General features: G+C 38.1%; 13 protein-coding genes, 1 long non-coding RNA gene, 1 other non-coding gene and 3 pseudogenes across 18 annotated transcripts; 17 read left to right on the forward strand and 1 right to left on the reverse strand.

The window, feature by feature from the left end:
- Positions 1-3,299: 3,299 nt before the first annotated feature.
- On the forward strand, positions 3,300-4,612 carry ifitm5 (interferon induced transmembrane protein 5). Its single transcript, XM_088079436.1, has 2 exons — positions 3,300-3,580; positions 4,074-4,612. The coding sequence occupies exons 1-2, from the start codon at positions 3,368-3,370 to the stop codon at positions 4,257-4,259; spliced, it is 399 nt and encodes a 132-aa protein (XP_087935562.1). The 5' UTR covers positions 3,300-3,367; the 3' UTR covers positions 4,260-4,612.
- A 2,229-nt stretch (positions 4,613-6,841) lies between these two features.
- LOC148189192 (mannose-binding protein C-like) lies at positions 6,842-13,038 on the forward strand. Of its 2 annotated transcripts, XM_088080306.1 has the most exons (5): positions 6,842-6,880; positions 8,789-8,900; positions 11,342-11,428; positions 12,022-12,087; positions 12,410-13,038. In XM_088080306.1, the coding sequence occupies exons 2-5, from the start codon at positions 8,789-8,791 to the stop codon at positions 12,787-12,789; spliced, it is 645 nt and encodes a 214-aa protein (XP_087936432.1). In that variant the 5' UTR covers positions 6,842-6,880; the 3' UTR covers positions 12,790-13,038. The 2 variants fall into 2 exon arrangements, with proteins under 2 accessions (XP_087936432.1, XP_087936431.1); XM_088080305.1 differs by lacking the exons at positions 6,842-6,880; positions 8,789-8,900 and having other exon boundaries at positions 11,073-11,428.
- A 1,206-nt stretch (positions 13,039-14,244) lies between these two features.
- On the forward strand, positions 14,245-15,535 carry LOC148189193 (dispanin subfamily A member 2b-like). Its single transcript, XM_088080314.1, has 2 exons — positions 14,245-14,540; positions 15,046-15,535. The coding sequence occupies exons 1-2, from the start codon at positions 14,328-14,330 to the stop codon at positions 15,229-15,231; spliced, it is 399 nt and encodes a 132-aa protein (XP_087936440.1). The 5' UTR covers positions 14,245-14,327; the 3' UTR covers positions 15,232-15,535.
- A 2,814-nt stretch (positions 15,536-18,349) lies between these two features.
- On the forward strand, positions 18,350-24,760 carry LOC148189194 (mannose-binding protein C-like). 2 transcript variants are annotated; one of them, XM_088080310.1, is made up of 5 exons: positions 18,350-18,437; positions 20,322-20,433; positions 21,320-21,487; positions 23,298-23,363; positions 23,686-24,760. In XM_088080310.1, the coding sequence occupies exons 2-5, from the start codon at positions 20,322-20,324 to the stop codon at positions 24,063-24,065; spliced, it is 726 nt and encodes a 241-aa protein (XP_087936436.1). In that variant the 5' UTR covers positions 18,350-18,437; the 3' UTR covers positions 24,066-24,760. The 2 variants fall into 2 exon arrangements, with proteins under 2 accessions (XP_087936436.1, XP_087936437.1); XM_088080311.1 differs by having other exon boundaries at positions 20,322-20,432; positions 21,373-21,487.
- An 842-nt stretch (positions 24,761-25,602) lies between these two features.
- LOC148189195 (dispanin subfamily A member 2b pseudogene) lies at positions 25,603-27,794 on the forward strand (annotated as a pseudogene).
- LOC148189196 (mannose-binding protein C-like) lies at positions 27,686-33,525 on the forward strand. The gene is made up of 5 exons (XM_088080307.1): positions 27,686-27,833; positions 29,214-29,325; positions 31,375-31,470; positions 32,062-32,127; positions 32,459-33,525. Exons 2-5 carry the CDS (start codon positions 29,214-29,216, stop codon positions 32,836-32,838), a joined length of 654 nt encoding a protein of 217 aa, XP_087936433.1. The 5' UTR covers positions 27,686-27,833; the 3' UTR covers positions 32,839-33,525.
- A 1,110-nt stretch (positions 33,526-34,635) lies between these two features.
- LOC148189197 (dispanin subfamily A member 2b-like) lies at positions 34,636-36,061 on the forward strand. Its single transcript, XM_088080316.1, has 2 exons — positions 34,636-35,069; positions 35,572-36,061. The coding sequence occupies exons 1-2, from the start codon at positions 34,857-34,859 to the stop codon at positions 35,761-35,763; spliced, it is 405 nt and encodes a 134-aa protein (XP_087936442.1). The 5' UTR covers positions 34,636-34,856; the 3' UTR covers positions 35,764-36,061.
- A 2,879-nt stretch (positions 36,062-38,940) lies between these two features.
- On the forward strand, positions 38,941-45,691 carry LOC148189198 (mannose-binding protein C-like). The gene is made up of 5 exons (XM_088080312.1): positions 38,941-39,072; positions 40,956-41,067; positions 42,413-42,580; positions 44,384-44,449; positions 44,781-45,691. Exons 2-5 carry the CDS (start codon positions 40,956-40,958, stop codon positions 45,158-45,160), a joined length of 726 nt encoding a protein of 241 aa, XP_087936438.1. The 5' UTR covers positions 38,941-39,072; the 3' UTR covers positions 45,161-45,691.
- A 387-nt stretch (positions 45,692-46,078) lies between these two features.
- On the forward strand, positions 46,079-47,846 carry LOC148189199 (dispanin subfamily A member 2b pseudogene; annotated as a pseudogene).
- On the forward strand, positions 47,766-53,894 carry LOC148189200 (mannose-binding protein C-like; annotated as a pseudogene). Its single transcript, XR_015777039.1, has 5 exons — positions 47,766-47,885; positions 49,424-49,535; positions 51,982-52,059; positions 52,650-52,715; positions 53,038-53,894. The product of XR_015777039.1 is annotated as a mannose-binding protein C-like (transcript).
- Positions 53,895-54,391: 497 nt separating this feature from the next.
- Positions 54,392-60,576, forward strand: LOC148189201 (mannose-binding protein C-like). The gene is made up of 5 exons (XM_088080308.1): positions 54,392-54,465; positions 56,004-56,115; positions 58,573-58,677; positions 59,269-59,334; positions 59,657-60,576. The coding sequence occupies exons 2-5, from the start codon at positions 56,004-56,006 to the stop codon at positions 60,034-60,036; spliced, it is 663 nt and encodes a 220-aa protein (XP_087936434.1). The 5' UTR covers positions 54,392-54,465; the 3' UTR covers positions 60,037-60,576.
- An 890-nt stretch (positions 60,577-61,466) lies between these two features.
- LOC148189202 (dispanin subfamily A member 2b-like) lies at positions 61,467-62,823 on the forward strand. Its single transcript, XM_088080315.1, has 2 exons — positions 61,467-61,789; positions 62,296-62,823. The coding sequence occupies exons 1-2, from the start codon at positions 61,577-61,579 to the stop codon at positions 62,485-62,487; spliced, it is 405 nt and encodes a 134-aa protein (XP_087936441.1). The 5' UTR covers positions 61,467-61,576; the 3' UTR covers positions 62,488-62,823.
- Positions 62,824-65,122: 2,299 nt separating this feature from the next.
- Positions 65,123-71,919, forward strand: LOC148189203 (mannose-binding protein C-like). The gene is made up of 5 exons (XM_088080309.1): positions 65,123-65,263; positions 67,149-67,260; positions 68,478-68,645; positions 70,454-70,519; positions 70,843-71,919. Exons 2-5 carry the CDS (start codon positions 67,149-67,151, stop codon positions 71,220-71,222), a joined length of 726 nt encoding a protein of 241 aa, XP_087936435.1. The 5' UTR covers positions 65,123-65,263; the 3' UTR covers positions 71,223-71,919.
- Positions 71,920-74,872: 2,953 nt separating this feature from the next.
- LOC148189204 (mannose-binding protein C-like) lies at positions 74,873-80,324 on the forward strand. Its single transcript, XM_088080313.1, has 5 exons — positions 74,873-74,992; positions 76,706-76,760; positions 78,232-78,300; positions 79,223-79,288; positions 79,620-80,324. Exons 2-5 carry the CDS (start codon positions 76,706-76,708, stop codon positions 79,997-79,999), a joined length of 570 nt encoding a protein of 189 aa, XP_087936439.1. The 5' UTR covers positions 74,873-74,992; the 3' UTR covers positions 80,000-80,324.
- Positions 80,325-83,490: 3,166 nt separating this feature from the next.
- On the forward strand, positions 83,491-83,562 carry trnam-cau (transfer RNA methionine (anticodon CAU)). Its single transcript has one exon. It is a non-coding gene; the product is annotated as a tRNA-Met (tRNA).
- Positions 83,563-84,691: 1,129 nt separating this feature from the next.
- Positions 84,692-89,765, forward strand: LOC121950435 (interferon-induced transmembrane protein 5). The gene is made up of 3 exons (XM_042496430.2): positions 84,692-85,108; positions 85,214-85,645; positions 87,719-89,765. The coding sequence occupies exons 2-3, from the start codon at positions 85,439-85,441 to the stop codon at positions 87,941-87,943; spliced, it is 432 nt and encodes a 143-aa protein (XP_042352364.1). The 5' UTR covers positions 84,692-85,108; positions 85,214-85,438; the 3' UTR covers positions 87,944-89,765.
- Positions 86,526-93,963, reverse strand: LOC148189205 (uncharacterized). The gene is made up of 3 exons (XR_015777040.1): positions 93,752-93,963; positions 89,261-89,320; positions 86,526-87,936 (listed from the first exon to the last, which is right to left on the reverse strand). It is a non-coding gene; the product is annotated as an uncharacterized LOC148189205 (long non-coding RNA).
- Positions 93,964-98,497: 4,534 nt separating this feature from the next.
- LOC121950282 (uncharacterized) lies at positions 98,498-113,182 on the forward strand. Its single transcript, XM_042496226.2, has 11 exons — positions 98,498-98,656; positions 105,970-106,118; positions 106,462-106,650; positions 107,150-107,211; positions 107,546-107,599; positions 107,689-107,787; positions 108,904-109,039; positions 109,942-110,060; positions 111,165-111,260; positions 112,076-112,186; positions 112,466-113,182. The coding sequence occupies exons 1-11, from the start codon at positions 98,649-98,651 to the stop codon at positions 112,529-112,531; spliced, it is 1,089 nt and encodes a 362-aa protein (XP_042352160.1). The 5' UTR covers positions 98,498-98,648; the 3' UTR covers positions 112,532-113,182.
- The last annotated feature ends 29,195 nt before the right edge of the window (positions 113,183-142,377 follow it).

Here is a 142,377-nt window from a genome sequence, read left to right on the forward strand (position 1 = left end):
TCATTTTTTCAACATGCTGTATTATAGTGTTTTTGGTGTTTTTTTTGGTACATTCTATGCTATTGCGTGTCTCAGTGCGGTATTTTATGAGGTTTTCAGTTGTTTTTGGGACATGCCATCTTTTGAAGCTTTTCGCCATACTAAAGTATAGTATGCCATTCAAAATTGCTTTAAAAAGTCAACTATAGGATGTTGTCCAAAATCACACAAAAAAGTAAAACTGTAGAATGTTGTCCAAAATCACACAGAAAAGTAATACTATAGCATGCCGTCCAAAATCACAAAAATGTTTTACTGAAGCATGTCGTCCAAAATTGCCCAAAAACATTCAACTAAAGTGTGTCATCCAAAATATCACAGAAAAGTCTTACTATTGCATGCTGTTCAAAATCTCTTCAAAAGTCATACTAAAGCATGTCGTCAACAATCCCATAAAAAAAGTTCCCTATAGCATGGCGTCCAAACTCACATAAAAAAGTCATTCTATTGGATGTCGTCCAAAAGTGATACAAGAGGATGTCATCCATTGCATAAAAAACTCATAATATAGCATGTCATTCAAAATCGCATAAAAAAAGTCATAATATAGCATGTATTCAAAATATCAGTCTTGTTATGGCATATTGTCCAAAATCACATAAAACAGTGGTACCATAGCATGTCGTCCAAAATTGTATATAAAAATCATACTATAGCATGTCATCCGAAATTGCATTAACAAAGCCATACTATTGCATGTCATCCAAAATTGTATACACAAAGTCACACTATTGAATGTCGTTCAAAATATCATAGAAAAGTCTTACTATTGCATGTCATCCAACATTGTATAAAAAAGTCATACTATAGCATGTCGTATAAGAAAGTCATTCTATAGAATGTTGTCCAATATCACATTAAAAAGGACATACTATAGAATGTCGTCCAAAACTGCATAAAAAATTCATACTATAGCATGTCGTCTGAAATAGCATAAAAAAGTCATCCTATACTATCTCATCCAAATGGCATAAAAGAGTAATATTATATTTTGTTGTCCAAAATTGCATAAAAAATCATACTAAAGCATGTAGTCCAAAATTGCATGCAAAAGTCTAAGCATGTCATCTGAAATCACATAAAAAAAGTCATACTATAACATGTTGTCCAAAATAGTATAAAAAAGTCATATTATAGCATGTCGTCCAAAATATCACAGAAAAGCCATACTATAGCATGCCGTCCAAAATCGCATGAAATAGTAAAGCTGTAGCATGTCCTCCAAAATTGCATAAAAAAGTCACACCATGTCATCCGCCTAAAATTGCAAAACCAAAGTCATACTATTGCATGTCCTCCAAAATCGCACAAAAAAGTCACAGCATGTCATCCGAAATCGCATTAAACGTCATACTATAGCATGTCGTTCCAAATCACATGAAATACTCCTACTACAGCATATGCTCTAAAATAACATTAAAAAAGTCATACTATAGCATGTCCTCCGAAATAGCATAAGAAGTCATACTATAATATGTTGTCCAAAATAGAGTTAAAAAGTCATCCTGTACTATCTCTGCATACTGCATCTGACATACTATGTCTGGGGACATACTAAATATTTTTGTGACATAATATATAGTATGGTAGTATGGGTATTGGAGCGCACAACTGGACTCAAGGAGGAACTAATTAGATTTTGGTGGTCAGAGGTCACAGATGAAGGTCACTGTGACCTCATCTGTCTCATTCTTGTAAATGTAATATCTCAAGAACACATTAAGGGAATTTCTTCAAATATGGCACCAGAGTCCATGTGGCCTGAAGGGTGAACTGAGTAGATTTTGGCGGTAAAAGATCAAGGTCATGCTGACTTTGCATTCGTCTTATTCTTGTGAATGCAATATCTCAAAACCTTGAGGGATTTTTTTCTTCATATTTGGCACAAATGTTCAATTGGACTCGAGAATGAACTGATTAGTGATCAAAAGTCAATTTCACAATGACCTGATTAACATGTGCATGAAGCATTCATATTTTTCACAGAAATGGACTTGTGTGCAAGAAATACAACCCTGTGAAGATATAATAAGATTTAGTCTAGCATGCCATAAAAAAAAAATAATCACAGACTAGTATACTAATCTCTAAACAATCACACTTACAAACCAAGAGTAAGGTTGTATTCCAGATCCATACATTATACTTTTTGTATACATTATCTACACTTGGTAGTATACCAATTTAGTGTCGTACATAAACATCATCACACTTTATACTAACTGGAAATAATACAAAATGTGTGATGTTGGATGGAAATCAATTTGCAACTTGAGAGAAAGAACTACCACCCACATTTGGGGGGGGGGTCAGCTGTGAACAAATGGATTTCCTTTGTTTATTGTATCATGGGAAAATCTTGTGGATTAATAGCACATTTAAAAAAGTGACTTAATTAGTATGCATGCTGTCACTGTTTCGAGTGTAGATACAGTACATACTTACATATATACATTTAAAGCCAGATAAGAATCAGTATGTAGTACAGAACTGGGACACGGCACATAAGTCTTTAGCCATGCCAGCGGCTCTGTCAGGCAGTTCATGGGCACATCAGTGCTTAGATCTGAACAGTACTGTCAGCATGCTAACATGCTAAATATGGCAGTGCTTAGGTCTAGCTACACAATGAACAATACAGGCTGATGGAATTGCCATAATTCTTGCATGTATTTTGCATAAACCAAAGTACTGGACAAAGTGTAAAATTCATCTTGATTGCACTAGATAAAGAGTTATTACAATTCAACACAAATAATGCTAAATTGTGTACCAAACTACTACAAAAGAGTGAGGGGATCACTTTAGTCATTAAGACTGATCAGCTGGGCATCCTAAATGTCTGTAAAAAAAATCATACAATCCTTCCAATAGCTGTTACCATATTTCAATCAGGGCAAAACTGATGGACCAACATTGCCATGCCGAATGGCCAAATATATAAATGAGGTCCAGGTTCTATATTCTCTATTTAAAGATAAAATGCAGGTTCCCATCTGGCAGCTTTTTTTTCAGGTTATCTTTAGAAATATGACATCTGAAACATTTGAAGGATAGTGTAATGTCCAATGCATTATAATACTGAAATATATCTGCAAACTATTCAGGACAACTTAAAAAACAATTTTTACAAAAAAGGAAGCACAAAGTCATGTGCTTTCGTGGTCAAACAAGTGTGGTGAGCTTGCTTTTCACTAAGTGGTTTGCAGTGCAAAAATCAGACCAGTGCTAACCCACAAAAGCTTTAAAAGGAAAGGAGCAGTTAAAGTAACTCTTTCATTCTCGCACACTTCCTGCAGCACTGCACCTTCCAGCTGAGCTGACAGCGATGAATACTGCAGGATACCCAGCGGAGGTTTTTCCATTGCATGGGAGGAATGACGGGCTCCCTGGACAGCCTGGAGGACCTGCAGTGGCTCAGTACACCACTGTGAACGTCATCAATGAGCCCCCCAAGGACCACATCATCTGGTCCCTCTGCAACTTTCTCTACTCAAACTTCTTCTGCCTCGGACTGGCCGCCCTCATCTTCTCCATCAAGGTGAGTTTTTTTCATGGGGAATCTTCTGTCATTGTGTGTCCAAGAATACTGATTTTTTTCAGCACAGCAGTTCTTACAAAGGATAGCCAGGATTAGTGGAAAATAAAGTCACACCGACTTTGAAAACCTAGTTTTTGGCTGATTAAGAGACAGACCTCCCTTAGACCATGACAAGAATCGATTTTAGATATTATAAGGCGTAAAATTGCAGTTTAACTACTGAAACAATAAAGTACAAAGAAGTTATGAGAAAAAAGAAAACAAATGAGAATCAAAAATAGAACAATCTGAGAAAGAAAACTACAGAGAAAAAATGGGTCGAATGAATGGAAAAGGTAGACGCCAATCTCGATTGCAGAATAAAAATACAACAAACAAGAATCTAAAGCTTTCACAGGAGATTATGAGGTTTTGCCGATGCTCATCGGTGTCAGTTTAAGTTCGAGGTCGAGCATAAATCCCCTCTATAATCAATGTGCTTCGGTTCCTCCAGGCCAGAGACCGGAAGGTGGTTGGAGATCTGGAGGGTGCCCGACACTACGGCTCCACTGCCCGCTGCCTCAACATCTGGGCCACAGTGCTGGCTTCCATCACTGCCTTAATTCTCATCATTATAATCACCATCTTGACTGTAGCGACACAGTCGTACAGAAATTACGGATACGGATACGGTTACTGAGGCTAAATTTGAAATGGTGTTCGAGTTGCCTACTGCTATGGCTGGGTGATGTTTGTGGCCATCTGCTTATGGCACAATTTGTGACTTTGGCTATCTTGTTTTACTTATATATTTAAGCAATAAAGACACAGTTCTGTCGGGTGTGACTACTGACTTCAGTGGAACTTATCCATATTTCCTTTAAGATAATTTGTAATCAGCTTTGACATTTAAGCCACTTAATTCCATTCGGATTTTCTGTCTACAAGGTCTGTGTTCTGGAGACTGTCAGTTATCTGTCAATAAAGGTGGCTGTCTCATGTGTCATGCTTGTGAGATTTTTGAGGAAAATAAAAAAATTGTAGAGGCACAAACTCAATTGATTTTCCACATTTCCACAAATAATGGTGTTTTGACATTTTCACTGTGGTAAACTGTAACTGATGGTGATTTGAAGCTGCAAATGTCTCCACTCGAAGAGGAAATAGGGGACAGGGGGCCTAATTCAAGAAATAATATACAAACAGATTTTCTCTTAGTTTGCTCGTATCCATGATTTGCTCTTATTTCGTCAGTACCCAATTGATTTTGGGGATTCACAAATGTCTTCTTCCTTTTGCTTTTCTCTAAGGTAAAGCGAAAAGTTTTTGAGGGGTCCAGAGCACTAGTACCAAAATAACAGAAAAATAACATATCAGTCCACAGATTTGAGGATTATTATCAGTCCATTATATTTGAGGAACATTAGAAAAAAAGCATACATATAATTTCATGAAATTTAGATGAGGTTTTAGAGTAATTATATTGACTGTCTTATTAAATTTCAGGGCCAAAGGGAATTAGTGAATTGATCCCAATTACAGTAATTTCAGTTACTGTGTGTCCCTCTACTGGCCAGTGCTGGAATCTAACTAAGTACATTTACTAAACTACAGTACGTCAGTATAAATCTGAGGTTACTTTTACATTACTTGAATATCCTCACCTCATGCCACTTTCTACGTCTACTCGACTACACTTCAGAGGGAAATATTGTACTTTTTACTCCAATAACAACTTTACAAATTGCACACAAACCAAAAATATGAAAATATATAAAGTGCAGTTGAAACAATTAGTCGATTTATTAGAAACTAATTGGCAATTTTGTCTTTCATTGTGTATCATGGCTCCAGCTTGTCAAAAATACTGTATGTATGAGAATATGCTGCCTTTTCTTTTCATATTCTTGATTATTTTAAATTATTTAATTTATTTGGACCTTTTTGCATGTGTACTTTTTAATATTTAAATGCATTTACATGAAATCACATTTACTTAGTTCACATTCATTTCATTGTAGGCCCACACCACTTTCATTACTGCAGAAGTTATTTTTCTTACAGATGTTTTTAGTGTCAGTTCTCCATTTTGGCAATGTGCCAGAATCTTTGCACACAGCATGAAACCTTATATTGTGATTAGGGGGGTTATAGATGCCCCTAGGTGACTTATGATCAAGTGGCATACATCAGTGAACACAACTGGGTAAGAGCAAATTTGGGTGGAAGAGAGCATTTGGAGTTAACTCTGTAATATTTTCTCATACCTAAGACCTAAGGCTGAATCACATTCAGATAAGCAGTCAGAAAGGTAAGACAGTTCTAAATCATGCAGTGCTTTAAAAACAAGTAAATGAATTTCAAAATCACTTCTCAGTGCTACCAGAAGCCAGTGCAGCGACACTAAAACTGGAGTAATGTGATCTCTCATCCTGCTTTTTGTTAAAACTCTTGCTGCCACATTCTGTAGTAACTGCAGGCTATCAAAACTTTTTTTGGGGGCCTTAATAGAGGAATGGAGGGAATGCCTGACTAATTCAGTACTGGCATCTGCTTTGATCAGTTGGTATAGTTGGTAGATTCTGAAGTAACTGGTACTGTGAAGGCACTTTTTTGTCTGTTTATTGTAATTTTTGTCTCTTTTTTCTGTTGTAAATCTGTCTTTACTAAAGTTGTGCTTTCTGTTTGGAAAAGATGAGACAGTGAACAGTTATCTTGACTATGTGTGAAAACTGTTTTTTTCTGATGTCCTTACTAAAACATCAATTAATAAAAAGCAGTAACACATGTACATGGACAGCGTGATTCCACTTTAACTGATAAAAAAGAGACAGCTTGTTATCAATCACTAAAAAAAAATAATGACCATGTCAAAAAAAAAAATCAACACTGGGCATGAAAGTCCAGGGCTTTTCCAAGGTGTGTTCACAGGCTGCTTTATTCTTTGTAGATCTTTATAGTATATAAATATAGTATAAGTTTTAATAAACATCACAACACTCTATACTTAAGTGTTTCCGCTGGTAATGTTCTGCCACTACAGATAAGACAAAAAAGATCACCAAGGGGATAAAAAAACGTAGTTACTTAATGTATCTTCAGTTCTTTAAGTATGATAACTGCATGGAGAAGAAACGGATGTGAAACCACACTTGGAGATAGTGGAGAGTTATGAGAGTTATCACGGTTAATAATCTCTCTCAACATCCGTTGTTAACTGGACCAAATTTCTACATGCACATTTAACTACATTCTTGATCATTTTCTTCACTTTCTTCGTGAAGAAGTGGCTCATCCTGCAGATCCCTCCTCATCTCTACAGTGAGTTATATTTTGTTTATTACTACTACATTGATGACAATTCACAGCAAGAGAGTAACTTCTCTGTGCAAGTAAGAGGCCATAACCTGAGGTTTCAACAATGAATTAGGGATCAACCGATGTTGTTCTTTCAGGGCCAATAAAATACTGATTACGAGTAGTTAATGAGACTGACAACTGATATTTGGAACCGATATGCATTCACAATAAAAATTATCGGTCCCAATAATCGGCCAGTCTGATAATCTGTATGTAATCTGAATGCATAATAAATGAATGAATAAAATGTATTTGTAATTTGTAGCTATGTGCAGCTTAGACATGAACATGTCTCTACAGGCCAGCTGACAGCTAATTCAATTATATGCTGGACAATAAAATAATTTATGTTTCTCTGCATCATTTTCACATTCTTAACAGACCGGTTTGACCAAAAATAGGGTAGAGGACACGTAACGGGAAAACATTTTTAAGGTGAGGTGTTAAGATTCACATCCTTTAACCCAAGGTCCCTACAGCTCAAGGCAAGTTAGATTTTTTGTTAAGTAAGACTTTTTCTGATACTGATTGGAAATAAATTTACTACAAATTTGACAAAAAACTAATTTAAGGGAAAATAATCTGAAACAATTTTCCCCAAATATTAACTGTAACTTAAAAAAGTGACTTTTTTCATCAAGTTAAAAGACAATATACTTATTACACATTTAAAACAATAAACACTTTACATCATCATAAAAGATACCATTTTGTTTCCTTTGTAAGGACTTGTCCATTTGTCATTTGTTGATGTGATTTGGTAAATGTTCCTTTATCCTGATCTGTGTATTATTGGGAGAAGCATTTGGTGAATTATCAAATTAAATAATTATTACATCAGAAAAAACATTAGAAATATCCTACATCCCATGTCTTAGCATTAAAGACTTTTGAAAGACAGATTTTAGACATTTAATGCTAATTAAGATCTTATCTATAGATTAATGAACTGAATACCTTTAAAGACAGTTTAAGGATCCATGGGCACCGTGCTTTAACCACAGTCTGACCTTTACCTCCTCTTTGGTTTTTTACCCTAAATTCTAGAGCTCAATTGCTCTATTTTGCCATTTGTCAATCAAGAGTGTTTTGGTGTGAGTGGCTTCTCTCTAGCTTTTGAAATATATGTTTCTGGTGCTTTAGGCACCATAAGCACGGTGCCATCTAGTTCCATTTTATTTGAGAGACGGCAGACATTTCTGAAGCCAATATCTCCCACACTTAACAACTCAAAACAAAACAATCTAGACTGGTGAAAAGCACTACAAATAAGGAGAAAAGTATACATTTTTGATTTTGATGAGAGCTGTCCCTTTGAGGAAAGGCAGTAAAATAGGAGTTAAGGTGAGAGAAATATTAAAAGAAGACAGAGGGAAAGGAAGCAAAGTGAGCCCTTAAAATTGGATTGTAACTTAATACTGTCGCTATCGTTTCAAAAGCCCCCAGATGGAGTTGAATTATGCTGCTTTTACACTTATGACTGTGGTAATTATGTTTTTAGAGCCACAGTGATTATATAGAGCAATCACAGACCTGAGCAGTGCTACAAACACAGACACAGGCCGCTACAGAATGAGACACAGAAGCATTTGTACCACAGACGAAACTTGAAGTTGAGTTGTGGTGATGAAAACACACATACAATTCACCAGCTTCCTGATTACGTTATATGGACCGTCAACAGATTTACTGTCATTATCCAAGTTCATAGATGAACCTGTTGGAAAAGTATTAACCCAACTAACAGTAATGTTTGAATTTTTATCCAATCTACATACGTACCACAAAATCTCACCAACTCTCCAGATCTAATTTTGCTAACGATAAAAGATGATAGTGTCAATAATATTTATGTTCTTTGTTTTGAAGATGAGGATATTTCTCCTGTTCTGCGTCCTCTGCCTGATGACTTGTACTGGCTACGGTCAGTCTCCAGGTGACCATGATCCCAAAAAACTTCATAGGCTACCTGGTCTTCCAGGTGGGTAATATAAACCTCCACAATCCTGCACCACGAACACTCTTTCTGATCAGACTTCAGTCATCTTTTGTCTGAATTCTGGCACCGCCCTGTCGGACAGGCAGGTGATATCTCTGTCTAACCTCCCAAGAGCCTTTGAGGTGACTTTCCTCACACATTTTCTTAATTTTATGCACTGTGTCAGCTGTGATGGCTCACAAGGCCACCAAAGGTCAGACTGTCCCCTTTGTCCACAGGATATATAAAAATATACAGGAAGAACTGATATGAAAATTGATTAGGAAATGTCATTCAAAAATGATGATGATTGGCGCGATGTAATTTATTCATTTTATTACTCGTCTCATATTGTCACTCAATAAAAAAGACTGATGTTCAAATGTCTGAATATTGAAAACATGCTCACCGGAGGATAAACCTTTATAATTTACTGTAGGTAACCCTCAGACTTCTGAGAATAGTGAGGTAAAAATGTCTCTACTCGCACGCAATGCATCCTGGTACATGTAGGCACTGACAGCAAGGTTTTACGAGGAGGAGAACTCCACTTCCTCATTCAATATAGCACGCACTGAGGAAATTATTGCAGCAATTGACTACTATTAGCCATCAACACTGACTGGACATCAACATAAAAGCAAAGTCTCTGTTTTACATGAGCACCAAAAGGAAATGGGCAGTGCTTCAAGGTGCTTTCGCCCTCTGTCTGGACTCAGTCTTGAGTCAGTGTACCGCCACAAATATAAATACAGACACATGCACGCACACACGCGCACACACACACACACACACACACACACACACACACACACACACACACACAGCCCGAGGGATGTAGATTTTTAATTTTTATTGATACTGATACCATTATCTAGAATCTTTAACAAACCAAGTCCTTAATGATACCACTATCAGTTCTTATCTAATATTTTTTGGAAAGACAAGGCCAAATTTAAAAAAAAAGTAATGTTTTGATAATCATATTTACTAATCACTGCTTAAAAACTTACTAAAAAGTCATTTTAGTGAGCCGACCTTGAACACATCACAATGAAACCTCATGGAGCCTTGCTTATTTCTCTTACTCGTTCTTATCCTGCATTTCAACTCGGATTTCAACATGGATTACTATTTTTCAGTGACAGGACTTGCTACAAAGTTTGGGTGTGCTTGCAACTGTTGTTGTGAGAGAATGATGATGAAGATCATACTGTACTGCATTTAGATTTAATTTGATGTGCAATGTTGTAATACCTGTTGGCTGGCAATTCTATTGTAATAAAAAACTTTATAGGACAGTTGGTTTATGCAAACCAGTGACTGGATTTAAATGACGTGACTCAAGATGAAATGTTACGTCATGGGACCCTCGAGACTCAGTGGCGGTATTAATCAGCTCAAACATTATCGATTTTCGGGTTTTGAAAAAAAGTGGAACCAGGTCCTTAATAGGTTTCCATTCTCATCTCTGCTTTGCCCGCACCCCAATTCTGAAATGAATGCAATGACTCTGACACAGACTTAAGACGGACACAGGCTACAGGAGTTTCAAAACGGGTTTTTGAATCGGGTTACATCACACACAAAAATCTTTACAGATTTTCTCTCTCACCTCAAACCTGCACAAACTACAAGAATTTAAAATAATGGTCATTACACACAACAAGACATTATTAAGATTATTGTGCCAGATGGAGAATGAATGCGCCACCTCATGTGATCTCATGGGGAAGTCGATGCAAACAAAACTGAGACTGATGTGGTGCTACACATGGTAGCAATGCTTTGCAGTGAGAAAACCAAAAGCAGAAGGCTAAAATATTCTGGTTAGGGAGATGGGGTCAACATGGGTTGTCTATTCTTCAGCAAGAACTGGAGGTAAGATTTTAACAGTTTCAATATCTGTCGATAACAGTATGCTAGCTCACGTTAGCACCAGGGGCTATTTGAAAAATTATTTGGGCAGCCCAGATGAGTCTGTGAGCAATTTGAGAGGTTTAAGACTTTATCTGTAAACATTACAGATATTATCAAATAATCTGGGCCAAATATCAGCACTGATCAAGCTCCCTGAACAGATTTTTCCTGCAATTGTTGGAAGAATAATAAATCACCCAAGAACTAAATACTGGTCTCCTAGCCCCTCAACTCAAACCCCTCCTCTCCAAGCCAAAACAGTGACAGAAACTAGAAACTGAAAAAACAGTGAAATAAACTGTCAGCTAAAAAAGTCACTGAAACACTTCAGAGAGCTGAAATTGTCAAGATAATGTAAAATCATTTTTAATGCATGCATTTTCAATATAACTTAAGTGTCAATACTTTTTCCAGTTTAAGTAATTTAATGCCAATCTTTCCTTTTTTCAGTTTAAGTTTTTGTTTCATTGCCAAAATTAACTTTCACTGTTCTAGTGCTCTGCTTTCCCTGCTCTTCAACACAGGACAGCGTGGACCACCTATACCACGTGGAATTATTGGAATACCTGGACCACCTGGACCACCTGGACCTGCTGCATTTTGTGGAAGAGGTTTTATATTTTTCTTGATTTTAAAAGAGCATATATATATACACTGAAAATATTGTATAAAATTACTTTGATCACCTGAGTCACTTTGGGATCACTTGTTCATTGTATCCCAGGTCAGGAACAATGATAATACTACATTTTCTGAGGGTGTTTTTGTTTTGTAATTTTTTTTGAGGCCATGTCCAAGTGATAATATTTCAACTCTTAAACTCTGTACCCATCATTTGTAAATCTTGCAATACAATTCAGTTTGAAAGGGTATATTGCCAATTACACTCATTGGGATCAGCGTACTCATCAAGATAAGTACAACATGACCTTTGATAACCATTTCATCTATCTGGAAGTCTGAAAATGTGGCAACGTCATCAGCGTAATGTAAACTAAGGGCATTTCCGGGCATCTGAAAGATGTGGGTGATGAGCAAGCACAGAGGGTCTAATGAAAGATGCGACTGAGTTTTATTACGGGAAGTGATCGAATAATTTTGGAGTATGAACTGTACTATAGACTATAATTCAGGATATCACGGCTTTGGCCTGGGATTTAACTTACTGCCAGTTTGGTAACTGAAACTAATCTGTTTGATCCAGATATCTTTGGCTCCATTATCGAGGAGATTGAAGCCTTACAGAAGAGTCTTGCTAAGGTAGAGCTGAGTAAGTATCCTATTCAGCCATTACAAGAGTGTTGCAGAAAGTGAGTGCATGTGGACAGAGATTAGTTAGAGTTGTTTAAGAGACAACACTTTATTGTTTTAAAATGAGTTTTGTCCACACTGATGTTGTGCTTTTACTATTGCCTCAATATATCTGATATAAATTTACCAATATCTGATATGTTACTGTCAGAGGCAGAACACAAGTGTTTTGGCGAAGACTTCTCAACAAAGCTCGAGGGCCATCATGACAATACAGCTTTGAGTCTGAAGAGCAAATGCTTTATTTGTTCCTGATGGCGCGTTGTTTTCTTTATTATCAGCCATGAACTACGACTTTGTCCGAAGAGTTGGTCAGAAATACTTTGTGTCTAACAAGGAGAAGAGCTCATTCTCCAGGGCCGCTGGCTTCTGCTCCCAACAAGGTTTAGAGATGGCTTTGCCCCAGAACGACGAGGAAAACAAGATACTGACTCAAGAGTTTGCAGACAAATGCAAAAACGTCTGGATCAACGTCAACAATAAAGCGGAGGGGAATTTCAAGGCCGACATGAAAAACCAACCTCTGACCTTCACCAAATGGGAAGAAGGGCAGCCAGATAAATCCATCCAGGAAACAGGCTGCACCATGCTGTTAGAAAACGGTGTGTGGAGAGTGACACCTGAATGCTCCTTCAATGCTTGCATCATTTGTCAGATATAAAAAGGTCTTGCATGCCAGATGAGGAATCATTGCTCTTAGAAATGTAGTAGTTTGTAGTAGTTTGTAGTAGTTGCTACTTTAGAAACGCATTGCATCATTACCACGCTATTATTATTGTTGCACAGATATATTCTTATATGAAAAAGAGTTTAAGTGTACAATTAAAGTAACAATGTTATATGTGTAGAAACAACAGTAAATTCTGAAAGCAGACAGTATGTCACAATAAAATATACACAGCAGTGAAAATGTTTCATTTCATTCATTCAAGATTCACAACGAACATCTTTACATTGTGACTGGTTTGGCTGCCAAGCTTATTTATCTGCTGAAAATGTCAAACAAGGGTTGGTAAATGATGATCTAGATGTAAATTAGCCTAAAACAGAAGTGACAGAAAATGTACAACAATGTTAATAACTGACCCTGACAGAGTCGATATTTTGAAAGGTTTCTGTCATTGTCTCTATGTTTTTGTCACAACATATAAAATCCACACCATGCTTCACATATTCACCACAGATACTGAAAGTATCAGGAAATCATCTTTCAGGGTGTCCAGCTGGGCAAAGTGTTTTTTTTTGTTTTTTTTTCCAAATTTGCCACTTTCACATCATTCATCTGTAACCAGAAGTCGTACAAAGTTGTTTGTATTCAGCACATTCTTTTTGAGTCAAAATGTATTTTTCCCAACGTGGTCTGGTGTTTTTGATATAATGGCTTCAAATCTCTGTCAGTAAGGGCTGTTTTTCACAAAGGTAAAGCTATGAATATATTCTAAATCTAGCAGAAAATTAAACAGATATTGACTTTTTTAGGTGGCTTAAAACTAATCAATTACGGCAGAGTTTGCTCAGCTCCGTCTGATTGTATGTAGGAAGCGTGATGCGGTGGTTTTCTACCCCAAAGTTATTGTAGATAAACAGCTGTGATTGTGATGCGGTCTATAGCATAGACTGTATAAATATTATGTGTCGGTGCTGTTACTACTTCTTACGCTGGCTTAAAGGCGAGACAACTCTGTCTCCCCATTTTGATACTGTACCTTCGACACAGGACAGCAAGACGGAATAACTGCAAAATTGCCACTTTGAAGAAGCAGAGTCAAAGGGACTTCTGACTCTGTATGTAATTATGTTGCTAAATTAATTGCCCAAAGGTTGTGGCTAGGTATTGTTGCTTACACTAGTTGACACAATGAAATACAATCTGCTGTGATCAATTTATTCTGAATTTTATATTTTAGAAAACAGAACAGGGGCACTACTCTGTAAATACAAATATCTTTTAAATACTAAATAACTAAATAGCTGAAAATCAGATTCCATAATTTTCCATTCTGAACCCTGTCTCACACTACACCATCACCTCAAGAAAACAAATGAGAGCTTATTTTTGCATTTCTTTTTAAACCAGATCAGAAGTGACTTGAGCCCCCCCCAAAAGCCCTAAGAGAAAATCAACACTTACAGTGACAGTTGAGGTCTCGCACACCTTCCTGCAGCGCTGCACTCCAAACCACAGCTGAGCTGACAGCGATGAATACTGCAGGATACCCAGCAAAGGTTTTTCCATTGCATGGGAGGAGTGACGGGCTCCCTGGACAGCCTGGAGGACCTGCAGTGGCTCAGTCCACCACTGTGAACGTCATCACTGAGCCCCCCAAGGACCACATCATCTGGTTCCTCTGCAACTTTCTCTACTCAAACCTCTTCTGCCTCGGACTGGCCGCCCTCATCTTCTCCATCAAGGTGTTTTTCTGTCATGGGGAATTTTCTGTCATTGCGTGTCCAAGAATACTGAAAAAAAAACAAAAAACAAAACACATTTTAGCACAGCAGTTCTTACAAAGGATAGCCAGGATTAGTGGAAAATAAAGTCGGTTTAACCAAGTTGTTGGCTGCTTAAGACACAGACCTCCCTTAGACCATGACAAGAATCGATTTTAGATATTATAAAGCGTAAAAATTGCAGTTTAACTACTGAAACAATAAAGTACAAAGAAGTTATGAGAAAAAAGAAAACAAATGAGAATCAAAAATAGAACAATCTGAGAAAGAAAACTACAGAGAAAAAATGGGTCGAATGAATGGAAAAGGTAGACGCCAATCTCGATTGCAGCATAAAAATACAACAAACAAGAATCTAAAGCTTTCACAGGAGATTATGAGGTTTTGCCGATGCTCATCGGTGTCAGTTTAAGTTCGAGGTCGAGCATAAATCCCCTTTATAATCAGTGTGCTTCGGTTCCTCCAGGCCAGAGACCGGAAGGTGGTTGGAGATCTGGAGGGTGCCCGACACTACAGCTCCACTGCCCGCTGCCTCAACATCTGGGCCACAGTGCTGGCTTCCATCACTGCCTTAATTGTCATCATTATAATCACCATCTTGACTGTAGCGACACAGTCGTACAGAAATTACGGATACGGATACGGTTACTGAGGCTAAATTTGAAATGGTGTTCGAGTTGCCTACTGCTATGGCTGGGTGATGTTTGTGGCCATCTGCTTATGGCACAATTTGTGACTTTGGCTATCTTGTTTTACTTATATATTTAAGCAACAAAGACACAGTTTTGTCGGGTGTGACTAGTGACTTCAGTGGAACTTATCCATATTTCCTTTAAGATAATTTGTAATCAGCTTTGACATTTAAGCCACTTAATTCCATTCGGATTTTCTGTCTACAAGGTCTGTGTTCTGGAGACTGTCAGTTATCTGTCAATAAAGGTGGCTGTCTCATGTTTCATGTTTGTGAAATTTTTGAGGAAAATGAAAAATTGTAGAGGCACAAACTCAATTGATTTTCCACATTTCCACAAATAATGGTGTTTTGACATTTTCACTGTGGTAAACTGTAACTGATGGTGATTTGAAGCTGCAAATGTCTCCACCCGAAGAGGAAATAGGGGACAGGGGGCCTAATTCAAGAAATAATATACAAACAGATTTTCTCTTAGTTTTGCTCGTATCCATGATTTGCTCTTATTTCGTCAGTACCCAATTGATTTTGGGGATTCACAAATGTTTTCTTCCTTTTGCTTTTCTCTAAGGTAAAGCAAAAAGTTTTTGAGGGGTCCAGAGCACTAGTACCAAAATAACAGAAAAATAACATATCAGTCCACAGATTTGAGGATTATAATCAGTCCATTATATTTGAGGAACATTAGAAAAAAAGCAAACATATAATTTCATGAAATTTAGATGAGGTTTTAGAGTAATTATATTGACTGTCTTATTAAATTTCAGGGCCAAAGGGAATTAGTGAATTGATCCCAATTACAGTAATTTCAGTTACTGTGTGTCCCTCTACTGGCCAGTGCTGGAATCTAACTAAGTACATTTACTAAACTACAGTACGTCAGTATAAATCTGAGGTTACTTTTACATTACTTGAGTATCCTCACCTCATGCCACTTTCTACGTCTACTCGACTACACTTCAGAGGGAAATATTGTACTTTTTACTCCAATAACAACTTTACAAATTGCACACAAACCAAAAACATGAAAAAATACAAGTGCAGTTGAAACAATTAGTCGATTTATTAGAAACTAATTGGCGATTTTGTCTTTCATTGTGTATCATGGCTCCAGCTTGTCAAAAATACTGTATGTATGAGAATATGCCGCTTTTTCTTTTCATATTCTTGATTATTTTAAATTATTTAATTTATTTGGACCTTTTTGCATGTGTACTTTTTAATATTTAAATGCATTTACATGAAATCACATTTACTTAGTTCACATTCATTTCATTGTAGGCCCAAACCACTTTCATTACTGCAGAAGTTATTTTTCTTACAGATGTTTTTAGTGTCAGTTCTCCATTTTGGCAATGTGCCAGAATCTTTGCACACAGCATGAAACCTTATATTGTGATTAGGGGGGTTATAGATGCCCCTAGGTGACTTATGATCAAGTGGCATACATCAGTGAACACAACTGGGTAAGAGCAAATTTGGGTGGAAGAGAGCATTTGGAGTTAATTCTGTAATATTTTCTCATACCTAAGAATTAAGAGAATGTATATATATATATATATATATATATATATATATATATATATATACACATTCTCTTAACACACACACACACACACACACACACACACACACATATACATAGATACATATATATACATATGTATATATGTATGTGTGTGTGTGTGTGTGTGCGTATGTATGTAGTATACACACACACACACACACACACACACACACACATATATATAAATATATATATATATATATATATACATTTTTCTACCATAGTCTCAATGAATATATATACCATACTTTCTGTAACTCACTTTTGGTACATTAAGCAGGCAAACACCAGAAGTCCTGAGAGATCAGGCTGAATCACATTCAGATAAGCAGTCAGAAAGGTAAGACAGTGCTAAATCATGCAGTGCTTTAAAAACAAGTAAAAGAATTTCAAAATCACTTCTCAGTGCTACCAGAAGCCAGTGCAGCGACACTAAAACTGGAGTAATGTGATCTCTCATCCTGCTTTTGTTAAAACTCTTGCTGCCACATTCTGTAGTAACTGCAGGCTATCAAAACTTTTTTTGGGGGCCTTTAATAGAGGAATGGAGGGAATGCCTGACTAATTCAGTACTGGCATCTGCTTTGATCAGTTGGTATAGTTGGTAGATTCTGAAGTAACTGGTACTGTGAAGGCACTTTTTTGTCTGTTTATTGTATTTTTTGTCTCTTGTTTCTGTTGTAAATCTGTCTTTACTAAAGTTGTGCTTTCTGTTTGGAAAAGATGAGACAGTGAACAGTTATCTTGACTATGTGTGAAAACTGTTTTTTTCTGATGTCCTTACTAAAACATCAATTAAAAAAAAACAGTAACACATGTACATGGACAGCGTGATTCCACTTTAACTGATAAAAAAGAGACAGCTTGTTATCAATCACTTAAAAAAAATAATGACCATGTCCAAAAAAAAAATCAACACCGGGCATGAAAGTCCAGGGCTTTTCCAAGGTGTGTTCACAGGCTGTTTTATTCTTTGTAGATCTTTATAATAATTTACTGAAGGAAAAAAAAGGCATGTCTTAGAGCACAATCCAAATCTTTGTCAGACTTGCCATTTAATGAGGAGGTTATTAGACTGTAACTGGCTTTTGAAACGGTAACAAGCACACAGCAGAAGGGGTGGGGTGGGGGGGTGTCAACCTAAACATCAGGCCAATGGCAAGTAAAGATTTAAGCCACAATTTACATCTAGTGAGTCGACTACCTATGCGTCACACCAAAGCTGTGTTTCAAATGTGAGGCAGCAGATATTGCTTAAGTTTTAATAAACATCACAACACTCTATACTTAAGTGTTTCCGCTGGTAATGTTCTGCCACTACAGATAAGACAAAAAAGATCACCAAGGGGATAAAAAAAGTAGTTACTTAATGTATCTTCAGTTCTTTAAGTATGATAACTGCATGGAGAAGAAACGGATGTGAAACCACACTTGGAGATAGTGGAGAGTTATGAGAGTTATCACGGTTAATAATCTCTCTCAACATCCGTTGTTAACTGGACCAAATTTCTACATGCACATTTAACTACATTCTTGATCATTTTCTTCACTTTCTTCGTGAAGAAGTGGCTCATCCTGCAGATCCCTCCTCATCTCTACAGTGAGTTATATTTTGTTTATTACTACTACATTGATGACAATTCACAGCAAGAGAGTAACTTCTCTGTGCAAGTAAGAGGCCATAACCTGAGGTTTCAACAATGAATTAGGGATCAACCGATGTTGTTCTTTCAGGGCCAATAAAATACTGATTACGAGTAGTTAATGAGACTGACAACTGATATTTGGAACCGATATGCATTCACAATAAAAATTATCGGTCCCAATAATCGGCCAGTCTGATAATCTGTATGTAATCTGAATGCATAATAAATGAATGAATAAAATGTATTTGTAATTTGTAGCTATGTGCAGCTTAGACATGAACATGTCTCTACAGGCCAACTGACAGCTAATTCAATTATATGCTGGACAATAAAATAATTTATGTTTCTCTGCATCATTTTCACATTCTTAACAGACCGGTTTGACCAAAAATAGGGTAGAGGACACGTAACGGGAAAACATTTTTAGGATGAGATGTTAAGATTCACATCCTTTAACCCAAGGTCCCTACAGCTCAAGGCAAGTTAGATTTTTTTTGAAGTAAGACTTTTTCTGATACTGATTGGAAATAAATTGACTACAAATTTTACAAAAAACAAATTTAAGGGAAAATAATCTGAAACAATTTTCCCCAAATATTAACTGTAACTTAAAAAAGTGACTTTTTTCATCAAGTTAAAAGACAATCTACTTATTACAAATTTAAAACAATAAACACTTTACATCATCATAAAAGATACCATTTCGTTTCCTTTGTAAGGACTTGTCCATTTGTCATTTGTTGATGGGATTTGGTAAATGTTCCTTTATCCTGATCTGTGTATTATTGGGAGAAGCATTTGGTGAATTATCAAATTAAATAATTATTACATCAGAAAAAAAACATTAGAAATATCCTACATCCCATGTCTTAGCATTAAAGACTTTTGAAAGACAGATTTTAGACATTTAATGCTAATTAAGATCTTATCTATAGATTAATGAACTGAATACCTTTAAAGACAGTTTAAGGATCCATGGGCACCGTGCTTTAACCACAGTCTGACCTTTACCTCCTCTTTGGTTTTTTACCCTAAATTCTAGAGCTCAATTGCTCTATTTTGCCATTTGTCAATCAAGAGTGTTTTGGTGTGAGTGGCTTCTCTCTAACTTTTGAAATATATGTTTCTGGTGTTTTAGGCACCATAAGCACGGTGCCATCTAGTTCCATTATATTTGAGAGACGGCAGACATTTCTGAAGCCAATATCTCTAACATTTAACAACTCAAAACAAAACAATCTAGATTGATAAATAGCACTACAAATAAGAAGAAAAGTACACATTTTTGATTTTTACGAGAGCTTGTCCCTTTAAGGTGAGAGAAATATTAAAAGAAGACAGAGGGAAAGGAAGCAAAGTGAGCCCTTAAAATTGGATTGTAACTTAATACTGTCGCTATCGTTTCAAAAGCCCCCAGATGGAGTTGAATTATGCTGCTTTTACACTTATGACTGTGGTAATTATGTTTTTAGAGCCACAGTGATTATATAGAGCAATCACAGACCTGAGCAGTGCTACAAACACAGACACAGGCCGCTACAGAATGAGACACAGAAGCATTTGTACCACAGACGAAACTTGAAGTTGAGTTGTGGTGATGGCTACACATACAATTCACCAGCTTCCTGATTACGTTATATGGACCGTCAACAGATTTACTGTCATTATCCAAGTTCATAGATGAACCTGTTGGAAAAGTATTAACCCAACTAACAGTAATGTTTGAATTTTTATCCAATCTACATACGTACCACAAAATCTCACCAACTCTCCAGATCTAATTTTGCTAACGATAAAAAACGATAGTGTCAATAATATTAATGTTCTTCGTTTTGAAGATGAGGATATTTCTCCTGTTCTGCGTCCTCTGCCTGATGACTTGTACTGGCTACGGTCAGTCTCCAGGTGACCATGATCCCATAGAACTTCCTAGGTCATCTGGTCCTCCAGGTGGGTAATATAAACCTCCACAATCCTGCACCACGAACACTCTTTCTGATCAGACTTCAGTCATCTTTTGTCTGAATTCTGGCACCGCCCTGTCGGACAGGCAGGTGATATCTCTGTCTAACCTCCCAAGAGCCTTTGAGGCGACTTTCGGAGTTTAAGAAACAAATAAGAATACCAGTTAAATACAATTTAAAAAGATTTAAGAGAAAGAAAGAAAGAGAGGAAATTGGACAATGGTTGTGGTCAGATGGAGTACGCTAGTCTAAACAGGTGAGTTTTAAGTTTGGATTGAAAATGTGGGAGTGAGTCAGTATTAAGGAGGTCAGCTGGGAGAGAGTTCCAGAGCTGAGGAGCAGAGCGGCTGAATGCTCTGCTCCCCATGGTAACAAGGCGAGCAGGGGGGACAGTGAGATGGATGGAGGAGGAGGATCTGAGGGTGTGGACGGGTGTGGCAATATGGAGGAGGTCAGAGAGCTGGAGGGGCAAGGTTGTGTATGGCGTTAAAGGTGAGGAGAAGTATTTTGTAGTTGATACGGTGTGTGATGGGGAGCCAGTGGAGCTGTTGCAGAATGGGTGTGATGTGGTGGATGGAGGGATTGCGTGTGATGATACGGGCAGCTGAATTTTGAACTAGTTGTAATGTAGGCACTGACAGCATGGTTCTACGAGGAGGAGAACTCCACTTCCTCATTCAATATAGCACGCACTGAGGAAATTATTGCAGCGACTGACTACATTAGCCACCAACGCTGACTGGACATCAACATAAAAGCAAAGTCTCTGTTTTACATGAGCACCAAAAGGAAATGGGCAGTGCTTCCAGGTGCTTTCGCCAAAATTAACTTTCACTGTTCTAGTGCTCTGCTTTCCCTGCTCTTCAACACAGGACCACCTGGACCACCTGGACAACCTGGACCAGCTGGACCAGCTGGACCAGCTGGACCACCTGGACCACCTGGACCACCTGGACAACCTGGACCAGCTGGACCAGCTGGACCAGCTGGACCAGCTGGACCTCATGGACCTCATGGACCTGCTGCATTTTGTGAAAGAGGTTTTATATTTTTCTTGATTTTAAGAGGCCATATATATATATATACACTGAAAATATTGTATAAAATTACTTTGATCACCTGAGTCACTTTGGGGTCACTTGTTCATTGTATCCCAGGTCAGTAACAATGATAATACTACATTTTCTGAGGGTGTTTTTGTTTTGTAATTTTTTTTGAGACTCTTTTAAACTCTGTACCCATCATTTGTAAATCTTGCAATACAATTCAGTTTGAAAGGGTATATTGCCAATTACACTCATTGGGATCAGCGTACTCATCAAGATAAGTACAACATGACCTTTGATAACCATTTTATCTATCTGGAAGTCAGAAAACAAATGAAATGTTTACCAGAAAACCTGTTTCAAACTGAGAGCATTTCCAGGCATTTGAAAGATGTGGATGATTAGCAGCAACAGAGGGTCTAATGAAAGATGCAATTGAATTTTAGTATGGGAAGTGATTGAGTAATTATGGAGTTCGAATTGTACTACTGACTAAAATTCAGGACATCACTGCCTCCGCTATGTTTACTCGGTCTAAAGTGCAGTATTGAAGGACCCCTTCAAAACAGCAATACTTGGGTTTTAACTAGGGGTGGGCGATACATAGAATATACTCAAGGTATCGTGGCTTTTTCTGTGTGCAATACCTTTAATGATGATATTGTGAACACTGGTCATAATTGTCCATCGTTTTTAAAAGCCATCAGCGTTTTAGTTCGCTTACTCTCACCTATGGCTCCTTCCCTCTCTCAGACACACATACACACACAAAGCAGGTGTTTTGTAGAGCTCCAGACCAAGACTAGTATTTTATTGAATTTTGCGACCGTGGAGCACCGCTGTGGTTTGCAAATACTATTACTATATGGAGAGGTGAGCTGTTACTTTGTTTCCAGCTTACACTGAATAAATCATCATGTTTACTGGCCCTGCAGTAACTCTCTAACTTCATGAGTGGTAATGGTGGTAGTGTGAACAGGTGAAGCTTCGTGTTTGTATTTGCATTGTTCTGATTGCAACTATTTAGTCACAGTTTGTGACCACGGAGCACCAGTGCGACTTGCAAATATTGGTAGTGAACTGGAGAGCTGTTTGTATGTTGCCTCCTCACAGTGAATGAATCCTCACGGTTAAAGGCGCCACATTATCTGTAAAACCGTCAGCTTCAAGCCCGCAGCAAAAACATTAACATTTACAGCTTGAGACAAGCCAGGACCTTCAAAATAAAAGCACAATGGCCTCAAACTTTGATTTATTTAATTATAACAATACTTTATTTAACTTCCTTAGAACAGTATTTTATTAAATGTAATTATAACAGTAGTGTATTTTAGCTTTCTTATTTGACAGTAGCTATTTTATTTAACTTCAATGTATCTGCAGTTCATTCCATTTTCTACTTTAGAGGTCAACATTAGTTTAAAGAACATTTACAAATATTACAATATACATTGTGTATAGCGATATAGCCTTTGTGATGATATTTTAAAGCCATATCCCCGAGCCCTCATTTTAGGTTATGCTCACTTTAAATGCTGAATCATCTGGCAGTAAAGCCCAATCATTCAGGCTGCATTTAGTCTGACACTTCTGTCAAGTTGCACAATTGTCCAAAAGAATGAAAATCAAGCAAATTCTGGTTTTCTCATCATTCAGTAGGTTTGGAGGAGGAAAGGAATAAGATAACTTATGCAGGAAGTGAAGATAAGCTTTTCATTTTTTAGACGGTGCAAATCTGACACAATGTGGACTGGGATTCAACTGACTGCCAGTTTGGTAACTGAAACTAATCTGTTTGATCCAGATATCTTTGGCTCCATTATCGAGGAGATCGAAGCCTTACAGAAGAGTCATGCTAAGGTAGAGCTGAGTAAGTATCCTATTCAGCCATTACAAGAGTGTTGCAGAAAGTGAGTGCATGTGGACAGAGATTAGTTAGAGTTGTTTAAGAGACAACACTTTATTGTTTTAAAATGAGTTTTGTCCACACTGATGTTGTGCTTTTACTATTGCCTCAATAAATCTGATATAAATTTACCAATATCTGATATGTTACTGTCAGAGGCAGAACACAAGTGTTTTGGCAAAGACTTCTCAACAAAGCTCGAGGGCCATCATGACAATACAGCTTTGAGTCTGAAGAGCAAATGCTTTATTTGTTCCTGATGGCGCGTTGTTTTCTTTATTATCAGCCATGAACTACGACTTTGTCCGAAGAGTTGGTCAGAAATACTTTGTGTCTAACAAGGAGAAGAGCTCATTCTCCAGGGCCGCTGGCTTCTGCTCCCAACAAGGTTTAGAGATGGCTTTGCCCCAGAACGACGAGGAAAACAAGATACTGACTCAAGAGTTTGCAGACAAATGCAAAAACGTCTGGATCAACGTCAACAATAAAGCGGAGGGGAATTTCAAGGCCGACATGAAAAACCAACCTCTGACCTTCACCAAATGGGAAGAAGGGCAGCCAGATAAATCCATCCAGGAAACAGGCTGCACCATGCTGTTAGAAAACGGTGTGTGGAGAGTGACACCTGAATGCTCCTTCAATGCTTGCATCATTTGTCAGATATAAAAAGGTCTTGCATGCCAGATGAGGAATCATTGCTCTTAGAAATGTAGTAGTTTGTAGTAGTTTGTAGTAGTTACTACTTTAGAAACGCATTGCATCATTACCACGCTATTATTATTGTTGCACAGATATATTCTTATATGAAAAAGAGTTTAAGTGCACAATTAAAGTAACAATGTTAATTGTGTAGAAACAACAGTAAATTCTGAAAGCAGACAGTATGTCACAATAAAATATACACAGCAGTGAAAATGTTTCATTTCATTCATTCAAGACTCACTACAAACATCTTTACATTGTGACTGGTTTGGCTGCCAAGCTTATTTATCTGCTGAAAATGTCAAACAAGGGTTGGTAAATGATGATCTAGATGTAAATTAGCCTAAAACAGAAGCGACAGAAAATGTACAACAATGTTAATAACTGACCCTGACAGAGTCGATATTTTGAAAGGTTTCTGTCATTGTCTCTATGTTTTTGTCACAACATATAAAATCCACACCATGCTCCACATATTTACCACAGATACTGAGTATAAGTATTAGGAAATTATCTTTCAAGGTGCCCAGCTGGGCAAAGTGTTTTTTTTTTGTTTTCAAATTTGCCACTTTAACATCATTCATCTGTAACCAGAAGTCGTACAAAGTTGTTTGTATTCAGCACATTCTTTTTCACAGTAAACCAAAAATGCTGCATCAGTCACTTTTCTCTGTTTGACTTTGTTTATCAGTTTTTTTAAGCTCTTCCTTTCTATGAATCAATTTCAGTATGGCCTTTGAATAAGATCTCAGACATCCTAGAATTGAAGTCTGGAAACAACACTCGTCTGAAATCATAAATTCTCTCCAGTTAGGATTACAGAATTGTCGCTGCCCACAATAACAATGATATCACAAGACAGCGATTCTACGATACTTGATACATGGCAAGAAAATCATCTCAATCAAGACCTGTGTAACGGCAGAAGAAAGAATACCCCTAAGAAAGTGAAAAAATCAGGATGGATGTAGTTATTTACTGTCTTGGGGTGTCAGTTTCATTCAGTTCCAGCTGATATGAGACTGCATAAAAAAGTTACCTCAGCCCTGGAGGTTAACAAATCTCTCCTGTGCTCACTGCCTATGGTGCCTCGACTGTAGTCAAAATGTATTTTTCCCACCGTGGTCTGGTGTTTTTGATAAAATGGCTTCAAATCTCTGTCAGTAAGGGCTGTTTTTCACAAAGGTAAAGCTATGAATATATTCTAAATCTAGCAGAAAATTAAACAGATATTGACTTTTTTAGGTGGCTTAAAACTAATCAATTAAGGCAGAGTTTGCTCAGCTCCGTCTGATTATATGTAGGAAGCGCGATGCGGTGGTTTTCTACCCCAAAGTTATTGTAGATAAACAGCTGTGATTGTGATGCGGTCTATAGCATAGACTGTATAAATATTAGGTGTCGGTGCTGTTACTACTTCTTACGCTGGCTTAAAGGCGAGACAACTCTGTCTCCCCATTTTGATACTATACCTTCGACACAGGACAGCAAGACGGAATAACTGCAAAATTGCCACTTTGAAGAAGCAGAGTCAAAGGGACTTCTGACTCTGTATGTAATTATGTTGCTAAATTAATTGCCCGAAGATTGTGGCTAGGTATTGTAGCTTACACTAGTTGACACAATGAAATACAATCTGCTGTGATCAATTTATTCTGAATTTTATATTTTAGAAAACAGAACAGGGGCACTACTCTGTAAATACACATATTTTTTCACACTTTTTCTTTTTTTTCATAATTATTCAAACCACTAAATAGCTAAAAGTCAAATTTGATAATTTTCCATTCTGAACCCTGTCTCACACTACACCATCACCTCAAGAAAACAAATGAGAGCTTATTTTTGCATTTCTTTTTAAACCAGATCAGAAGTGACTTGAGCCCCCCCCAAAAGCCCGAAGAGAAAATCAACACTTACAGTGACAGTTGAGGTCTCGCACACCTTCCTGCAGCGCTGCACTCCAAACCACAGCTGAGCTGACAGCGATGAATACTGCAGGATACCCAGCAAAGGTTTTTCCATTGCATGGGAGGAATGACGGGCTCCCTGGACAGCCTGGAGGACCTGCAGTGGCTCAGTACACCACTGTGAACGTCATCACTGAGCCCTCCAAGGACCACATCATCTGGTTCCTCTGCAACTTTCTCCACTCAAACCTCTTCTGCCTCGGACTGGCGGCCCTCATCTTCTCCATCAAGGTGTTTTTCTGTCATGGGGAATCTTCTGTCATTGTGTGTCCAAGAATACTGAAAAAAAAACAAAAAACACATTTTAGCACAGCAGTTCTTACAAAGGATAGCCAGGATTAGTGGAAAATAAAGTCGGTTTAACCAAGTTGTTGGCTGATTAAGACACAGACCTCCCTTAGACCATGACAAGAATCGATTAGACGGGCAACTGGGGGATGAGGAATATTCATCCCTAAGATTTTAGATATTATAAGGCTGGAAATTGCAATTTGACAACTGAAACAATAAAGTACAAAGAAGTTATGAGAAAAAGAAAACACGAGAAAGGAGAAGGAGCCAACAGACACTTTAAATGTCTTACAAACTTTACATGGTAGTGCTGAAGATGAAAAATCAGTGAACAAAAATTAAATAAATCTATATACAGAAAATGGGAGAAGGGGCAGAAAAGGTAGAAGCCAATCTCATTTGCAGCATAAAAATACAACAAACAAGAATCTAAATCTTTTGCAGGAGATGATGGGATTAGGCCTAAACAGTGGCAATTTAAATTCCCCCGAGGTCGATAAATCCCCTTTGTAATCAGTGTGCTTCGGTTCCTCCAGGCCAGAGACCGGAAGGTGGCTGGAGATCTGGAGGGTGCCCGACACTACGGCTCCACTGCCCGCTGCCTCAACATCTGGGCCACAGTGCTGGCTCCCATCACTGCCTTAATTGTCATCATTGTAATCACCATCTTGACTGTACAGGAAGAGCCGGTGTACAGAAATTACAGCGTACACAACACATTCACTTATTCTGACTCTAAATATATATTTATTAACAAAGTTTGATACTGTTATTCAGAATAAATGAGAGAGAAAGACTGATGAGCTGCCCAAACCACTATGTGTGTAAAAAGAGCAGTGTGTTGGGTTTAGCAGCCCCAAGAAAAAATGCACATGCTATATGTAAAATAAATGATATAATGACTGAAAACTTGAGTCAAACACTGAATTTGAAATTTGTGAGTGAGCAAGTCATTGAAAATTCAGAAATTCACATCTTTATAGTAGTACCAGGATGTAGGAGCTCCTGTATAAAAAACGCACGCCAAAATAGCCAGCCAATGGCAAGTATAGACGTTAGCCACAGTTCACGTCTAGTGAGTCAAGATTACTAATGCGTCACACCAAAGCTGTGTTTCGAATGTGAGGCAGCACATACTGCTTAAGTTGTGCTAAACATCACAACACTCAACACTTAAGAGTTTCTGCTGGAACGTTTTACAAAAAAAAAAATCACCAAGGACAAATTAAAGTAGTTACTTGATGTTTCTTTATTTCTGGAAGTATGTTAACTGCATGGAGAGGAAACGGATGTGAAACCACACTTGTAGATAGTGGAGAGTTATGAGAGTTATCACGGTTAATAATCTCTCTCAACATCCGTTATTAACTGAACCAAATTTCTACATGCACGTTAAACTACATTCTTGATCATTGTTCTTCAGAAGTTGTGAAGAAGTGGCTCATCCTGCAGATCCCTCCTCATCTCTACAGTGAGTTATATTTTGTTTATTACTACTACATTGATGACAATTCACAGCAAGAGAGTAACTTCTCTGTGCAAGTAAGAGGCCATAACCTGAGGTTTCAACAATGAACGCTTGTGCACTGAAAGTTTATTTATAGCTATAAGCAGCTTAGACATGAACATGTCTCTACAGGCCAACTGACAGCTAATTCAATTATATGCTGGACAATAAAATAATTTATGTTTCCCTGCATCATTTTGACATTCTTAACAGACCGGTTTGACCAAAAATAGGGTAGAGGACACGTAACGGGAAAACATTTTTAAGGTGAGGTGTTAAGATTCACATCCTTTAACCCAAGGTCCCTACAGCTCAAGGCAAGTTAGATTTTTTTTGAAGTAAGACTTTTTCTGATACTGATTGGAAATAAATTTACTACAAATTTGACAAAAAACAAATTTAAGGGAAAATAATCTGAAACAATTTTCCCCAAATATTAACTGTAACTTAAAAAAGTGACTTTTTTCATCAAGTTAAAAGACAATCTACTTATTACACATTTAAAACAATAAACACTTTACATCATCATAAAAGATACCATTTTGTTTCCTTTGTAAGGACTTGTCCATTTGTCATTTGTTGATGGGATTTGGAAAATGTTCCTTTATCCTGATCTGTGTATTATTGGGAGAAGCATTTGGTGAATTATTAAATTAAATAATTTCTAAACATTTCTAAAGCCAATATTTCCAACACTTAACGACTCAAAACAAAACAATCTAGACTGGTGAAAAGCACTACAAATAAGGAGAAAAGTATACATTTTTGATTTTGATGAGAGCTGTCCCTTTGAGGAAAGGCAGTAAAATAGGAGTTAAGGTGAGAGAAATATTAAAAGAAGACAGAGGGAAAGGAAGCAAAGTGAGCCCTTAAAATTGGATTGTAACGTAATACTGTCGCTATCGTTTCAAAAGCCCCCAGATGGAGTTGAATTATGCTGCTTTTACACTTATGACTGTGGTAATTATGTTTTTAGAGCCACAGTGATTATATAGAGCAATCACAGACCTGAGCAGTGCTACAAACACAGACACAGGCCGCTACAGAATGAGACACAGAAGCATTTGTACCACAGACGAAACTTGAAGTTGAGTTGTGGTGATGAAAACACACATACAATTCACCAGCTTCCTGATTACGTTATATGGACTGTCAACAGATTTACTGTCATTATCCAAGTTCACAGATGAACCTGTTGGAAAAGTATTAACCCAACTAACAGTAATGTTTGAATTTTTATCCAATCTACATACGTACCACAAAATCTCACCAACTCTCCAGATCTAATTTTGCTAACGATAAAAAACGATAGTGTCAATAATATTTATGTTCTTCGTTTTGAAGATGAGGATATTTCTCCTGTTCTGCGTCCTCTGCCTGATGACTTGTACTGGCTACGGTCAGTCTCCAGGTGACCATGATCCCATAGAACTTCCTAGGCCACCTGGGCATTTCGGTGGGTAATATAAACCTCCACAATCCTGCACCACGAACACTCTTTCTGATCAGACTTCAGTCATCTTTTGTCTGAATTCTGGCACCGCCCTGTCGGACAGGCAGGTGATATCTCTGTCTAACCTCCCAAGAGCCTTTGAGGCACTGTGTCAGCTGTGATGGTTCACAAGGCCACCCAAAGGTCAGACTGTCCCCTTTGTCCACAGGATATATAAAAATATACAGGAAGAACTGATATGAAAATTGATTCGGAAATGTCATTCAAAAATGATGATGATTGGCGCGATGTAATTTGTTCATTTTATTACTCGTCTCATATTGTCACTCAATAAAAAAGACTGATGTTCAAATGTCTGAATATTGAAAACATGCTCACCGGAGGATAAACCTTTATAATTTACTGTAGGTAGCCCTCAGACTTCTGAGAATAGTGAGGTAAAAATGTCTCTACTCACACGCAATGCATCCTGGTACATGTAGGCACTGACAGCAAGGTTTTACGAGGAGGAGAACTCCACTTCCTCATTCAATACAGCACGCACTGAGGAAATTATTGCAGCAATTGACTACATTAGCCACCAACGCTGACTGGACATCAACATAAAAGCAAAGTCTCTGTTTTACATGAGCACCAAAAGGAAATGGGCAGTGCTTCCAGGTGCTTTCGCCCTCTGTCTGGACTCAATCGTGAGTCAGTGTACCGCCACAAATATAAACGCACGCGCACACGCATGCACACACGCATGCACACATACACACACACACACACACACACACACACACACACACAGCCCTAGGGATGTAGATTTTTAATTCTTATTGATATTGATACCATTATCTAGAATCTTTAACAATCCAAGTCCTTAATGATACCACTATCAGTTCTCATCTAATATTTTTTGGAAAGACAAGGCCAAATTTAAAAAAAAAGTAATGTTTTGATAATCATATTTACTTTATGCAAACCAGTGACTGGATTTAAATGACGTGACTCAAGATGAAATGTTACGTCATGGGACCCTCGAGACTCAGTGGCGGTATTAATCAGCTCAAACATTATCGATTTTCGGGTTTTGAAAAAAAGTGGAACCAGGTCCTTAATAGGTTTCCATTCTCATCTCTTCTCTGCCCGCACCCCAATTCTGAAATGAATGCAATGACTCTGACACAGACTTAAGACGGACACAGGCTACAGGAGTTTCAAAACGGGTTTTTGAATCGGGTTACATCACACACAAAAATCTTTACAGATTTTCTATCTTACCTCAAACCTGCACAAACTACAAGAATTTAAAATAATGGTCATTACACACAACAAGACATTATTAAGATTATTGTGCCAGATGGAGAATGAATGGGCCACCTCATGTGATCTCATGGGGAAGTCGATGTAAACAAAACTGAGACTGATGTGGTGCTACACATGGTAGCAATGCTTTGCAGTGAGAAAACCAAAAGCAGAAGGCTAAAATATTCTGGTTAGGGAGATGGGGTCAACATGGGTTGTCTATTCTTCAGCAAGAACTGGAGGTAAGCAGTTAGCACCAGGGGCTATTTGTAAAATTATTTGGGCAGCCCAGATGAGTCTGTGAGCAATTTGAGAGGTTTAAGACTTTATCTGTAAACATTACAGATATTATCAAATAATCTGGGCCAAATATCAGCACTGATCAAGCTCCCTGAACAGATTTTTCCAGCAATTGTTGGAAGAATAATATATCACCCAAGAACTAAATACTGGTCTCCTAGCCCCTCAACTCAAACCCCTCCTCTCCAAGCCAAAACAGTGACAGAAACTAGAAACTGAAAAAACAGTGAAATAAACTGTCAGCTAAAAAAGTCACTGAAACACTTCAGAAAGCGGAAAATATCAAGATAATGTAAAATCATTTTTAATGCATGCATTTTCAATATAACTTAAGTGTCAATACTTTTTCCAGTTTAAGTAATTTAATGCCAATCTTTCCTTTTTTCAGTTTAAGTTTTTGTTTCATTGCCAAAATTAACTTTCACTGTTCTAGTGCTCTGCTTTCCCTGCTCTTCAACACAGACCCACCTGGACCACCTGAAATACCTAGACCACCTGCAATGATTGGACTACCTGGACCTCCTGGACCTCCTGGACCTGCTGCATTTTGTGGAAGAGGTTTTATATTTTTCTTGATTTTAAAAGAGCATATATACACTGTATAATATTGTATAAAATTACTTTGATCACCTGAGTCACTTGGGGGTCACTTGTTCATTGTATCCCAGGTCAGTAACAATGATAATACTACATTTTCTGAGGGTGTTTTTGTTTTGTAATTTTTTTTAGGCCATGTCCAAGTGATAATATTTCAACTCTTTTAAACTCTGTACCCATCATTTGTAAATCTTGCAACACAATTCAGTTTGAAAGGGTATATTGCCAATTACACTCACTGGGATCAGCGTACTCATCAAGATAAGTACAACATGACCTTTGATAACCATTTCATCTATCTGGAAGTCTGAAAATGTGGCAACGTCATCAGTGTAATGTAAACTAAGGGCATTTCCGGGCATCTGAAAGATGTGGGTGATGAGCAAGCACAGAGGGTCTAATGAAAGATGCGACTGAGTTTTATTACGGGAAGTGATCGAATAATTTTGGCGTATGAACTGTACTATAGACTACAATTCAGGATTTCACGGCTTTGGCCTGGGATTTAATTTACTGCCAGTTTGGTAACTGAAACTAATCTGTTTGATCCAGATATCTTTGGCTCCATTATCGAGGAGATCGAAGCCTTACAGAAGAGTCTTGCTAAGGTAGAGCTGAGTAAGTATCCTATTCAGCCATTACAAGAGTGTTGCAGAAAGTGAGTGCATGTGGACAGAGATTAGTTAGAGTTGTTCAGGAGACAACACTTTGTGAAATGTATTGTTTTAAAATGAGTTTTGTCCACACTAATGTTGTGCTTTTACTATAGCCTCAATAAATCTGATATAAATTTACCAATATCTGATATGTTACTGTCAGAGGCAGAACACAAGTGTTTTGGCAAAGACTTCTCAACAAAGCTCGAGGGCCATCATGACAATACAGCTTTGAGTCTGAAGAGCAAATGCTTTATTTGTTCCTGATGGCGCGTTGTTTTCTTTATTATCAGCCATGAACTACGACTTTGTCCGAAGAGTTGGTCAGAAATACTTTGTGTCTAACAAGGAGAAGAGCTCATTCTCCAGGGCCGCTGGCTTCTGCTCCCAACAAGGTTTAGAGATGGCTTTGCCCCAGAACGACGAGGAAAACAAGATACTGACTCAAGAGTTTGCAGACAAATGCAAAAACGTCTGGATCAACGTCAACAATAAAGCGGAGGAGAATTTCAAGGCCGACATGAAAAACCAACCTCTGACCTTCACCAAATGGGAAGAAGGGCAGCCAGATAAATCCATCCAGGAAACAGGCTGCACCATGCTGTTAGAAAACGGTGTGTGGAGAGTGACACCTGAATGCTCCTTCAATGCTTGCATCATTTGTCAGATATAAAAAGGTCTTGCATGCCAGATGAGGAATCATTGCTCTTAGAAATGTAGTAGTTTGTAGTAGTTACTACTTTAGAAACGCATTGCATCATTACCACGCTATTATTATTGTTGCACAGATATATTCTTATATGAAAAAGAGTTTAAGTGCACAATTAAAGTAACAATGTTAATTGTGTAGAAACAACAGTAAATTCTGAAAGCAGACAGTATGTCACAATAAAATATACACAGCAGTGAAAATGTTTCATTTCATTCATTCAAGACTCACAACAAACATCTTTACATTGTGACTGGTTTGGCTGCCAAGCTTATTTCTCTGCTGAAAATGTCAAACAAGGGTTGGTAAATGATGATCTAGATTTAAATTAGCCTAAAACAGAAGCGACAGAAAATTTACAACAATGTTAATAACTGACCCTGACAGAGTCGATATTTTGAAAGGTTTCTGTCATTGTCTCTATGTTTTTGTCACAACATATAAAATCCACACCATGCTCCACATATTTACCACAGATACTGAGTATAAGTATTAGGAAATTATCTTTCAAGGTGCCCAGCTGGGCAAAGTGTTTTTTTTTTTGTTTTCCAAATTTGCCACTTTAACATCATTCATCTGTAACCAGAAGTCGTACAAAGTTGTTTGTATTCAGCACATTCTTTTTCACAGTAAACCAAAAATGCTGCATCAGTCACTTTTCTCTGTTTGACTTTGTTTTTCAGTTTTTTTAAGCTCTTCCTTTCTATGAATCAGTTTCAGTATGGCCTTTGAATAAGATCTCAGACATCCTAGAACTGAAGTCTGGAAACAACACTCGTCTGAAATCATAAATTCTCTCCAGTTAGGATTACAGAATTGTCGCTGCCCACAATAACAATGATATCACAAGACAGCGATTCTACGATACTTGATACATCGCAAGAAAATCATCTCAATCAAGACCTGTGTAACGGCAGAAGAAAGAATACCCCTAAGAAAGTGAAAAAATCAGGATGGATGTAGTTATTTACTGTCTTGGGGTGTCAGTTTCATTCAGTTCCAGCTGATATGAGACTGCATAAAAAAGTTACCTCAGCCCTGGAGGTTAACAAATCTCTCCTGTGCTCACTGCCTATGGTGCCTCGACTGTAGTCAAAATGTATTTTTCCCACCGTGGTCTGGTGTTTTTGATATAATGGCTTCAAATCTCTGTCAGTAAGGGCTGTTTTTCACAAAGGTAAAGCTATGAATATATTCTAAATCTAGCAGAAAATTAAACAGATATTGACTTTTTTAGGTGGCTTAAAACTAATCAATTAAGGCAGAGTTTGCTCAGCTCCGTCTGATTGTATGTAGGAAGCGTGATGCGGTGGTTTTCTACCCCAAAGTTGTTGTAGATAAACAGCTGTGATTGTGATGCGGTCTATAGCATAGACTGTATAAATATTAGGTGTCGGTGCTGTTACTACTTCTTACGCTGGCTTAAAGGCGAGACAACTCTGTCTCCCCATTTTGATACTGTACCTTCGACACAGGACAGCAAGACGGAATAACTGCAAAATTGCCACTTTGAAGAAGCAGAGTCAAAGGGACTTCTGACTCTGTATGTAATTATGTTGCTAAATTAATTGCCCAAAGATTGTGGCTAGGTATTGTAGCTTACACTAGTTGACACAATGAAATACAATCTGCTGTGATCAATTTATTCTGAATTTTATATTTTAGAAAACAGAACAGGGGCACTACTCCGTAAATACAAATATTTGTTCATACTTTTTCTTTTTTTTTTCATAATTATTCAAACCACTAAATAGCTAAAAGTCAAATTTGATAATTTTCCATTCTGAACCCTGTCTCACACTACACCATCACCTCAAGAAAACAAATGAGAGCTTATTTTTGCATTTCTTTTTAAACCAGATCAGAAGTGACTTGAGCCCCCCCCAAAAGCCCGAAGAGAAAATCAACACTTACAGTGACAGTTGAGGTCTCGCACACCTTCCTGCAGCGCTGCACTCCAAACCACAGCTGAGCTGACAGCGATGAATACTGCAGGATACCCAGCAAAGGTTTTTCCATTGCATGGGAGGAATGACGGGCTCCCTGGACAGCCTGGAGGACCTGCAGTGGCTCAGTCCACCACTGTGAACGTCATCACTGAGCCCTCCAAGGACCACATCATCTGGTTCCTCTGCAACTTTCTCCACTCAAACCTCTTCTGCCTCGGACTGGCGGCCCTCATCTTCTCCATCAAGGTGTTTTTCTGTCATGGGGAATCTTCTGTCATTGCGTGTCCAAGAATACTGAAAAAAAAAACAAAAAACAAAACACATTTTAGCACAGCAGTTATTACAAAGGATAGCCAGGATTAGTGGAAAATAAAGTCGGTTTAACCAAGTTGGCTGATTAAGAGACAGACCTCCCTTAGACCATGACAAGAATCGATTTTAGATATTATAAGGCGTAAAATTGCAGTTTAACTACTGAAACAATAAAGTACAAAGAAGTTATGAGAAAAAAGAAAACAAATGAGAATCAAAAATAGAACAATCTGAGAAAGAAAACTACAGAGAAAAAATGGGTCGAATGAATGGAAAAGGTAGACGCCAATCTCGATTGCAGAATAAAAATACAACAAACAAGAATCTAAAGCTTTCACAGGAGATTATGAGGTTTTGCCGATGCTCATCGGTGTCAGTGTAAGTTCAAGGTCGAGCATAAATCCCCTCTATAATCAGTGTGCTTCGGTTCCTCCAGGCCAGAGACCTGAAGGTGGCTGGAGATCTGGAGGGTGCCCGACACTACGGCTCCACTGCCCGCTGCCTCAACATCTGGGCCACAGTGCTGGCTCCCATCACTGCCTTAATTGTCATCATTATAATCACCATCTCGACTGTAGCGACACAGTCGTACAGAAATTACGGATACGGATACGATTACAGAGGCTAAATCTGAAATGGTGTTCGAGTTGCCTACTGCTATGGCTGGGTGATGTTTGTGGCCATCTGCTTATGGCACAATTTGTGACTTTGGCTATCTTGTTTTACTTATATATTTAAGCAACAAAGACACAGTTTTGTCGGGTGTGACTAGTGACTTCAGTGGAACTTATCCATATTTCCTTTAAGATAATTTGTAATCAGCTTTGACATTTAAGCCACTTAATTCCATTCGGATTTTCTGTCTACAAGGTCTGTGTTCTGGAGACTGTCAGTTATCTGTCAATAAAGGTGGCTGTCTCATGTTTCATGCTTGTGAAATTTTTGAGGTAAATAAAAAAATTGTAGAGGCACAAACTCAATTGATTTTCCACATTTCCACAAATAATGGTGTTTTGACATTTTCACTGTGGTAAACTGTAACTGATGGTGATTTGAAGCTGCAAATGTCTCCACCCGAAGAGGAAATAGGGGACAGGGGGCCTAATTCAAGAAATAATATACAAACCGATTTTCTCTTAGTTTGCTCGTATCCATGATTTGCTCTTATTTCGTCAGAACCCAACTGATTTTGGGGATTCACAAATGTTTTCTTCCTTTTGCTTTTCTCTAAGGTAAAGCGAAAAGTTTTTGAGGGGTCCAGAGCACTAGTACCAAAATAACAGAAAAATAACATATCAGTCCACAGATTTGAGGATTATAATCAGTCCATTATATTTGAGGAACATTAGAAAAAAAGCATACATATAATTTCATGAAATTTAGATGAGGTTTTAGAGTAATTATATTGACTGTCTTATTAAATTTCAGGGCCAAAGGGAATTAGTGAATTGATCCCAATTACAGTAATTTCAGTTACTGTGTGTCCCTCTACTGGCCAGTGCTGGAATCTAACTAAGTACATTTACTAAACTACAGTACGTCAGTATAAATCTGAGGTTACTTTTACATTACTTGAATATCCTCACCTCATGCCACTTTCTACGTCTACTCGACTACACTTCAGAGGGAAATATTGTACTTTTTACTCCAATAACAACTTTACAAATTGCACACAAACCAAAAATATGAAAAAATACAAGTGCAGTTGAAACAATTAGTCGATTTATTACAAACTATTTGGCGATTTTGTCTTTCACTGTGTATCATGGCTCCAGCTTGCCAAAAATACTGTATGTATGAGAATATGCCGCTTTTTCTTTTCATATTCTTGATTATTTTAAATCATTTAATTTATTTGGACCTTTTTGCATGTGTACTTTTTAATATTTACATGCATTTACATGAAATCACATTTACTTAGTTCACATTCATTTCATTGTAGGCCCACACCACTTTCATTACTGCAGAAGTTATTTTTCTTACAGATGTTTTTAGTGTCAGTTCTCCATTTTGGCAATGTGCCAGAATCTTTGCACACAGCATGAAACCTTATATTGTGATTAGGGGGGTTATAGATGCCCCTAGGTGACTTATGATCAAGTGGCATACATCAGTGAACACAACTGGGTAAGAGCAAATTTGGGTGGAAGAGAGCATTTGGAGTTAATTCTGTAATATTTTCTCATACCTAAGAATTAAGAGAATGGGTATATATATATATACATACACACACACACACATACTATATATATATATATATATATATATATATATATATATATATATATATATATATATATATATATATATATATATATATATATATATATATATATATATATATACACATTCTCTTAACACACACACACACACACACACACATATACATAGATACACATATGTATACATATATATGTATATGTATGTGTGTGTGTGTGTATGTATGTAGTATACACACACACACACACACACACACACACACACACACACACATATATATAAATATATATAAATATAAATATATATATATATATATATATATATACATTTTTCTGCCATACTCTCAATAAATATATATACCATACTTTCTGTAACTCACTTTTGGTACAGTAAGCAGGCAAACACCAGAAGTCCTGAGAGATCAGGCTGAATCACATTCAGATAAGCAGTCAGAAAGGTAAGACAGTGCTAAATCATGCAGTGCTTTAAAAACAAGTAAAAGAATTTCAAAATCACTTCTCAGTGCTACCAGAAGCCAGTGCAGCGACACTAAAACTGGAGTAATGTGATCTCTCATCCTGCTTTTTGTTAAAACTCTTGCTGCCACATTCTGTAGTAACTGCAGGCTATCAAAACTTTTTTTGGGGGCCTTTAATAGAGGAATGGAGGGAATGCCTGACTAATTCAGTACTGGCATCTGCTTTGATCAGTTGGTATAGTTGGTAGATTCTGAAGTAACTGGTACTGTGAAGGCACTTTTTGTCTGTTTATTGTATTTTTGTCTCTTGTTTCTGTTGTAAATCTGTCTTTACTAAAGTTGTGCTTTCTGTTTGGAAAAGATGAGACAGTGAACAGTTATCTTGATTATGTGTGAAAACTGTTTTTTTCTGATGTCCTTACTAAAACATCAATTAAAAAAAAACAGTAACACATGTACATGGACAGCGTGATTCCACTTTAACTGATAAAAAAGAGACAGCTTGTTATCAATCACTTAAAAAAAATAATGACCATGTCCAAAAAAAAAATCAACACCGGGCATGAAAGTCCAGGGCTTTTCCAAGGTGTGTTCACAGGCTGCTTTATTCTTTGTAGATCTTTATAATAATTTACTGAAGGAAAAAAAAGGCATGTCTTAGAGCACAATCCAAATCTTTGTCAGACTTGCCATTTAATGAGGAGGTTATTAGACTGTAACTGGCTTTTGAAACGGTAACAAGCACACAGCAGAAGGGGTGGGGGTGGGGGGGTGTCAACCTAAACATCAGGCCAATGGCAAGTAAAGATTTAAGCCACAATTTACATCTAGTGAGTCGACTACCTATGCGTCACACCAAAGCTGTGTTTCAAATGTGAGGCAGCAGATATTGCTTAAGTTTTAATAAACATCACAACACTCTATACTTAAGTGTTTCCGCTGGTAACGTTCTGCCACTACAGATAAGACAAAAAAGATCACCAAGGGGATAAAAAAAGTAGTTACTTAATGTATCTTCAGTTCTTTAAGTATGTTAACTGCATGGAGAAGAAACAGATGTGAAACCACACTTGGAGATAGTGGAGAGTTATGAGAGTTATCACGGTTAATAATCTCTCTCAACATCCGTTGTTAACTGGACCAAATTTCTACATGCACACTTAACTACATTCTTGATCATTTTCTTCACTTTCTTCGTGAAGAAGTGGCTCATCCTGCAGATCCCTCCTCATCTCTACAGTGAGTTATATTTTGTTTATTACTACTACATTGATGACAATTCACAGCAAGAGAGTAACTTCTCTGTGCAAGTAAGAGGCCATAACCTGAGGTTTCATCAATGAATTAGGGACCAACCGATGTTGTTCTTTCAGGGCCAATAAAATACTGATGACGAGTAGTTAATGAGACTGACAACTGATATTTGGAACTGATATGCATTCACAATAAAATTATCGGTCCCAATAATCGCCAGTCTGATAATCTGTATGTAATCTGAATGCATAATAAATGAATGAATAAAATGTATTTGTAATTTGTAGCTATAAGCAGCTTAGACATGAACATGTCTCTACAGGCCAACTGACAGCTAATTCAATTATATGCTGGACAATAAAATAATTTATGTTTCCCTGCATCATTTTCACATTCTTAACAGACCGGTTTGACCCAAAATAGGGTAGAGGACACGTAACGGGAAAACATTTTTAGGATGAGATGTTAAGATTCACATCCTTTAACCCAAGGTCCCTACAGCTCAAGGCAAGTTAGATTTTTTTTGAAGTAAGACTTTTTCTGATACTAATTGGAATTAAATTGACTACAAATTTTACAAAAAACAAATTTAAGGGAAAATAATCTCAAACAATTTTCCCCAAATATTAACTGTAACTTAAAAAAGTGACTTTTTTCATCAAGTTAAAAGACAATATACTTATTACAAATTTAAAACAATAAACACTTTACATCATCATAAAAGATACCATTTTGTTTCCTTTGTAAGGACTTGTCCATTTGTCATTTGTTGATGGGATTTGGTAAATGTTCCTTTATCCTGATCTGTGTATTATTGGGAGAAGCATTTGGTGAATTATCAAATTAAATAATTATTACATCAGAAAAAAAACATTAGAAATATCCTACATCCCATGTCTTAGCATTAAAGACTTTTGAAAGACAGATTTTAGACATTTAATGCTAATTAAGATCTTATCTTTAGATTAATGAACTGAATACCTTCAAAGACAGTTTAAGGATCCATGGGCACCGTGCTTTAACCACAGTCTGACCTTTACCTCCTCTTTGGTTTTTTCCCTAAATTCTAGAGCTCAATTGCTCTATTTTGCCATTTGTCAATCAAGAGTGTTTTGGTGTGAGTGGCTTCTCTCTAACTTTTGAAATATATGTTTCTGGTGCTTTAGGCACCATAAGCACGGTGCCATCTAGTTCCATTATATTTGAGAGACGGCAGACATTTCTGAAGCCAATATCTCCAACACTTAACAACTCAAAACAAAACAATCTAGATTGATAAATAGCACTACAAATAAGAAGAAAAGTATACATTTTTGATTTTTACGAGAACTTGTCCCTTTAAGGTGAGAGAAATATTAAAAGAAGACAGAGGGAAAGGAAGCAAAGTGAGCCCTTAAAATTGGATTGTAACTTAATACTGTCGCTATCATTTCAAAAGCCCCCAGATGGAGTTGAATTATGCTGCTTTTACACTTATGACTGTGGTAATTATGTTTTTAGAGCCACAGTGATTATATAGAGCAATCACAGACCTGAGCAGTGCTACAAACACAGACACAGGCCGCTACAGAATGAGACACAGAAGCATTTGTACCACAGACGAAACTTGAAGTTGAGTTGTGGTGATGAAAACACACATACAATTCACCAGCTTCCTGATTACGTTATATGGACTGTCAACAGATTTACTGTCATTATCCAAGTTCATAGATGAACCTGTTGGAAAAGTATTAACCCAACTAACAGTAATGTTTGAATTTTTATCCAATCTACATACGTACCACAAAATCTCACCAACTCTCCAGATCTAATTTTGCTAACGATAAAAAACGATAGTGTCAATAATATTTATGTTCTTCGTTTTGAAGATGAGGATATTTCTCCTGTTCTGCGTCCTCTGCCTGATGACTTGTACTGGCTACGGTCAGTCTCCAGGTGACCATGATCCCATAGAACTTCCTAGGTCATCTGGTCCTCCAGGTGGGTAATATAAACCTCCACAATCCTGCACCACGAACACTCTTTCTGATCAGACTTCAGTCATCTTTTGTCTGAATCCTGGCACCGCCCTGTCGGACAGGCAGGCGATATCTCTCTCTAACCTCCCAAGAGCCTTTGAGGTGACTTTCGGAGTTTAAGAAACAAATAAGAATACCAGTTAAATACAAATTAAAAAGATTTTAGAGAAAAGAAAGAAAGAGAGGAAATTGGACAATGGTGGTGGTCAGATGGAGTACGCTAGTCTAAACAGGTGAGTTTTGAGTTTGGACTGAAAATGTGGGAGTGAGTCAGTATTAAGGAGGTCAGCTGGGAGAGAGTTCCAGAGCTGAGGAGCAGAGCGGCTGAATGCTCTGCTCCCCATGGTAACAAGGCGAGCAGGGGGGACAGTGAGATGGATGGAGGAGGAGGATCTGAGGGTGTGGACGGGTGTGGCAATATGGAGGAGGTCAGAGAGCTGGAGGGGCAAGGTTGTGTATGGCGTTAAAGGTGAGGAGAAGTATTTTGTAGTTGATACGGTGTGTGATGGGGAGCCAGTGGAGCTGTTGCAGAATGGGTGTGATGTGGTGGATGGAGGGATTGCGTGTGATGATACGGGCAGCTGAATTTTGAACTAGTTGTAATGTAGGCACTGACAGCATGGTTCTACGAGGAGGAGAACTCCACTTCCTCATTCAATATAGCACGCACTGAGGAAATTATTGCAGCGACTGACTACATTAGCCACCAACGCTGACTGGACATCAACATAAAAGCAAAGTCTCTGTTTTACATGAGCACCAAAAGGAAATGGGCAGTGCTTCCAGGTGCTTTCGCCCTCTGTCTGGACTCAGTCGTGAGTCAGTGTACCGCCGCAAACATACGCACGTTTAAGAAGAAATGACAATAAATCTACCTTGTATCTTTCAGATATTACCAAATAATCTGGGCCAAATATCAGCACCGACCAAGTTCCCCGACCAGATTTTTCCAGCAATTGTTGGAAGAATAATAAATCACCCAAGAACTAAATACTGGTCTCCTAGCCCCTCAACTCAAACCCCTCCTCTCCAAGCCAAAACAGTGACAGAAACTAGAAACTGAAAAAACAGTGAAATAAACTGTCAGTTAAAAAAGTCACTGAAACACTTCAGAAAGCTGAAAATATCAAGATAATGTAAAATCATTTTTAATGCATGCATTTTCAATATAACTTAAGTGTCAATTGTTTTTTCCAGTTCAAGTAAGTTAATGCCAATCTTTCCTTATTGCAGTTTAAGTTTTTGTTTCATTGCCAAAATTAACTTTCACTGTTCTAGTGCTCTGCTTTCCCTGCTCTTCAACACAGGACCACCTGGACCACCTGGACCACCTGGACCACCTGGACCACCTGGACCAGCTGGACCAGCTGGACCAGCTGGATTTCCTGGACGTTCTGGACCTCCTGGACCTTTTGGACCTCGTGGACCACCTGGATTTCCTGGAACTTCTGGACCTGCTGCATTTTGTGGAAGAGGTTTTATATTTTTCTTGATTTTAAAAGAGCATATATACACTGTATAATATTGTATAAAATTACTTTGATCACCTGAGTCACTTTGGGGTCACTTGTTCATTGTATCCCAGGTCAGTAACAATGATAATACTACATTTTCTGAGGGTGTTTTTGTTTTGTAATTTTTTTTGAGACTCTTTTAAACTCTGTACCCATCATTTGTAAATCTTAAAATACAATTCAGTTTGAAAGGGAATATTGCCAATTACACTCATTGGGATCAGCGTACTCATCAAGATAAGTACAACATGGCCTTTGATAACCATTTTATCTATCTGGAAGTCAGAAAACAAATGAAATGTTTACCAGAAAACCTGTTTCAAACTGAGAGCATTTCCAGGCATTTGAAAGATGTGGATGATTAGCAGCAACAGAGGGTCTAATGAAAGATGCAATTGAATTTTAGTATGGGAAGTGATTGAGTAATTATGGAGTTCGAATTGTACTACTGACTAAAATTCAGGACATCACTGCCTCCGCTATGTTTACTCGGTCTAAAGTGCAGTATTGAAGGACCCCTTCAAAACAGCAATACTTGGGTTTTAACTAGAGGTGGGCGATACATAGAATATACTCAAGGTATCGTGGCTTTTTCTGTGTGCAATACCTTTAATGATGATATTGTGAACACTGGTCATAATTGTCCATCGTTTTTAAAAGCCATCAGCGTTTTAGTTCGCTTACTCTCGCCTATGGCTCCTTCCCTCTCTCAGACACACATACACACACAAAGCAGGTGTGTTGTAGAGCTCCAGACCAAGACTAGTATTTTATCAAATTTTGCGACCGTGGAGCACCGCTGTGGTTTGCAAATACTATTACTATATGGAGTGGTGAGCTGTTACTTTGTTTCCAGCTTACACTGAATAAATCATCATTTTTACTGGCCCTGCAGTAACTCTCTAACTTAATGAGTGGTAATGGTGGTAGTGTGAACAGGTGAAGCTTCGTGTTTGTATTTTCATAGTTCTGATTGCAACTATTTAGTCACAGTTTGTGACCACGGAGCACCAGTGCGACTTGCAAATATTGGTAGTGAACTGGAGAGCTGTTTGTATGTTGCCTGCTCACAGTGAATGAATCCTCACGGTTAAAGGCGCCACATTATCTGTAAAACCGTCAGCTTCAAGCCCGCAGCAAAAACATTAACATTTACAGCTTGAGACAAGCCAGGACCTTCAAAATAAAAGCACAATGGCCTCAAACTTTGATTTATTTAATTATAACAATACTTTATTTAACTTCCTTAGAACAGTATTTTATTAAATGTAATTATAACAGTGGTGTATTTTAGCTTTCTTATTTGACAGTAGCTATTTTATTTAACTTCAATGTATCTGCAGTTCATTCCATTTTCTACTTTAGAGGTCAACATTAGTTTAAAGAACATTTACAAATATTACAATACACATTGTGTATAGCTATATAGCCTTTGCGATGATATTTTAAAGCCATATCCCCCAGCCCTCATTTTAGGTTATGCTCACTTTAAATGCTGAATCATCTGGCAGTAAAGCCCAATCATTCAGGCTGCATTTAGTCTGACACTTCTGTCAAGTTGCACAATTGTCCAAAAGAATGAAAATCAAGCAAATTCTGGTTTTCTCATCATTCAGTAGGTTTGGAGGAGGAAAGGAATAAGATAACTTATGCAGGAAGTGAAGATAAGCTTTTCATTTTTTAGACGGTGCAAATCTGACATAATGTGGACTGGGATTTAACTTACTGCCAGTTTGGTAACTGAAACTAATCTGTTTGATCCAGATATCTTTGGCTCCATTATCGAGGAGATCGAAGCCTTACAGAAGAGTCATGCTAAGGTAGAGCTGAGTAAGTATCCTATTCAGCCATTACAAGAGTGTTGCAGAAAGTGAGTGCATGTGGACAGAGATTAGTTAGAGTTGTTTAAGAGACAACACTTTGTGAAATTTATTGTTTTAAAATGAGTTTTGTCCATACCGATGTTGTGCTTTTACTATTGCCTCAATATATCTGATATAAATTTACCAATATCTGATATGTTACTGTCAGAGGCAGAACACAAGTGTTTTGGCAAAGACTTCTCAACAAAGCTCGAGGGCCATCATGACAATACAGCTTTGAGTCTGAAGAGCAAATGCTTTATTTGTTCCTGATGGCGCGTTGTTTTCTTTATTCTCAGCCATGAACTACGACTTTGTCCGAAGAGTTGGTCAGAAATACTTTGTGTCTAACAAGGAGAAGAGCTCATTCTCCAGGGCCGCTGGCTTCTGCTCCCAACAAGGTTTAGAGATGGCTTTGCCCCAGAACGACGAGGAAAACAAGATACTGACTCAAGAGTTTGCAGACAAATGCAAAAACGCCTGGATCAACGTCAACAATAAAGCAGAGGGGAATTTCAAGGCCGACATGAAAAACCAACCTCTGACCTTCACCAAATGGGAAGAAGGGCAGCCAGATAAATCCATCCAGGAAACAGGCTGCACCATGCTGTTAGAAAACGGTGTGTGGAGAGTGACACCTGAATGCTCCTTCAATGCTTGCATCATTTGTCAGATATAAAAAGGTCTTGCATGCCAGATGAGGAATCATTGCTCTTAGAAATGTAGTAGTTTGTAGTAGTTACTACTTTAGAAACGCATTGCATCATTACAACGCTATTATTATTGTTGCACAGATATATTCTTATATGAAAAAGAGTTTAAGTGTACAGTTAAAGTAACAATGTTATATGTGTAGAAACAACAGTAAATTCTGAAAGCAGACAGTATGTCACAATAAAATATACACAGCAGTGAAAATGTTTCATTTCATTCATTCAAGACTCACAACAAACATCTTTACATTGTGACTGGTTTGGCTGCCAAGCTTATTTATCTGCTGAAAATGTCAAACAAGGGTTGGTAAATGATGATCTAGATGCAAATTAGCCTAAAACAGAAGTGACAGAAAATGTACAACAATGTTAATAACTGACCCTGACAGAGTCGATATTTTGAAAGGTTTCTGTCATTGTCTCTATGTTTTTGTCACAACATATAAAATCCACACCATGCTCCACATATTTACCAAAGATACTGAGTAAAAGTATTAGGAAATTATCTTTCAAGGACTCTGTATGTAATTATGTTGCCCAAAGATTGTGGCTAGGTATTGTAGCTTACACTAGTTGACACAATGAAATACAATCTGCTGTGATCAATTTATTCTGAATTTTATATTTTAGAAAACAGAACAGGGGCACTACTCTGTAAATACAAATATTTTTTCACACTTTTTCTTTTTTTTTCCATAATTATTCAAACCACTAAATAGCTAAAAATCAGATTCCATAATTTTCCATTCTGAACCCTGTCTCACACTACACCATCACCTCAAGAAAACAAATGAGAGCTTATTTTTGCATTTCTTTTTAAATCAGATCAGAAGTGACTTGAGCCCCCCCAAAAGCCCGAAGAGAAAATCAACACTTACAGTGACAGTTGAGGTCTCGCACACCTTCCTGCAGCGCTGCACTCCAAACCACAGCTGAGCTGACAGCGATGAATACTGCAGGATACCCAGCAAAGGTTTTTCCATTGCATGGGAGGAGTGACGGGCTCCCTGGACAGCCTGGAGGACCTGCAGTGGCTCAGTCCACCACTGTGAACGTCATCACTGAGCCCCCCAAGGACCACATCATCTGGTTCCTCTGCAACTTTCTCTACTCAAACCTCTTCTGCCTCGGACTGGCGGCCCTCATCTTCTCCATCAAGGTGTTTTTCTGTCATGGGGAATCTTCTGTCATTGCGTGTCCAAGAATACTGAAAAAAAAACAAAAAACACATTTTAGCACAGCAGTTCTTACAAAGGATAGCCAGGATTAGTGGAAAATAAAGTCGGTTTAACCAAGTTGTTGGCTGATTAAGACACAGACCTCCCTTAGACCATGACAAGAATCGATTAGACGGGCAACTGGGGGATGAGGAATATTCATCCCTAAGATTTTAGATATTATAAGGCTGGAAATTGCAATTTGACAACTGAAACAATAAAGTACAAAGAAGTTATGAGAAAAAGAAAACACGAGAAAGGAGAAGGAGACAACAGACACTTTAAATGTCTTACAAACTTTACATGGTAGTGCTGAAGATGAAAAATCAGTGAACAAAAATTAAATAAATCTATATACAGAAAATGGGAGAAGGGGCAGAAAAGGTAGAAGCCAATCTCATTTGCAGCATAAAAATACAACAAACAAGAATCTAAATCTTTTGCAGGAGATGATGGGATTAGGCCTAAACAGTGGCAATTTAAATTCCCCCGAGGTCGATAAATCCCCTTTATAATCAGTGTGCTTCGGTTCCTCCAGGCCAGAGACCTGAAGGTGGCTGGAGATCTGGAGGGTGCCCGACACTACGGCTCCACTGCCCGCTGCCTCAACATCTGGGCCACAGTGCTGGCTCCCATCACTGCCTTAATTGTCATCATTGTAATCACCATCTTGACTGTACAGGAAGAGCCGGTGTACAGAAATTACAGCGTACACAACACATTCACTTATTCTGACTCTAAATATATATTTATTAACAAAGTTTGATACTGTTATTCAGAATAAATGAGAGAGAAAGACTGATGAGCTGCCCAAACCACTATGTGTGTAAAAAGAGCAGTGTGTTGGGTTTAGCAGCACCAAGAAAAAAATGCACATGCTATATGTATAATAAATGATATAATGACTGAAAACTTGAGTCAAACACTGAATTTGAAATTTGTGAGTGAGCAAGTCATTAAAAATTCAGAAATTCACATCTTTATAGTGGTAGCAGGATGTAGGAGCTCCTGTATAAAAAACGCACGCCAAAATAGCCAGCCAATGGCAAGTATAGACGTTAGCCACAGTTCACGTCTAGTGAGTCAAGATTACTAATGCGTCACACCAAAGCTGTGTTTTGAATGTGAGGCAGCACATACTGCTTAAGTTGTGCTAAACATCACAACACTCAACACTTAAGAGTTTCCGCTGGAACGTTTTACAAAAAAAAAAATCACCAAGGAAAAAATAAAGTAGTTACTTGATGTTTCTTTATTTCTGGAAGTATGTTAACTGCATGGAGAGGAAACGGATGTGAAACCACACTTGAAGATAGTTGAGAGTTATGAGAGTTATCACGGTTAATAATCTCTCTCAACATCCGTTATAAACTGAACCAAATTTCTACATGCACACTTAACTACGTTCTTGATCATTTTTCTTCAGAAGTCGTGAAGAAGTGGCTCATCCTGCAGATCCCTCCTCATCTCTACAGTGAGTTATATTTTGTTTATTACTACTACATTGATGACAATTCACAGCAAGAGAGTAACTTCTCTGTGCAAGTAAGAGGCCATAACCTGAGGTTTCATCAATGAACGCTTGTGCACTGAAAGTTTATTTATAGCTATAAGCAGATTAGACATGAACATGTCTCTACAGGCCAACTGACAGCTAATTCAATTATATGCTGGACAATAAAATAATTTATGTTTCCCTGCATCATTTTCACATTCTTAATAGACCGGTTTGACCAAAAATAGGGTAGAGGACACGTAACGGGAAAACATTTTTAGGATGAGATGTTAAGATTCACATCCTTTAACCCAAGGTCCCTACAGCTCAAGGCAAGTTAGATTTTTTTTGAAGTAAGACTTTTTCTGATACTGATTGGAAGTAAATTTACTACAAATTTGACAAAAAACAAATTTAAGGGAAAATAATCTGAAACAAATTTTCCCCAAATATTAATAATAACATAAAAAGTGACTTTTTTCATCAAGTTAAAAGACAATATACTTATTACACATTTAAAACAATAAACGCTTTACATCATCATAAAAGATACCATTTTGTTTCCTTTGTAAGGACTTGTCCATTTGTCATTTGTTAATGGGATTTGGTAAATGTTCCTTTATCCTGATCTGTGTATTATTGGGAGAAGCATTTGGTGAATTATTAAATTAAATAATTATTACATCAGAAAAAAAACATTAGAAATATCCTACATCCCATGTCTTAGCATTAAAGACTTTTGAAAGACAGATTTTAGACATTTAATGCTAATTAAGATCTTATCTTTAGATTAATGAACTGAATACCTTTAAAGACAGTTTAAGGATCCATGGGCACCGTGCTTTAACCACAGTCTGACCTTTACCTCCTCTTTGCTTTTTTCCCTAAATTCTAGAGCTCAATTGCTCTATTTTGCCATTTGTCAATCAAGAGTGTTTTGGTGTGAGTGGCTTCTCTCTAACTTTTGAAATATATGTTTCTGGTGCTTTAGGCACCATAAGCACGGTGCCATCTAGTTCCATTATATTTGAGAGACGGCAGACATTTCTGAAGCCAATATCTCCAACACTTAACAACTCAAAACAAAACAATCTAGATTGATAAATAGCACTACAAATAAGAAGAAAAGTACACATTTTTGATTTTTACGAGAGCTTGTCCCTTTAAGGTGAGAGAAATATTAAAAGAAGACAGAGGGAAAGGAAGCAAAGTGAGCCCTTAAAATTGGATTGTAACTTAATACTGTCGCTATCGTTTCAAAAGCCCCCAGATGGAGTTGAATTATGCTGCTTTTACACTTATGACTGTGGTAATTATGTTTTTAGAGCCACAGTGATTATATAGAGCAATCACAGACCTGAGCAGTGCTACAAACACAGACACAGGCCGCTACAGAATGAGACACAGAAGCATTTGTACCACAGACGAAACTTGAAGTTGAGTTGTGGTGATGAAAACAATTTTGCTAACGATAAAAAATGATAGTGTCAATAATATTAATGTTCTTTGTTTTGAAGATGAGGATATTTCTCCTGTTCTGCGTCCTCTGCCTGATGACTTGTACTGGCTACGGTCAGTCTCCAGGTGACCATGATCCCATAGACCTTCCTCGGCCACCTGGGCATTTCGGTGGGTAATATAAACCTCCACAATCCTGCACCACGAACACTCTTTCTGATCAGACTTCAGTCATCTTTTGTCTGAATTCTGGCACCGCCCTGTCAGACAGGCAGGCGATATCTCTGTCTAATCTCCCAAGAGCCTTTGAGGTGACTTTCCTCACACATTTTCTTAATTTTACGCACTGTGTCAGCTGTGATGGTTCACAAGGCCACAAAAGGTCAGACTGTCCCCTTTGTCCACAGGATATATAAAAATATACAGGAAGAACTGATATGAAAATTGATTAGGAAATGTCATTCAAAAATGATGATGATTGGCGCGATGTAATTTGTTCATTTTATTACTCGTCTCATATTGTCACTCAAAAAAAAATCTGATGTTCAAATGTCTGAATATTGAAAACATGCTCACCGGAGGATAAACCTTTATAATTTACTGTAGGTAGCCCTCAGACTTCTGAGAATAGTGAGGTAAAAATGTCTCTACTCGCACGCAATGCATCCTGGTACATGTAGGCACTGACAGCAAGGTTTTACGAGGAGGAGAACTCCACTTCCTCATTCAATATAGCACGCACTGAGGAAATTATTGCAGCAATTGACTACATTAGCCACCAACACTGACTGGACATCAACATAAAAGCAAAGTCTCTGTTTTACATCAAAAGGAAATGGGCAGTGCTTCCTACAATTCTGCAATTTTACAATTTCATTTAGCACGCTTTTATCCAAAGCGACGTACAACACAAAGGTGCTTTCGCCCTCTGTCTGGACTCTCACTCACACACACACACACACGCGCGCGCGCACACACACACACACACGCACACACACAGCCCTAGGGATGTAGATTTTTAATTTTTATTGATATTGGTACCATTATCTAGAATCTTTAACAATCCAAGTCCTTAATGATACCACTATCAGCTCTTATCTAATATTTTGTGGAAAGACAAGGCCAAATTTAAAAAAAAAAGTAATGTTTTGATAATCATATTTACTAATCACTGCTTAAAAACTTACTAAAAAGTCATTTTACTGAGCCAACCTTGAACACATCACAATGAAACCTCATGGAGCCTTGTTTATTTCTCTTACTCGTTCTTATCCTGCATTTCAACTCGGATTTCAACATGGATTACTATTTTTCAGTGACAGGACTTGCTACAAAGTTTGGGTGTGCTTGCAACTGTTGTTGTGAGAGAATGATGATGAAGACCATACTGTACTGCATTTAGATTTAATTTGATGTGCAATGTTGTAATACCTGTTGGCTGGCAATTGTATTGTATTAAAAAACTTTATAGGACAGTTGGTTTATGCAAACCAGTGACTGGATTTAAATGACGTGACTCAAGATGAAATGTTACGTCATAGGACCCTCGAGACTCAGTGGCGGTATTAATCAGCTCAAACATTATCGATTTTCGGGTTTTGAAAAAAAGTGGAACCAGGTCCTTAATAGGTTTCCATTCTCATCTCTTCTCTGCCCGCACCCCAATTCTGAAATGAATGCGATGACTCTGACACAGACTTAAGACGGACACAGGCTACAGGAGTTTCAAAACGGGTTTTTGAATTGGGTTACATCACACACAAAAATCTTTACAGATTTTCTATCTTACCTCACACCTGCACAAACTACAAGAATTTAAAATAATGGTCATCACACACAACAAGACATTATTAAGATTATCGTGCCAGATGGAGAATGAATGCGCCACCTCATGTGATCTCATGGGGAAGTCGATGTAAACAAAACTGAGACTGATGTGGTGCTACACATGGTAGCAATGCTTTGCAGTGAGAAAACCAAAAGCAGAAGGCTAAAATATTCTGGTTAGGGAGATGGGGTCAACATGGGTTGTCTATTCTTCAGCAAGAACTGGAGGTAAGATTTTAACAGTTTTAGTATCTGTCGATAACAGTATGCTAGCTCACGTTAGCACCAGGGGCTATTTGAAAAATTATTTGGGCAGCCCAGATGAGTCTGTGAGCAATTTGAGAGGTTTAAGACTTTATCTGTAAACATTACAGATATTATCAAATAATCTGGGCCAAATATCAGCACTGATCAAGCTCCCTGAACAGATTTTTCCTGCAATTGTTGGAAGAATAATAAATCACCCAAGAACTAAATACTGGTCTCCAACCCCTCAACTCAAACCCCTCCTCTCCAAGCCAAAACAGTGACAGAAACTAGAAACTGAAAAAACAGTGAAATAAACTGTCAGTTAAAAAAGTCACTGAAACACTTCAGAAAGCTGAAAATATCAAGATAATGTAAAATCATTTTTAATGCATGCATTTTCAATATAACTTAAGTGTCAATACTTTTTCCAGTTCAAGTAAGTTAATGCCAATCTTTCCTTTTTTCAGTTTAAGTTTTTGTTTCATTGCCAAAATTAACTTTCACTGTTCTAGTGCTCTGCTTTCCCTGCTCTTCAACACAGACCCACCTGGACCACCTGAAATCATTGGAATACCTGGACCTCCTGGACCACCTGGACCTGCTGCATTTTGTGGAAGAGGTTTTATATTTTTCTTGATTTTAAAAGACCATATTTATACACTGAAAATATTGTAAAAAATTACTTTGATCACCTGAGTCACTTGGGGGTCACTTGTTCATTGTATCCCAGGTCAGTAACAATGATAATACTACATTTTGTGAGGGTGTTTTTGGTTTGTGATTTTTTTGAGGCCATGTACAAGTGATAATATTTCAACTCTTAAACTCTGTACCCATCATTTGTAAATCTTGCAATACAATTCAGTTTGAAAGGGTATATTGCCAATTACACTCATTGGGATCAGCAGACTCATCAAGATAAGTACAACATGACCTTTGATAACCATTTCATCTATCTGGAAGTCTGAAAATGTGGCAACGTCATCAGTGTAATGTAAACTAAGGGCATTTCCGGGCATCTGAAAGATGTGGGTGATGAGCAAGCACAGAGGGTCTAATGAAAGATGCGACTGAGTTTTATTACGGGAAGTGATCGTGTAATTTTGGAGTATGAACTGTACTATAGACTATAATTCAGGATATCACGGCTTTGGCCTGGGATTTAACTTACTGCCAGTTTGGTAACTGAAACTAATCTGTTTGATCCAGATATCTTTGGCTCCATTATCGAGGAGATTGAAGCCTTACAGAAGAGTCTTGCTAAGGTAGAGCTGAGTAAGTATCCTATTCAGCCATTACAAGAGTGTTGCAGAAAGTGAGTGCATGTGGACAGAGATTAGTTAGAGTTGTTTAAGAGACAACACTTAATTGTTTTAAAATGAGTTTTGTCCACACTGATGTTGTGCTTTTACTATTGCCTCAATATATCTGATATGAATTTACCAATATCTGATATGTTACTGTCAGAGGCAGAACACACGTGTTTCGGCAAAGACTTCTCAACAAAGCTCGAGGGCCATCATGACAATACAGCTTTGAGTCTGAAGAGCAAATGCTTTATTTGTTCCTGATGGCGCGTTGTTTTCTTTATTATCAGCCATGAACTACGACTTTGTCCGAAGAGTTGGTCAGAAATACTTTGTGTCTAACAAGGAGAAGAGCTCATTCTCCAGGGCCGCTGGCTTCTGCTCCCAACAAGGTTTAGAGATGGCTTTGCCCCAGAACGACGAGGAAAACAAGATACTGACTCAAGAGTTTGCAGACAAATGCAAAATGCCTGGATCAACGTCAACAATAAAGCGGAGGGGAATTTCAAGGCCGACATGAAAAACCAACCTCTGACCTTCACCAAATGGGAAGAAGGGCAGCCAGATAAATCCATCCAGGAAACAGGCTGCACCATGCTGTTAGAAAACGGTGTGTGGAGAGTGACACCTGAATGCTCCTTCAATGCTTGCATCATTTGTCAGATATAAAAAGGTCTTGCATGCCAGATGAGGAATCATTGCTCTTAGAAATGTAGTAGTTTGTAGTAGTTACTACTTTAGAAATGCATTGCATCATTAGGTGGCTGTCTCATGTTTCATGCTTGTGAGATTTTTGAGGTAAATGAAAAGATTATAGGTGCATACACACTGGGGCGATTGTCCACATTTTCACATATAATGCCGTTTTGACATTTTCATTGTGATAATTTGTATTTGATGGTGATTTCCTGCAAGGAACGTCTACATCCAAAGAGGAAACAGGTACAGGATGTATTATTCCCTTATTCTGACTTTGAAAACATATTTATTAACAAAGTTTGATACTGTTATTCAGAATAAATGTGAGAGAAAGACTGATGAGCTGCCCAAACCACTATGTGTGTAAAAAGAGGAGAGTGTTGGGTTTAGCAGCACCAAGAAAAAATGCACATGCTATATGTAAAATAAATGATATAATGACTGAAAACTTGAGTCAAACACTGAATTTGAAATTTGTGAGTGAGCAAGTCATTGAAAATTCAGAAATTCACATCTTTATAGTGGTAGCAGGATGTAGGAGCTCCTGTATAAAAAACGCACGCCAAAATAGCCAGTCAATGGCAAGTATAGACGTTAGCCACAGTTCACGTCTAGTGAGTCAAGATTACTAATGCGTCACACCAAAGCTGTGTTTCGAATGTGAGGCAGCAGATACTGCTTAAGTTGTGCTAAACATCACAACACTCAACACTTCAGAGTTTCTGCTGAAACGTTTTACAAAAAAAAAAAATCACCAAGGACAAATTAAAGTAGTTACTTGATGTTTCTTTATGTCTGGAAGTATGTTAACTGCATGGAGAGGAAACGGATGTGAAACCACACTTGAAGGCTGTTCAGAGTCATGACCCTCTGACCAGATTATCACGGTTAATAATCTCTCAACATCCGTTATAAACTGGACCAAATTTCTACATGCACACTTAACTACGTTCTTGATCATTGTTCTTCAGAAGTTGTGAAGAAGTGGCTCATCCTGCAGATCCCTCCTCATCTCTACAGTGAGTTATATTTTGTTTATTACTACTACATTGATGACAATTCACAGCAAGAGAGTAACTTCTCTGTGCAAGTAAGAGGCCATAACCTGAGGTTTCATCAATGAACGCTTGTGCACTGAAAGTTTATTTATAGCTATAAGCAGCTTAGACATGAACATGTCTCTACAGGCCAGTTGACAGTTAATTCAATTATATGCTGGACAATAAAATAATTTATGTTTCTCTGCATCATTTTGACATTCTTAATAGACCGGTTTGACCAAAAATAGGGTAGAGGACACGTAACGGGAAAACATTTTTAGGATGAGATGTTAAGATTCACATCCTTTAACCCAAGGTCCCTACAGCTCAAGGCAAGTTAGATTTTTTTTGAAGTAAGACTTTTTCTGATACTGATTGGAATTAAATTTACTACAAATTTGACAAAAAACAAATTTAAGGGAAAATAATCTGAAACAATTTTCCCCAAATATTAACTGTAACTTAAAAAAGTGACTTTTTTCATCAAGTTAAAAGACAATCTACTTATTACACATTTAAAACAATAAACACTTTACATCATCATAAAAGATACCATTTTGTTTCCTTTGTAAGGACTTGTCCATTTGTCATTTGTTGATGGGATTTGGTAAATGTTCCTTTATCCTGATCTGTGTATTATTGGGAGAAGCATTTGGTGAATTATCAAATTAAATAATTATTAGAGGAGAAAAAAAACATTAGAAATATCCTACATCCCATGTCTTAGCATTAAAGACTTTTGAAAGACAGATTTAAGACATTTAATGTTAATTAAGATCTTATTTTTAGATTAATGAACTGAATACCTTTAAAGACAGTTTAAGGATCCATGGGCACCGTGCTTTAACCACAGTCTGACCTTTACCTCCTCTTTGGTTTTTTCCCTAAATTCTAGAGCTCAATTTCTCTATTTTGCCATTTGTCAATCAAGAGTGTTTTGGTGTGAGTGGCTTCTCTCTAACTTTTGAAATATATGTTTCTGGTGCTTTAGGCACCATAAGCACGGTGCCATCTAGTTCCATTATATTTGAGAGACGGCAGACATTTCTGAAGCCAATATCTCCAACACTTAACAACTCAAAACAAAACAATCTAGATTGATAAATAGCACTACAAATAAGAAGAAAAGTACACATTTTTGATTTTCACGAGAGCTTGTCCCTTTAAGGTGAGAGAAATATTAAAAGAAGACAGAGGGAAAGGAAGCAAAGTGAGCCCTTAAAATTGGATTGTAACTTAATACTGTCGCTATCGTTTCAAAAGCCCCCAGATGGAGTTGAATTATGCTGCTTTTACACTTATGACTGTGGTAATTATGTTTTTAGAGCCACAGTGATTATATAGAGCAATCACAGACCTGAGCAGTGCTACAAACACAGACACAGGCCGCTACAGAATGAGACACAGAAGCATTTGTACCACAGACGAAACTTGAAGTTGAGTTGTGGTGATGAAAACAATTTTGCTAACGATAAAAAATGATAGTGTCAATAATATTAATGTTCTTTGTTTTGAAGATGAGGATATTTCTCCTGTTCTGCGTCCTCTGCCTGATGACTTGTACTGGCTACGGTCAGTCTCCAGGTGACCATGATCCCATAGAACTTCCGAGGTCATCTGGGCATTTCGGTGGGTAATATAAACCTCCACAATCCTGCACCACGAACACTCTTTCTGATCAGACTTCAGTCATCTTTTGTCTGAATTCTGGCACCGCCCTGTCAGACAGGCAGGCGATATCTCTGTCTAATCTCCCAAGAGCCTTTGAGGTGACTTTCCTCACACATTTTCTTAATTTTACGCACTGTGTCAGCTGTGATGGTTCACAAGGCCACAAAAGGTCAGACTGTCCCCTTTGTCCACAGGATATATAAAAATATACAGGAAGAACTGATATGAAAATTGATTAGGAAATGTCATTCAAAAATGATGATGATTGGCGCGATGTAATTTGTTCATTTTATTACTCGTCTCATATTGTCACTCAATAAAAAAGACTGATGTTCACATGTCTGAATATTGAAAACATGCTCACCGGAGGATAAACCTTTATAATTTACTGTAGGTAGCCCTCAGACTTCTGAGAATAGTGAGGTAAAAATGTCTCTACTCGCACGCAATGCATCCTGGTACATGTAGGCACTGACAGCAAGGTTTTACGAGGAGGAGAACTCCACTTCCTCATTCAATACAGCACGCACTGAGGAAATTATTGCAGCAATTGACTACATTAGCCACCAACAATGACTGGACATCAACATTAAAGCAAAGTCTCTGTTTTACATCAAAAGGAAATGGGCAGTGCTTCCTACAATTCTGCAATTCTACAATTTCATTTAGCACGCTTTTATCCAAAGCGACGTACCCTCTGTCTGGACTCTCACACACACACACACACACACACACACACACACACACACACACACACACACACACACGCACACACACACACACACGCACACACACACAGCCCTAGGGATGTAGATTTTTCATTTTTATTGATATTGGTACCATTATCTAGAATCTTTAACAATCCAAGTCCTTAATGATACCACTATCAGCTCTTATCTAATATTTTGTGGAAAGACAAGGCCAAATTTAAAAAAAAAGTAATGTTTTGATAATCATATTTACTAATCACTGCTTAAAAACTTACTAAAAAGTAATTTTACTGAGCCAACCTTGAACACATCACAATGAAACCTCGTGGAGCCTTGTTTATTTCTCTTACTCGTTCTTATCCTGCATTTCAACTCGGATTTCAACATGGATTACTATTTTTCAGTGACAGGACTTGCTACAAAGTTTGGGTGTGCTTGCAACTGTTGTTGTGAGAGAATGATGATGAAGATCATACTGTACTGCATTTAGATTTAATTTGATGTGCAATGTTGTAATACCTGTTGGCTGGCAATTGTATTGTATTAAAAAACTTTATAGGACAGTTGGTTTATGCAAACCAGTGACTGGATTTAAATGACGTGACTCAAGATGAAATGTTACGTCATAAGACCCTCGAGACTCAGTGGCGGTATTAATCAGCTCAAACATTATCGATTTTCGGGTTTTGAAAAAAAGTAGAACCAGGTCCTTAATAGGTTTCCATTCTCATCTCTGCTTTGCCCGCACCCCAATTCTGAAATGAATGCGATGACTCTGACACAGACTTAAGACGGACACAGGCTACAGGAGTTTCAAAACGGGTTTTTGAATTGGGTTACATCACACACAAAAATCTTTACAGATTTTCTATCTTACCTCACACCTGCACAAACTACAAGAATTTAAAATAATGGTCATCACACACAACAAGACATTATTAAGATTATCGTGCCAGATGGAGAATGAATGCGCCACCTCATGTGATCTCATGGGGAAGTCGATGCAAACAAAACTGAGACTGATGTGGTGCTACACATGGTAGCAATGCTTTGCAGTGAGAAAACCAAAAGCAGAAGGCTAAAATATTCTGGTTAGGGAGATGGGGTCAACATGGGTTGTCTATTCTTCAGCAAGAACTGGAGGTAAGATTTTAACAGTTTTAGTATCTGTCGATAACAGTATGCTAGCTCACGTTAGCACCAGGGGCTATTTGTAAAATTATTTGGGCAGCCCAGATGAGTCTGTGAGCAGTTTGAGAGGTTTAAGACTTTATCTGTAAACATTACAGATATTATCAAATAATCTGGGCCAAATATCAGCACTGATCAAGCTCCCTGAACAGATTTTTCCTGCAATTGTTGGAAGAATAATAAATCACCCAAGAACAAAATACTGGTCTCCAACCCCTCAACTCAAACCCCTCCTCTCCAAGCCAAAACAGTGACAGAAACTAGAAACTGAAAAAACAGTGAAATAAACTGTCAGTTAAAAAAGTCACTGAAATACTTCAGAAAGCTGAAAATATCAAGATAATGTAAAATCATTTTTAATGCATGCATTTTCAATATAACTTAAGTGTCAATACTTTTTCCAGTTTAAGTAATTTAATGCCAATCTTTCCTTTTTTCAGTTTAAGTTTTTGTTTCATTGCCAAAATTAACTTTCACTGTTCTAGTGCTCTGCTTTCCCTGCTCTTCAACACAGACCCACCTGGACAACCTGGACAACCTGGACCTGTTGGACTTATGGGACCTCGTGGACCACCTGGACCTCCTGGATCACCTGGACCTGCTGCATTTTGTGGAAGAGGTTTTATATTTTTCTTGATTTTAAAAGACCATAATTATACACTGAAAATATTGCAAAAAATTACTTTGATCACCTGAGTCACTTGGGGGTCACTTGTTCATTGTATCCCAGGTCAGGAACAATGATAATACTACATTTTCTGAGGGTGTTTTTGTTTTGTAATTTTTTTTGAGGCCATGTCCAAGTGATAATATTTCAACTCTTAAACTCTGTACCCATCATTTGTAAATCTTGCAATACAATTCAGTTTGAAAGGGTATATTGCCAATTACACTCATTGGGATCAGCGTACTCATCAAGATAAGTACAACATGACCTTTGATAACCATTTCATCTATCTGGAAGTCTGAAAATGTGGCAACGTCATCAGCGTAACATAAACTAAGGGCATTTCCGGGCATCTGAAAGATGTGGGTGATGAGCAAGCACAGAGGGTCTAATGAAAGATGCGACTGAGTTTTATTACGGGAAGTGATCGTGTAATTTTGGAGTATGAACTGTACTATAGACTATAATTCAGGATATCACGGCTTTGGCCTGGGATTTAACTTACTGCCAGTTTGGTAACTGAAACTAATCTGTTTGATCCAGATATCTTTGGCTCCATTATCGAGGAGATCGAAGCCTTACAGAAGAGTCTTGCTAAGGTAGAGCTGAGTAAGTATCCTATTCAGCCATTACAAGAGTGTTGCAGAAAGTGAGTGCATGTGGACAGAGATTAGTTAGAGTTGTTTAAGAGACAACACTTTATTGTTTTAAAATGAGTTTTGTCCACACTGATGTTGTGCTTTTACTATTGCCTCAATATATCTGATATAAATTTACCAATATCTGATATGTTACTGTCAGAGGCAGAACACAAGTGTTTTGGCAAAGACTTCTCAACAAAGCTCGAGGGCCATCATGACAATACAGCTTTGAGTCTGAAGAGCAAATGCTTTATTTGTTCCTGATGGCGCGTTGTTTTCTTTATTATCAGCCATGAACTACGACTTTGTCCGAAGAGTTGGTCAGAAATACTTTGTGTCTAACAAGGAGAAGAGCTCATTCTCCAGGGCCGCTGGCTTCTGCTCCCAACAAGGTTTAGAGATGGCTTTGCCCCAGAACGACGAGGAAAACAAGATACTGACTCAAGAGTTTGCAGACAAATGCAAAAACGTCTGGATCAACGTCAACAATAAAGCGGAGGGGAATTTCAAGGCCGACATGAAAAACCAACCTCTGACCTTCACCAAATGGGAAGAAGGGCAGCCAGATAAATCCATCCAGGAAACAGGCTGCACCATGCTGTTAGAAAACGGTGTGTGGAGAGTGACACCTGAATGCTCCTTCAATGCTTGCATCATTTGTCAGATATAAAAAGGTCTTGCATGCCAGATGAGGAATCATTGCTCTTAGAAATGTAGTAGTTTGTAGTAGTTTGTAGTAGTTGCTACTTTAGAAACGCATTGCATCATTACCACGCTATTATTATGGCTGCACAGATATATTCTTATATGAAAAAGAGTTTAAGTGTACAGTTAAAGTAACAATGTTATATGTGTAGAAACAACAGTAAATTCTGAAAGCAGACAGTATGTCACAATAAAATATACACAGCAGTGAAAATGTTTCATTTCATTCATTCAAGACTCACAACGAACATCTTTACATTGTGACTGGTTTGGCTGCCAAGCTTATTTCTCTGCTGAAAATGTCAAACAAGGGTTGGTAAATGATGATCTAGATGTAAATTAGCCTAAAACAGAAGCGACAGAAAATGTACAACAATGTTAATAACTGACCCTGACAGAGTCGATATTTTGAAAGGTTTCTGTCATTGTCTCTATGTTTTTGTCACAACATATAAAATCCACACCATGCTTCACATATTTACCACAGATACTGAGTAAAAGTATCAGGAAATCATCTTTCAGGGTGTCCAGCTGGGCAAAGTATTTTTTTTTGTTTTTTTTCCAAATTTGCCACTTTCACATCATTCATCTGTAACCAGAAGTCGTACAAAGTTGTTTGTATTCAGCACATTCTTTTTGAGTCAAAATGTATTTTTCCCACCGTGGTCTGGTGTTTTTGATATAATGGCTTCAAATCTCTGTCAGTAAGGGCTGTTTTTCACAAAGGTAAAGCTATGAATATATTCTAAATCTAGCAGAAAATTAAACAGATATTGACTTTTTTAGGTGGCTTAAAACTAATCAATTACGGCAGAGTTTGCTCAGCTCCGTCTGATTGTATGTAGGAAGCGCGATGCGGTGGTTTTCTACCCCAAAGTTATTGTAGATAAACAGCTGTGATTGTGATGCGGTCTATAGCATAGACTGTATAAATATTAGGTGTCGGTGCTGTTACTACTTCTTACGCTGGCTTAAAGGCGAGACAACTCTGTCTCCCCATTTTGATACTGTACCTTCGACACAGGACAGCAAGACGGAATAACTGCAAAATTGCCACTTTGAAGAAGCAGAGTCAAAGGGACTTCTGACTCTGTATGTAATTATGTTGCTAAATTAATTGCCCAAAGGTTGTGGCTAGGTATTGTAGCTTACACTAGTTGACACAATGAAATACAATCTGCTGTGATCAATTTATTCTGAATTTTATATTTTAGAAAACAGAACAGGGGCACTACTCTGTAAATACAAATATCTTTTAAATACTAAATAACTAAATAGCTGAAAATCAGATTCCATAATTTTCCATTCTGAACCCTGTCTCACACTACACCATCACCTCAAGAAAACAAATGAGAGCTTATTTTTGCATTTCTTTTAAACCAGATCAGAAGTGACTTGAGCCCCCCCCAAAAGCCCGAAGAGAAAATCAACACTTACAGTGACAGTTGAGGTCTCGCACACCTTCCTGCAGCGCTGCACTCCAAACCACAGCTGAGCTGACAGCGATGAATACTGCAGGATACCCAGCAAAGGTTTTTCCATTGCATGGGAGGAATGACGGGCTCCCTGGACAGCCTGGAGGACCTGCAGTGGCTCAGTCCACCACTGTGAACGTCATCACTGAGCCCTCCAAGGACCACATCATCTGGTTCCTCTGCAACTTTCTCCACTCAAACCTCTTTTGCCTCGGACTGGCGGCCCTCATCTTCTCCATCAAGGTGTTTTTCTGTCATGGGGAATCTTCTGTCATTGCGTGTCCAAGAATACTGAAAAAAAACAAAAAAAAACAAAACGCATTTTAGCACAGCAGTTCTTACAAAGGATAGCCAGGATTAGTGGAAAATAAAGTAGGTTTAATCAAGTTGTTGGCTGATTAAGAGACAGACCTCCCTTAGACCATGACAAGAATCGATTTTAGATATTATAAGGCGTAAAATTGCAGTTTAACTACTGAAACAATAAAGTACAAAGAAGTTATGAGAAAAAAGAAAACAAATGAGAATCAAAAATAGAACAATCTGAGAAAGAAAACTACAGAGAAAAAATGGGTCGAATGAATGGAAAAGGTAGACGCCAATTTCGATTGCAGCATAAAAATACAACAAACAAGAATCTAAAGCTTTCACAGGAGATTATGAGGTTTTGCTGATGCTCATAGGTGTCAGTTTAAGTTCGAGGTCGAGCATAAATCCCCTTTATAATCAGTGTGCTTCGGTTCCTCCAGGCCAGAGACCTGAAGGTGGCTGGAGATCTGGAGGGTGCCCGACACTACTGCTCCACTGCCCGCTGCCTAAACATCTGGGCCACAGTGCTGGCTCCCATCACTGCCTTAATTGTCATCATTGTAATCACCATCTCGACTGTAGCGACACAGTCGTACAGAAATTACGGATACGGATACGATTACAGAGGCTAAATTTGAAATGGTGTTCGAGTTGCCTACTGCTATGGCTGGGTGATGTTTGTGGCCATCTGCTTATGGCACAATTTGTGACTTTGGCTATCTTGTTTTACTTATATATTTAAGCAATAAAGACACAGTTTTGTCGGGTGTGACTAGTGACTTCAGTGGAACTTATCCATATTTCCTTTAAGATAATTTGTAATCAGCTTTGACATTTAAGCCACTTAATTCCATTCGGATTTTCTGTCTACAAGGTCTGTGTTCTGGAGACTGTCAGTTGTCTGTCAATAAAGGTGGCTGTCTCATGTTTCATGCTTGTGAAATTTTTGAGGTAAATAAAAAAATTGTAGAGGCACAAACTCAATTGATTTTCCACATTTCCACAAATAATGGTGTTTTGACATTTTCACTGTGGTAAACTGTAACTGATGGTGATTTGAAGCTGCAAATGTCTCCATTCGAAGAGGAAATAGGGGACAGGGGGCCTAATTCAAGAAATAATATACAAACAGATTTTCTCTTAGTTTTGCTCGTATCCATGATTTGCTCTTATTTCGTCAGTACCCAATTGATTTTGGGGATTCACAAATGTTTTCTTCCTTTTGCTTTTCTCTAAGGTAAAGCGAAAAGGTTTTGAGGGGTCCAGAGCACTAGTACCAAAATAACAGAAAAATAACATATCAGTCCACAGATTTGAGGATTATAATCAGTCCATTATATTTGAGGAACACTAGAAAAAAAGCAAACATATAATTTCATCAAATTTAGATGAGGTTTTAGAGTAATTATATTGACTGTCTTATTAAATTTCAGGGCTAAAGGGAATTAGTGAATTGATCCCAATTACAGTAATTTCAGTTACTGTGTGTCCCTCTACTGGCCAGTGCTGGAATCTAAGTACATTTACTAAACTACAGTACGTCAGTATAAATCTGAGGTTACTTTTACATTACTTGAGTATCCTCACCTCATGCCACTTTCTACGTCTACTCGACTACACCTCAGAGGGAAATATTGTACTTTTTACTCCAATAATAACTTTACAAATTGCACACAAACCAAAAATATGAAAATATACAAGTGCAGTTGAAACAATTAGTCGATTTATTAGAAACTAATTGGCGATTTTGTCTTTCATTGTGTATCATGGCTCCAGCTTGTCAAAAATACTGTATGTATGAGAATATGCCGCTTTTTCTTTTCATATTTTTGATTATTTTAAATTATTTAATTTATTTGGACCTTTTTTCATGTGTACTTTTTAATATTTAAATACATTTACATGAAATCACATTTACTTAGTTCACATTCATTTCATTGTAGGCCCACACCACTTTCATTACTGCAGAAGTTATTTTTCTTACAGATGTTTTTAGTGTCAGTTCTCCATTTTGGCAATGTGCCAGAATCTTTGCACACAGCATGAAACCTTATATTGTGATTAGGGGGGTTATTGATGCCCCTAGGTGACTTATGATCAAGTGGCATACATCAGTGAACACAACTGGGTAACAGCAAATTTGGGTGGAAGAGAGCATTTGGAGTTAATTCTGTAATATTTTCTCATACCTAAGAATTAAGAGAATGTATATATACACACACACACACACACACACACATATATATAAATATATATATATACACAGTTTTCTGCCATAGTCTCAATGAATATATATACCATACTTTCTGTAACTCACTTTTGGTACAGTAAGCAGGCAAACACCAGGAGTCCTGAGAGATCAGGCTGAATCACATTCAGATAAGCAGTCAGAAAGGTAAGACAGTGCTAAATCATGCAGTGCTTTAAAAACAAGTAAAAGAATTTCAAAATCACTTCTCAGTGCTACCAGAAGCCAGTGCAGCGACACTAAAACTGGAGTAATGTGATCTCTCATCCTGCTTTTTGTTAAAACTCTTGCTGCCACATTCTGTAGTAACTGCAGGCTATCAAAACTTTTTTTGGGGGCCTTTAATAGAGGAATGGAGGGAATGCCTGACTAATTCAGTACTGGCATCTGCTTTGATCAGTTGGTATAGTTGGTAGATTCTGAAGTAACTGGTACTGTGAAGGCACTTTTTTGTCTGTTTATTGTAATTTTTGTCTCTTTTTTCTGTTGTAAATCTGTCTTTACTAAAGTTGTGCTTTCTGTTTGGAAAAGATGAGACAGTGAACAGTTATCTTGACTATGTGTGAAAACTGTTTTGTTCTGATGTCCTTACTAAAACATCAATTAAAAAAAAAAACAGTAACACATGTACATGGACAGCGTGATTCCACTTTAACTGATAAAAAAGAGACAGCTTGTTATCAATCACTTAAAAAAAATAATGACCATGTCCAAAAAAAAAAATCAACACCGGGCATGAGAGTCCAGGGCTTTTCCAAGGTGTGTTCACAGGCTGTTTTATTCTTTGTAGATCTTTATAGTATATAAATATAGTATAAGTTTTAATAAACATCACAACACTCTATACTTAAGTGTTTCCGCTGGTAATGTTCTGCCACTACAGATAAGACAAAAAAGATCACCAAGGGAATAAAAAAAAGTAGTTACTTGATGTATCTTCAGTTCTTTAAGTATGTTAACTGCATGGAGAAGAAACGGATGTGAAACTACACTTGGAGATAGTGGAGAGTTATGAGAGTTATCACGGTTAATAATCTCTCTCAACATCCGTTGTTAACTGGACCAAATTTCTACATGCACATTAAACTACATTCTTGATCATTTTTCTTCAGAAGTCGTGAAGAAGTGGCTCATCCTGCAGATCCCTCCTCATCTCTACAGTGAGTTATATTTTGTTTATTACTACTACATTGATGACAATTCACAGCAAGAGAGTAACTTCTCTGTGCAAGTAAGAGGCCATAACCTGAGGTTTCAACAATGAATTAGGGATCAACTGATGTCGTTCTTTCAGGGCCAATAAAATACTGATTACGAGTAGTTAATGAGACTGACAACTGATATTTGGAACTGATATGCATTCACAATAAAAATTATCGGTCCCAATAATCGGCCAGTCTGATAATCTGTATGTAATCTGAATGCATAATAAATGAATGAATAAAATGTATTTGTAATTTGTAGCCATGTGCAGCTTAGACATGAACATGTCTCTACAGGCCAACTGACAGCTAATTCAATTATATGCTGGACAATAAAATAATTTATGTTTCCCTGCATCATTTTGACATTCTTAACAGACCAGTTTGACCAAAAATAGGGTAGAGGACACGTAACGAGAAAAGATTTTTAGGATGAGATGTTAAGATTCACATCCTTTAACCCAAGGTCCCTACAGCTCAAGGCAAGTTAGATTTTTTTTGAAGTAAGACTTTTTCTGATACTGATTGGAAATAAATTGACTACAAATTTTACAAAAAACAAATTTAAGGGAAAATAATCTCAAACAATTTTCCCCAAATATTAACTGTAACTTAAAAAAGTGACTTTTTTCATCAAGTTAAAAGACAATCTACTTATTACACATTTAAAACAATAAACACTTTACATCATCATAAAAGATACCATTTTGTTTCCTTTGTAAGGACTTGTCCATTTGTCATTTGTTGATGTGATTTGGTAAATGTTCCTTTATCCTGATCTGTGTATTATTGGGAGAAGCATTTGGTGAATTATCAAATTAAATAATTATTACATCAGAAAAAAAACATTAGAAATATCCTACATCCCATGTCTTAGCATTAAAGACTTTTGAAAGACAGATTTAAGACATTTAATGCTAATTAAGATCTTATCTTTAGATTAATGAACTGAATACCTTTAAAGACAGTTTAAGGATCCATGGGCACCGTGCTTTAACCACAGTCTGACCTTTACCTCCTCTTTGGTTTTTTCCCTAAATTCTAGAGCTCAATTGCTCTATTTTGCCATTTGTCAATCAAGAGTGTTTTGGTGTGAGTGGCTTCTCTCTAACTTTTGAAATATATGTTTCTGGTGCTTTAGGCACCATAAGCACGGTGCCATCTAGTTCCATTTTATTTGAGAGACGGCAGACATTTCTGAAGCCAATATCTCCCACACTTAACAACTCAAAACAAAACAATCTAGATTGATAAATAGCACTACAAATAAGAAGAAAAGTATACATTTTTGATTTTCACGAGAGCTTGTCCCTTTAAGGTGAGAGAAATATTAAAAGAAGACAGAGGGAAAGGAAGCAAAGTGAGCCCTTAAAATTGGATTGTAACTTAATACTGTCGCTATCGTTTCAAAAGCCCCCAGATGGAGTTGAATTATGCAGCTTTTACACTTATGACTGTGGTAATTATGTTTTTAGAGCCACAGTGATTATATAGAGCAATCACAGACCTGAGCAGTGCTACAAACACAGACACAGGCCGCTACAGAATGAGACACAGAAGCATTTGTACCACAGACGAAACTTGAAGTTGAGTTGTGGTGATGAAAACACACATACAATTCACCAGCTTCCTGATTACGTTATATGGACTGTCAACAGATTTACTGTCATTATCCAAGTTCACAGATGAACCTGTTGGAAAAGTATTAACCCAACTAACAGTAATGTTTGAATTTTTATCCAATCTACATACGTACCACAAAATCTCACCAACTCTCTAGATCTAATTTTGCTAACGATAAAAAATGATAGTGTCAATAATATTTATGTTCTTCGTTTTGAAGATGAGGATATTTCTCCTGTTCTGCGTCCTCTGCCTGATGACTTGTACTGGCTACGGTCAGTCTCCAGGTGACCATGATCCCATAGAACTTCCTAGGTCATCTGGTCCTCCAGGTGGGTAATATAAACCTCCACAATCCTGCACCACGAACACTCTTTCTGATCAGACTTCAGTCATCTTTTGTCTGAATCCTGGCACCGCCCTGTCGGACAGGCAGGCGATATCTCTCTCTAACCTCCCAAGAGCCTTTGAGGTGACTTTCCTCACACATTTTCTCAATTTTATGCACTGTGTCAGCTGTGATGGCTCACAAGGCCACCCAAAGGTCAGACTGTCCCCTTTGTCCACAGGATATATAAAAATATACAGGAAGAACTGATATGACAATTGATTAGGAAATGTCATTCAAAAATGATGATGATTGGCGCGATGTAATTTGTTCATTTTATTACTCGTCTCATATTGTCACTCAATAAAGAAGACTATTGTTCAAATGTCTGAATATTGAAAACATGCTCACCGGAGGATAAAACTTTATTTATAGGCGCCTTTCTGGACACTCAAGGTCACCTTACACCATAAAAAACAAACACGGAGTTTAAGAAACAAATAAGAATACCAGTTAAATACAATTTAAAAAGATTTAAGAGAAAGAAAGAAAGAGAGGAAATTGGACAATGGTTGTGGTCAGATGGAGTACGCTAGTCTAAACAGGTGAGTTTTAAGTTTGGATTGAAAATGTGGGAGTGAGTCAGTATTAAGGAGGTCAGCTGGGAGAGAGTTCCAGAGCTGAGGAGCAGAGCGGCTGAATGCTCTGCTCCCCATGGTAACAAGGCGAGCAGGGGGGACAGTGAGATGGATGGAGGAGGAGGATCTGAGGGTGTGGACGGGTGTGGCAATATGGAGGAGGTCAGAGAGCTGGAGGGGCAAGGTTGTGTATGGCGTTAAAGGTGAGGAGAAGTATTTTGTAGTTGATACGGTGTGTGATGGGGAGCCAGTGGAGCTGTTGCAGAATGGGTGTGATGTGGTGGATGGAGGGATTGCGTGTGATGATACGGGCAGCTGAATTTTGAACTAGTTGTAATGTAGGCACTGACAGCATGGTTCTACGAGGAGGAGAACTCCACTTCCTCATTCAATATAGCACGCACTGAGGAAATTATTGCAGCAGTTGACTACATTAGCCACCAATGCTGACTGGACATCAACATAAAAGCAAAGTCTCTGTTTTACATGAGCACCAAAAGGAAATGGGCAGTGCTTCCAGGTGCTTTCGCCAAAATTAACTTTCACTGTTCTAGTGCTCTGCTTTCCCTGCTCTTCAACACAGGACCACCTGGACCACCTGGACAACCTGGACCAGCTGGACCAGCTGGACCAGCTGGACCACCTGGACCACCTGGACCACCTGGACAACCTGGACAACCTGGACCAGCTGGACCAGCTGGATTTCCTGGACCTCATGGACCTCATGGACCTGCTGCATTTTGTGGAAGAGGTTTTATATTTTTCTTGATTTTAAGAGGCCATATATATATATACACTGAAAATATTGTATAAAATTACTTTGATCACCTGAGTCACTTTGGGGTCACTTGTTCATTGTATCCCAGGTCAGTAACAATGATAATACTACATTTTCTGAGGGTGTTTTTGTTTTGTAATTTTTTTTGAGACTCTTTTAAACTCTGTACCCATCATTTGTAAATCTTAAAATACAATTCAGTTTGAAAGGGTATATTGCCAATTACACTCATTGGGATCAGCGTACTCATCAAGATAAGTACAACATGACCTTTGATAACCATTTTATCTATCTGGAAGTCAGAAAACAAATGAAATGTTTACCAGAAAACCTGTTTCAAACTGAGAGCATTTCCAGGCATTTGAAAGATGTGGATGATTAGCAGCAACAGAGGGTCTAATGAAAGATGCAATTGAATTTTAGTATGGGAAGTGATTGAGTAATTATGGAGTTTGAATTGTACTATTGACTAAAATTCAGGATATCACTGCCTCCGCTATGTTTACTCGGTCTAAAGTGCAGTATTGAAGGACCCCTTCAAAACAGCAATACTTGGGTTTTAACTAGGGGTGGGCGATACATAGAATATACTCAAGGTATCGTGGCTTTTTCTGTGTGCAATACCTTTAATGATGATATTGTGAACACTGGTCATAATTGTCCATCGTTTTTAAAAGCCATCAGCGTTTTAGTTCGCTTACTCTCGCCTATGGCTCCTTCCCTCTCTCAGACACACATACACACACAAAGCAGGTGTTTTGTAGAGCTCCAGACCAAGACTAGTATTTTATCGAATTTTGCGACCGTGGAGCACCGCTGTGGTTTGCAAATACTATTACTATATGGAGAGGTGAGCTGTTACTTTGTTTCCAGCTTACACTGAATAAATCATCATGTTTACTGGCCCTGCAGTAACTCTCTAACTTAATGAGTGGTAATGGTGGTAGTGTGAACAGGTGAAGCTTCGTGTTTGTATTTGCATTGTTCTGATTGCAACTATTTAGTCACAGTTTGTGATCACGGAGCACCAGTGCGACTTGCAAATATTGGTAGTGAACTGGAGAGCTGTTTGTATGTTGCCTGCTCACAGTGAATGAATCCTCACGGTTAAAGGCGCCACATTATCTGTAAAACCGTCAGCTTCAAGCCCGCAGCAAAAACATTAACATTTACAGCTTGAGACAAGCCAGGACCTTCAAAATAAAAGCACAATGGCCTCAAACTTTGATTTATTTAATTATAACAATACTTTATTTAACTTCCTTAGAACAGTATTTTATTAAATGTAATTATAACAGTAGTGTATTTTAGCTTTCTTATTTGACAGTAGCTATTTTATTTAACTTCAATGTATCTGCAGTTCATTCCATTTTCTACTTTAGAGGTCAACATTAGTTTAAAGAACATTTACAAATATTACAATATACATTGTGTATAGCGATATAGCCTTTGCGATGATATTTTAAAGCCATATCCCCCAGCCCTCATTTTAGGTTATGCTCACTTTAAATGCTGAATCATCTGGCAGTAAAGCCCAATCATTCAGGCTGCATTTAGTCTGACACTTCTGTCAAGTTGCACAATTGTCCAAAAGAATGAAAATCAAGCAAATTCTGGTTTTCTCATCATTCAGTAGGTTTGGAGGAGGAAAGGAATAAGATAACTTATGCAGGAAGTGAAGATAAGCTTTTCATTTTTTAGACGGTGCAAATCTGACACAATGTGGACTGGGATTCAACTGACTGCCAGTTTGGTAACTGAAACTAATCTGTTTGATCCAGATATCTTTGGCTCCATTATCGAGGAGATCGAAGCCTTACAGAAGAGTCATGCTAAGGTAGAGCTGAGTAAGTATCCTATTCAGCCATTACAAGAGTGTTGCAGAAAGTGAGTGCATGTGGACAGAGATTAGTTAGAGTTGTTTAAGAGACAACACTTTATTGTTTTAAAATGAGTTTTGTCCACACTGATGTTGTGCTTTTACTATTGCCTCAATAAATCTGATATAAATTTACCAATATCTGATATGTTACTGTCAGAGGCAGAACACAAGTGTTTTGGCAAAGACTTCTCAACAAAGCTCGAGGGCCATCATGACAATACAGCTTTGAGTCTGAAGAGCAAATGCTTTATTTGTTCCTGATGGTAGCGTTGTTTTCTTTATTATCAGCCATGAACTACGACTTTGTCCGAAGAGTTGGTCAGAAATACTTTGTGTCTAACAAGGAGAAGAGCTCATTCTCCAGGGCCGCTGGCTTCTGCTCCCAACAAGGTTTAGAGATGGCTTTGCCCCAGAACGACAAGGAAAACAAGATACTGACTCAAGAGTTTGCAGACAAATGCAAAAACGTCTGGATCAACGTCAACAATAAAGCGGAGGGGAATTTCAAGGCCGACATGAAAAACCAACCTCTGACCTTCACCAAATGGGAAGAAGGGCAGCCAGATAAATCCATCCAGGAAACAGGCTGCACCATGCTGTTAGAAAACGGTGTGTGGAGAGTGACACCTGAATGCTCCTTCAATGCTTGCATCATTTGTCAGATATAAAAAGGTCTTGCATGCCAGATGAGGAATCATTGCTCTTAGAAATGTAGTAGTTTGTAGTAGTTTGTAGTAGTTACTACTTTAGAAACGCATTGCATCATTACCACGCTATTATTATTGTTGCACAGATATATTCTTATATGAAAAAGAGTTTAAGTGCACAATTAAAGTAACAATGTTATATGTGTAGAAACAACAGTAAATTCTGAAAGCAGACAGTATGTCACAATAAAATATACACAGCAGTGAAAATGTTTCATTTCATTCATTCAAGACTCACAACAAACATCTTTACATTGTGACTGGTTTGGCTGCCAAGCTTATTTATCTGCTGAAAATGTCAAACAAGGGTTGGTAAATGATGATCTAGATGTAAATTAGCCTAAAACAGAAGCGACAGAAAATGTACAACAATGTTAATAACTGACCCTGACAGAGTCGATATTTTGAAAGGTTTCTGTCATTGTCTCTATGTTTTTGTCACAACATATAAAATCCACACCATGCTCCACATATTTACCAAAGATACTGAGTAAAAGTATTAGGAAATTATCTTTCAAGGTGCCCAGCTGGGCAAAGTGTTTTTTTTTTTTGTTTTCAAATTTGCCACTTTAACATCATTCATCTGTAACCAGAAGTCGTACAAAGTTGTTTGTATTCAGCACATTCTTTTTCACAGTAAACCAAAAATGCTGCATCAGTCACTTTTCTCTGTTTGACTTTGTTTATCAGTTTTTTTAAGCTCTTCCTTTCTATGAATCAGTTTCAGTATGGCCTTTGAATAAGATCTCAGACATCCTAGAACTGAAGTCTGGAAACAACACTCGTCTGAAATCATAAATTCTCTCCAGTTAGGATTACAGAATTGTCGCTGCCCACAATAACAATGATATCACAAGACAGCGATTCTACGATACTTGATACATGGCAAGAAAATCATCTCAATCAAGACCTGTGTAACGGCAGAAGAAAGAATACCCCTAAGAAAGTGAAAAAATCAGGATGGATGTAGTTATTTACTGTCTTGGGGTGTCAGTTTCATTCAGTTCCAGCTGATATGAGACTGCATAAAAAAGTTACCTCAGCCCTGGAGGTTAACAAATCTCTCCTGTGCTCACTGCCTATGGTGCCTCGACTGTAGTCAAAATGTATTTTTCCCACCGTGGTCTGGTGTTTTTGATAAAATGGCTTCAAATCTCTGTCAGTAAGGGCTGTTTTTCACAAAGGTAAAGCTATGAATATATTCTAAATCTAGCAGAAAATTAAACAGATATTGACTTTTTTAGGTGGCTTAAAACTAATCAATTACGGCAGAGTTTGCTCAGCTCCGTCTGATTATATGTAGGAAGCGCGATGCGGTGGTTTTCTACCCCAAAGTTATTGTAGATAAACAGCTGTGATTGTGATGCGGTCTATAGCATAGACTGTATAAATATTAGGTGTCGGTGCTGTTACTACTTCTTACGCTGGCTTAAAGGCGAGACAACTCTGTCTCCCCATTTTGATACTGTACCTTCGACACAGGACAGCAAGATGGAATAACTGCAAAATTGCCACTTTGAAGAAGCAGAGTCAAAGGGACTTCTGACTCTGTATGTAATTATGTTGCTAAATTAATTGCCCAAAGGTTGTGGCTAGGTATTGTAGCTTACACTAGTTGACACAATGAAATACAATCTGCTGTGATCAATTTATTCTGAATTTTATATTTTAGAAAACAGAACAGGGGCACTACTCTGTAAATACACATATTTTTTCACACTTTTTCTTTTTTTTCATAATTATTCAAACCACTAAATAGCTAAAAATCAGATTCCATAATTTTCCATTCTGAACCCTGTCTCACACTACACCATCACCTCAAGAAAACAAATGAGAGCTTATTTTTGCATTTCTTTTTAAACCAGATCAGAAGTGACTTGAGCCCCCCCCAAAAGCCCGAAGAGAAAATCAACACTTACAGTGACAGTTGAGGTCTCGCACACCTTCCTGCAGCGCTGCACTCCAAACCACAGCTGAGCTGACAGCGATGAATACTGCAGGATACCCAGCAAAGGTTTTTCCATTGCATGGGAGGAATGACGGGCTCCCTGGACAGCCTGGAGGACCTGCAGTGGCTCAGTACACCACTGTGAACGTCATCACTGAGCCCTCCAAGGACCACATCATCTGGTTCCTCTGCAACTTTCTCCACTCAAACCTCTTCTGCCTCGGACTGGCGGCCCTCATCTTCTCCATCAAGGTGTTTTTCTGTCATGGGGAATCTTCTGTCATTGTGTGTCCAAGAATACTGAAAAAAAAACAAAAAACACATTTTAGCACAGCAGTTCTTACAAAGGATAGCCAGGATTAGTGGAAAATAAAGTAGGTTTAACCAAGTTGTTGGCTGATTAAGACACAGACCTCCCTTAGACCATGACAAGAATCGATTAGACGGGCAACTGGGGGATGAGGAATATTCATCCCTAAGATTTTAGATATTATAAGGCTGGAAATTGCAATTTGACAACTGAAACAATAAAGTACAAAGAAGTTATGAGAAAAAGAAAACACGAGAAAGGAGAAGGAGCCAACAGACACTTTAAATGTCTTACAAACTTTACCTGGTAGTGCTGAAGATGAAAAATCAGTGAACAAAAATTAAATAAATCTAGAAACAGAAAATGGGAGAAGGGGCAGAAAAGGTAGAAGCCAATCTCATTTGCAGCATAAAAATACAACAAACAAGAATCTAAATCTTTTGCAGGAGATGATGGGATTAGGCCTAAACAGTGGCAATTTAAATTCCCCCGAGGTCGATAAATCCCCTCTATAATCAGTGTGCTTCGGTTCCTCCAGGCCAGAGACCTGAAGGTGGCTGGAGATCTGGAGGGTGCCCGACACTACGGCTCCACTGCCCGCTGCCTCAACATCTGGGCCACAGTGCTGGCTCCCATCACTGCCTTAATTGTCATCATTGTAATCACCATCTTGACTGTACAGGAAGAGCCGGTGTACAGAAATTACAGCGTACACAACACATTCACTTATTCTGACTCTAAATATATATTTATTAACAAAGTTTGATACTGTTATTCAGAATAAATGTGAGAGAAAGACTAATGAGCTGCCCAAACCACTATGTGTGTAAAAAGAGCAGTGTGTTGGGTTTAGCAGCCCCAAGAAAAAATGCACATGCTATATGTAAAATAAATGATATAATGACTGAAAACTTGAGTCAAACACTGAATTTGAAATTTGTGAGTGAGCAAGTCATTGAAAATTCAGAAATTCACATCTTTATAGTGGTAGCAGGATGTAGGAGCTCCTGTATAAAAAACGCACGCCAAAATAGCCAGCCAATGGCAAGTATAGACGTTAGCCACAGTTCACGTCTAGTGAGTCAAGATTACTAATGCGTCACACCAAAGCTGTGTTTCGAATGTGAGGCAGCAGATACTGCTTAAGTTGTGCTAAACATCACAACACTCAACACTTCAGAGTTTCTGCTGAAACGTTTTACAAAAAAAAAAATCACCAAGGACAAATTAAAGTAGTTACTTGATGTTTCTTTATGTCTGGAAGTATGTTAACTGCATGGAGAGGAAATTGATGTGAAACCACACTTGAAGATAGTTGAGAGTTATGAGAGTTATCACGGTTAATAATCTCTCTCAACATCCGTTATAAACTGAACCAAATTTCTACATGCACACTTAACTACGTTCTTGATCATTGTTCTTCAGAAGTCGTGAAGAAGTGGCTCATCCTGCAGATCCCTCCTCATCTCTACAGTGAGTTATATTTTGTTTATTACTACTACATTGATGACAATTCACAGCAAGAGAGTAACTTCTCTGTGCAAGTAAGAGGCCATAACCTGAGGTTTCATCAATGAACGCTTGTGCACTGAAAGTTTATTTATAGCTATAAGCAGCTTAGACATGAACATGTCTCTACAGGCCAACTGACAGCTAATTCAATTATATGCTGGACAATAAAATAATTTATGTTTCCCTGCATCATTTTGACATTCTTAATAGACCGGTTTGACCAAAAATAGGGTAGAGGACACGTAACGGGAAAACATTTTTAAGATGAGATGTTAAGATTCACATCCTTTAACCCAAGGTCCCTACAGCTCAAGGCAAGTTAGATTTTTTTTGAAGTAAGACTTTTTCTGATACTGATTGGAAATAAATTGACTACAAATTTGACAAAAAACAAATTTCAGGGAAAATAATCTGAAACAATTTTCCCCAAATATTAACTGTAACTTAAAAAAGTGACTTTTTTCATCAAGTTAAAAGACAATCTACTTATTACACATTTAAAACAATAAACACTTTACATCATCATAAAAGATACCATTTTGTTTCCTTTGTAAGGACTTGTCCATTTGTCATTTGTTGATGGGATTTGGTAAATGTTCCTTTATCCTGATCTGTGTATTATTGGGAGAAGCATTTGGTGAATTATCAAATTAAATAATTATTACATCAGAAAAAAAAATTAGAAATATCCTACATCCCATGTCTTAGCATTAAAGACTTTTGAAAGACAGATTTAAGACATTTAATGTTAATTAAGATCTTATCTTTAGATTAATGAACTGAATACCTTTAAAGACAGTTTAAGGATCCATGGGCACCGTGCTTTAACCACAGTCTGACCTTTACCTCCTCTTTGTTTTTTACCCTAAATTCTAGAGCTGAATTGCTCTATTTTGCCATTTGTCAATCAAGAGTGTTTTGGTGTGAGTGGCTTCTCTCTAACTTTTGAAATATATGTTTCTGGTGCTTTAGGCACCATAAGCACGGTGCCATCTAGTTCCATTATATTTGAGAGACGGCAGACATTTCTGAAGCCAATATCTCCAACACTTAACAACTCAAAACAAAACAATCTAGATTGATAAATAGCACTACAAATAAGAAGAAAAGTACACATTTTTGATTTTTACGAGAGCTTGTCCCTTTAAGGTGAGAGAAATATTAAAAGAAGACAGAGGGAAAGGAAGCAAAGTGAGCCCTTAAAATTGGATTGTAACTTAATACTGTCGCTATCGTTTCAAAAGCCCCCAGATGGAGTTGAATTATGCTGCTTTTACACTTATGACTGTGGTAATTATGTTTTTAGAGCCACAGTGATTATATAGAGCAATCACAGACCTGAGCAGTGCTACAAACACAGACACAGGCCGCTACAGAATGAGACACAGAAGCATTTGTACCACAGACGAAACTTGAAGTTGAGTTGTGGTGATGAAAACACACATACAATTCACCAGCTTCCTGATTACGTTATATGGACCGTCAACAGATTTACTGTCATTATCCAAGTTCATAGATGAACCTGTTGGAAAAGTATTAACCCAACTAACAGTAATGTTTGAATTTTTATCCAATCTACATACGTACCACAAAATCTCACCAACTCTCCAGATCTAATTTTGCTAACGATAAAAAACGATAGTGTCAATAATATTAATGTTCTTTGTTTTGAAGATGAGGATATTTCTCCTGTTCTGCGTCCTCTGCCTGATGACTTCTTCCGGCTACGGTAAGTCTCCAGGTGACCATGATCCCATAGAACTTCCTAGGTCATCTGGTCCTCCAGGTGGGTAATATAAACCTCCACAATCCTGCACCACGAACACTCTTTCTGATCAGACTTCAGTCATCTTTTGTCTGAATTCTGGCACCGCCCTGTCGGACAGGCAGGTGATATCTCTGTCTAACCTCCCAAGAGCCTTTGAGGTGACTTTCCTCACACATTTTCTCAATTTTATGCACTGTGTCAGCTGTGATGGCTCACAAGGCCACCCAAAGGTCAGACTGTCCCCTTTGTCCACAGGATATATAAAAATATACAGGAAGAACTGATATGACAATTGATTAGGAAATGTCATTCAAAAATGATGATGATTGGCGCGATGTAATTTGTTCATTTTATTACTCGTCTCATATTGTCACTCAATAAAGAAGACTATTGTTCAAATGTCTGAATATTGAAAACATGCTCACCGGAGGATAAAACTTTATTTATAGGCGCCTTTCTGGACACTCAAGGTCACCTTACACCATAAAAAACAAACACGGAGTTTAAGAAACAAATAAGAATACCAGTTAAATACAATTTAAAAAGATTTAAGAGAAAGAAAGAAAGAGAGGAAATTGGACAATGGTTGTGGTCAGATGGAGTACGCTAGTCTAAACAGATGAGTTTTGAGTTTGGATTGAAAATGTGGGAGTGAGTCAGTATTAAGGAGGTCAGCTGGGAGAGAGTTCCAGAGCTGAGGAGCAGAGCGGCTGAATGCTCTGCTCCCCATGGTAACAAGGCGAGCAGGGGGGACAGTGAGATGGATGGAGGAGGAGGATCTGAGGGTGTGGACGGGTGTGGCAATATGGAGGAGGTCAGAGAGCTGGAGGGGCAAGGTTGTGTATGGCGTTAAAGGTGAGGAGAAGTATTTTGTAGTTGATACGGTGTGTGATGGGGAGCCAGTGGAGCTGTTGCAGAATGGGTGTGATGTGGTGGATGGAGGGATTGCGTGTGATGATACGGGCAGCTGAATTTTGAACTAGTTGTAATGTAGGCACTGACAGCATGGTTCTACGAGGAGGAGAACTCCACTTCCTCATTCAATATAGCACGCACTGAGGAAATTATTGCAGCAGTTGACTACATTAGCCACCAATGCTGACTGGACATCAACATAAAAGCAAAGTCTCTGTTTTACATGAGCACCAAAAGGAAATGGGCAGTGCTTCCAGAAACTGGAAACTGAAAAAACAGTGAAATAAACTGTCAGGTTAAAAAAAAGTCACTGAAACACTTCAGAAAGCTGAAAATATCAAGATAATGTAAAATCATTTTTAATGCATGCATTTTCAATATAACTTAAGTGTCAATACTTTTTCCAGTTTAAGTAATTTAATGCCAATCTTTCCTTTTTTCAGTTTAAGTTTTTGTTTCATTGCCAAAATTAACTTTCACTGTTCTAGTGCTCTGCTTTCCCTGCTCTTCAACACAGGACCACCTGGAATGATTGGATTTCCTGGACCTCCTGGACTCCCTGGACCTGCTGCATTTTGTGGAAGAGGTTTTATATTTTTCTTGATTTTAAAAGCGCATATATACACTGTATAATATTGTATAAAATTACTTTGATCACCTGAGTCACTTGGGGGTCACTTGTTCATTGTATCCCAGGTCAGTAACAATGATAATACTACATTTTCTGAGGGTGTTTTTGTTTTGTAATTTTTTTTAGGCCATGCCCAAGTGATAATATTTCAACTCTTTTAAACTCTGTACCCATCATTTGTAAATCTTGCAATACAATTCAGTTTGAAAGGGTATATTGCCAATTACACTCATTGGGATCAGCGTACTCATCAAGATAAGTACAACATGACCTTTGATAACCATTTCATCTATCTGGAAGTCTAAAAATGTGGCAACGTCATCAGCGTAACGTAAACTAAGGGCATTTCCGGGCATCTGAAAGATGTGGGTGATGAGCAAGCACAGAGGGTCTAATGAAAGATGCGACTGAGTTTTATTACGGGAAGTGATCGAATAATTTTGGAGTATGAACTGTACTATAGACTACAATTCAGGATTTCACGGCTTTGGCGACTTTTATTAGGACACATCTTTTTTTACTTGGTCAATAGTACAGTATTGAAGACACCTTCGAAACAGCAACAATCAGGTTTTAAATAATGCTTTCTTTAAGTGCTGAATCATCTGGCAGTAAAGCACAATCACTCAGGCTGCAGTTAGTCTGAGACACTTCTGTCAAGCTGCACAATTCTCATTGCTCAATTCTGTGAATGAAAATTGAGCAAATTCTGGTTTTCTCATCATTTAGTAGGTTTGGAGGAGGAAAGGAATAAGATAACTTATGCAGGAAGTGAAGATAAGCTTTTCATTTTTTAGATGGTGCAAATCTGACACAATGTGGACTGGGATTCAATTTACTGCCAGTTTGGTAACTGAAACTAATCTGTTTGATCCAGATATCTTTGGCTCCATTATCGAGGAGATTGAAGCCTTACAGAAGAGTCTTGCTAAGGTAGAGCTGAGTAAGTATCCTATTCAGCCATTACAAGAGTGTTGCAGAAAGTGAGTGCATGTGGACAGAGATTAGTTAGAGTTGTTTAAGAGACAACACTTTGTGAAATTTATTGTTTTAAAATGAGTTTTGTCCACACTAATGTTGTGCTTTTACTATAGCCTCAATAAATCTGATATAAATTTACCAATATCTGATATGTTACTGTCAGAGGCAGAACACAAGTGTTTTGGCAAAGACTTCTCAACAAAGCTCGAGGGCCATCATGACAATACAGCTTTGAGTCTGAAGAGCAAATGCTTTATTTGTTCCTGATGGCGCGTTGTTTTCTTTATTATCAGCCATGAACTACGACTTTGTCCGAAGAGTTGGTCAGAAATACTTTGTGTCTAACAAGGAGAAGAGCTCATTCTCCAGGGCCGCTGGCTTCTGCTCCCAACAAGGTTTAGAGATGGCTTTGCCCCAGAACGACAAGGAAAACAAGATACTGACTCAAGAGTTTGCAGACAAATGCAAAAACGCCTGGATCAACGTCAACAATAAAGCGGAGGGGAATTTCAAGGCCGACATGAAAAACCAACCTCTGACCTTCACCAAATGGGAAGAAGGGCAGCCAGATAAATCCATCCAGGAAACAGGCTGCACCATGCTGTTAGAAAACGGTGTGTGGAGAGTGACACCTGAATGCTCCTTCAATGCTTGTATCATTTGTCAGATATAAAAAGGTCTTGCATGCCAGATGAGGAATCATTGCTCTTAGAAATGTAGTAGTTTGTAGTAGTTACTACTTTAGAAACGCATTGCATCATTACCACGCTATTATTATTGTTGCACAGATATATTCTTATATGAAAAAGAGTTTAAGTGCACAATTAAAGTAACAATGTTAATTGTGTAGAAACAACAGTAAATTCTGAAAGCAGACAGTATGTCACAATAAAATATACACAGCAGTGAAAATGTTTCATTTCATTCATTCAAGACTCACAACAAACATCTTTACATTGTGACTGGTTTGGCTGCCAAGCTTATTTATCTGCTGAAAACGTAAAAACAGAAAGTTTAAATGCTCGGTTAAATGATGATCTAGACGGGGTGCCTTGTAGCTTGGTGGTTAAAGCAAGTGTCCCGTGTACAGAGGCTGTGTCCTCGCCAAAGTTGTCAGTTTTTTAGCTCTTCCCCTCTCTGAATCCATTTTTCCATATATCCTTTGTGAATAAGATCTCAGACATCCTGAAACTAAAGTCGGCAAACAACAGTTGCCTGAAATCATAAATTCTCTCCAGCTGGGATTTCAGAATTGTCGCTGCCCGCAATAATGATGGTATCGCAATACAGCGATTCTACGATACTTGATACATCGCAAGAAAATCATCTCAATTAAGATCTGTACAACTAAAGAAGAAAGAACACCCTTAGGAAAGTGGAAAAAAATGATCTATGTAGTTATTTAGTGCATTGTAGTGTCAATTTCAACTGTGTCAAATTATCTGGAAATGCCACACAAGAAATTTTAGTTTTCAAAGCAGTATGTTTTTCTATTAATGGCAGACTTTGATCACTGCACTGGGACCATCCATGCATCCACAAACAAAACATGCACATCTAAAACTAATGGCCACAAAGACAGCAATTTATAATCTACTGCATTTATGTCCCCTTTAGGATTATAAACAAGCTATTTCATGCAAAGACCGAAAAATTGTTTTGGTTTCACAATAGGATCCTATATGCAAACACTCGTCCATATGAACAAAACCAAACCTGACATGTATAACAGGATCTAATCCCTCAATCAAGCAGCATATTACTAACACATCAGCAGCTGCCTAACAAAGTAAGATCACACAACAGACATACAAACCCAGCTTTAGGAAGTGGGTTGGGTAATTTATGAGTAATTGTAAGAAATAATGGGTTTTTGCTAAGGACAAGTACCCCAATGGCTAGGTAAAGAGGATCAATATCTGTAATCACAAACAATCTGTAATGTTATATTAAAAGAGAAGCCAAAACACTCTGTAACTTGGGCCACTTTTCATTTCATTTATTGGTTTAGTTAAAACAGGGCCGGTGTACATTGAATTTATTGCACCAGATAAAGCACAATGCTGATGTTCATCTGTTGTCTTTGGGCGTGGCTTTGCTACAATTATAGCAGTATAAAAATGACATCCTCATCATCCTCTACTGCTCTTCCTGAGGTTTCTTCCTTTTTTTCCCGTTCAGGGGTTCTTTTTCGGGAGTTTTTCCTTGAGTGATGTGAGGGTCTAAGGGCAGAGGGATGTCGTACACTGTAAAGCCCTCTGAGGCAAACCATGTTTTGTGATAATGGGCTCTATAAATAAAATTGACTTGACTTGACTTGACAATTACATCTAATATTAATAAATACACAAAAGAACAAAAATAGAACATCACATTAATAAATATAAAACATGTAGGTCAGTGCATAAATGTTAAGAGGCATTTCTAGCTCTTATTGACAGTTGATCATTTTTTAACATTAAACTGAGTAAAACTAATCAACTCAATAACATTTGTAGGGAGGACATAGCACTGTTTTGTTGCTGGGATTGAAAAAGGACTTTGGGCAAATATTGTTGAGCAATGTTTCAGACAAAAGTCTTCCATTGCTGATGTCATTGTATGTCTTATTTCTCATTTGACTGTTTGAATGAATTGTTTAAGGAGATGAAGATCAATAAGTTGTATTTTGCATAATTTTGTAATAGTGGCTAGTTTATTATCATTATTATTATTATTATTATTATTATTATTATTATTATTATTATGTGGTCCCGTGCTTTGAGAGCTTGTTTAAAGAGTTTATTTACCGGTAATTGGTAAACCGTTATTGATTAAGTGGTCCCATTGTTGCTGTTGTACAGGCCTGTGGCACAAAAACACAAATTGCGATAATATCAAAACGTCCATGTATCAGTAGATAGATAGAGTAGATAGACCGTATAAATCACACTGTTCTTAAACGATACACCTCAGTAACGTGCCCTGCGGTAGTCTGGCGATCTGTCCAGGGTGTACCCCGCGGCCCTTACGAGGACAAGCGGTTACAGAAAATGACTGACTGACCTCAGTAACACTCTTTGTAAAACCTAGCTATGCCATTGAATCCTGTCCTAAAGGCAACTAGCATCTGGTGGCCGACATTACACAAACGGACGCAGACAAAACCTTTGACCAGTGATGAAAAAACACAATATTGAATGGGCAAGCACGCGGTAGCTTTCTATTGAATTAAAAGTGACTCACCATGTTGTCTCAAAAACCTCAACAGCCGGCTAACGTTAAATCCACATGTGACATTAATTTGATGTCCAGGATCCTTTTGCCGCTCAGTAACGTTATCACCCCGTCATCCACTCTGATGGACATGTCTTTGTTCATTTTCTGCACCGACGTAGGCAGCGCCAATTAATCCCCATTGTTCACCAGTTCATTTTTTTGGTTAAAGACTGTTAAGCCTCAAGTCATTCTTTCTTGTCGGCTGTATCACATAGATATCTTAAGCACCTGACTTTAGTGGCTTCCGGAATAACTTCGTACCAAACGCTACGGAAATAGTTGCTTCCAGGTGAAATGTGATTGGGTAATTGTAATATCACTGGAAAAAACTTTCTAGTAGTACAACCAATCAACGCGTTCCCGAGCGTGTTTTTCACCCAGCAACTGGCCAAGGTAGGACCACCTTGAGAGGGCTGGACCACTGTATACATATGTATATAAATATATATTTTGTGTACTTTTTTCCAATGCTATAACGTGTCAGCAGGTAATTTTCTTATTACATTTTATTTTGAATTAATGTTTTTCAAAATTACATATAAAAGGCCGTGGCGGTTCCATTTTCTTCAACCTTCCAGTTGTGTCCCACGCTATGGACAAGGCAGTCCTTAACAGAGGTAACATACTTGTAATATCTATCATGTAGTTTCAAATGTTACTTGACTAATTGTTTTCGTGCAAGTGTAGCATACAAATGACCTAATTTTAAAGTTTACGCTTTTATTTTGAAAGGGGGAGACACGGACGTTTCTGTCGCCACATAGGATTTCTGTTTCATCAGGACCTTTTGTAGTTCATGTTAGCGCAAGGACGATGCTGAGCGTTACCGTGAAATGTTTACACTAAATCAAATTTCATAGAACCCTACATACATGATTAAATCCAGCTATTCCACATATTAATCGCAGCAGAGTGGCGCAGCGGAAGCGTGCTGGGCCCATAACCCAGAGGTCGATGGATCGAAACCATCCTCTGCTAAGGCAAGTGACTTTTTTGTACACGTTTCGTACTTCCTTCCGATCGAAGATCCCGGTGAGTCGACCCATCCTGCTGTACTTAGATGGATTTCGCGCTACCTAAGAATTTGTAATGCATTTTATTAAATATTATGGCTATGATTCATGATGTTTCAAACGGTGTATTTTGTTGTGTAAGCTATTTGTCATGCACGTAACTTGGACGCGCTCCAATTTGATGCGCACACAGGTTAAAAATTCTTAGGGACAAGCGTTAACGTCTTTCAACACCACAATGTGGAAGCAAGCTTAACTGTGGTCACCACATTTGCTCCAGATGTAGCTGTTTTTAAACTTTGCGCTGTTAACCTGAGAATGCACATTTAAAATAAGTTTTAGAACATATAACACTCAACGGTGCGGCACTTTGCACATTCGCTATCATTGTTTCTCTTAGGTTTAGGTTTATTTATTGAGCACACATTGACAAAAATGGTGTAAGGAGGGAACGTAACCCGATGGGCTTGTACAAGAGTTCCACCCCTTTCAATAATCACAAACAATCCATATTTATAAGGCTGTTTGTGTCCAGTGCTGCGTTAATGTCAGATCAAAATTGGAGAAATGGCCATTAAGAAAGCCACTGGTGCTGAGGATACAATTTTGTAAGCGGCCAGGAGAGGGCATCGATGTTCCACATTTGAATGTTTCCAGTGCTCATTTCATCTTTAGATATTAATTCAGTTAGTTGTCCATTGTGCTTTGAATGTTTTAGAAAAAAACTCAGTCCTTTAAATTCAGGAAGTTTATGCCAACAATAATGTTTTTTCTTGTGTAAACAAGAAGACTATTTCTTATGTAAACAAGAAAAAATGCAGTATAAGTATAAAGCCAGAGAAGCAGATTTGCCTTAGGCATCTCACTGTATTTGGCTGTTTAACGCTTGTACTTTTTCACAAGGCACTAAGCACCTCTTTTTTGCAGTGGGGATGCTCATCAACAGTAGACTATGGTTGTACGTGGAAACGCCAGTGTGAGTAACTGAGTGAATTTAAAGAGCTTAAAAAATATAAAATTGAGCCAAACTTGCCCTCTAAAAAGAAATACTTAAAGTAACATAGCTTTTTTTGTTTGACCAGCAGTCCAAAAATTAAGTATATTTTGTGTACTATCAGATATCACAATGACAAGCAGCAAACCATCATACGTGAGAAGCTTGAATGACTGAAACTATCAGAAAAGTAAAGAAAAATATCTGTTTAACAACTGATTGTTTGAGCTGACTTCTGGCCAGATCTTGTAACTTGTTACTTGTCTTGTAACTGCAGAAATCAATATCTAACCATATTTTACAAATGTGTTCTAAAATATGGCGTTTTTTCACTCACTTGGTGAACTACAACACAGACTTGCCCCTCAAGGCCTCTGCTAGACAGCACTTCAAATGAATTCCTCCTCAACACCTTCAAGGCTTTTAAACCGCACAACCTTGCCCATACTGATCTCTGCTACCTCCGCCCCAAATCAACCACCTGGCCCAAACCACTAGGACCTCTAAGAAAGCTGAGGTGATGGGCACTTTGATGGAAGAGATGTTACACTGCTCCCATACATCTATTTGCTCCCATGTCTTCTCTCTCATACAGTTTTCTGTCTCTGTATCTCTATTTCAGTCTCTCTCAGGCCTCACCACATAATGACAGACCTGCTGTATATTAAAGGACCCTGCCCATGCGTCCTGTCCCGGTCACCTCCCTCTTCTTTGCCCTTTATAAGCCTCTCCCGCACTGCAGGGGGGGCACTACTTTCCAAAGAGGGGACTGTGCACAAGCTTCTGGAAGACTCGCCAGTTTGCATACCCACCTATTTACCCACAGCCGGGGGTCTTCTGACTAACCATGGACAACCATTCATACAACTTCCCCTCAGACTGCACCCCACTCACCAATTGCAAGTCCGCCCGTAAGCCGGCTGGATCCACCGTGGTGAATATGGGCAGCGCTGGCAAGAATCCTCCCCGGGACTATTTGGTCTGGTCGCTGTGCAACACCTTGTACGTTAACTTCTGCTGCCTGGGATTCATGGCTCTCGTCTACTCCATCAAGGTGTGATCTTGTGCTTTTTTTGTGCCACACTTTAGTTGTAAGTTTCAGTTTGGACCATTTTCATGAGACATGCAGCATTCAAGGAATTAGCTGAGGTATCAAAAGGAAGAGGATAGGACGAGACTGCACTGTTTCATGTTTAAGATAAGATGTCCAAACCATGACTGAAGGATTCTCTTATGCATTTCACAGGAGAATCCAACACCACAAGGTATAAGCAGTGGCGTATGTTACAATGGGCCCTAGAGCACACTAGTTATACACAAAAACTAGCAACTGTATAATCTTATCATCTTGTCACATGATCAGATAGGGCCTTGACATTGGATACACACGTTGCCCAGAAAATAGGGATGTACGTTATTGTATTTTTTGGCAATATCCGTTATAGCAAAATATAATAGTTTAATTTGTCACAGATTTCTACTGATGATTTCACAAAAAAACATGATGGGGGTGAGTTTGCCTTATTTAAAGGTTTAAATTGCAAATTGCAGTATTTTTTAATTCAGTGTGAGTTTTTATTAGAACACAGGCATATTTCTAAAGTGGCAATGTGAATTACTCACAAGGACCCATTTTCTGCCCTACATATTGCTTAAAGGCCCACTCTATATGGGCCATGGGCCCCCTCACTCCATTGGCACCAGTGCAACTGCCCTGTCTGCACTGCACTCTACCTGTCTATATTTATGCCACGGGGGCTAAGTTTATTTTACAGTGTTTTTAGATATTTTTTAGCCTCCACAATACATTGCAATTTCAGCATGACTATTGATGTTTAAATTGGTTAATAAAACTGATAAATTAATTGATAGGGTAGAAACACTGGAGTATACTTGGCAAGAAAAGACAGCAATTTGGAAATTAGTCAACAATATGCAATATAACTTACAGTTTTAATAGTTCCAGTCTGGCACAGCCTAATCTGGGGAGGTAAATAATGTACAATGTTTACAGCCTTTTGTATTGCAAGTTTGGCAGGAATAGACCAAAGGTGGGCCGAGTTGGCAAGGAAAGCTAACAACGGGCATGTTGTGGCAAATGCCACATTGGGAAATATGACACAGGCAAACACCAGCAGTACAGTATCATTTCTAAAAGAACAAGAAGCAACTTGACATTAGTTTTCGCAATAGTAAAGTGGAAATTCAGCCTGGCTGTCTAGAGTGTCAGACTTGTGTAATGGGTTGAGTGATGCAATGAAAGCAAGAGTTGTTTCACCATAAAATCTTTTTTTGTAAAATGTAAAAAAGCAATATGCACACTGCAGAGGCCTGTTATTGTCCCTGGTCAGATGTGTGCCCTTCACCACAGGAATGGGACTGTGGAGAAACAGAACGTAACTTAAACAAAAGCTTTTCTCGTTAAAATATCCTTAAAAATGCTATGTCCAAAGCAGGATTGAACAAACTGTGTGACTACCTGAACAAACAGGTTTCTGAGAAACTTACCACAAAAGGGTGTGTGTACCGTTTGCTGAAGCCTTTTTTATAACTTTTTAGTTGTCTACATGGGGCGCAGCAGTTCTGAATCACAGGCTTAGTATTGGCTCAGTGCTCAAATTAAAGACAGGGACTGGCTGCTTGTCTGGAGTTAAAAATGGCGTAATTGGCATCTTCCTAATGGGCAAGTACTCATGGGAAATTAGAGAGTGCTAGAGAAAGACTTGGCCTGGTCCGTTCCAAAATATATATGGATACACTTAGAAGCAGCTCAAGGATTTCATATCACTCCACCCTTGCTCAACCTTGAGTCTGTGCTCTGTGGAAAAACTGGGGATTATGGGACAGGCTTTGATGAACTAGTTGTAAACAAAGACAGGACTGAACATTATAATATGACTTTCCTTGTTCTCCTCCTCTCACTATTTACAGTACACATGGCTGTAGATACAAACTCAGCATTTTTATTCTTTATGAACATAAATTGTCTCACTGCCATGCAGTAGAGACAAAGCTTTTATGTCTTTAACGGTCTTTAATTATGAGCTTAGTGCTTTTCTCTATTACTTGATACCAACCTCAGTAATTGAATGTCATAATTCAAGTGTGTGTGTATTTATCTATTTAGGCAAGGGACCAAAAGACTCAGGGCAACCTGCAGCTGGCACAGGAGTGTTCAGACAAGGCAAAGTGGTACAACATCCTGGCAGCCGGCTGGAACCTGCTGATTCCACTTCTGGCCATTGTCCTGCTCGTCCTGCTGCTTGTCCACCTGGGCACGTCCCAGGAGGGCTCCTACGACTTCTTCGGAGAGAATGGATTCCAAAACTTCATGAAACTGTTCAGCTGGTAGATGGAGGCAAAGGAAGAGAAATAAAAAAACAGAACAAAAATACAGATCAGTCTCAAAGTCAACCCATTCACACTTACTGGGAGAGGGCTGATATAATAGCTAAGAATTTTAGCCAGTCTAACTGAACGATAAAGGAAATCTACTTGAAATTAGGACCTGTGCTAGACTAAAATCTGCTCAGTACTAAAATAATCCTAACTGGTGAGACAACCAAAATCGCCAGAGTAAATTATACCATTATACATTTCTGCAAACCACAAATGTGTTACTTTTATAAATTATTATATAGCTGATACTTAAAATTTTAAAAAAGTTTTAAAAAAAACTTTACATTTCTTTACATTTGAACAACGCTGTGGTTAACAGGTGATTATGTTTGGGCAGAAGACATACTTGGTTATGGTTCGTAGAAGATCAAGTCTTAAAATACCCAGTTTTGGTAGGAAACTGCTTTTCTTCATACTATCTCATGTGGAAAGACAGTAATGATTTGCTTAAAAAACCAATCATGTTTGGTAGCTAAAAAGTAGCTGGAACACAGTATGATTTGCTAAAAAAACAATCGCGTTTCATGGCAACATCCTGACAGAAAACATGGTGATGTCCTGGTAAAACATCTGCTTTTCTTGGCACTATTCCCAGTGTAAGCATAGTGACACATTACAAAAAAGAAGAAGGGATGGTGGTAAAAAAGCTGCTGGAAACACGTGTTGCTAAAAAAAACCATACAAAAAAACTCCACAGCCCCATTTTGTGGTTAAAACAGTGCTAGAAACACAGCTATACTTTGTTTAAAAGATTTAAAATAAGAAATAAGATTTTTTTTTGTTTGTTGGTCTGCAGCTTGGAAGGTTTCTTCCCTATGTGACATGCCTTTCAACTGCAGCTCATATATTACGCCTTTTTAGGAACTCTGACATGATCAGATAAAACGTACAAATGTAACATTTCTGTGGTTTGCAGACAATGCCAACATTTTCTTCTGGTGACTTGGCTGAATGAGAAGCCTTGATTTGCATATTACAAGAATGTCCTATTTGGGATGCTTCAATACTAATGCTGGTGTAAGAAATTAGGCTAATAAAATATTAAAACAGGACATTCAACCACTAAGTAAGAGTTATGTTATAGATAAGAGTAACAAATATAGATAAAACATAGTGGGCTACTTTTGGACCAGTGACCTAAAACTAATGATATAAGTTTATGTTCAGTAAAAGCAACACAATGGTTTGACCAACTTTGGTGAGTGCTATAGGATATACATATTGGTGCACAACTAACTCTAATATCAATATAAAAGGGAGTTCAGCTTACATCTGCCAGTCTCCCAGACACGGTCAGTAGAAATGTGAAGTTGATTAAAGACTGAACAGCCTGAAATGAAAAAGAGTGAAACAAACAGAGTTAAGAAAAGCTGAGAGTTTGAGCAAGCAGCTTCCCTGGGTCATTTTCATTATTATTTATTGTATTTATGTAGAATGGAAGTTTTATGACAGCTGAAATTATTTCTAGTAAGGGTAGAAAGAGCAGAGAAAATAGGACTGCGGAGCCAAAGTCTGAATGATAAAATGATGAGGAGCCACCTGACAAAAGGACAACATTCACCTCCAATTGATAGTTGCCTATTTTTCTTCTTTTAGCATTTTTTTAAACTTTCTTTTTTACAACCTACATCTGTTTTTGGTCATTATTCATGTATTTTTTTATCAGTATTTTGTTGTGTTGAGAATTCTAATTTCACATCATCATATTACTGACCTCTTGTGAGTGAGCTAAATAAACCAGATACTGTTTACTCAGTATTGCATTGAAACACAAATCAGCCTTTATTTTCTCTGTCACATGATGCATGATACAAAAATCTGTTAACAATCTCCAGGTGTTCTTCAAATCCCCTCTCAGCTAATGAAAACAGATATAAAGAGATTGTTCAAATGGTGGTTGCAGTTCTGCTGCTGTACCTACGCCCAGTTTAAAAGTGATCATTTTGGGCTCCATAGGTTTGATTCTGGGGCGTGTTTGAGGGAACGGGTTGTTTTCATCCCAGCTGTGAGCCTGCTGCTGTACCAACTATACAGAACATCCCGTTTTAGCAAGCTGTATAAGTGTGCCCTCAGCTGTAAGGCAGGGCCGCCCATGCAGTCAGACCACTACAGAGGAGGCAGTGGCCATGTATAGGCATGCAGCAGGATGAGATGGATCACTTCCACTCAATCTGTGTGAAACACATGCAATTTTATATTAGCTCTTTGCAGGCTGATTAATGTGACAGGAAACTCTTTGTAGCCCATGCCAACATGTGGATACAACTACCTGGTCCCACCTTTAGGGTTATTATCATAGATGTATGTTGTTCTACAAAACCAAAGAACTATATATCAAATTCAATTAAAACCCCCAAATTCAGGCTTTAAAATATACCATATATGCATGCTAAATCCCATAGAAACAGTGAAATAATGCACCAGACAAAACAAGTATTTTTCCTTTTCATGTATTTCAGAATAGCTTGTGTTAGTATTGAATTAAGACATGAAACAAGCTAATTTAGAAATTCTGAGATTCAAAATTTCAGCAGTCTTTCCATGTGGTGTGCTAACATTGCTGTATTTTTTGTGATTTCAATATTTCAACTGCAAGCAAAAATGGTTTTGCCTGACATGGATGTCATTAGCTGTATTTTGTAATGTATGCAGTGATGAGGACAGGTGGTGGGCAGGCATGCAAACCAAGTTAGTACTTGCATATGATACATGACATACTGTACACCCACTGAGATGCCCTAACAACACACACACTAAATCTGAACGTCCTACACAAAACTTTCAGAGGCTCCACGTCTTCCTGCTCCTTGTCCATCATCTTTGATGACTTGGGTGTCCCGCTCCTCCAGACCTCCCACCCTCTGGACTCCCATCATATTAGCAGCCTCTTCTTTGCTCACAACTTTATTTATACACACCCAAATTACAGCCTCTAGCTTCCAACTTTCTATTTTGTTCCTGTGGTTAGAGAGAAATGCTTACAGATGTCTGAGCCATGGAGAATTACAGGCTGGGAGCTGGCACTGCAGTGGGAAGCAGCGTTAACTTCTCGCTGTACAGATGAGGCCTGGCGAAACAGGAGGAAGACATGCAGGAAGGACAAACTTGGCATGTCAAGAGCCAGGTTCAACAAGGTTATCCTCTAACCCTAAGTTGAACAGCCATGTTTAGTACTTATCTTTACCTCAGCTGTTTCATAAAATAGGGAGTTTTCTCAAATTAACACAATGTTAATTTTATTATTAATCATAGACTATCACGCATTGGTTTAGGGACTACGATTTTGAAGCCTCAGGTTTGGCATTTCAGTCATTGCCATCTTGGTGCAGAGTGGATCTGATTGAGAAGCCGAGGAAACTATCAGCCAAAGCCAAAGTCCCGCAAGTCACTCAAAGTGGACCACCCTTGATTATGCATAACTTAAAAGTAACATTATGAAGCTTTTCAACATGAAAATCGCAGTTTCATATTCCATCTAACAGAACACAAGGAGAATGGTGGAGAACAAGGAGAATGGTGTCTACTGGTGCCTGCTTGTAGCACTATGTAACTTGGCCAGTGGGCCGCAATCCTCTCGCACACCAGCCTTCAGCTAAAAAGAAGCCAGTTAGCTCATCTCAATACACCTCTGCTCTTGTTGATCTTCAAGTAAGCCTTACAAATTTGAAATCCTACAAATCTATCTCAACTAGCACATAATAAATTACCATCTCGGATGCAGACATTTAGCCATGGCCTATATACATCATGGCAACAGTCTACCGGAGTGCACACAAATATTGCCTTCCCTAGTCCAAGAAAAAGCCAAGAGGCTCCTATAAGCTGCACACTTTACTGCACCCCACAGTACAGTATTGGAGAGAACAAACTATTGATTTTCTTTGACCCTTACCAGTGATCCCTATTAGACCAAGGTGTGCAGAGCTGACACCGCGCAAAACAGGGTGCAATGGTTCAGGAGGAAAGCTCATGGAATATCCAATGTGGAAAAGGTTCACCAACTTTTTTTTTCTTTTTATGATTACTTCTGCATCATCTCTGAGTCTATATGCTATTTTTTTTTTATTTCGCAAAACCACAAACCTTACCCAAACCAGTAAAACATTTTATATTTCTGGCAAAACTCTTCAAAACTTAAAAATGTGTTTTTGTGTTATTATAGCACATGCAAACCATCATTTGAAAAAGCACAATAAGCAACAAATTGGCATTAATAAAAGCACTTGTTGCTACAATGATGGCAATGCATGTAGATGCAACAGCCAGCAGCTCCTCAAATCCTTGCTACTTTTTTGCTATATTTTGCTATATTTTTCTAGTTTTTCGACTCCACAGCCCACTCTGCTGAAGCACGACTGTTCTACAATAGAGAAGCACTTATCAACATCGGGAAAAGTTGTGTGGGGTTTGGACTGAATGCAGCAGACCGTGAGAGGATCTCCATTAACGGCACACGCCGAGCGGCTAGTCAGACCACAGGGGAGAAACAAAACCAAAAGCTGAAGAGAGGGAGGAGAGCTGGTATCAGGGCGAGACTGACCCGACTTGGACCGAGAGCTGCTCCTCTACCAAGCCTTCTTTTGCCTAATGTCCAGTCGCAGGATAATAAAGTGGATGAGATGGGATTGAGGCTCACTCAGCAACAGGACATCTGAGACTGTTCTGCACACAACTTCACAGAGCCATGGTTTACCCCAAACATCTCGCATCAGGCTGTCGCACTGGAAGGGTGGACCTTGTTGGCAGCCAAAAGGACTCAAGACTCTGATGCAAATTCAAAAATTGCACTGCAGGAATTGAATGATGCCATCAGTAGCAACATGCCTGAGCAACCGGATGGAATCTTCATAGTCAGGGCCGTACAGAGACCTTTGAAGGGGCAGGTGCTCAAAGTTTAAACGGGGCACAAGGAGCACGTATTTGAAGCACCACAGAGAAACATACCTTACAGTATAGCTGGTTAAATGGTAGCAACCTATATTCATAAAGAATGTAACATGGACTCAACATACATCACTGTCCTCTCCTTGCGAGGCATCTCTGCAGAATGAAATATGACGAAGATGAACTACAATCTGATGCACATAAAACACACACACACACACAGAGTGACTTTTCATACCTTCTCAAGGCATATACTCTATAACCAACATGAAATTGCTCCATGGTGCTGATTCGCAGCACTAGTAATTAAGTAAAAATGAATCTAATGATATAAAAATCATGTATTTAGATGTATTTGGGCTTTCATTCAGTTTGACTGACAGCAAAGTTATAAAAGTTTATAAAACTACATTTTATACTAATGCATAATATATTTATTTTGTGTGTATACAACTAGAAACAAGTAGTGTACTGATATGTTTAAACAATAGGTTGAGAAAATCACAATTCAAATTCTTCTAATTATTACTATTGTTATTGTTGTATATGTAGGCTACATTGCATAGTTTTACTGAAATAACATACAGTATAGCCTATGCCTCATTGCCTCTACAAACACAGGAAAACCACTGCAACTGACAGTAAAATTATACATCTCTCTAATGCACTCGGCCAAAGACAAAAGAAACATATAGAAACAAAAAGAAGCCTGACTCAGCATGTGTCATTAACTCGGCTATCATTCATGAGAGGTGAGTGTGTGCAGACTCAGTTGCACACACTCACTTGCTCATGCTCACTTTACTTCGTCAGTCATCTTTCAATGAAAGAATACACCAGATGTGCACAAACAAATATCGCTGCACATCCTACTCACCGGAGTCATTGGGCTATCAGCTGTTAAATAATTAGCAGCGCGAAGGAACAGGGCTCCACTGGGCACGTCCGGGCACGTCTGGCCCAGTCTCGCGAGTGACGAAGTGTGGGCACGTTTACGTGGATCATGTGACCGACCGAGGGCAACCACATACACACACACATACTCGACAAAAGGGCACTTTGGGCATCGAGAGGAAAAGGGGCAGGTGCTCCAGCGCCCCCCCTGCACGTGCCAGTTCATAGTAGCTGCTGATTTCAGTGAACTCATCCTTCATCTCCAGAGATGTAGCAGGATCAAGGACAAATGTAATTTGACAAATAAATTTACTTTCTTCTTCTACCTTGAGGATTTTGCTTTTTCTGTGTGCAAGGCATAGCATTCTGCAATAATCTTGACATACATGTAGTAAATACACATACTCACAAGTATTCAAATGTGTAAAGTATGGATTTTCATTCCCAGCATAACACACTATCAGACTTCATCTACATCACATGTAATATTGCCTCGAACTAAGCAGCATTTATATCTGTATACACAGGCAATTGGCAAACTAGTGTAGCATTGTAGAGACTAATGTTTACAGTTTTGCTAGAAGTCTTATTTAATTGCAAACTGAGTGTAAAGCAGAGAATGTACATTCAGTTTTACACACCTGGTTATTGCATCAGCTACGAGTGTTAATAGTTTAAGAGATAGGGTTTCAAGAATAATTGTAAGATTTCAAACACTGAGAAAAGAATTGTAATGTGCTCAGTAAATGGCATGGCCATCTGCATTACAGGTAGCAAAAATGACCTGGCCCAGCAGGGGCTGAAACTCAGCTCACTCGAAGAAATAAATTGGGCTGCTTTTGGTTCCCTTACTCAGCAATAAACTGGCTCAGTTCCAGCTGCTGACACTGCCATCATTGGGCTGTTATTGAAAATGACCTGTCCAAACATCAACCCAAACTTGCTACGCCAAAGGAAATGAGTCCAGCCACATCCTGTTGCTCGTCTCAGCTGAGACTTGAAATGAATGACATCTTAGAATCGGGCAAAATAAACTGTCCCAATTCCATCCGTGGACTGCCATCTCTGAGATGTTAGATTATGACATTTCTTACTAAAAAAGTAATACTTGACCGAAATGTGGCGAATACACACATAGAGAAACATAGATATTTTTATCCTTCCACATAATGTAGCAAACATTGCTTCTAAGCCTTTGTTTGAACAGTTGCTGTTTAGACATGTTGATAATTACAACATTGGATTATCCATGAAATCTGGTAGGTAGAGTTATATGATTTATTGATGCTGCTCACTTCAGTGCCACCTAAATTAAGGCAAATTGGCTCAACAGTATGGGTACACAGAACTCATTTGAACATAAAATCTGAACTTTGAGCTGCCTCTTCATGTCCTAACTAGTCCCACTGTGGCATGCAGTAATCTACCTCTGGGACATTTTCCCAGCTCTACATGTGAAATTGGAAACAGGTTGAATTACTTGGCTGTTATACAAAGTGTTTTCTAGAGGATCTATAATATGCATTTTTAATCAATAAAAACACACAGGAGGTGACCATAGCTCACAATAACACTTCACACATCACTGTCAGTGATGCAGTTTTAATTAGGCATGCATGTAGATTTTTTTGTAATCTGTAGGGACAGTTAAAATGTATCATTACATTATTATATATGTAAGGCCCTATTAGAGTGAATACTAATCTAGAAGCTCTGTTTTTTTGATTGATAATGGATATGTGGTATAGTCATTCAGCTAGTTTCCCTGTTCAAAGGGCAAGTTAAGTCCAAGTTAAGACATGATCAAAATCAGACCTACATTTTAACACCCTGGAAAAAGACACAAGATGCCTCAGTGTCAGTACAATCTTTCGAGAGTATTTTCAGAGCTTAATTTTTGAGGTTAAAGCTGGTTAGTGTAAACCTGTTCGAGATCCCATTCTAGTATTTTGTAAACTGTGTAGAAAATGACACATAAGTGACTCATTGTCTCCTTTCTCTCTTTTGTAGGGTAATAGAAACATGCAAGCCAAGCATGTAGTTAGTTCAGTCACTCCAAATTACAGCAACTTTGAGTCCAAATGTGAGCCTCCCAAAATCTGAGATCCATTATCTTTTTCCTACTGAGTTCCTGCCATGTGGACAGAATGTCTGCATAGCATACACAGGATATATGCCGTATGCATATAACTCTTTTTTAGTGGAAGTGCCATGCTTTTGGTCCAGTGAGTGCCTGACCCCTTGTGGCCTGCTTGACTTAAAGAAATGCACAAATTTGGATCTCCAGCTGTAAGATTGGCAAAAATACAATGTGTATCAAACACACTGTGTGAGCATATTTATAGCATGAAACTACATATCAACTGACAAACTTGCAAAAATCATTTTGTTTTAGCACCAAACCAATTATGTATCATGTTTGCAGCTGCTCAAAAAGCTGCTGAGGATATGTTGGGTTACATAACCATCCCATACTGTTACTGTATATACAGGCCTGTGCGTGAGAAGGAAATTGATTCCAGGACACTCATAAACTGTGAACAGATCAAATGCTTTTTGTACTAGTGGTAGAGAGTAACAAAGTACATTTACGCAAGTATTGTATTTAAAGTGAAAGTTCACCCTTCAAATCAAAAATACATATTTCCCTCCCACCTGAAGTGCTATTTGTAAATCTAAATTGTTTTGGTCTGAGTTGTTGAGTTTTTGAGATAACAGTTGTAGAGATGTCCTTACACTTTTGCTCCACTGTATCTCAGAGGCAAATACTGCACTTTTTACACCACTGCATTTATTTGATAACTCAAGTTACTTTGCTGAAAATGCTGAAATATATAGCTGAAAAAGAACAATAGTGTGGATGCTTTGAAGCATCCACACTAATAATACAACATACATTATTCTGAAATTGACCATTTTGCAAGAAAAGTGCTTTTACTTTTGGTACTATAAGTATATGGTGATGCTCATATGCTTGTATTTAGCTTAAGTAAAATTTTGAATGCAGGAGTTTTACTTTTAACACAGGATTTCTACAGTGTGGTATCGTTACTTTTACTTAAAAAAGATTAGTACTTCCTCCGCCACTGGTCTGTCACTATTGCTGGTTATGCAACCAGGCAGCAGAATTAAAAAAAGAAGTTAGGAAAAAGGTAACTTACCTGTAAACAACAAGGAAACATTTAAAATGAAAGCATAATCAACAGAAAGGCATTTTTTTAAAATACATTTTCATTGTGTTGTTGTTGACTCAACCCTATTTTGTGTTTTCTCTGCACCTCATGGCTGCTAGTTTTGCAGGACAAAAAATAAGCAGGCAACTCCCACATTCATCATCAGTACTGAAAGTACAGAGCATATAATCACAGACAGATTTGAACCACTAGGGGGATCAACTTACAGTTTTTTCCTTACTCATCTTCTTTCTCTTTGTCTCTTGTGTAACTGGCAACACCTTAGCCTAAAGCCGTAATCGGGATAGCACTAGTGACTTTGCTTGCTTGTCTTATAGACTGTCTCATTGACTGAAAGTATTCATCATGACAGAGATTCCTTCACAAGTTTTGCTGTTGTTTTTTTGTTACATGTTCTGCAGCCAGCATACCTCTACAGGTTGTTTATTAATTTATATGTTTACAAAAAAGTCCTTTAGAAATATAGAAAATCACTCACACATATGAATACGTTTACCTTGTGAAGAAATCCTGTCATGTAGGTATTGTGCAAGATAAATTGTCCTACGAGACTTTTTCCCCCTAATGTTTGCAGGGGGAGCTGGCTGTTGTGGTAATGAGAGAAAGTCATTATTATTTAGGTAAATCCAGTGCTGTAATGTCACAAGGTAATAACATTTTGTTAAAGTCCTTAAAATACTTTTTGCAGAGAGTTTGTGCTTTACTTGAGATTTTATATTTCTGTCAACTTTCAGTTTTACTCCACTACATTTACGCAAAGCATTTTAGTTACTTAAGATAGGAAAGAAAGGGAGGAAGGGATGGGCAGATGATTGGGAGAGAAGAACTGGATTTTGTCCTTTAAATCCTTTTAGCTGTAAAAGACCAAATTTTTCTTCAAGTGTACTATATGCTCCTTTTATAAAGGTGGTGTGCATGTTCTGACAAAATAAACATCATAATCAAGAATTCTGAATTCTTTATCTGAATTTACTTGTACTTTTATTTTTAAGACTTAGGTAGCTCTGACTTAAAAGTTAATTATAATAACTAGACACTTAAAGACTTAAATCAAGTAATATTCTAATAGGTAACTTTTACCGAAGTCATTTTCTGGTAAGAAATCTGTGGCTTTCAGGTACTTTATCCACCACTTGGTAAATCCAAATTATTTGTAATGATTTGAACAAAGCAGAGCCTACAGTTTAGCAAAGTCAAATCAATACAATTGCATTACATCTCAAGGACAAGGAAAAAAGCACAGCATTCCTTTAGATGGAAGAATTTTATGGAGAATCAGTAGACGTGTCCTTGTTTGAATATGACAGTCAGATTTTTGTCTGGGGCAATAACCGTCAGTACAACATGTGCTCTTCAAAGGTGGGTTACCTCTCATGTCAAACACTGAAGCAGCAAAATGCAAAATTTACATAACGCCTGGGGCCCCACGACCTTGCGCCGGCAGAGCGGGCCTGTGTGATGACTCGCAGGGAAACTCCCCCCACCAAGCCTCTCCTCCGACACGCCCACAGACAGACACACAGGATACCTGATAGATCTGACAAAGCTGGGCGTTTCCAATCCAAATACTGCTGGGCTTGAAGAGCAAGTTGGCTGAGTCTCCGTGGATCATCGACACCAGCAGATCACTAGAGATAAGAGCCGCAACACCATCGACCTGAAGGAGCACAAAGCCGGACAGTCAACATGAGCAGGTGAGGAGTCGGTGAGGTGTCCAATTAAAGGAGATCGAGAAAAAAAGAGTCAATTAGCGCTTGAATGAGCTGAATGGAATGAAGACTAACAGGGAAACTTTTCCTGATGGTATGAATGATAAGTCAGAGCAATGCAGTAGTGAGAGAAACAAAGTGAAGTAAGGAAATTTAACGTTTTAATTTATTATACTTATACATTGTATTCACAAAGACTTTATTTCTCTATTGCATGCACTTTTACTTTTAAGTATGTGTAGTTGGCAGTAGTTCCTGCTTACACGGTTTTGAATACACGCTTGTAATGGAGTACTTCCCCCACTGTGGCACCGCTGCTTCTATTCAAGTAAAAGTGAGGAGTACTTCTTTCATCTCTGTAGACCTGACCATGTGCGGTGCAAAAATCACCGTAGCCGTTTTTTTCTTCCAACTTTTGGTTGTAAGCAATTAATGCAGCAAATTGCACAGTTACTTTATTAAATTAAATTAAGTTAAATTAAATTTAAATCTTTTTATACCAGCCTGCAAAGCATACTTTTTGCAAAATTGAAATACACTTATTGTAAACAGGCTATATTTTGTTGCTTTTTTATGCATTCTTTCTTGCATCTTTTGTAACTTTCCAGATTAATTTTAAATTGTGATGAGAGAAATACTAATTGGAATTAACTTTATGAGTATTATCATTACAAAAGACAAATGTTTGTATTTGTGTTACCAGTGTTGGAATGTAATTGAGTACATTTATTCAAATACGAGTACAAACATTTATACAAACATTTGGGGCTAAAGCCTCAGTTGCCTAGGTCTAATGACACCATGGCTACTATAAAAATGTTCTTTAGGTTGTTTCATGTCTAATTTTAGAGGGATTTTCTTTAAAGTATTAGACTCTTTCCACCTCTGGCCAAGCCATTTTTTTAAATCACATCTCAGCTCAATTTGATTAATTTCAGTAGAATAATCTGCTCAGTATAAACACTGCTTCCTAGAAAGTCCTTTTGAACATATATTGAAACCAAACAATGAATACATATCAAACAGTATCAATCTGCACAGTCCACTGATAAAGTATACTTATGTCCAGACATCGATTTACATTTAACGGCTGTAGATGATGCGTGCATTCCCTTGTATACCCATCTAACTGATTTCATATTGTTCAATGATCACCTGACTAGTGAGCACACAGTCACACACCCTCCTACTGACATTCAAGAGGATCTTCAAAGTCACCTCCTCCTTCACGTGACATGATGTAACTTCTCTCTCTCTCTCATAGGGATATAGATTTTGGAAGAGGTCATGAAAGCATCAAGACTTAAAGCTATTACATCTGTTTTCTAAAGGAGAGTGTTAACTCCCGTTTTTTCGCACGCACTTGTGCCATTATACTTGTAACATGAACCAGTAAAGGGAGCGCTGACCTCCCCTTCTATCCTTTGCAATCTCCACACAGAATTCAATCAAAGCCAGATTCTTATTTACATGTCTTGCTTTTGAGGAGAAATATTTATAGTCCTACTTCCTGTATGTAAAGGAGAAATGGCATGGTTAATGGCAACTTTTTAAGCTATGTTTGAAATTCCAAAATAGCATTTACTGTATGTAAGACCTAAACAAACACTATGGGGCCCCCAGTGTGACCTTGGCACATGCTGACTTTCTTTGGAACTGGCTGTCTGGAAGGTGTCACACTTTCATCATGCAACCCTGGTCAAAGTTTTCCCTTATCTGTGCCTCCTTCCTCATTTCTCTGCCACCTGTAGGAAACCGTAGGATTTTTAACTCTTTCTTACATAAGACATTGCATAAGAGTCCACTGGGACCTCCTCCACACCTAAAGGGGCTCCATTCTGGATTTCATTAGGGCTGCTGTGTTTTTTAACCCCCACCCTCTAACTTGAGTCCAGCCTCCTTGCAGATGTTAGTGATCATACTTTTGTAAATACCAGAGAGGGCTCAGTAATGGTTTATGTGTGTCCACGTAAGGAGGGGGTGCTGCAGTAGAATGGCAACTAGGGTAAAGGTCAAAAGTTATGTTTAGTGTTGGTGCTAAAGTGGAGAGATTTGACTACGAAAGAGTCTAGATTCACTAAAGTTTTGCATAGGTTGCAAAGTGTTTTTGACATCAGTAGTCCATGCTGTTTAGTAATCAAATAATCATGTATGGTCCTACGTTAAAATTGGTAAAATTAAAAACAATTAAAATTGAAATAGTTCCATATTTTCGGAAGAACTGGAAATTACACTTTACAAGAATTGGCAAGAGATAGATGGGAAGTTTTATACATAAATATGGTAAACATGTAGCTGGAGTCAGAGGAATGTTGGCTTGGCGTGCATTGTTGCTTGCGGAGCAATTGTTTCTCCAAATATGTGGTCTACCACACAATATTGGTTAACCAAGCAAGTTCACTTTGCATTTTTTCTTTATCTCAAGATGGAAACATACGCTGACATACAGTTTGTAGAGGAGGACGGGTGGAAGGCTGAATAGGCTATTTTATCACAGAAAGACGAAACTGTTACCTTTGTCTGATTTGTATATGACTTTTCTTTAAATCTCCCATACGGTGCAAGAAGCAGCTGGCCCCCAGTCATTTTCACATATCTAATCTGGCCCCCATTCAAAAAACTTAGGACACTCCTGGTTTTGCATAAAGACTGGCAACACTGGGAAACAACTAGTCTGATTTGGTCCAAGGGGTAAGGATATCAGTCTACCAGCATTTCTTTAGACCAGTAATTAACAGTTTTCATCTATTTGTTTAAACTGTACACAACAACAACAACAATAAAAATGGGTTTTCTGTTTTAAACAAAAAATAGACTCTATGTTAGTAAGTGAACTTTAGAAGTTTTTGAAGGTGGATTTTATTACTTTCGGGAGGGAAAGACTTGCTGTTTCCCCCCGTTTTCAGTCTTAATTCTAAGCAAAGCTAACACGCTACTTATCTTTTTTTTTTTTTTTTTCTTTTTTCTAACCTGTCCTGTTCAGCAGCTTAGGCACGCAGTGTGAGAGGTCTGGGTGCCTTGAGGTGCCATAACCGATTTGCTCTGCAAAGGAGGAGTCTGATATACTTCTTCCTGTTGCAGTCTGCACTGACATTTTATTGGCAAGGCTACCGGACAGTACAACGTTTGAGTGGATAGGGAGAGAGAAAAGAGAGAGGTTGGGGGACACAGAAGGGAGGGGAAGACACAAGAGACAACAAAAACAACAACAACAATAAAAACGATGACAACAATGCTAACTACAATAATGATAGCTGCAAATATTTACAAAAGTATTAACAGTGGAAGCAGGAAGAAAATGAATAAGTAAAAAAGAGAGAAAAAATTAATTAAAAAAACAAACAAACAAACAAACAAAAAAACTGATTGCATAAATACTTACCCAAAATAACCTTGACATGGATAACATCAACATGTGTAACTGTTGTGTGTGTGATTGTATAACAGTTGTTTGTGTGTGTGTGCATGTGAGGGTTTGTCATAGGATGTGGTTTGTAGTTGACGGGGGGGCCGCAACAACACGCTACTTATCTACGCAATGTTTATTTCTCCATATCGCCCAGCCCCAGACATAAGAGTGGTATTGATTTTTTCACCTACCTCCCGGCCAAAGAAATCAAGTGAGGAAAAAGAAAAAAACACACTTGAGACACAAAAAATGCACTTGAAGTGAGTTAAAACTATTATGCATTTAAACACAGACCGTTTTTGATCCCAAGGTCTTCACTAGGGTGCAAAAGGGTGAACAAGAATCAAGCAAACAATTTACAAACTTGGCAGAGGGTGTCACCCAGTCCTGATTGATAAGTGAATGCAGGTGGGTGACAGCAATGGATCACAATGAGAAGCCATTTTTGAAATTGACATGCCTCTACAAGTCTTCAGAAATAATCCTGCACAAAATGGTAAATAAACCTCAAAATTACATCCACAACATTTCTACAATAAATAAATAAATAAATGAATAAATAAATAGAGAAAATAAAAAAGATCAATCCATTTCTCAAATGATTTAAATTGGATCTGTACTAATACATACAATAAAAAAATAGAAAAATAAGGCTGGTGTGTTTGCCTTCTCTCTTCTATGATGTTCAGGATAGCTAATCTTTTAGGCATTAGAATTAAATAAATAAATAAGTTATTGATAATAACAATAACAATAATAATAAATCTATTGTCTTGGTCTGTAATAGTATTTTTTTTTCTTACATTGTTTTACATTTTAAAGAAAGGTTGTGTAATCAGTTTGCTCATTTAAACAAGGATAAACCATTGCATCAAGTTTAAAAATCCCAATAGTTTGCATAAATGGTCACCACCTCTGATGGAGTCCTGTTCTGATTCTAAACCTTCTATCCTCAATAAAGAAGCATTACTATATGTGTTATTTTATGTAGTCAGATTTCAATGTTCACAAATTTGCCTGAGGGGCTTTACAGTTCGTACAGCATACAACAATTTCTTATCTTCCCCAGTAAGCATGATGATGAAATGTACTAGTTTTGCTGGATTTTAACTAAAGCTAGCAGACTTTTGGTTGCAGTTTCTGATGGGAGGAGCTGGGGTTGGCAGGCTGTGAGCTGTGAGTGTACACAGTGTCCTCTTTGAGTTCTTGTTTGTGTCACAACTTGGTTTACGCAGGTTTCTTCATGAATAACAGCTGCCGATCAAATTTCACAAATTGTCCTCACAACTAATCTTAATTGAGGCTAATCCTAAATGTTGAAAAGGGTGATGTCTTGAACAAGTTTCAAGAATTTTAAAATTCAAATTATCAGATTTAAGTCCATGTGTAAACAGTTAAATTATCTGACTCACGGTTTGGACACTCTGGCAAAAACTGTAACCAGGTGCTACACCTAAAAGGTGGATAGTGGATCTTTTGCTGTAGTTTTAATTGCCTCAGTTTCAGTTACCTAGCTTAAAGGAGATTAATCATTCAATAAACTCCCAAACATAACTCTCTGAGATGCAGATAATCATTTCCATTAATTGTGTTTTGTACAAAGCTGTCTGAACAGAACACAATGTTACTTTGGAGAGGAACTGAGAATCGTCCAATCACCAGACAGAGCCAGCTCACCCACAGCCCATATCTGGACCCAATTATGGTTCATTCCAAAACTTTCCGCTCATAAACCAGTGAATACCACAAAGCACAATGAAGGAAACAAGGGAAGGAGTAGAGAATGAGAAGGACAATAGAGATGGAAGACAGGAAGTAGGGCGCAATGTGTTTAGCATTACAGACCAGAAAAAACTCTGAGACACACGAAAGATATCTTCTGCTGGTTTAAATAAAAGCATGATTTTAATCTGGCTCTTATTAGGTACCCATAATATGATTTATTCCAGTGAGTTGCAACATTTGTGGTTCAATTCCTGGGAAACTATTTTTGAATTTTCCAGTGAAGTAGTTTGTTTATAACTGGAATTTACAGAGAATACAAGTAAATTGACTTGATATTAATCCGTCACAGAAAAGTTTTCTTCACTTCACTTTAACCAGTGACAGTCTGGATTTTTTTACACCTTAAAAGTGTATTATCTTTATTTTGTCTCTGTAATCTGTGCTCAGAAATTGTTGCTTGGTTGAGTAAGCATACAGTGTTTAACATTTAGTGTGTTAAATACAAGGTTTCCTGTATAACAGAAGAAAGAGTTGAGAGGCAAATCCTCATGCATCTTTTCTGTTTTGCAGAGTGTTTATTCCCACAAACAGTTTTTACTGTTTGTGGGAATAAACACATGTGATGTAATTTTTTGCATCTGGTGCTGATTAAGGGACCATATGCTGTTCCTTTAGACAAACATGTGACGCTTGAATTCATATGTGATCATGCGTAGAACATTGTAGGAAGTGCAAAAAAGTAATTTCATAATTTTATTCTTTATCTCCTTGAAAAGTTTTAAGTTAAGACATAATAAGAGCTACTTTTAGTTTTTAATGCTTAAGTCAGTGTCCTCGCTCTGTATTCAACACATCTTTCACACTGTTAAACTAACTGTGCAATTATTGCAGTTCCCCTGAGGGTTTTCATGCACATGACTTAAACAGTGACAGAAACAGAAACAGTGACTCCACTGTGTCTAGCGTGACATTTTTTTCCAAAACATCATGTGTACACAAAGTCATGCCGTTTTTTTATATTCACACACTCAGAACTGCTTTCCAAAGCCAATGGGGAGTTTGAAGCTTTGTTTATTGGGATTTTCTGTTAGATTTTCTTCTGCAGTACTTTCAGTGACAGTATAATGCAATGGCAGCAGAGCTTTACTGTCATGACCTGCGTCATCTATGTGGTTACGAGTTGTGTAATCACTGTTCCAAAGATGGACTTCACACTTTGAATTAGCATGGAGCTGTCCAGGATGACAAATCCTATTAAATGTTAGGCAACCAAACCTACAACACCGGTTCATCCAATGTTGTAGGTTTGGATTACCTTTACTTTTTAGGCCAAAAGTCAGACTTTGTTTTGTTTTAAGAAAAGAACAAACAGTTGAAAATGATTATGATGTGTTGATTCCTTGTAACTGGCTTTGAATTGCTAAAGTCATATTTGCTTTGCAGCTCCATTAGGACAGACGGACTGAATGAATATCACAACAGGATGACAAACAACCTATCATCATACTCATTAACCAACCACAACACAGGTTTTTGTCAGTGTTTAATGTCATGTAGTAGCCAATATGCAAATAACATTTTAATGAAACAAAAATGTCTCATATTGCAGTTAAAAACAACATTACCCAAGGGTTATTTCTCAGAATTATTAGTTTGAAGTAACATCATCATCATCATGTTTTGCTCTTCCTAATTTCTACAAGCTGCAATATCCAGTGTTAAAAGAAGATCTGCTATGATTAATCCATTAGTTGCCAATCATTAAATGAATCACAAACTGCTTTGATAATTGATAAATCAACTTAAGTTTTTTTTAAGAAAAAAAGTGAAAATCCTCTGATTCCAGCTTCCTAAATTTGAGTACTTTTTCTTTCTTCACTTCTCTATATGGCAGTAAACCGAATATCTTTTGGTTGTGAACAAAACAAGACATCTTCCTGAGCTTTGGGAAATACTGATTGACATTTCTAGCCATTTCTGCCATTTTATACAATTCAAACAACTAATCAGTTAATCAAGAAAATAATCAACAATTGAAATAATTAATTGTTGCATCATTATGTCAATTTTTTTTGTTTTTTTTAAGACATACCTTGACTAATGACTTTAAAAAATGCATATTTGAGGACATTATCATCAGATTTTAAACTTTTCCTCTCTGCAGATGTCTGATCAGCAAGGCGGAGGTGCAGGCCTTCATCGAGAGGTGTATGACTGCTGTAGGCACCAAGCCGCATCACGCCCGCAGCCTGGCTGAGGTGCTGGTGGAGGGGGACCACAGGGGCCACTACAGCCATGGACTCAACAGGATGGGTCAGTGAGGCGCTGAAAGTATATCACTTAATCTGCATGTTTGATTTAAAGGTGGCAGAACAATTTTAGTGGCAAAGAAGAAAAACAGTGGCTGAACCCTGACACTAATAAGCGAAACATAAAAGTGTTTTCAGTTGTATTTATTTTGTCCTTTAAAGATCTAATCTTATTTTATCAGTTAGAATTTATTTCAGGAATTTATATGAGTTGAATTTTATGTCTACAAAACAAATCTCTCAGGTAGCCTTCAGCTCCTGAATTTGTACATTTTTGTGTCGTATTTATTTATTGTCGTATTTATTACGGCCATCACTTGTCCTCACTGCTCTGTGCTCTGCCACAGACATGTATGTAAAGGACATCGAGACAAAAATCTGTGCCAAGGACGGTGAGCCGGTGGTAGAGAAGGAGAGTGCAGCCACAGCGCTTGTGGATGGGAAGAATCTCCTGGGCCCTGTGGTGGGAAACTTCTGCATGAATCTCGCCATTAAGAAGGCAAAAGAATGTGGCATTGGCTGGGTGGTGGCAAAAGGTGAGTCTGAGCATCCTGATGCTGCAGCTGTAATTGTAGGTGAATAGTTGAAAAACTTGAAAGATGCACAATTGCTGTGCTGGTCCCATTATCAAAACGCACACTGTATGATGCATGCAGGTGTTCTGGTTTTCTGTGTATTGATGTTTCACACTGGCATGCTCAGGTTTCAAATGCAGGTGTGTATTTGATTGAACTTGCGTTCAGCATCATAAAGGGATTATCTTCCATTGTTGAAATATTAGTAGGGTGCAGAGAGGAGAGTGTTTTATAACAGGTAATCAAGTGAGAAAGAAGAGAAACCAAAACCACTGTGGTGTGTGATGACTGCAAAGGGCTTGCATGCGAACTAAAAGGATTTACTTCAGAGAGGAGAAAGTGCTGATTAAGAAGGTTTTGGTTGTTCATTAAAGAGGAATTTTATTAAAATGGTCAACCATTCTGAACAAATAAAAACAATTGAAATATATATTCATTGTATGGCACTTTTCTTTCTTAGGTTCCAACCACTACGGTATTGCCGGATACTACGCAATGCAAGCTCTGAAGGAAAACATGATTGTAAGTGAAAGGTTTATCTGCCTCAATGAATATACAGTATTCCCTTCCTTAAAAGTCCACTGTGTAGGATTTAGGGAGACATATTGCCAGAAATGGAATATAATGGAATTTAATATCTGTATGTTTTCTTTAGTGTATAATCACCTGAAAATAAGACACACTGCATTCTTGTTACCTTACCATCTACAAAGGGAGCCGGTCGTTGTCCAGGGAGGACAATGACCTGCCATGTTGCACTGCCATGTTTCTACATGTGGCCCCTTTAAACAATGGAATTGAATGTGCTGTTTTTCCAAATGGTTTTAATTGACTAATAATTATCTGACCACCACAGGGCATGTCATTTACCAACACATCCCCACTCGTGGTTCCCACACGTGGCACAGAGGTAAATGTTTTATATATGTGACAGAATAAACTGTACACAATAAACAAGCCGTTTGTCTCATTCTAATACTGTGAACTTTCTGTTTGTAGTGCACTTTGGGCACCAACCCCCTCAGCGTGGCAGCTCCTGCTAAAGATGGAGACAGCTTTGTTCTGGACATGGCCACATCAGCAGTAGCACTCGGAAAGGTGAGATCAGGTTTATACTGTCCTCATTGGCAAGAGATATTACCTGCACCAAGGAAGTTTGATCCCGGCTCTAGATAGCTATTCAAAATGAGAATAGATTTTTTTGGCTGAGCTGATTAGATTTTGGTAAACAAGGTTAAAAACACTATGATGTCACAGAACATGCTTTTGGCCTTAAGTCAGGAATTGTTGTGTTGTGTTGTTGAATTATGACAAAATTTCATACAGCCGAATAGGATAAAATGTTGAAGTGATGACATTTTATACCCAAAAGGTCAAAGGTCAACTTTACTGTGACAACATAACATCCTGTAGAAATACTTTTCTAGCCATTATTCAACACCATAACTGTACTTAACACTGTAGTGCAACTACTTCTATTGTAGTAATGCATAAATCACAAATTAACTAGGTGAGTTACACACAGCTGGTGCACACTGCTGTTTATTTATAATACAATGTGCACTCATCAAGTACTTTGTCACTGCGGTTATATATATGCAGTTATATATATATATTATATATATATATATATACACACACACACACACACATATACATATATATATATATCATATTCTGTTTAGATATTCCAAATCAGGACGTTTTCTGAATTTAGCATTTTCTGTTTAAGATATGTGGGCTGTGTTATAATATTTGGGTTTTAGGAGCAGTATTTGGGCATGTACACACCCAATTCGGAATAAGCGTCTCAACTGCAGTTTTAACCGCAGTTTGAGACTCAGGGCCTCTCGTTTATTTAAAGTCGGCTCTGTGCATTGTCATGGACATGTTGTGCACAAACCCACTAGCCAACAGTTTGCAAAGGTGTAGGGTAGAGATGCATGTAAAAGAAACTACCACATTTCTGGTTGTAAGGATAAGCTTTCAACAGGTTTTTGGATATGTGCAAAAATTTCAGCACAAACCTTATTAAGAAGGTGAAGGAAAGAGTTCAACAAGTTTCCATGTAAACGGGAGAGTTAGTGGAATATTCATTTTCATTTACCATGTAAACAGCTTAGTAGGAATATTATCTTTTTCAGAATAAGGGCAAAAAACAGAATATTTTGTGAATGTAAACATACTTAATATCCCTGCATTTTATGTGCACAGGTGGAGCTCCATGAGCGGCGTGGAGACCCTATCCCAGAGGGCTGGGGCTGTGACGCCAAGGGCAAGCTGGTCACTGACCCTAAGAAAGTTCTGAATGGAGGAGGACTGGTGCCCATCGGTGGCAGTGAAGCAACAGGTCAGAAACCTGCTGATAAAAGTCTGCACAGGGAGTGAAAACTCCTGCTCATGTTTAGTTCCTATTTTTCATTCTGTTTGCATGTCAGTGAAATATCATATTGAAGTTATATCGTTCTGTCTTCGGTTAGGTTACAGACATTTTGCTCTCATAAAGAAATCATCTTGAGACCACTCTCCTGTCCTGCTTTATCCTCATGTATGCTTTGTGTAATTATCAAGGAGGAACTATACAGTACTCTGCAGGGTTTCCCACTCATTCACTTATTTGTGGCAGCACACCACGATATAATAAAATATGATATAAAATATCTGCCACCACATATTGATTTTTATATTTTTGGAGCTTGACTGTTCTTTAGCTGCTGCTCCTCTCATCCATTGATTGATCTGAACTGCTCGTACGGATTAAAAGAGTTTCGCCTGCGCTGTGTTCACGGACCCACAAAAACATCTACATTGAGATAGAAGACACAACATGATTTAAATAGGGCGCACACATAAGATACACATCTCTTAACTTTGTTTCGGAACTTATTGTAACTGAGCTCACCAAATATTTTTCCCCTTTTAGTTTACTAATCTGGAGAGAGAGAGGTTCTTGTGCACACATTTTTACATCTTATTCTTAACCACATGACCCTTATGGTTCTCAATAAAAAGTAATTAAAGATATGATTTAAGAGGGAAGTTTTTCAGGCAGCAGGTTTTCAGGTTGTAATTGTGAGATGGGAGGTGAATGGACACGGTGGGATGAGACACTATGTGGGAGCACTCTGTCTTTCTCTTTGCTGTCAGCTGATTGTTTATAATACATGATAAGCTATTTTTTTCATTCATCCTCTCTCTTCATGAAGTAACTGATGTTTGTGTTTCCTGTGATGTCCTTGCTGTCGTCCTCAGGAGGTTACAAAGGCTACGGTCTGGGAATGATGGTGGAGGTGTTTTGTGGTATCTTGGCTGGTGCCCAGTACAGCAAACACATCCGCACGTGGAAAGTAACAGACCGTGTTGCTGACCTGGTATGCTATTTATTTATTTTGGCTTGTGGTGTGTTGTGTTAGAGAACATACTGACCCCAACTTAAAAAAAAAGATGTGACCCTTGTCCTGTTATTGTCTGTGAAATGTCTGAGAAATGGGGAAAAAGTCACTAACCTGTAACTCATAGCTGCATTTTTATGTCTGAAGTGGAAGATAAAAGATCTAAATTAGCAAACCAGTGGATTTTATTTTAACTGACTCCAGTCAACTTTAAGGTTAACTCACTTAAAGATGCCAGAAGTAATACAAATGCAAAGCAACAAAGGTCATGTCCATTAAAATATATAAATGCGGCTCTTTGCAGCATTTTAGTAGGTTTAAAACTTTCAACTTAATTCAAGTTTTATATTCCTCTAGTCAAAGTGTCAAAAACACCAAGAGTTAGTGTTACTTGTTACTGAGCAGTTACCCTAAACAAACTGCTTACTCATGGAATTAATGCCCAGTTAACTAGCAGCAGGACAAAAAAACTTCCTTAACTGATAATAAGATTGTCTACATGTATATGACTCTTAAATTTAGTTTTTAAGACCTTTTTCAAGACCATTTTAACCCAATTTTGTATTTTTATACAAAGCAGGTGGTTATATTAGTAAGTATTAGGTCCTGTGCAGAGTTCGGCTTTACGTAATAAAACGGTTGTAAGAGTTGGTTAGGTTCATCTACATTTTGCCAACAGGTAAGTGCATAAAGTAAAAAGGTTCAGAGGTAGGTTTGAAGATTTGCAACATCAGAAATCTGGACTTTGACTCACAACAGCTCGACTCATTTTGACTAAAGGATTTTAAAAGATAGATACATGAAATCAGCTAAAATGTTTTTGGCAATTAAGACCTCACCAATTCTAATTTATGACTATTTAATGACTTTGACATTGTAAATTCTAATTCTTGAGGAGATACATTAGTGAATGCACAAGAGAGGTGGCAGACATGCTGAAACACAGTCTTTGACAGCCACTGTTATCTAAAAGATAAGCACAATCAATGAGTCTGACGTAGGCCTAATTAGGTCACGTCGCAGCTCTCTGTACTGTTTATACTGGGTCAGTTCACAGTGTTATCACTTATTTTGTGTTTTCAGGGTCAGTGCTTCGTTGCGATCAACCCAGATAACTTTGCTCCTGGGTTCCCTGACAGGATGTCAGACCTGCTGTCCATCCAGAGAGGGATGGAACCTGTGAGTAGATCCTGCTGCCGCAGTGTATGCGGACTCTGTATATGATATACAGTCTAATAAGGGGAAAAATATGTATGATGTATGACAATGATTGCAACCTGCTCAGTCTGCTCAGTCTGCTTAGATAAATAAATAAACAAAGCATATTAAAGAGATCAGTTCAGATCTTTTGAATTGCAGTAATATCAGGTGCCTATCTGTAGTCAGTGTATTAGATGTAGTAGGTGGCGGTTTGGAGAAGCAGGCAGGAGTGCAGCCATAAAAGCAATGACTATACTGCTGTGGACAAGGTCCGCAACAAAGCATATTTCAACCATCTAAAAAAATCAATAACAGTTGAGGTGTATGTTATATTTAGAATATTTTTATTAGGGGTCTACAGATTATCAGCCTGGCTGATTATCAGGGCTGATATTTAGCATTTTGCAGATTATCTGTATCTGCATTTTATTTTAATGACCATCGATAAAATTAATTGAACAGTGGTAAGACAGTGTCAGCATGGGAGGAACTTTTACTTTGTAAAACTTCAGGAAGCTATTTTTATTTATTTTTTAAATTGTCACTTGACTTTGTAAAAAGAAAGTTGCTGGGAACCTACTGTATATAATATTGAATGTTTCAGTTTTGATTAAACATGCTTTGTATTAATGCTGAAAGCATTTAGACCCATCTATGCTCTCGTCAAAGGCACCAGACTCCACTGAGTTAGCAAGGGTTTAGGCTTGCTGACCAAGGGAGCCAACTTCAGAAGATGCAAACTATCTGTTTAATTTCTCTGAGCTTCATTTGGTTGTTGCTGCTTTTTGTCATAGGCTGATCCCAGCACTCCTGTTTTGGCTGCTGGAGATCCAGAGAGGGCAAACATGAAGAAGTGTGATCAGATGGGTGGGATCCCCTATCACATCAATGTCGTCAACTACATGGTAAGTGCGGCAAGAAAAAGAACTAACTCATCAGGGTCTGAAATATAAATGACAAGACTTATAATACTCTCATGTCTGGTCCTTTGATAAGTAAAAAGCTAAGTTGAGTGGCTGCGGGTGGTCGCCTCAAAGTACAGATATAAGAGTAATATCAATATTTTAATCAAACTCTCAGCAAACAAATAAGCATATTTCCTAAAATGTCCGTCTTTTGCTTTAAGGAAAAAGGCTTTGAGATTATGCTAATACAACTCCATTTTTTCTATTTTATTCCTGCAGAATGAATGTGGTAAGAGAGTTGGTGTCAGCCAGCTGCTTCCATGTGACAATCTCATCTCCAATTAGTCGGTCAAGTCAAGATTCTCAGCGTTTGAAAATCTTTTTCATCTTGAAGTTCACATTGAGCTGCGTGGCAATGCATCTTTTTTTATGCACACTATACAATACATATTGACTTTTTTTTATTTGTTTTAACAGTGCTCCTCAGGTATTTTAACTTTTTCAAATATCAGAAAAGTTTTAATACATTTTTTAGTAACCATGAAATTTGATATGAAAATGGAAATATCACATTTTCCTCTCTTAAGGGGCTCCTTCAATCATGTTTTTGAATGTAAATTTAAACATATCTTCAGGATGCTGCATCTCTGACAGCAAAATACGCACATTCTGTTTAAAGTAGTTATAAGTCGTAGCTTTATTGCTGATGGCTGGATGTGTATGAGTTAAAGTTTAAGTGGTACTGTTGAAAAAATAGCTCATAGTCATAGTGGTGATTCACTGGTGATGAGCAGTGCCATTTTTATAACCGTACAGTGCTCTAGCTATAATATGACACTTTAAAACTTTTTTTTTCCTAAATGCCCGAAAACATTTAAAAGGACCATGACAATGTTATGCTATTTATAGTTTTGAACTTTTTATCTTATAAAGTTTACTCAAAAGTCATTATAAACCACCATGTGCCTTATTCAATAAAAGCCATATAATGCAAAACTTGTCCTTGTGATTCCATTCTGTTTCACCCAAATACCTTGTGTTGTTTGAATTAGATCAATATATTTTAGATGTTTATGGTCTATTAATGTATTGCTGTTTTTTAATGATTATGTCTCATAAATGTCTACAAACAAGAACCATCAAGCATTTTAACCACCAGATGGTGCTGTAAGCATCAACATATTTTCGGTCACTCCACTTGTGACAGTTCATAGTTGCTCTTGTAAAACAGTGCTTTGACTATCAAAGCAAAAGCCGGAACGGGATTCTCAGAAGGCATAACAACAGAAAGACAAACAGTCCTACTGAACATGAGCAAAACTAAGGCAGAGTTATGGAAAATGTTAAAACAAGAGGACAAAAAATATAAGATGCATAACCAAAAAATTTTATATAAATTAATAAAAATATAAAGACCTAAGGCGACATAAGCAATAAAAGAAATGCCATCACAAAATTAAAGGAAATTTAAAAAAAGACGCCATCACGTAAAATGGGTTTCAAAAGATGATTCATGAAGTAACTGATTCTGCGAGCCTTATCTCCTAATATGCAACTCAAGAAATACTCTCCTACGCAAAATAGTTTAGAAATGGGAAGAAAAATGCATCAAAGAAGGTAATAATGAATTCAACCCCAAAAGAAGCTACAAAGTAAACTCTACATGGGCTACAGTATGTTCCATGAGACAAAATTAAAAGAGTTAAAATATCTTTAATTGCAAAACATAACTTATAACTGCATGTCCTCAGTAGAACACATTATATTCTCCAAACATGTTTACACATGTTTCCATATTCCCCCTGAGTGCTGGCTTGCAGGTTGTTCGTTTATTGTGACTTTATGTTCAAGTTAATTTTGTAAGCACAATATCAAATTGGTTGGTTTGATAGCCTATTATCCATGTATTACAAAACTTGCATGTAGTATTTCACCACTAGATGGAGACATAGTCCAAGTAAACTTGGGTTTAAGGTGTCACTTAGCCTAATTATGGATACTTTTATGAATTTTTATACACATTTCATGTGTTCTGTGATGTTTTAAGGTAGCTTTATCTAGACAGTTTAAATATTATTTTGTTTATATTCAAATATATTATATTACAATCTAATAAGTGTTATAGTTGTCATTGAGACAATGTTGGATGTAAAGCTGGTCTTTGAGCAGAAGTTAACACAGCTAAAATATTAAGACTTTTTTTTTAACCCACATTTACCTCTACTGACATGGTTATACACAAAAACGTTAAGTAACTGCTTGTTGTTATTGTCAAGTAATGATCACATACAGTGAAATATATAAGAAAACAATAAGCAAATACACAAATAAATGTACAAATAAGCAAACAAACTATTGTTTTTATTCTACTCATTTGTTGCTTAGATGTGATCATTATTAACTTGAACTTGAATTTCTGATAATCATGGTGTTGAAGAATATTTAAGATTTACTTTCTTGTTAATTCTAGTGTTGATGTTCCTTTTATAATCAACATCATCTGGAGGTCCTGTCCTATTCATAAACTAAATGATCTTAGGACATCTTCATGTAAATATGTTTTGACTTTCACTGTCAGATTTTCACTGTCAGAATGGATTCTAATTCCTGTTATAGCTTTTGTATGAGTCTGCTTAAGTGTGTGTTCTGTGTGAACATTGCATTAATCTGTTTTTCTGTATGTGTCCCCATATGTTACGTGCATTTCTGTGTGTGTGTGTGTGTGTGTGTGTGTGTGTGTGTCTTGAGTGTATAATTAGTCCAGCTTCAACATTCAGTTTGCAATCATCACGTGTGCAAAATCAGAATGTACTACTGAAGTGTACAATATTTATACTTACTATGTGTAATAATGTGAACTAATGTGTAATCTTATCTGATCTTTACATCATGTTTTTTTATCTCCAAACTGCACGCTCTTCTTGCAAATCTTATTTCCTCTTGGATAAGTAACAGCTAAAGCAACACATTTGCATTGAACATGACTGAAGGAAAGGCTTCTCTCAGAGCCACAAGGGAGAAGGGGGACTGGGCAGTGACAGATGCCCAGATCAGGACCTTAATCTCCCATGCCAAAAGTCCTGGCACTGGGCCCCGGACCCTGGATGTCCCGTTAACAGTCGGCCGGCCGCAGACAAAAGAAGAGAAATCAACAAATCAATGGGCTTTCAGCCTCACCGGGGGAGGGAAAAGGAGGTGGAGGAGGGGGGTAAGTGAGTGCTGGGCTGGGCTCGACCAGGTCTGTGAGTGTGTATGAAGGGGATGCATGGAGATTAGGTTTGTGCTGATGGGGAAGGCGGCTGTGTGCTGGGTGGAGGGCTCCGCCGAGTCCAAGGATTAAGGGGCCGTTTCAAACACTCCTTATAGGGGGCAGACTCGGAGGTGTGTGTGCATGGATGGATAGATGGATTTTGGGGGTCTAATCTGTCCTGGCCTTGGCCTGGTGCCCTTGTGCGGATTAGTTGGGGCCCCCGAGAGCCCCAAGAGCAGGGCCGCTGGCGAGGATTACGCAGATTCAAACAGGTGTTTTCTTTTGTGGTGCTGAGGGGGGATCTGTCCATCACTCACTGAAGGAGCAAATCATGAAGTGAGCGGCTACTACTGATGGAGGGAGTGATGCCAAAAAGCCATGACATGTGCATGTGTGGGTCAGTGTTTGTTTTTGGACACTACTGCTGCTTGGTATGACTGTGCAGTGGTGTATTTCCATAAAGTGAGATCATATCTGCAGGACATTAGTCAGATGAGGGTGAGAGGGAGAAGAGAAAAGAACCAAACTGGTCCTAAACTATGATATTACTCACACAGTCACTTTTTAAGACGGTGATCTGATGCAGTTGATCAGTCATTGCGACTGTAAAGCTGCAGCTTTGCAGGGATCCACTGTCGATGAGATTAGTGTAGCTGTTGCTAAAGAGCACTGAGGGACACTTTCACACTGTAGGAGGATCAGATAAGTAGGGCTTAGAAGTCACAAAACACACACACAAACAAGACAACTGGTAAGATAGCTGTTAGGGATGTAAAGTATAAAGATATGAAACGCTTAAATTTACAGCATGTACAAAGTGTTATAAAATAACATTTGTGGGGCTCCCAGTTGAGCAACTAGTGAAGCGGGCACCCCATGTACAACAGCTATGTTCCTGCTGCAGCAGCCATAAGTTTGATTTCAACCTCGGCCCTTTGCTGCATGTCATCTCCTCTTACAACCCCATCACAAAATGATGTCACAGTGACACAAAATGACCCAGAAGAGACAAGAACCAAAAAGTCAAAAATTGATCTCAAAGAGACCCCAAATGACCTAAACAAACAAACAAACAAACAAACAAACAAAGAGAAGACACAAGATAATGTCAAAATTACCTAAAATAGACAAAATTGACAAAAACAAAAGGCACAAAATGATGTACAAGAGACAAAAACAACAGAAAATACACAAAATGATCTAAGAGACACAAATTTACTGTTTTTAAATCCCTAAATGTTATTGATTGGTTTCTCTTCCTGCTCTTTGAACTCTATTTTATGTTTTGACATGGGCTATATAAATAAAGAATATTATAGCCTACATTATTATTACAATTATTATTATTGCAAAATTACCTCACAGAGACACAAAATGACCAAACACAAGATTACCACAAAGAGTAACAAAACCCCTAGAACATGCAAAACAACATTCAAAAATAAGAGGTAAAACCAGGACAAGGTCTGTGTGTCCTGTGTGGCTTTTTGCAAATCTGTGCCCAGGGGCCCATTGTCTTATTATCTGCCCATGAATATCAGGTACAATGTCATGACACGTGCATGTATTAGATGTTACTGATAACGACAGGACGGATTTATAGAAAAACAAATATGTGAAAATAGAAAAAATTACAAAGAATGGATTCATATTTTCATGTACTGCTTCTAGACAGCACTGGTGAAAGAAGGCATGTATTATGTGTAAGTAATGACAGACAGGAGGGAGGAGTGGAGTGATGGAGAGAGTGGGAGGAGAGATAGAAAAGCTCTTCTGCTCTCCTGCTGGGTCTTTAATGAAGTGGAGTGACTTCCTGGTTTGTTCCTCCCAGCTGTTATCCCAACAAAGCCAAGATATTTGGCCTTGGCTCTTTGTCCTGCTTGGGCTACCATACATCCAAATGACCAAACGAACACGTAAAAATAAAAGCAAAGCATCTGGTGTCTCGTTCTCTCCAACTGCTCCGGAATGCAAACGTCTCTCCATCTGTTGCCTCCCTCACTAGGTTTGGGATTGATGTTGATCGTGCTGGACAAAAATCAAATGGCATAAAGATTTTGGGGTTTGAACCCAAGACCTGAATATTAAAATACTGTAGTATTGCCTATATCCAGCCTATATCCATCATTCTTTATCATATCACATACACCAGGCTTTGGTTTTTCTTTATTTTCTTTTAAAAATATTTTCTTATTTTATTTAAAAGTTTTAAGCACCATAAATAGAACCCAATATCCTTAAATTCAAAACCATACCAACTCGTGCACAATTGTAGTTACATGACACTATAATAAATCATTCAGGGAATGATGCCATCTTTGCAATCTATATTTCCATACGTTTTCTTGTGTGGCATTCAGATACCTTCCACAAGCATTTAAACCTTTGAATCCTCAGCAAATTGATTTAATTTCTTTTAAAAAAAAAAAAGACAGCAACTTTGCATGAAATGTCCCGCAAATTGCAAAAAAACCCCAGTAAAAGGTAAAGAGAAAATAACATGAAAAAATGTTCTTAAAAAAAGAGAGAATCATCAGAATATTTTTTACAATAATGAGAAATCATAAGTATCAAGTATAAGTAAAAAAAATCTTTTTACTACTTTCTTGCTAATTTTTGGGTCATTTTTTAAGTTTCTCATTATCTGCTTTCTGTGTTTTTGAAAGAAATCAAGACAAATATAAGACTAAGTATAACATAAAGAACTGAACTCTAACCTTGGATTGATTGCCACATTGCCTAAGAAACTTTTCCAGAAACATTTTCTAGATTTCCAAAACAATAAAATGTGACATCTCCTGGTGTCTACCCTGACTGCAACATCTTGCTTCTTCTCACCTATGTGAAACTCTCTTACAGCTAATAGTGTGAACAGGGGAAACTACTTTCACTGCTGGAAAACAAGCCAGTCTGGACTCCACGTGTGAAACTTTGTCTTCTTGTAAACTCAGTGCTTCATGTGTTGACTTTTCCTATAAAACTGAAATTAGAAAAGAAATCAGACAGGAGGATGACACTCAACAGTCTGTTTCCTCCCTTCTTTTCACTTTGTGGTGGCAAAAGGATTTAATTTCCTCTGGGGGTTTTGTACACTTCTGGATATCATGACCACCAGCTCCTGGCTGTTACACCTTCATGTCAATAAGCAGTTGAGGTGTTGGACGGCCTTTGTCTGTGTGTGAGGTCCAAACGACACTTTAACAGTTGTCTGCATGTGTTTCCCACTTGAGATAATCCTGGTTCTATTTAATTTTGTCACTTTCTCTTTCTTTTCTTTCATCACCATCGTTTGTTACCAAGCTTCTCATCACACTTGATTTGATTCTTGAAGGAGGCATTTTCATTCTTTCTTCTTTAACTGGGTGAAAAAATGGATTATGTTACGTTCCCCAGTCAGGCTCAGCAGATGAAGGGAGTAACAATGAATAAATAACTTGGGAAAAAGGAAAAAAGGGAAGCGGAAGTGAGTGTATAAACAGAAGTGGTGATTTACAAAAATGTTTTTCCCAGAAAAGTTTTAAAAAAGTACTTTGTTTAAAAGCAAAGAAATCATCACTAAAATGCAACAATTATTATTGAAGTCATTTTAAACAAACAACCAAAAGTTTAACACTCTCTCTCCAAGAAGGAGTAACAATTGATCGCTGATTCAGGTACAATACATCTAGTTTCTTCAGTCTTCTATCGAACGCACATTTGCCACACTGCCACACTGGCCCACAGGCACAGAGTGTTGGCCTCTCCAGTCCTTATATGCTCCATGCGCCTGATGAGCAGATTAAACACAGGTGTGCTGAGTCACTTTCTGTATGGTGAGGAGGAGTGCAAGGTGGCACCTGGAGAACAAAGTAATTTAAAAGCTGTCCCAAAAAAAACAAAAAAAACAAAACAAAACAAAACTAAATAGCTTTAAATGCACCCACTCAGAAGAAAATAATCTAAGACCATATTTGTTTATAATAATAATAATAATAATAATAATAATAATAATAATAATAATAATAATAATAATAATTATTATTATTATTGTTATTATTATTATTATTATTATTATTATCTTTTTAAAGACTTTAATTATTTCTGGAATGGGATGAAGTTATGCTCTTATGTTACTTCAGCTACTGTAACATTACATGTTGTCTGTGAGATGAGAGTATAGAGATGAGCTATGTTTGGGACTAACATTGTTTGAGGGGCGCATTGGTGAGGAGTTGGTTTCAATTTAATTTTAATTTTGGTTTGGATGGGGGCTAGAAATAGTAGGACTCACTTGCATGTCAATAAATTTTCTATAGTTTCCTATATTTTGTTTTTCTGTCTTTTATTTTTTGTCTTTCTGTTTGTGAAGAAGTGCAGACAGCCACAAGAAAACACTGGAGAAAAAAGAAAAGAAAAGCAACATCCCTATTTGCAATAGGAAGCATCACAAACACAAAATGATGCATGTCAATTTTAAAGCATACCCAACAAATGTTGATTAAAATGTGTCCTCGCATAGTTTATATAGATAAATTCATTCAATTCTAACAATTTTGAGCTTTTTTTCACAGCTTCAAACCAACTTTAACAGTCAGCGCTTTTGTGTGTGCCGATATTTCATCATATAACCTATCCATATGTGAGTTTTTCTCAATGAAGATAACAGAGTTTAAAAGTTCTGCTGCAGTGTGTGGCCACAGATGTTTTTACTCTGGTTGGCTACAGCAAATCAATTAATGTTCGAGAAATCTTGCACTTGAACATCTCAAAGCACTCTGTTGCATAGACTGTTTATTGCTACTGTACCATTAGTGAAGCTATGGTGTGCCATCAGTGGCACGTGTGCCCAGGGTTGATCACCCCTAGTATAAAAATCTCCGCTTTTGTTAAAATAAACAAAAACAACATGCAACTGGACAAACGCTGCATCTATTGGTGAGCGATTTACTATGCTAAATGTATGATAGTACTGTCCAACATGTCCTTATCCTAACTTGTCACATCACGTCACTCTATCAGTGACCTTCTGTGTCTTATGATGTTTTAGGTATCCTTCTGTGTCGCCTGTTAACGATCTGGGGTGTATCCGTCCAGACATGTTCTGGTTGGACGCGTAAGGTGGCTTCTAGGGTCACGCTCATATGCTGAAAGCACTGACAGAGCAGCACTATCTGAAGAGTTCGGAGTGAGAACAGGCTGTGCATTCATGCGCTGCTGTGGTAAAAAACAGATGGACTGCTTCGCTCAATGTTTCTGCATTTCCTCAGTTTTTGTGTAAATTCTCCCACATCTCTCACGGAGATCTTCCTCTTTTTTGGGGTTAACGACAGATGGCATCCATCTCAATCTCACAGATATCTTCACAGCTCCCATAATTAACAGGCAGAGCTCAGTCCTCCAAAAGGCCCAACTGACACTTCCTTTGAACAGTCAGCTCCTGTGAGCCGTGAAGATTTTGTCACTCGCTGGCGTTAAAACCAAATTTACCTCTAACCCACACACATGGGAAGTGACATTCGAGTCCTAAAACAGAAGCGTCACAGAGCAGCATGACTTTATGTTAAACACTGTGAGCTCCGTGGAGACAGTCGACAGGATCCTGCGGTGTCCCCTTAGGAGGTGCCAGGTAGAACACGAGGCAACAAAGAGTCGTAATCTGTAATTAGAGAGCAGAATCCACCATTTGCTAACCAGCTGCAGATCAATTGTTCTTGCTCTGAGCCCTAGAGCCTTATTAGATCAACTGCATCAATACTTCAAATTTAGATGAAATCAATACACCCTGAAAACCAAACTAAAGAACAACAGTTATTGATTAAAATGCCAATCTCAATTTATCTCTCAAGAGTAGACAAGTGTAGAGGATTACATGTTTGATTTAGTTTTGAGCCCCGTAGAATTTCACAATTTTCCACTTTTGCACAACTAAGTGGCAAAATCTAAAACACCAAAAGGGATAGAAGCAACAGATAGAATAATCTTTAACAGGACTGTCTTATTTTCTTACGAATGAAAACTAATGCCAGAAGATGACAAATGAAAGATGCTCACTGACTCTAGAATGACCTCTGAGAGTGTCAGAGAGGTGAACTCAGTTTAAATCTATAAAAAACATATGAATATGGCACTCCATTAATTGTACAAATGAAGTTAAGTTTATTGCTCCGAGTTCACCAGGTGTGACATGTTTGCTGACATTTTCAGAAATGGCGCAGGCCACGGATGCTATATTTTTTGTGGATGGTAAGTTAATGTGTTGTCATTTTACTTGTATAAAGTTGGTCTTTGTAATTTTATAATAAGTCTGAGGAAAATGCTGATATTCCCAATGGCCTCATCTTTTTCTCTGACACTTCATTACTTGCAATATATGACCTGCTTACTGGCTTGCTAAATCTTTAGCCTCTAGATGTCAACTGGTGCATCCATTTCGCCCACAGTGCTGTCATGACTTAACTACTTGAAGACCATGCGTATTGTGTACAACATGCATATTCTCATAAAACAGTTCATATGCTATCCAACGAAATGTGACAACTGAGAACGTGTTGGATGTTCACATCAAACACGAGGAAGTGAATCACTAGAATAACTTGCAAACATTACAAAGCATGAAAAGCTTTTGATCATTGACACTGGACCAAACAAAGAGTAATATTGCCACTCCTTCCTGCTGAATAACGGCCATTTTCTCTTTTTTGTTTTGAGAAAAAAACAGAAAACCTCTTTCCTCCTCAGATAGTGATGAATGTGCCTTTGTGATTTCTCCCCTCTGGGCAAAAGAAGCCTTCATCTACAGTAGAGAGGATTAGTGTCAAGATCCAAGGCACTCTAAATACACCCAACACACACACACACACACACACACACACACACACACACACACACACACACACAGAAGATACTCTGCACCATCAGGCCAGCTGCCGCCCAGTTCACTGTTTGTATTCAGGAGTCAGGGGGCTGCTGGCTGCTGATGTGTGACGACAACAGGTGATGGAGGGAGGGACGGGGACAGCAGCTCACCTTTCCCTGCACTCAGTGTTGGTTTAGGGGCTCCCAGGCCAGTGCCCGGGGCCTCTGTGATGGATGGATACAGCTGAGACAATCCTCATCTAATGAGGGCCGAGTGGGGGCACAGCCTGACCCTGAGGACACCCCGACCCCCGACAGCCTTCTCTGTATTCTCTATGTTTTGTATTTACTCTCTGAAAAAGAGCAATGTATCAGTTCGCTGGAAAGTTTATAGGCCGTCTTAATTAGATATCAGATATCAGTCGGCCAGTGTTTATAGTAACACTGATGTAACAGAGGCTCCCTGACCTCAGAGACATGAGCTGTAAAAGCAGCTATGAAATTTGATGAACATTTTGTCCATTTACCATTTGCCAGTTCTTGATCTGTAAGTTAATACAGTTTGGATCACTCCAAAGTTACTTGAGTCTGGTTCCAGACCTCAAATCACTGTGCATGTTCTCCATGTTTTCTTATGATTAAAAGTCAATTTGTAGGAAACACTTCTGAAATAGCAGTTTAAATGATTATGGGAGCAAAAAAAAAAAAAAAAAATCTTTTCACTGACCTCAACTATGAGCAAGACTCTCAGGTTGGTTAGCACTCTGGACCATTTTTACAATAAAACACTGCTCACACTTTTTTCAGCTATTTTGTTTTTACTTCATTATGTATTATTTCATAGTAAACTCTGAATATGTGTTATTAGTTTGCCCTAAAATGGGGGAAAACTAGCATCACATTTTGGTTTTAATTTCCATCTATCTTTAAAGTTACCGGATTAAATTCATGATGATATAAAGGTGCTGTATGTGACATTGAGAGTAGCAAACCACTGTCTGCTGTGAAAGGATATAATTGATCTATGGCATCTTGAGAAGTGATTGAAGTTATGCTTCCCCTGTGCTTGTTGTTATCTGGGCTCATATTTATTGTGGTAAGCTTGTTGTGCTTATCCCACTGGCTTTCTCATTACTGTCGCTTTGCACTGCATTCATATGGCGGTTGCCACCGCAGAAGTGTAGCACCGACCTCCCCATTCCTCTAGTTGACACCGTAAAGTCTTTAGGGCTCTGTTGGCATTGTTTAGCACTGTTATGTGGAGCTTGCCCTGTTAGCTGCTAGCTGCCGGCTCAGCCACTTTCATGTTGAGAACAATGTCCAGACAAATCAAACACCCTGAATTTCACATGGAGCCCATTTCAATTAGAATAAGAAGCATATAACCAGCAGAGCTGGAGAATAACTAAATAAATGCAATTTAAGTACCTAAAGTACCTTTCCATTTGGCACTAATCTTTATCTTTTTATTTTTATGGTGTCACAGTTGAAAAAACTGTTTTTAAGCTCTGAGTGTGTTTCATAGGCTATCTGCAATGATAAGAACTTGATATAACAATAACAAGTACGAATTTTCCATTACCAGTCGCCAAATGGACACCAGAGGCAAAGTTGGAGAGGAAATGAAATTATAGTCAAATTTTGATGTACAATTTCATTACATTAAATTAGACTGTAATTTCATTTAGTGTCATTACATTAAAATTACATTTAGTGATTTCATTGAGTGTCAGCTGGTTGGACGGTTGTGTCAACAGCTCTGACCCTCAGTCTCCCACCGGTGGCATGTTGCTGTGTCTCTGCCAGCTCCACGCTCAGAAACACACTTCCCATCCATTATCCATCTGGGACCCCCACCTCCCTCCAACCCTTTAGCTCTGTCTCTCTCTCTCACACACGAACACACACGCTACTCTCTGCTTGCTCATCCGATCAGTCCCTCCACCCCTCACACGAACTATGAAGAATTTTTGAAGTTGTATCATCCAAACATCAATTCTGACATTTGTTTGTTTAAAAACCTCAGAACAGTTTGTTTTTTCCTGCATGTTCTCATTCTTAAGTCTGCGTCACTCTTGCATCTGAATGATATGCATGATACTGGGATCAGGTTGAAACAAGTGCTAGTAATGACATAATATAAGGCGTGCAAAGGTCCCTGTTGGGTGCGCAGGAGGGGTGGTGGATGGACCCGATATAGCCTGACATTCATGCAGGAGTTCACTTCCTGTCTTACTTTGATGTTTGTTTTTTTCTACACCTTACCATGTGCTTCTTTTTCCTAAACCTAATTATTTGTGCCAGCATGTGCATTTGTTGACATCCTGATTTTGGTTGCCATGTGCTTTTGTTACCTAAGCATAACCTTGTCCTTCCACCATGTTCTTGTGTTGACATTACAGGAGAGGCATCCTGATCCATCATTAGCAGACACAGAAGGTTACCTGGAGTGTAATAGGTTGACATCAAAGTCTACCTATTACTTTTGAATTTCTTCTAGATCTGAATCTAATTTTGGAGCTCAAAACCTGAATCTATTGGGCCCTGAAACCCTGTACCGAGAAAAAAGTGATCAGCATCACTCAACTTAAATGAATAATAGATATTAAAAATACGCCTAATAAGCATAAAATAAACGTAATGTCTATTCACAAAAGCAACTGCGATATACAAGTGTATATAATCTGAGTGCAACAACATGTGAAAAACAATATAAAGGTTGAGTTAACCAACTGAAATAAATCTGGCTGTGTGGCAGGCTTCACGTCTCCACACACTGATAAATTTGTCTTCATACTTCAGGTCTGTTTATTCAGCTGTGCTAATGGACACATTAAGGGTAACTAAAGTGGATATAGCCATAGCCATTGTGTGCCAATTGCATGACAGATGTTTCTAGCCTAAATGTGTCTTTAGAAGAGCAAGAGAGCCTTCAGGATGTATACATTCATATAGAGCTAATGTGTGCCCAACAAAAACCTTAACACTGCTATATATTTGGAATTTAGGACCTCTTCAAAGGTATGGAGTCAGCACTTTTTGTCTGTCTCTCTTGTTTATTATGCTGGTAAATCTAAGTGAAGTATACTTCGGTGCTTATGGTTTCAGTTAAATTAACTAAACAACTGAAATGTGGAGAATCCAATCAAGCTAACAATGTGTAGCATGTCCAAAGTGACAAAAGTTCAAATATTAGACCTCAAATTTTGAAGTGCAATGCTAAGCTGCTTAGAACTAGCTCAGCATGTAGTTCACAAGTGTTGGCTGCTAGCTTGTCATCATGCCTTTACAGGCTTCAGTATTATATATTTATATTTTATTTGAATTTAATTTATATTATATATTATATTTGCCATCTGTATTATGCAATAGAGTTTCAATGTAGAACTGAGTCGTTATGACATTTGTCTGATTTTGATAGAGCATACCATAGAGTTAAAGGAAATATGACGTGCTCACAGCCATAGGTTATTTTAAGTGTAAAAATGTAATTACTGCACCCTTGGAAGTAAGTAAGTGTTAAGCAGACAATACAACAATCTTTATACTAAATGAAAAAGAAGTTAAAATTGTCTTGATTGTCTTGTTGAATTTTCTTTTGTATCAGGTCTCACTTTATTACATAAATATTACAAAAAAAAAGAAATATTGTGACACCAACAAAAAAGAGAAGTCTCGTGATATTGTGTGTTTTGTAATTGTGAAATTGAAGCAATTTGTCTTTTTTTGCCAGAATGCCTGTGTATTATTATTATGTGTATGATTATGATTATTGTGTGTATGATTATTTTGGATAGATCTTGAATATTTCTTTAAGACGTTGACCGGTTCAACTTTTTATTTAGAAAAAAAGAGATATCATAATTTCTTTTATATTACTGTTTGTAAAAAACTGTTCACTTTGAACCTCTACTACATACCCAAATGCAAATGGACTAAAATGATGCCCTGCATACAACAATTACAAATAGAAATGACACACTATGTATATATATACTACGTTGACTGAAGAGTAGTAAAGTCCCAAGAACAATAGAAATTTGTTAAGGCTTGAATATATTCTTTAAAGTTGTTAGTTAGTTTGCATCTGTGTTTGTTTGGTTCTGTGTTTGTTTTATCTGTTTTGTTTTGATTAACTATATAACAATCTTTGTTTAAGATAAATGTATGGATTGAACCCGGAATAATACAAAGTAAAAAAAAAATAAGGCCAGTGTTTCCCTGGCAACAATCAATGTCACCTGCTGATATCAAAGTCTGGAAAATACTATAGAGAAAAAAAATGGCTCAATGGTATCTTTAATCTATCTTTGTGAGAAGCTAAAATATGATATGAATTTATTTTTATATGAATGTAACAAACTACTGGCCAGTGTCTAATTTTTGGGTTTAACCTTTGTGCATTTTGTTGTGTGCAAGCCAGCGGTCAGAGGTCAAAGGGGAGACATTGTGTGTTTCCAGGCATGTTTTGTCTGGGAACCTTTTGGTCTGGAGTAGTGGTGGAGACTGAGGGTTGGGGGTATTTGAGCGTGTCAGCTGGTCCATACAGTGTGACTGTACTACACCACCTCCACTCCTTCCTCAGCCAACCACCACAGTGAGGAAGTCCTCGGTCTGTTTGGTGCAATCATCAGGACAGCTGGTGCCTGGGCAGCTGCACGGCTGCGGGGTGGCTGGGAAAGAGCCCGTCTCCGACAAACCCAGGAGGGGCTTCTGCATCTGCTCAGCTGTCGACCCGCCCACCCCCACCTCTCTTCCTTCGTATCCCCTCAGTTCCCCCGTACTCCGTCAGCTGAGAGCAGCAGGAGAGACAGCTGGCTGGTGCTGCCAGGGTGTGTGTGTGTGTGGAGTTGGGTGGGGGTGGACCAAGCAGCAATGACATCACTGCTAAAGTAATGCATTTAAAAGCATGCACACACACTGTTTTGATCCTGGTCATTGACTGCAGCGCTGTGGTGTCTCATAAACTTTTCCATCAAATATCTTCATTTTGGCATTCAGGAAAAAGCTGGTGATTTTCTGTATTTTCCTTATTGGCAACAAATCCCATTAAAGAAAGAACAAACTGATAGACTGAGATAGACCACTTTATGATCTAAGTGACATAAACCCATCCAAAACTTTATGACTGGAAGGATACTGCAGACTACTGAATACTGTTTGTATGTGCTGTATTCCACGTTCTTGAGCCTATATTCTCATTTAGCAATCACACACACTCTTTTACTTTTTCACTCTTTCTTGTTCAGTCCAGTACAACAAAGCTCTCCCTGTTGTGAGGTTTCTAGTGCATGTGTGAAAGGTGTATGCAGACCCCCAATTGCAGTTTGTATTGAAGTGTGTGTCTGTTGTCTGTGTGCATACTGCAGTGTGAACAAAGCTTAACAAGTTTATTGTCTGTACAGCCAAAGCCTGATATTTGTAATACCTCTCTGATATAGAGCTCAGTTGTTGTCCAGAAACCACACCGTTGTGCATGGCTGACTTGTTTTTTCACTACCATGAACATAGTAAATGTTTATCAGTCCACCACTAAAAATAATCCGCAACAAACTTGGTGGAGACTATAGTGCATAGCTGTTTAAGGAAACTATTTATCCTAAAATAAACGACTAAAGTAGGGAAGTATTAAGAGGCTAACATCCATATTTTTATTAAAATAGGAAAAATGCCAAAAAATGCCTCCCCAATATTTTATTTGTGTGAGCAGATTGGAGTATAACATTTACAATATATATATATATATATATATGTCACCAGCTTTATTTTCTTTTTTCTTTTAGCTGTACAAAATTATTGTTGGAAGAAGTAAAGACAAACTCTCACAATGTCCAAATAAAATTGGATTGGTTTTTCTGTTAAAATGTATAATATTGTAAGAAACAAAACATGTGGTCTTTTTTTGTGGTCTTATTCAATAATGTTTCATAAAAATGATTTAGTCTCAAGTTATAATCCAGTAAAGACTGAACTATTTGATGTGTGTAAATTTGACATGTATAATAATTACATTTCTTGGCATAAATGATGAGATGAGTCAAAAATATTAAACCTCCTATATAATGAAAAAGTTTTTTATCTTTCCTTTTTTGGTATTAATAGTATGTGAAAAAAAGTTCTGGCATCCACATTCATTGAACCCTGTGACTCGAGTGACCACTAGTGATGGATGGACAGGGCGTGGGGGTGGGGTGGAAGTTGTGTCGTGTGTGTTTGAGGGATGGGGGTCTGGGGAGTTTAAATGAGGAGAAGTCGAGGAGGGAAGGAGGAGGAGGGAGGTGGATGTACTAGAAAGCAGAGTTCCTTTGTCCTCATAGAGTCTGACCATTCAGGGGTCAGGAGCAAACCTCCATTCAAGAATAAAGGAAGAGAGGCTGATGTCACACTGAGCGCAGTCACCATCAGCAAAAAAAATGTTCTTGGAGCTTTCAAATATTGACTAAATGTTTGGGGATACATTTCAAAAATGACATTTTGATTCACAATTGGCAAGAAATATACCACAATATTTATTTCCTTTGAAACTGCCAACCAATTCAGTAGAAATATATTTGCATTGTACATTTCTGCAAACCATAGATATGTTAACTTTTTTTGTTACTATGTAGTAGTTACATTGAAACTTTGCATTTCTTTACATTTCAACAACACAGTGCATGTTGAAGACTGTTGGATTGTGTGAATACATTCATAATGATAGTCAAGTGCAGTGAAACAGTGTGCGTTTACCAAACATAAACAGCAGCCTATTTCCATGTTTCAGGGATCATGCCGATACTGTAATAACTGTTGTCACTCACTGAGCTTTTGTACACATTTAAGTCCTGTACGCTTAGATGGAAAATAATTGAAGGCAACATGTGAAAAGATAGCAAAATTAATGTTTTGTTGATCAAATTTGAGCAAACATGAAAAGTCAGTTAGGGGACTGGCTGGTCAACTGACTCAGTTTTATACTGTCACTTTTCAAGCAAAAATCCTAAACAATTTATTATGTTCTCTTCTTAGAAGTGATTATTTTCATTAATGTTAACTAAATATCTTTGAAATTTTGACTGGTGGGACAAAATGAGAAATTAGAACATGTCACTTCAGGCTCCCAGTAACTGTGAGGGGCATTTTTCACATTTTTCAACCTTCTTTTGATAAAAGATATGATGATAAGTCTTTACTTGCGATGGTTTAGGAGAAAACACGCAGCTTAGGCACTTAGGCTTAATGTCACTGTATCCTCAGGGTTAAAAAATAAAATCTTCGTTTGGAGTGGGGGAGGGGGGAGGGGAGGAGGTGGAGGTGGAGGATGAGAGCTATACATATCCATCTGTCTGGGAAATAAAGCACAGTTCATCTCCGTTGTTATGCAGCTATGGTTTCATCTAAGTGGCCCCAGCCCATCTGTTCCATGCATGAAAGGTCGCTGGTGACCATTGATCCTTTATTGATTCCATGAATTGTTTAATGACCACCAAGGTCAATTAATTAACCATTTGCTGAGTGTTTTAATTGCCCTGGGCTAATTTAAATCTGCTGATTAATTCTGTGTTCCCAATGGTGGAAATGGACCTCACTGTCAATGGTGGGATTAAGGGCACAACAATGGATGACAGATGACTGACAGAGCACTGAGTGGCTTTGGAAAGCTGTGCTGATGTTTGCATTGTACATTTTAATGAGCTTATTGTGTTAATGGACTCGATGAACCAACCATATTGCCATAATTTATTCCAGACTGCCACTGAAACATATTGAACAATTTCTTGTTATTTTTGTGAGGTCAACCCTGTCAGAGAACAGAGACAGGCTGTATGGTTTAATATTCATATCCCACAGATGTGAGAGTATAACTATTTATTCAGACAATCCAAACACAAATCAGGACATCCAACGGTTTGAGTTTATAGGTAAGATATTCTATTATTCAATTAGGTCTAAATTTCATGGCTTTGGAAATTATAATGTTTTCATAATTGATAGCAGAAATGATCAAGTATAAGCTATACCTCTTAAGTGTTTTCAGTGTCTTCCAAAGTAATAGATAAGATAGGGCCACACATATTAAAAGAAATATTTATTTTCTTATTTCTTAAAAAAAATATTTACCTATTTTGGCAACATAGCAAACATCATGTTATTATGCAACAAGCTTATTCTTCACAACACAGCTTGATGCTGATGTTGAACATTAGCACGGGTACTATACCCCGTTTTTACCCAAATTAATGGGTTTTAAAGCAGTAAACCTGCTAAAAATAACCTGTAGACTGTTCTCCCATTGCCAGTAGAGCAGAGCTATGTCCATAGTCCATAGTCCATAGTCTGCGCAAACTTCGAGGTGGCTAATTCTTTAAATATATAAAAAAAACTAATTTGGATCAGTGTTTGAGCGCTGCTTGGGTGGAGACAGGCGGTAATTTGTGTTGGCCCGTCACTGCATCTCGCTAGTTGGAGGACTGAAATTAACGTGTTCACGCAGGTGTTGTGTTTCCATCAATGCTGATCGAAGCTGATAAGAATGAGGGCAAAAAGTATGCAAATAAGAGCCAAGAACCATCTTTTTGGCCAGTTTTGGAAGCAAAACAACCTGTAAACCCAGCACTGGCATAAATAGTTCTGACCTCATAAAGTGGATCAAAGCAATAAAACCAAAGCATTGAACTGAGAGGCCTCCCTTCTCATTGCGCATTTATCATTTGACCCCATATTAATATAAATGTGTTGGAAGTGAGATGTTGGAGTCATTTTTTGCAAGTATACTTAAATCCAATAAAAGAAAATTAAGAAATCCACACATACGGCAATCACTGACAAGGTGAGGTTTTTCTTACTAAACACACACACACACACACACACACACACACACACACACACACACAAGCACGTGCACACACACACACTAAGGCCATCTCCTCAATGTCTTCCCCCTCCCTAACCTCTGTGTGTGCCAGGTGTCACTTCTTTCCTGCTGACTGCTGATTAATCCTGGTGTTTGGTAACGTTGGTGTCAGTCAGTGTTTGTTATCAAATACAGGCCTCAGCTATCTACCCTCCTGGCCCACGAGAAAGTCCAGCAGTCACCCACAGTTTATATGTGTGTGTGTGTAAGTTTGCGTGAGGTTGTGTGTTTAATTCTGGCCATACCGACACAATCAGTAAACCGTTAGCAGAGGTGGAATTTAATCACTTTCTGTTTTGAAGCAGAACCAATGGCTTAGTGTTTCCTGTGTTTATTAAAGGATTGTCTAAAAACCACAAAGTGTGTTATGCATCTATTTTGGAAACATTTCTTTGTGCCTCATTACACTTTAAAGAAAACATCTATTATATCCCATCAGGGCAACTTCCTTTCTAATCTTAGTAATCATTTATGGATGTTTATTTTTTTCTAATTAGCAGATATGCCATTTTTAGCAGTCATGTTTTGGAGTTGGACTACTTTATTTGGGTTTGGTAGATGAATAATTTCTGCACCAAATGAAGAAAGACACTTTGTTGCTGAGAAAAAGAGGCGATTAGCAGTTTGAACAATAATCTGTTACTGATCACAGATTACCTTCTTAAAACTACAGTATCATTAACAGAATATATGACACAATTTATATTTCACGTATTACACAATTCAAAGTCATCTGGTAACTTTTTAAAAATTTCTCTGGCTTCTAAATCTGTACTCCATATAGTAAGATTAAATGGACAATGCACTGTACTCACTACTCACTTTTTCTACTGTCACAAAATAAAACAACACATCAAAATTAGGGCTGTCAGCATTAACACCTTAATTGGGATCTGTGTGTAACACATTTTTTTAAAATAACATTTATCGCATTGCATATTCAGTCATCACTCTAGTCTCTTAAAGGCTCTGCTGGAGTGATGATACTGTTATCACATGAAACTAGAAGACTTAAGGAATCCAGGAAGGGGTATAAATAACGCTTAAAAGTTAAGCTCAATTTTGGCAAGGCAAAACGACATAGCCATTTTACAGGGGTTCCTCAACATCTCACCTCAAGATATCTGAATGAAAATGAGTCTCCCCTTTACAGATATGCCCACTTCATGCTAGCCTCGTGCAATTATGGGAAAAAGTCAGGCATTTTTTTGCATGCTTTCCAAATCTGATATTTTTCCCTGTTATATTTGAATATTTCTACATATTGGGGTCCCTAAGCACACAGTGCAGCTAATCAGAATGATGTCAGTGGGGAACCAAATTACAAAAGACAGTGAAGCACAGACAGACCTGTGGGTGAAACTAAATTGAAGAAGTTAACTACACCACTGCTAAATGGGTGGTAATTGACTGCAGAGTAGTCAACACATACATGGCCTGTATATATCAGAGAAAGCAACTAAAGTGGAACTGCAAATGCTGTCATTTAATTCCTAATCTAGACTATCTGCTAAGAATTGCTCTACCTTGTCAGTATGGACTTAATAAACTGTTTTTAAATGTAAAATAATGGAATTGTACACATGCAGTGAGAAAATGTGATTAATTGCACAGCCCTAATTTTTAGTTCTCTAATCCCAGTCTGTATTTTTTTACTATTATTGTGAGAAAATTTTCTCTTTGGGATTAAAAAAACCCCCAAAGAATTAAATGTATCTAAATTCATCTGTAACACATCAGAGTTAAAATGTTGGGTATTTATACTACTGTCATCATTTTCCAGAAAAGTCAGACCCAAAAATCACTAAAAATGGGCTTCTTTCACAGCGAACATTTAAACTTGCTGAAGTGGCAAAAGCACAGGTGTTACTGATAACACTAACAATGACTCTGTTCTACTTAAGTGTAGCAGTGAGTGTGATAATGAGCTGCATGCATAATATCTGGACCCTGAAATCAAGCAGCTCAGTGACAGCCATCGTCAGTTTCATTACCTACACCTGTCCTTTTCTGAGACAAGTCCCAACATATCCTGTGAGAAGTGCTTTTTGTAAATTTGGTTGACAATGTAACAGCTCTCACCAGCAGATGGCAATGTTAGCGTGCTGGATGTTCAGCTGGACTCAACCACTCCTGTATCCCTTAAGACAACACGCCCTGACTGCAATTTGACTCTCCTCACAGAGTTATTAACCACCTTTGGTTTTGTAGATTTCACCCAAATGCTGACAACATTCTCTTAGTAAAAAGTCAGGATGCAATTTTATACTGAAACATATGTTCATGTTAACCTCTGTATTGAGTGTCTGTAATGACACACAAAAAAGTGACTGCAGACAGAGGAGGAGGTGATAGAAATTTGCTGCATAATGTTGCTGCTGTATGAAAGCAGTTTATCATATCTGTGAATGGCATGACATGTCAGTGTTTTTTCTGTTATTTTTTTTCTGTTTATATTGATACATTTATAAAGCTTTTCTTTGGAAAGCTTTACCCTTGCTTTGTGATATACTGGTGTCCCCAAATCATTTTACCACTCTGCTTAGTCTGTCTCAACATGTTATGGATACACACACACACACACACACACACACACACACTCGCACAGACTACCTCAGTATAAGAACCCACCTCTGGTCAGCCACACCCTTGTACGAGAGAACTGCCTCTTTGTTTGTGTATGTGTGTGTTGGTGTGTGTATGGACTGTGTATGTACATGTATGGATTGTGTGTGGATGGTATCGGTGAAAGGCCACTCTGTGTAAAATGGTGACCGTGCTGTTTTGGTAGCACTTTTCATACTTGAAGTGAAGGTAATGGGGTTCATTTCCTGAAGCATGTCTCTGTGTGTGCATGTGTGTGCATATAATCACTTCACATGCAAGATGTAGTTATGTATGTGAAGTGACAAAGAGCACCATGCACTACTGTACAGTATGAAATGAGCACACACTGTAACATTATGGAGCCATTTTTTTTACTAATGCTTGTAACAAGCTTTACTGCTTTAAAAGATCAGGCTCAATGGTTTTGTGTGTGTGTGTGTGTTGGGGGGAGGCGATCTACGTGCAGGTACACACACCAGATTCTAAACCAGTTAATTGAGTCAGCTTATCCAATTAGGGTCAAAAGCTGTTTCCCAAATTTGGAAGAAGCTGATTCTGAGGTCAGTAATCAAGCCAGCAAGCAAAACTTTATTTTTATATCACATTTCATTCCAGGTGAAAGCACAATGTGCTGCACAAAGTGTGAGGTAGAAGTAACAGGTACAAAACAAAGCCAGCAACTGACCATGAAAGTGATTCAAATCCATTAAAACTAACAATAAAACGTCATAAAAAAATAATGTATAATAAAAATAAAAATAATAATAATAAATAATATATATATAACTTAAAATGAATAAATCAAATAAACAGAACAAACTGAGGCAAACCAATAAAGCAGTAAAAGTAAAAGCACACCAAAGAAATAAAATAAAATACTAGTTAAAATAGTCACAGCAGATTACTAGAATATGCAGCTAAGAGGAAATGTCTTCAGTTTAATATTAAAAGATAATACTGTAGGGGATCTCCTCTTGTCATAAGGTAACATGTTCCAGCAGCTTGGAGCATACCTGCTATTGGCACTTTCACCCATATTTGTAAAGACTCGGGGAATACCCAGGCAACCTGTTCCTGGTTCCTCCAATAAACACCTTGAAAAATCATGAGAGAAATCCAACAAATCACAGACGAAAATTACAGAAACAAATCATTTTACTGCTCTGTAATTTATACCTTTCAACAAAGCTATACGTTTCCTCAAAATAACTACGTAACATGCGATACTAATCATAGGGTACATCTGAATTTCCTTAAAAGGACTCCATATAAAATTAAGTAAATGCAAATTATTCTGTTGTGATTGGAAAGTACATAATTGCTGTGTGCTGATTAAAAGACCTCAATCTAACACTTTTAATTAATCAGTTTGATCCAACTGAGCAACATCTCTATTTCCCCCCTAAAATAAAGCTCCACCAAAGAACTGTTTTTGTTATCCTGAGCCAAGGTGTTTTTTGAAAATCATGAAACTGGGGGAAAAGGGAACACTATATCCTCATGTGTTACAGACATCAGAAGGGGGCAGTAGAGACCCATTTCCTCGTGTCTTGATAAGACAAGCGTTTTCCAGAAACACTTGACATCAATCTGTGTTTCTCTCTCTCTCTCTCTCACTCATTCTCTCAGACACACACACTGCGGATGAACCAATTTTCCACTGGTTTATTTATAAAATGAGGGACAGAGAGAGATATAGCTATTGTTCAGAAAAGACATCCCAAAAAACGCTTCACGACTCTTTATGTGTCTGAATGTGTGTGTGTGTCACTACAACCTAGGAGGTCACAGGAGGTGGAGGAGTCATTACTTATTTGGATACTTGAGGTCAGGGTGGCGATGGTCCCTCATTTCTCTAACCTTCCACCTATTGTTCTCACCTGAGGTAAAACAAATAACCAAACAACTCTGAATCAAACAATGCCTCCAAATTAAGGACGGTTGCCTAGGAAACACGAGCGAAACAGTTAATGTGTGTATGTGTGTGTTCATCAGATGCAGATTCCTGGAGAGGCTGCTGCTTCACAGAATTGTGCACTTTCCAGTTAACTAGCTGAAGGTCAAACACTTCCTCATATTGTGCCACAGCTGCGCTAATGGCTCACTCACGCCTAAACCAGTACTGCAATGTGTGTGTGTTAGAGGAAGATAGTGAAGAAAGCATAAGTGAGTTTGGAAAGACAACAAGTGAGTAAAAGTTGAGAGTAAAAGTAAGCCTGAGGCGGCTGTTACTTCAGAGAGTGATAAATATGTTACAAGATTTCAGGGGGCGTGGCCAGGTGCTGAGTGACACGACCTAAGGCCCATGATGATAACCCATTGAGATTAGACTGGAGGGATAGTTTACCTATGGACAAGCATTTAAAACATGTCACTTTACTTGAAAAACTGATATCCGGCTGAAAAAGTGAAGTAAACAAGACACACAGATGTTCATACGATGTGACCTCTTTGACCTTAAGCTCACAAACCACACCTGTTAGAACTGTGTGAATACTCGCTTAGACAAGGTTAAAGACAAATTAATTTCTAACTAAATTTAAGAGGTACAAAAATTTCTTGTGGTTGTGTATGTGTGTCCAACAACATATTATGTGCTGAGTTGTGGTTTTTAGATATAGTCATTTTTCCCATTGCTCACTTCTTTCACTTCCTTTAGAAACTGTGAAAGTAGTCACTGGGTGCTAATAATAATACTTTACCTTCGTGACAAAGATAGAGTCAAACTTTATCTTGCAATCAGTCTCTCAGATCTAGAGCAACATGTCGTTCAAATGAAAGGATGAAATGAGTTGTTTGTAAATGCTCTTGAATGCCACTGTCAGCAAAAAAAAGGTTTTTCAATCTGACACCACTATGATTGACGTTTACTAAGGAGTAAAAGCGACTTAGTTATGGTATGGAAACCAATAGTGCTTTTACACAGAAAACGCACTATAGGGCCACTACAAAGCCCCTCAGTAATGCTGCCTTTGCTTTTTTTTTTTCATATGGACAGAAATGGGAAAGAAAGTCTTCATGTTTTCTGGACTACTTGAAATAATGATTAAACAGAATTTCAACTTAGGAATGTGGTGTGTGACCAAATCACAGAAAAGCTGGAAATCTCAGGTGAATTACTCCATTGATCCTCCCAATCTGAAACCCAAATTACATGGGACTTACTTGAAGACCTGTAATTTGTAATATTTCTGGAGGTTGACTGTGATCTTAGTCCTGTGGGAATCTCCAGTGTCCATAATTTGTCAACTAAAACTTCCACCGCAAATTTGATTACCTACCATATTACACCAAACACAGAGGTCAGATGTTATTATTTGTCCTGTGCGAATCAGTTCTCTGTGATTTGGGGTTGTATTTAGATTTTACTTTATTTTTTTCTGTACCTTTCTTCTGCCTCTTTCCTGATCAAGAACTATGGAGGCTTTACTGGCAATCATAAATTAAAGTTTTGACAGCATTCTGGGTACAGGAGGCTAATCTTACCACAGTGTGAATCAGGGTTGAGCTGACAATGAAAATGTACATAAACTCTTCCTTGGATACTTTTTTAGAATCACATATATCAGTGTTTGAGGAGAGCCTCCCTCCCTCTCGTTAACATGATGAAGTGTCTGTGTGGGATTTACAAACCGTCCTGTTTCAACCACAGCACGTCTGGGGAACAGTGGGATCCAGACGTATTTACATCCGCACAGTGATTTGTTATTTTAAACATGAGATGTCATATATCTCAGTCATAATTCAGCTTTAATTGCAGATTAACTATAGTAGAAAACCCACATTTACTACATTCAGCAGTGCAAAAGTGAATTATTGCTGCTTCTTATTACAGCACACTTGAGAAAAGTGAGTGAACTCAAACTGAGTTGCTTGTGTTAATAATCATTTTTAATATAGTGTGACATGCATCCACCTTTAACCTTTTAGAACTTTCTACACACAGTAGCCTAATATCTTCACATGTGAATAACAGTTTCTAACAATCATCACCACTTATGTGAGTCCTAGTTCCATTTGCTGCCGAGAAAAGCTTAGTTGACACTACATGACTGTCAAAGTCGCCAGATCTCTTTCGCACAAGACAACTTACTGTGTTGCGATCACGAATCTTGAAGTGATTATAGTTTTCACACCACATGAATGAATGGAAGCACTTAATCGCCTATTTTTACTGGTTTTCCAATGTTAAAAAAATGCATACATTCACTAGTTTTACAGAAAAAAATGGTATCCCTCACTCTCAAAAACACACACAAACATTGCAGCACTCAGTCCTGTTACTTTTTCTTCAATGAGTGTCTTGCACTCTTTTTGGCTGTAGCTTGCCAACATGTCCCTCACAAGTCCAGATATTTAGCCTGCTGGATATCTGGAATGACTCTCGGCTTGTGTCTTTGAACTGCTCACACAGAGCGCCGAAGAGCCAGTTTGACAGTGTCAAGCCAATACTGATTTTCCTCTGATCTCTTAGTTTTGTCAAGGAGCTCCAAACACTGATGGCAAGTGATAAATCAGGGCTAAAATTGTGTAGTGTTAAGTAGGCATAAGCAAGGTAGCCCAGATGTCCTTGCCCCCGAGCCAGGTCCACCAGCTCTTGCTAGGGGGATCTGTAGGAGTGGGTCGGTCAGATCCTTAAAAGTTCTCAGGCCAAATAGGATATGTAATCCCACCAGAGTGTTCTGCGTCTGCCCTGGGATCTCCTTCTCCGGAGAAGGCATCTGTGAGGCAACCTTCAGGTGTACAAACCATCCCAACTGGCTCATTTTAACACCAAGAATCAGTGGACCTACACTGAACTCCTTCCTACAAGGAACCAAAAATTAACCAACACAATGTTGATGTGGCACCCTGATTATTTTAGAGTATGTGTAAATTCACTACTACACCTTTATTATATTGATGTTTTGCCCAAGCCAAACTCAGGTCATGAATGGCACAAGCTACTAAAAAACAAGCTCATTTGTGCTCTGCCACGAACACAGATTTACATACCATATTTACAAGAGTGAAATATTCATCCTGTCTTTCTAAGTCCCTGGAGGCTCCTGCCAAGCTCTCAGTGTTTGTGTTTCACTGCACCTGCGTTGGAATCAGAATACACGCCTTATCCATTGCCGCCACGCTGCCTGGCAGGCCACGCAGGGACCACGCTGACATCACGGCCTCCTGCCACATCCGTATGGGCCCGATGCCACTCTGCCATTGCCCCCTTTTACTGAATGGCCCGCTCTATGAGGGCTTTCATGTCTAGTGGGCCATGTCATGGGTTTAGCTATGAGTTCATTTCCCAGGCTGGGGTCCAGGGGATGTTTAATTTGGCCCCAGGCTCTAATCATTTCACTGAAGTGGAGGTGATGGCGATGTGTTTATACACTGCTCATTTCGAGGAAGTGTGTGGACTCACTAAATGCGTGCATATTTGCAGAGGGAGCTAATATGCATGTGATTAGAGAAGTTTTAATACTTTTTAAGACTTTTAAATACCTGTGGCGAAAGCTGTTCATAGTTCTGTGTTTTTGTTTGGAAGAGACAGAAAGGTGAGGTGCTTGTTTTTCTGTACGTTAGCACGGTAAGTACTGGGTGTGTGTCTAATTAAAGACTTAAAGAGTGATGTAATATGCATGTGCAACAAATGTGTGAATGGCAGGGGACAAAGGTTGTGTTTTGTGCCTTGCAAACACACACAAAAACACTTTTCCCACCAATTTCCCCTTCCTTCCCGCTCTGTGTCCTATTCTGTTCAAATGGCTCATGGAGGATTAGTCAGTAATGAGTGACATCAGGCTCAAACTGTGGACTTGGAAACTGAATTTAACACATACACACGCAAACGAACGCACGCACACACACACACAAAAATGTTGAGTCATGCCCGTGTAGCAATGCCACTGAGGCAAAGAACGATGACATCATCTCAAAGTGTTTGTGCAGGAGGGGGGCAACTGTGGGGGGGTGCTGCTATTGTTTGAGTGTGTTGCCAAGGTGTGGGAGATTTGTGTATCTTAGAATGTGTGTGTGTGTGTGTGTGTGTGTGTGTGTGTGTGCGTGTGTGCGCGCGTGTATGCCTTTATAACTGAGCTCTGCGCTTGTGTATGTGAGTGTGATTCAGAGGCTGCATGTCGCTCGGCTGAGGCAGACTCTGACTCACCGTCTGTCTGTAAGAGGTGACTTTCCAGGTCTGTCTCAGTTTTCCCGCCAAAATCTTCCCCCACTGTTTGTTCCTCCTCCACCCCCTCCGATGTCCTGCACAACCCTCCTCCTCCTACACCCACCCTCCTCACCCTGCTCTTCTCTCCTTGGGTATCATTCAAGCAGTTTTGACCTTTGACCTTCTGCCCCTGTTGACTCAAGAGGCCAGGAGAAGCCACTGAAAGCTCCTCGTGCCTCTGGCCAGAAAAAGAGCTTCTAGAAACTGTGTGTGTTTGCGTGTGTGCACCAAAGTGTTGCAAGGCAATCAAGATAAGGCTGTTGAGTTTCCTAAAATTAGGTCCTGTGGTCAGGGAGTGCCTTAAAAATGAGAAAATTCTTCTGAAATAAAGTTTAAAAGTTTCAAAATAATGCACAAATATAGGAGAAATTTTCAGATCAAAAGCAACAAAAGCTTTGAAAACATTGTTGCCCAAACACATACTATGCAGGAAAGTCTCTATAAACAGTGTATAAATTCATACAAAAGTAATCCCTCTCTATCATCACTTATGGCCTACTAGAAGTGTGTGGTGATGTTTTTTTTCTCGGCACAGACTCTGCCTGTATTTTCTTCTTCTCTGTGTTCAGGAAATTTATGAGATTGTGACCCCCCTTGCACCCAGGGAAGGTCAGGAGTTTATAAAAAGGTACCAACCAGGGGCCAGACTGTAAACAGAAGGCTTCCAAGAGACACAGATAAAAAAAACCCAACAAAAATATATGGTGAAACGCCAAAATGAGGGTGAATCTGGGTTTGCCTTTTACTTTCACCGTCACTGGAGAGTGTTTTTAAAAACTGTGTATATCTTAACCTTTCCTTACTTTTTGGGACATGACCAGCTCTTTTGTCATTTGCTCTTCAGCTTTTAATATTGAAAGCATTTCCCATACTGTGCTGCCACACCACAGCCCTGTTTATGGTAAACTGGGTAAACAGTATCTTCTCACAGTAGGGAGACAACAGATTTAGGACTTATTAACTTTTCTTAATTTTTTCTTTTGGTAAAAATGATTGAGAACCAAAAACAATGAGCTTGAGATTTAGCTCTTGAAGCAGATAGAGGATACAACTTGTTTTTAGGTTGGAGTGGTAGTCATAGTTTGTGTGCAGCTTAAAATAGTGACTAAGACATTTCATTAGACATGAAGTAAAGAGAAGGGGAGATTCCATCTATTTTCATTTGCTCATCCAGACTGAGTTTGTGGGGGCAGCAGGCTGAGTGTGGCACTCCAGATGTCTCACTCCCAAGCAACGCTTTCCAGCAAGGTGAAATATATTATCCCTCTAGTATGCTCTGGGTCTACACTGAGGCTACCTACCAGCAGGATGTGCCCGGAAAACCACTAATGGGAGATGTCCAGGAGGTGAGAGATCCTGATCAGATGCCCATTCCACCTTAACTGGCCCCTTTTGATGCAAAGGAGCAGTTGCTCTATTGCAAGCTCCCTCTGGATGCCCGAGCTTCTCGTACCATCTATTATGCGGAGCCCCAGAAACTCATTTCGACCGAAGTTGAGATTGTGGAGGAGAAATCAGTAAACAAAGCTGGGAGTTATGATTTGTCACATTTTGGGTAAAAATGACACTTGCTTCATTTTTAGTCTCAGAAATATAGCCTGCAAATTGCATAATCAGTCATTACAAAATTATTCAATGACACATACCTCAAACGATCCTTGACTGCTGAATGAACTTGGCTTGAATTTACATGAATTTAAGGTGTGGTAAGATTTCTCAGAAGACAACCAAGAGCAATGAAATTAAGTAACAAGGAGGAAATGACAAGGAGGGGAAACTGATACATTGCATCACTAGATACGCCGTCACACATACATGTGTTCACATTCAAAAGATGTGGTGTAACTTTTCCTCTGCATTTGTTTGACATAACACAGTCTCATGTTTAACAGAAACAACAGCAGAGTGTTATGTTTCCAGGTCAGGAGTCAGATCTCTAACATATACGTTTCATTTACACAATACAAACACAATTAGACAAAAAGCTCAGATTTGGTTGGAGGGTTTATTGCCAAAATGGTTAAAACATTATGAAGTCATATCAGCTGTCAGATGTTAGTGTCAAAACATGTTATGTAAAAGGATAAACAGAAAGTAATTTGATTCTGTACACTGAACAAAAAATTAAACCCAACACTTTTGTTTTTGCTCCCATTTTTCTCAGGTTTAAGTTACAGTTTTAAGACTTTTTATGCTCTCAATAGATACATTTCTCTTAAAAATGGGTTGCAAATTTGTTCAAATCTGTGTTAGTGGGCACTTCTTTTCCAAGATAATCCATCTACCTGGCAGGTGTGGCATATTAAAATGCTGATTAAACAGCATCATTAGTGTGCCTTGGCATGGTCATGATAAAAGGCCACTCTAAAATGTATAGTTTGATCTTTAAAAAAAGA

Source organism: Plectropomus leopardus, chromosome 7 (assembly GCF_026936395.1).
Source record: "Plectropomus leopardus strain MGB_pleo_1.0 chromosome 7, ASM2693639v1, whole genome shotgun sequence".
NCBI lineage: Eukaryota > Metazoa > Chordata > Actinopteri > Perciformes > Serranidae > Plectropomus > Plectropomus leopardus.

Bases quoted from the DNA above. Each gene is read 5' to 3' on its own strand.
- ifitm5 (XM_088079436.1), top strand. From the start codon at position 3,368: ATGAATACTGCAGGATACCCAGCGGAGGTTTTTCCATTGCATGGGAGG. The intron at 3,581-4,073 runs GTGAGTTTTTTT...CGGTTCCTCCAG, and splicing joins CCCTCATCTTCTCCATCAAG to GCCAGAGACCGGAAGGTGGT.
- LOC148189192 (XM_088080305.1), top strand. From the start codon at position 11,191: ATGCATTTTCAATATAACTTAAGTGTCAATACTTTTTCCAGTTTAAGT. The intron at 11,429-12,021 runs GTTTTATATTTT...TGTTTGATCCAG, and splicing joins TGCTGCATTTTGTGGAAGAG to ATATCTTTGGCTCCATTATC. The intron at 12,088-12,409 runs GTAAGTATCCTA...CTTTATTATCAG, and splicing joins TCTTGCTAAGGTAGAGCTGA to CCATGAACTACGACTTTGTC.
- LOC148189193 (XM_088080314.1), top strand. From the start codon at position 14,328: ATGAATACTGCAGGATACCCAGCAAAGGTTTTTCCATTGCATGGGAGG. The intron at 14,541-15,045 runs GTGTTTTTCTGT...CGGTTCCTCCAG, and splicing joins CCCTCATCTTCTCCATCAAG to GCCAGAGACCGGAAGGTGGT.
- LOC148189194 (XM_088080310.1), top strand. From the start codon at position 20,322: ATGAGGATATTTCTCCTGTTCTGCGTCCTCTGCCTGATGACTTGTACT. The intron at 20,434-21,319 runs GTGGGTAATATA...TCTTCAACACAG, and splicing joins TAGGTCATCTGGTCCTCCAG to GACCACCTGGACCACCTGGA. The intron at 23,364-23,685 runs GTAAGTATCCTA...CTTTATTATCAG, and splicing joins TCATGCTAAGGTAGAGCTGA to CCATGAACTACGACTTTGTC.
- LOC148189196 (XM_088080307.1), top strand. From the start codon at position 29,214: ATGAGGATATTTCTCCTGTTCTGCGTCCTCTGCCTGATGACTTGTACT. The intron at 29,326-31,374 runs GTGGGTAATATA...TCTTCAACACAG, and splicing joins TAGGCCACCTGGGCATTTCG to ACCCACCTGGACCACCTGAA. The intron at 31,471-32,061 runs GTTTTATATTTT...TGTTTGATCCAG, and splicing joins TGCTGCATTTTGTGGAAGAG to ATATCTTTGGCTCCATTATC.
- LOC148189197 (XM_088080316.1), top strand. From the start codon at position 34,857: ATGAATACTGCAGGATACCCAGCAAAGGTTTTTCCATTGCATGGGAGG. The intron at 35,070-35,571 runs GTGTTTTTCTGT...CGGTTCCTCCAG, and splicing joins CCCTCATCTTCTCCATCAAG to GCCAGAGACCTGAAGGTGGC.
- LOC148189198 (XM_088080312.1), top strand. From the start codon at position 40,956: ATGAGGATATTTCTCCTGTTCTGCGTCCTCTGCCTGATGACTTGTACT. The intron at 41,068-42,412 runs GTGGGTAATATA...TCTTCAACACAG, and splicing joins TAGGTCATCTGGTCCTCCAG to GACCACCTGGACCACCTGGA. The intron at 42,581-44,383 runs GTTTTATATTTT...TGTTTGATCCAG, and splicing joins TGCTGCATTTTGTGGAAGAG to ATATCTTTGGCTCCATTATC.
- LOC148189201 (XM_088080308.1), top strand. From the start codon at position 56,004: ATGAGGATATTTCTCCTGTTCTGCGTCCTCTGCCTGATGACTTGTACT. The intron at 58,678-59,268 runs GTTTTATATTTT...TGTTTGATCCAG, and splicing joins TGCTGCATTTTGTGGAAGAG to ATATCTTTGGCTCCATTATC. The intron at 59,335-59,656 runs GTAAGTATCCTA...CTTTATTATCAG, and splicing joins TCTTGCTAAGGTAGAGCTGA to CCATGAACTACGACTTTGTC.
- LOC148189202 (XM_088080315.1), top strand. From the start codon at position 61,577: ATGAATACTGCAGGATACCCAGCAAAGGTTTTTCCATTGCATGGGAGG. The intron at 61,790-62,295 runs GTGTTTTTCTGT...CGGTTCCTCCAG, and splicing joins CCCTCATCTTCTCCATCAAG to GCCAGAGACCTGAAGGTGGC.
- LOC148189203 (XM_088080309.1), top strand. From the start codon at position 67,149: ATGAGGATATTTCTCCTGTTCTGCGTCCTCTGCCTGATGACTTGTACT. The intron at 68,646-70,453 runs GTTTTATATTTT...TGTTTGATCCAG, and splicing joins TGCTGCATTTTGTGGAAGAG to ATATCTTTGGCTCCATTATC. The intron at 70,520-70,842 runs GTAAGTATCCTA...CTTTATTATCAG, and splicing joins TCATGCTAAGGTAGAGCTGA to CCATGAACTACGACTTTGTC.
- LOC148189204 (XM_088080313.1), top strand. From the start codon at position 76,706: ATGAGGATATTTCTCCTGTTCTGCGTCCTCTGCCTGATGACTTCTTCC. The intron at 76,761-78,231 runs GTAAGTCTCCAG...TCTTCAACACAG, and splicing joins GATGACTTCTTCCGGCTACG to GACCACCTGGAATGATTGGA. The intron at 78,301-79,222 runs GTTTTATATTTT...TGTTTGATCCAG, and splicing joins TGCTGCATTTTGTGGAAGAG to ATATCTTTGGCTCCATTATC.
- LOC121950435 (XM_042496430.2), top strand. From the start codon at position 85,439: ATGGACAACCATTCATACAACTTCCCCTCAGACTGCACCCCACTCACC. The intron at 85,646-87,718 runs GTGTGATCTTGT...TTATCTATTTAG, and splicing joins CTCTCGTCTACTCCATCAAG to GCAAGGGACCAAAAGACTCA.
- LOC121950282 (XM_042496226.2), top strand. The intron at 107,600-107,688 runs GTAAATGTTTTA...TTCTGTTTGTAG, and splicing joins TTCCCACACGTGGCACAGAG to TGCACTTTGGGCACCAACCC. The intron at 111,261-112,075 runs GTGAGTAGATCC...TTTTTGTCATAG, and splicing joins TCCAGAGAGGGATGGAACCT to GCTGATCCCAGCACTCCTGT.